This window comes from Drosophila eugracilis, unplaced genomic scaffold, assembly GCF_018153835.1.
Source record: "Drosophila eugracilis isolate 14026-0451.02 unplaced genomic scaffold, ASM1815383v1 contig_445, whole genome shotgun sequence".
Taxonomy (NCBI): domain Eukaryota; kingdom Metazoa; phylum Arthropoda; class Insecta; order Diptera; family Drosophilidae; genus Drosophila; species Drosophila eugracilis.
The window spans coordinates 372,784-482,097 of NW_024573311.1; the positions used below are offsets into that span (position 1 = coordinate 372,784).

General features: G+C 37.7%; 29 protein-coding genes across 30 annotated transcripts; 12 read left to right on the forward strand and 17 right to left on the reverse strand.

Moving 5' to 3' along the window:
• Nucleotides 1-370: 370 nt before the first annotated feature.
• Nucleotides 371-2,838, forward strand: LOC108110703. The gene is made up of 4 exons (XM_017219846.2): nt 371-1,099; nt 1,159-1,302; nt 1,568-2,579; nt 2,633-2,838. Exons 1-4 carry the CDS (start codon nt 567-569, stop codon nt 2,759-2,761), a joined length of 1,818 nt encoding a protein of 605 aa, XP_017075335.2. The 5' UTR covers nt 371-566; the 3' UTR covers nt 2,762-2,838.
• Nucleotides 2,839-2,924: 86 nt separating this feature from the next.
• On the reverse strand, nt 2,925-3,741 carry LOC108110705 (peptidyl-tRNA hydrolase ICT1, mitochondrial). The gene is made up of 2 exons (XM_017219848.1): nt 3,483-3,741; nt 2,925-3,428 (listed from the first exon to the last, which is right to left on the reverse strand). The coding sequence occupies exons 1-2, from the start codon at nt 3,642-3,644 to the stop codon at nt 2,976-2,978; spliced, it is 615 nt and encodes a 204-aa protein (XP_017075337.1). The 5' UTR covers nt 3,645-3,741; the 3' UTR covers nt 2,925-2,975.
• A 586-nt stretch (nt 3,742-4,327) lies between these two features.
• LOC108110702 (unconventional myosin ID) lies at nt 4,328-19,632 on the forward strand. Its single transcript, XM_041819019.1, is given in 11 exon segments — nt 4,328-4,414; nt 5,007-5,187; nt 13,026-13,332; nt 14,534-14,752; nt 16,351-16,576; nt 16,643-17,026; nt 17,087-17,166; nt 17,241-17,981; nt 17,983-18,657; nt 18,752-18,909; nt 18,966-19,632. Coding segments are annotated over 10 exon segments (3,048 nt in total). The 5' UTR covers nt 4,328-4,414; nt 5,007-5,098; the 3' UTR covers nt 19,135-19,632.
• Nucleotides 19,633-19,997: 365 nt separating this feature from the next.
• LOC108111177 lies at nt 19,998-21,693 on the forward strand. Its single transcript, XM_017220557.2, has one exon. The coding sequence runs from the start codon at nt 20,137-20,139 to the stop codon at nt 21,007-21,009; it is 873 nt and encodes a 290-aa protein (XP_017076046.2). The 5' UTR covers nt 19,998-20,136; the 3' UTR covers nt 21,010-21,693.
• Nucleotides 21,035-22,743, reverse strand: LOC108111178 (alpha-ketoglutarate-dependent dioxygenase alkB homolog 6). The gene is made up of 2 exons (XM_017220558.2): nt 22,608-22,743; nt 21,035-22,545 (listed from the first exon to the last, which is right to left on the reverse strand). The coding sequence occupies exons 1-2, from the start codon at nt 22,635-22,637 to the stop codon at nt 21,880-21,882; spliced, it is 696 nt and encodes a 231-aa protein (XP_017076047.1). The 5' UTR covers nt 22,638-22,743; the 3' UTR covers nt 21,035-21,879.
• Nucleotides 22,744-23,072: 329 nt separating this feature from the next.
• On the forward strand, nt 23,073-25,912 carry LOC108110913 (conserved oligomeric Golgi complex subunit 4). Its single transcript, XM_017220180.2, is given in 8 exon segments — nt 23,073-23,259; nt 23,317-23,737; nt 23,740-24,052; nt 24,106-24,552; nt 24,615-25,218; nt 25,271-25,456; nt 25,513-25,739; nt 25,800-25,912. Coding segments are annotated over 8 exon segments (2,328 nt in total). The 5' UTR covers nt 23,073-23,172; the 3' UTR covers nt 25,843-25,912.
• LOC108110914 (gamma-tubulin complex component 4 homolog) lies at nt 25,860-28,636 on the reverse strand. Its single transcript, XM_017220181.2, has 8 exons — nt 28,222-28,636; nt 28,021-28,165; nt 27,677-27,962; nt 27,454-27,613; nt 26,889-27,395; nt 26,458-26,827; nt 26,126-26,402; nt 25,860-26,001 (listed from the first exon to the last, which is right to left on the reverse strand). The coding sequence occupies exons 1-8, from the start codon at nt 28,288-28,290 to the stop codon at nt 25,860-25,862; spliced, it is 1,956 nt and encodes a 651-aa protein (XP_017075670.2). The 5' UTR covers nt 28,291-28,636.
• Nucleotides 28,637-28,902: 266 nt separating this feature from the next.
• Nucleotides 28,903-35,602, reverse strand: LOC108110915 (RNA pseudouridylate synthase domain-containing protein 2). The gene is given in 11 exon segments (XM_017220183.2): nt 28,903-29,134; nt 29,193-29,342; nt 29,407-29,675; nt 29,732-29,922; nt 29,985-30,205; nt 30,262-30,349; nt 30,402-30,624; nt 30,691-30,817; nt 30,819-30,869; nt 35,108-35,383; nt 35,515-35,602. Coding segments are annotated over 11 exon segments (1,710 nt in total). The 5' UTR covers nt 35,554-35,602; the 3' UTR covers nt 28,903-29,059.
• Nucleotides 35,603-38,685: 3,083 nt separating this feature from the next.
• On the forward strand, nt 38,686-49,898 carry LOC108111088 (RNA pseudouridylate synthase domain-containing protein 2). The gene is given in 12 exon segments (XM_017220424.2): nt 38,686-38,735; nt 40,942-41,587; nt 41,589-41,708; nt 46,627-46,719; nt 46,830-46,917; nt 46,978-47,200; nt 47,845-47,932; nt 48,125-48,345; nt 48,405-48,595; nt 48,661-48,888; nt 48,948-49,255; nt 49,322-49,898. Coding segments are annotated over 11 exon segments (2,229 nt in total). The 5' UTR covers nt 38,686-38,735; nt 40,942-40,993; the 3' UTR covers nt 49,397-49,898.
• A 1,420-nt stretch (nt 49,899-51,318) lies between these two features.
• LOC108111080 (lysosomal alpha-mannosidase) lies at nt 51,319-56,225 on the reverse strand. The gene is given in 12 exon segments (XM_017220415.2): nt 51,319-51,945; nt 52,010-52,452; nt 52,515-52,716; nt 52,718-52,927; nt 52,990-53,213; nt 53,276-53,916; nt 54,001-54,134; nt 54,514-54,650; nt 54,712-54,917; nt 54,970-55,340; nt 55,983-56,042; nt 56,044-56,225. Coding segments are annotated over 12 exon segments (3,246 nt in total). The 5' UTR covers nt 56,095-56,225; the 3' UTR covers nt 51,319-51,378.
• Nucleotides 56,226-58,561: 2,336 nt separating this feature from the next.
• On the forward strand, nt 58,562-61,967 carry LOC108111226 (lysosomal alpha-mannosidase). Its single transcript, XM_017220628.2, is given in 8 exon segments — nt 58,562-58,685; nt 58,799-59,169; nt 59,222-59,309; nt 59,311-59,693; nt 59,763-60,373; nt 60,438-60,586; nt 60,589-60,663; nt 60,718-61,967. Coding segments are annotated over 8 exon segments (2,961 nt in total). The 5' UTR covers nt 58,562-58,601; the 3' UTR covers nt 61,918-61,967.
• A 405-nt stretch (nt 61,968-62,372) lies between these two features.
• LOC108110458 lies at nt 62,373-64,424 on the forward strand. The gene is made up of 10 exons (XM_017219526.2): nt 62,373-62,509; nt 62,566-62,671; nt 62,730-62,821; nt 62,885-63,332; nt 63,392-63,510; nt 63,576-63,730; nt 63,782-63,844; nt 63,957-64,060; nt 64,132-64,246; nt 64,307-64,424. The coding sequence occupies exons 1-10, from the start codon at nt 62,373-62,375 to the stop codon at nt 64,420-64,422; spliced, it is 1,455 nt and encodes a 484-aa protein (XP_017075015.2). The 3' UTR covers nt 64,423-64,424.
• Nucleotides 64,425-64,499: 75 nt separating this feature from the next.
• LOC108111139 (thrombospondin type-1 domain-containing protein 4) lies at nt 64,500-70,358 on the reverse strand. Its single transcript, XM_041819071.1, has 10 exons — nt 70,329-70,358; nt 69,826-69,901; nt 68,820-69,328; nt 68,432-68,613; nt 68,165-68,322; nt 66,654-66,855; nt 66,411-66,592; nt 65,333-66,340; nt 65,100-65,250; nt 64,500-65,036 (listed from the first exon to the last, which is right to left on the reverse strand). Exons 1-10 carry the CDS (start codon nt 70,352-70,354, stop codon nt 64,903-64,905), a joined length of 2,628 nt encoding a protein of 875 aa, XP_041675005.1. The 5' UTR covers nt 70,355-70,358; the 3' UTR covers nt 64,500-64,902.
• A 4,165-nt stretch (nt 70,359-74,523) lies between these two features.
• Nucleotides 74,524-75,854, reverse strand: LOC108110512 (non-structural maintenance of chromosome element 4). The gene is given in 6 exon segments (XM_017219592.2): nt 74,524-74,694; nt 74,759-75,088; nt 75,151-75,318; nt 75,375-75,515; nt 75,517-75,593; nt 75,651-75,854. Coding segments are annotated over 6 exon segments (885 nt in total). The 5' UTR covers nt 75,754-75,854; the 3' UTR covers nt 74,524-74,628.
• A 284-nt stretch (nt 75,855-76,138) lies between these two features.
• LOC108110483 (E3 ubiquitin-protein ligase CHIP) lies at nt 76,139-77,835 on the reverse strand. Its single transcript, XM_017219561.2, has 6 exons — nt 77,423-77,835; nt 77,145-77,343; nt 76,943-77,084; nt 76,744-76,849; nt 76,596-76,652; nt 76,139-76,484 (listed from the first exon to the last, which is right to left on the reverse strand). The coding sequence occupies exons 1-6, from the start codon at nt 77,543-77,545 to the stop codon at nt 76,242-76,244; spliced, it is 870 nt and encodes a 289-aa protein (XP_017075050.2). The 5' UTR covers nt 77,546-77,835; the 3' UTR covers nt 76,139-76,241.
• Nucleotides 77,836-78,038: 203 nt separating this feature from the next.
• LOC108110503 (CD2 antigen cytoplasmic tail-binding protein 2 homolog) lies at nt 78,039-79,293 on the reverse strand. Its single transcript, XM_017219582.2, has 3 exons — nt 79,137-79,293; nt 78,883-79,075; nt 78,039-78,814 (listed from the first exon to the last, which is right to left on the reverse strand). The coding sequence occupies exons 1-3, from the start codon at nt 79,238-79,240 to the stop codon at nt 78,149-78,151; spliced, it is 963 nt and encodes a 320-aa protein (XP_017075071.2). The 5' UTR covers nt 79,241-79,293; the 3' UTR covers nt 78,039-78,148.
• A 461-nt stretch (nt 79,294-79,754) lies between these two features.
• Nucleotides 79,755-82,802, forward strand: LOC108111063 (TBC1 domain family member 16). Its single transcript, XM_017220392.2, has 2 exons — nt 79,755-81,511; nt 81,611-82,802. The coding sequence occupies exons 1-2, from the start codon at nt 80,030-80,032 to the stop codon at nt 82,232-82,234; spliced, it is 2,106 nt and encodes a 701-aa protein (XP_017075881.2). The 5' UTR covers nt 79,755-80,029; the 3' UTR covers nt 82,235-82,802.
• Nucleotides 82,361-84,048, reverse strand: LOC108111064 (transcription initiation factor IIB). Its single transcript, XM_017220393.2, has 4 exons — nt 83,964-84,048; nt 83,495-83,906; nt 83,206-83,440; nt 82,361-83,146 (listed from the first exon to the last, which is right to left on the reverse strand). Exons 1-4 carry the CDS (start codon nt 83,978-83,980, stop codon nt 82,863-82,865), a joined length of 948 nt encoding a protein of 315 aa, XP_017075882.1. The 5' UTR covers nt 83,981-84,048; the 3' UTR covers nt 82,361-82,862.
• Nucleotides 84,049-84,388: 340 nt separating this feature from the next.
• On the forward strand, nt 84,389-85,442 carry LOC108110825 (cilia- and flagella-associated protein 20). Its single transcript, XM_017220061.2, has 2 exons — nt 84,389-84,911; nt 84,971-85,442. Exons 1-2 carry the CDS (start codon nt 84,636-84,638, stop codon nt 85,292-85,294), a joined length of 600 nt encoding a protein of 199 aa, XP_017075550.1. The 5' UTR covers nt 84,389-84,635; the 3' UTR covers nt 85,295-85,442.
• On the reverse strand, nt 85,284-86,592 carry LOC108110822 (methionine aminopeptidase 1D, mitochondrial). The gene is made up of 3 exons (XM_017220057.2): nt 86,436-86,592; nt 85,697-86,370; nt 85,284-85,641 (listed from the first exon to the last, which is right to left on the reverse strand). The coding sequence occupies exons 1-3, from the start codon at nt 86,516-86,518 to the stop codon at nt 85,445-85,447; spliced, it is 954 nt and encodes a 317-aa protein (XP_017075546.2). The 5' UTR covers nt 86,519-86,592; the 3' UTR covers nt 85,284-85,444.
• A 433-nt stretch (nt 86,593-87,025) lies between these two features.
• Nucleotides 87,026-88,583, reverse strand: LOC108110823 (ER lumen protein-retaining receptor). Its single transcript, XM_017220058.2, has 2 exons — nt 88,446-88,583; nt 87,026-88,376 (listed from the first exon to the last, which is right to left on the reverse strand). Exon 2 carries the CDS (start codon nt 88,292-88,294, stop codon nt 87,656-87,658), a length of 639 nt encoding a protein of 212 aa, XP_017075547.1. The 5' UTR covers nt 88,295-88,376; nt 88,446-88,583; the 3' UTR covers nt 87,026-87,655.
• A 483-nt stretch (nt 88,584-89,066) lies between these two features.
• On the forward strand, nt 89,067-90,184 carry LOC108110824 (small nuclear ribonucleoprotein-associated protein B). The gene is made up of 2 exons (XM_017220059.2): nt 89,067-89,177; nt 89,558-90,184. Exons 1-2 carry the CDS (start codon nt 89,175-89,177, stop codon nt 90,152-90,154), a joined length of 600 nt encoding a protein of 199 aa, XP_017075548.1. The 5' UTR covers nt 89,067-89,174; the 3' UTR covers nt 90,155-90,184.
• Nucleotides 90,185-90,204: 20 nt separating this feature from the next.
• LOC108110820 (WD repeat and FYVE domain-containing protein 2) lies at nt 90,205-92,276 on the reverse strand. Its single transcript, XM_017220055.2, is given in 7 exon segments — nt 90,205-90,708; nt 90,768-90,964; nt 91,026-91,152; nt 91,214-91,326; nt 91,554-91,901; nt 91,967-92,040; nt 92,042-92,276. Coding segments are annotated over 7 exon segments (1,227 nt in total). The 5' UTR covers nt 92,129-92,276; the 3' UTR covers nt 90,205-90,427.
• A 319-nt stretch (nt 92,277-92,595) lies between these two features.
• Nucleotides 92,596-94,312, forward strand: LOC108111167 (G2/M phase-specific E3 ubiquitin-protein ligase). The gene is made up of 2 exons (XM_017220545.2): nt 92,596-92,814; nt 92,887-94,312. Exons 1-2 carry the CDS (start codon nt 92,713-92,715, stop codon nt 94,288-94,290), a joined length of 1,506 nt encoding a protein of 501 aa, XP_017076034.2. The 5' UTR covers nt 92,596-92,712; the 3' UTR covers nt 94,291-94,312.
• A 1,470-nt stretch (nt 94,313-95,782) lies between these two features.
• On the reverse strand, nt 95,783-97,355 carry LOC108111168 (replication factor C subunit 5). 2 transcript variants are annotated; one of them, XM_017220547.2, is made up of 7 exons: nt 97,222-97,355; nt 97,102-97,166; nt 96,590-97,040; nt 96,320-96,534; nt 96,188-96,265; nt 95,978-96,133; nt 95,783-95,849 (listed from the first exon to the last, which is right to left on the reverse strand). In XM_017220547.2, exons 1-6 carry the CDS (start codon nt 97,257-97,259, stop codon nt 95,982-95,984), a joined length of 999 nt encoding a protein of 332 aa, XP_017076036.1. In that variant the 5' UTR covers nt 97,260-97,355; the 3' UTR covers nt 95,783-95,849; nt 95,978-95,981. The 2 variants fall into 2 exon arrangements, with proteins under 2 accessions (XP_017076036.1, XP_017076035.1); XM_017220546.2 differs by having other exon boundaries at nt 95,783-96,133.
• Nucleotides 97,356-98,545: 1,190 nt separating this feature from the next.
• Nucleotides 98,546-103,207, reverse strand: LOC108110783 (kinesin-like protein KIF21A). The gene is given in 14 exon segments (XM_017220002.2): nt 98,546-98,689; nt 98,755-98,836; nt 98,900-99,882; nt 99,942-100,144; nt 100,203-100,394; nt 100,568-100,699; nt 100,775-101,117; nt 101,183-101,753; nt 101,824-102,065; nt 102,067-102,249; nt 102,303-102,383; nt 102,385-102,442; nt 102,524-102,592; nt 103,063-103,207. Coding segments are annotated over 13 exon segments (3,147 nt in total). The 5' UTR covers nt 102,580-102,592; nt 103,063-103,207; the 3' UTR covers nt 98,546-98,668.
• Nucleotides 103,208-103,817: 610 nt separating this feature from the next.
• On the forward strand, nt 103,818-106,757 carry LOC108110784 (prolyl endopeptidase). The gene is made up of 9 exons (XM_017220004.2): nt 103,818-103,979; nt 104,076-104,671; nt 104,728-104,870; nt 104,925-105,084; nt 105,148-105,267; nt 105,329-105,409; nt 105,473-105,864; nt 105,923-106,195; nt 106,257-106,757. The coding sequence occupies exons 1-9, from the start codon at nt 103,874-103,876 to the stop codon at nt 106,654-106,656; spliced, it is 2,271 nt and encodes a 756-aa protein (XP_017075493.2). The 5' UTR covers nt 103,818-103,873; the 3' UTR covers nt 106,657-106,757.
• Nucleotides 106,758-106,863: 106 nt separating this feature from the next.
• Nucleotides 106,864-108,973, reverse strand: LOC108110786 (ubiquitin-40S ribosomal protein S27a). Its single transcript, XM_017220006.2, has 3 exons — nt 108,900-108,973; nt 107,252-107,592; nt 106,864-107,089 (listed from the first exon to the last, which is right to left on the reverse strand). The coding sequence occupies exons 2-3, from the start codon at nt 107,570-107,572 to the stop codon at nt 106,940-106,942; spliced, it is 471 nt and encodes a 156-aa protein (XP_017075495.1). The 5' UTR covers nt 107,573-107,592; nt 108,900-108,973; the 3' UTR covers nt 106,864-106,939.
• LOC108110785 (ribosome biogenesis protein NSA2 homolog) lies at nt 107,686-108,522 on the reverse strand. Its single transcript, XM_017220005.2, has one exon. The coding sequence runs from the start codon at nt 108,520-108,522 to the stop codon at nt 107,743-107,745; it is 780 nt and encodes a 259-aa protein (XP_017075494.1). The 3' UTR covers nt 107,686-107,742.
• Nucleotides 108,974-109,314: the final 341 nt, after the last annotated feature.

The window sequence follows — 109,314 nt, forward strand, 5'->3', positions numbered from 1 at the left end:
CTCAGGTTCGTTGTTTTCTAGCCAAATTAACAATTCATTTTGATTTTGATTTAGAAAATTAATGACCAAATAAAATTGATTACAAATTTGACAGTTTTGTAGATTATGTTGATATTTCTGATAATAATGTTAGCCGTAGAAATAAAATCAAGATAAAATATTACTTTTTATTGATTAAATATGTACCATAAAAACTACATGTTTGGTCAAATTATATTAAATTCGAAAAAACCCCTTTTTTTACATTTAAGTCCGAATTTTAATGGCGGGAATCACTGAAAGCTCGTCTCTCCCATGATCCTAAATATGACCAAGTGGGAGATTATTCTGGGTGATTGGCAGATCGGCGAGAAGCAGCACCCAGCCAAGAACCGTTATCAGTGGCGGCAATAACAAGCGAGGCTCTAATTCACTTCCAGTATAAAGAAGATCAGTGCAGTTGCATTACCGGGTCCGTCCATTTGTCCACGTGTGTGTGTGCGTGTGCTGGTGATTATGCACTAGATCGATTTCATACAAAGTGTGAGGTAAACACTAAATCTATCAACACATTTCCGACCGCAACGATGACGGGAACAGCTGCCGTCCAACTAACAATAACGATTCCCACCAAGGCAGAGGAGGAGCGCCTAAAAAAGGTCTATGTCCAAGTGGTCAATGGAGAGGTAGCTACACCCACCGGAACTACTAGCAGATCATTAACCATCGACAGTCTTTCCACCATTCGGATCGGGGAATCCCCTGAGAGAAAAAGTCACAATACTCAGAATGCATTGCCGAAAATCCAAATTCAGTCGTCCCACGATAATCTTCTCGACATCCCACTGGATACGGATCAAGAGCAGGTTCTGCGCCAGATCCTACAAAAATTTCACATTCCAAACGCCGTTTGGATGCCCAGTCTGAATGGGAATGCCTATCACATAAGCTTCTCCATGGACTTTGACGAGCGATATGAGAATCTATACGAGGCTCTGCAAGAATGGGGCATCGGAGATCGCGAGGGATCTGCGGTGTCCGTTGTCGGCTGCTTGGCTCACAGATCCTATGTACAACGGGAGAATTCTGAGGAGCAGGATGACCAGCCCTCAAGCACTGAGTAAACTTAGTAAATGGAATTTTAATCTGTTAAATACTAGAAAATTTTTAATTTTTTAGAAACATGAATGCTCAGAAACAAGGTATTTGGAACCGGTTCATGAACTCTGTGAGGTCCCGATTGAATGTGGCCCAGATCATAAGAGATGTTCGCCAGGATGCAGCCATTACCTTCGACTTTTGTATACTACTCGTATCAGCAGCGTAAGAGTTAGCTAAAAAAACCTTTTAAATGTTAAATGTTAGAGTATGTTTCCGAAAAATCAACTACAAATTCATTAGGTCATTAATATTAAGGATAAAAAGTTCTACTAGATTTCTAGAAAGCACATTTGGACAAAAATTGTTGAAAACGGATTAAAACATTCATTGGACTTCTACTTAGAGACTTTCAGAACTACACTAACACTTCCAGAAATCTGATACTCTAACTTGGTCACCTGTATAAGCTATACCATTTCCATTTTAGAGTTCTGGCGAGCTTTGGCCTGGTGGAAAATAGCACAATATTTCTGGCTTCCAGCATGTTGATTTCTCCACTGATGGGCCCAATAATTGCGGCCATCTTCGGAACTGTTATCCAGGACAGATCGCTACGCAGACTGGGAATGCTTAACGAACTAATCGGCATTTTGACCGCCACTCTCGTGGGCTTCCTCTTTGGACTGGTCATATGTACGACGGATAAAAAATACGGAATCGGAGAAGGACTTACAGAAGAAATGCTTTCACGATGTGATCTACACTCGCTAGTGGTTGGTGTTTTCACGGCAATCCCATCTGGAGCTGCGGCTGCTATAGGAATCCTGGGTGGCAACATCGGATCCCTGGTGGGCGTGGCCATATCCGCATCTTTGCTGCCCCCTGCGGTTAACTCAGGGCTCCTCTGGGCCGTTGCCTGCATCTACAAGTTCTTCGAGCATGACGACTCACTCTACGTGGATGTTATCAAGTCTCGACGCTACTCGGACAATCAGGCCAAGGAACTGGCCGTGCTGGGGGCCATCAGCATGTGCCTAACATTGTCAAACGTGCTTTGTGTCTACCTCATGGGCATTCTAGTGCTAAAGATCAAGGAAATCGCCCCTGTGATCGGCCGCAAGAACAGACAGTTCTGGAAGCACGACATAAAGTTAGCGCGTCATGGAAAAGTCGAGACAGAGTCTGAGATTCTGAATGAGCTAATGGCCAACTTGGCCAACGAGGATCAGCAAGCGCTGGACTCTCTTAATCGTCAGTTCCTGCGGCACTTGGACGAGTCGCACTACCAGCACACTTGGTCGCCGCTCAGCAACCGACACAGTTTCTCAATGCATCCTCCGGGTGCAGGTATCTCAACCATTCACCGTCTGGAGCAGCTGTATGCATCGAGAATAGGCGGCGGTCAACCTCCAGTAGAAAGAAGACAGCGCCACAGTGTTGTCAGCAGGCCATCACAAAGGAGCCACGAAGTCTCCATTCAGTTGAGTCCACCACAAGTGGTATGTAGCTAACTATTATTTTAGTTTTTGTCTACTGACTTCTTGCATTGCAGCGCCCTCGATTTGCCAGCATGCCCTCACAAGTGGGAAAAGTTGAGCCAACAACGGAGTCAGCTATCCAAGTGGCCAAATCTAAGAGATTCACAGTCACTCCAGCTCGCGTCGACGAGCAACTACCATAGAATACTGTTAAGTCCATTCGGGTTTTCACTTTCACAAATTTCGTATAAATCTTAATATTATTAGTGTCAATTATAAGCAAATCATTTGTTATTATACTCTAGCAAAGGGTATAACTATAGAAATCTATGATAGTGAAAACCCGGAATGGAGTTCATAAGATAGTTACGTGTATATGTGTAATGTTAATCTGTGTGCAACAATTTCCAACAATAACTAAAAGTCTATTCCACCGGGTCCTTGACGATCCGCTTTGACCTGGGCGCGACCTCGTTTCAGTTGGAGACGTTCGCGTGCGGCTCGCTCTTGCCGTCGGCGTAGCTTCTCAAGCGTCTCCTCGCTAGGCGGCGCAGCTTCCACAGCCTCTTGGGAACGAATAATGGTGCGCAGCTTTTCCAATGCATCGGCCAGGTTCATTTGTTGGGAGCGCGTGAGATCGCTCTTGATGTAGAAGTAACCGTCTTTAGTGATACGATTAGCCAGAACCTTGAGCAGCTTTTGGCGCGTCTCTTCGGGTATCCAGTCTGCCTGTGCCACCTTAAACCGAACATCAACCTTGGTGTTTACTGTATTCACGTGTTGGCCGCCGGGTCCAGAGCTCCGGCTGTAGGTAATCTCAAGTCTGTCCATGGGAATAAAGCCGCTGAACTTGTTGCCAGTGCCACTGGACTGGGTGATAGATAGATAATCAAATGTGATCTTATTTCCACTGCATTCACTTACCGGCGGAGGAGGCGTGTAGAGCTGCAAGCGCGCATTTGGATAAATCTTATCCAGGGATAAATCACTTTTGTAGGAGAGCTGTCGGCCCAGGAGGGTGTTGGTATTGCCGGAAGAACTGTTCTGCCGCAGTACTCTAATAAAGGCACTCGTGATTTTATTCATTATATTCCTGATTCTTATCCAAATCAAATGTTACGAGAACAACGGTTGTGTTCACCACAAAAACAGATGTTTGAGGTGAACTTGAATTAGTGTGACCAAACGCCACAAATAAAATATGTATTTATTGGCTAGAAGTTTACAGTGGGAAGTCAAAATTATAAAATGAAGAGCTTTTGTTATTTAGATTTTTTTTTATTCGTTTGTTCTTTATTTTTAAAATATAAGTTATAAATTATTTCAGCTGGATACAATTTACAGAGATCACAGACAAAGCCATGTATGCATAAAGATCCAAATCATCCAGGGTCATTGGGAAATACGCCGACCTCATTATCCTTGGCAGGGCCGATGCCAATTTTTGAGTTGAATTGCCGACTCCTTTTGCAAAGTCAAAATTAAAAATATAAATATATATATGAAAACAGAAATAAAGTACATAACCATAACCCTAAACTAACTTCTTATCTTGAAAACATCATAAGCTTTTTATAAAGCAAAAGTGTTCTCTAAATTACTGTTAAGTATTAACAGTGAAGGCAGTGTGAACGTATTAACATTACTCCTTATTTAATTTAAACGGGTTGGCGTCCGTGCTAAGATTCCATCAAGGTTTCAATCCATTAATTAAATGCGCAATTTAGGCAATTTTTCAAATTCTACACCAAACACATTTTAAAAGTTTGCCTCACAGTCACACTCTCTTTGAATCCGGTCGAACGCGGTTGTCCGACGGCCGTTTATTATTATTAATCCGCCGAAACTGAATCCAGGTGGGCAAGCTTATTTCTCGGCTGCATTTCCCAACTAGTTTGCACCGATCACAGATCTTAGAAATATTGCAACGCGGTAAATTATAAACTTGGAGAAACCAAAAATAAATATTTATATCGAGCGAAGTCGCGAAACTTGCGGTTTTTAGTGTGGTGGAGAGTGGTTCCTGATCGAGTTCTCGTTATTTTTGTTGTTTCCGATCTTGTTCCCGTTCTTGCTCCATTCCAATTGGGAGCATTCGATCGGTCCAGAAATATTCTTTATTGATCTTCGGTCTCCGGGTTTTGTTTCGTTTTCCGAATTCGTCGTCGTGTCTGTTGTCACAGCGAAAATTATTCATCGCAATCAGCAGAAGCGGCCGAAATTGGCTCATAAAACATAAAAATCGCTTGGCAGCAACAACACGAATTATATATATATATATATGTATATTTAAAATTCGAAGCGAGACGCGAAAGGCGAGGCAAACAAAAAATATAAAAACAAAACAAAAAACAAAGTGAACGCTGTTTCTTTTTCGGTGCGCGTTGTCTTAGTGCGATATTCCCTTCGTTCTTACCTGAGTTTCAAGTCTCACCTTTGCCCTTGCAGCCGGCAATTAGCAACCCCCTCTCGATCCCCGGAGATATCGCTCCCTCAGCTCGTGAGCAAAATAAAATAAGGACGAAAGGACAAACGACACCATGGCATTGCAACGGGAAGCTGGAGTGCAGGACTTCGTCCTCTTGGATCATGTGTCCATGGAGAAGTTCATGGATAACCTGAGAAAGAGGTAAGAAATGTTTGTGTTTAGTATTCTAGGACAATTCATTAAAAATGTCAGTAAGTATTTTTTCTTAACAAATTATTTTCAATAGGGTAAGATGGTTTTTAAACCATTTAAAATTTCCGTAAATGTAAAAAAAAAATTCACTTTAATAAAGAAAAATTTGATTTACAATGTCAGCTAGTATTAAATTATAGTAACCCTTCTTTAATAATAGAATTCCCATAAAAAGAGTAATAGCCCTAAATTAAATCTTAAAAAATATTACCAACTGACGACTGACCACCGTGTTTATTGATTCCTTTGGTGGCCTTGTCCTCTGTTTACTTCTCCATCGAACTCCTCCTCCCCTTTTGGTAACCACTTTTCCACAAGTTGTTGGTCTAGTTCAAGGCTTCTGTTTTGATCGATTGGCAGGCAGAAAAACTGGTTGCCGTCGTTCTTGGCTTTTCCGACTTGATTAAACTGAATTTGTTTATCGGCTTTTCAATTAAAGCCGAGCTCTACATTTCCGACTTTATCTCCCCCATTTAACTCATTCCCCACGGAGTTTTTGGGTTCCACTCCAAAGAGCACTCAATGGACCCATTTGCATGCTCATTTAGAGTGTTAAACACTTCTTTTAGTGCCATGACTTTCGGTTTTTAATGAATTCATTAGCGGTATTTTAATTTAATTTGAGAAGGGAATGAGAAATGTTGAGATATTTTAGGGAATGGGGGAGGCATTGTGAAGAAAATAGGTTGAGAAGGATATTTCTTCTATAATCTAAAATTTTATGTGTAATGAGTATTTGTAGATCAACTAGCTACCAATATCTAAGTAATATTGAAAGTGAAAATTCTTGTCTCACTTTAAATCAACTTCTACTTACCCACCCATTTGGAGTGTCAATATTTGCGTGGCCGTTGTTGTGGTTCCAGGTGGTTACGTACGGGGGCTGCATGACCATTATGTAAAGTTCCTTCACCCCCCGACAGCCACGCATTGCAACCTACACGGATCACGTATATATTATATATCATTCCATTTCACTCCCAGTGTCAACAACTTGTTGCAACTGCTTCCTTTGGAGTATCTCGACATCTATTTATTTCCTCGGGTCGCTGGTTCGCATGGCTCGGTAACTTTCATGTAAAATTATGATCGTTATCGGGAAAAGTTCTCGCCACCGCATTGTCAGTTCAACATATTTATTCAACTGATTAACAGAGGTTTACAAAACTGTGGAAAATGTGTTGTTTCGCTTGAACTTTTATATTATTGTGTTTCGATGGACTAAAAAAACAATGATATTGAAATGACTGTTTGCGTTTCTCTTTGCCGAAATATTTGGCAATGCCTATAAATAAATGGTGCTACGAGTCCAGCACTGATTCATCTAATAAGTAAACATATTTAATTGCTGGACACACTCAGACGACGATATATCACAATTACGATTGGCTGGCTTTGATAAGACCATAAGTAAAGTGTTTGCCTTGAATGAGCTGTCAGTTTGAAATCGCCATCGAAAAAGGAAATTAAATGGTGAACCAGCTGTTGGAAAATCAAATAAATGTATCTACTACTCATACAAAGATGGTGATACACTCTGCTTGATTGATGGATTGCATAAGCAATGAAGATCTTTATTAAATTTACTGTCAAAGATGTGTGTTAACCCACTTTGGTGGCTCACAAAAACAGCTTATCAAAGCATCGCAGGCAAATAAAGCTGTGTAAATTGGATTAATTACATAATCACAGTAATAGTCGTAATATCAAACACGATTTTCATATAATCATAACATAACTCAAATCATTTTGCTGCGCATTAATAAATATTTATCAGGAAAGCCGGAAAACTCAGAGCCAGCCAAGTCGAGAAAACCCCCGCCGAACAAATTGAGGGTCAAAAACGCGCCAAAAAACCAAAGAAAAGTGAACACGTAATTGGAAAATGCGATAAAAACGTGAAAGAAATAAAAGAAAACTCACTTTCTTTTGGCAACCGTGCGGGTAAATCAATCACAAATGGGAAATGACTGCATTTTGCACTCGACTTGAACTTGTTTTGGCATCATGACATCATAAATTATTTGGCACCCTTAAAATAAATATATTAAATTAAATATATGCAATACCCTCGCTCTGACTCACTCTCCGTGTATCTTGCGCAGATACTCAAGTCAACAATAAGAAAAGTGAAAAAAAAAAAAAAAAACACAATTCCGTGGCGTAGCCAAAATACGAACCGGTTGATGGCGTCAGTTTGGGCGAGACTCACCCACAAAATAGATGAGGAAAAAAAATTGTTGTGCTTGGAAGAAAAACTTGTTTTCACTTGGCCGAAACAATCCGAAAATGTTTCCTCGATCCCCAAAAACAAACGAGATCTTTGTTTGCCGCAAACCAAGTTCGCAGTGTTTGGCTAAGGAGATGCTTTTTACGACTCTCATTAAGTCGAGTGTCCTCACGGGAGGGCCAAGAGCCTCATAAAATCTCTGATGGATTGCTCTTTGACCCTTTTGGCTGCAGTGCATTCATTACATGCAACTCACTTTCAAGTGCCCCATTTCGTGTCTATTTAGCTGATAAGTTTTGTTTTCATTTTTGGACTTTTGTTTACGCATTTATTTGGCCTATATTTCGGGCAGATCAAATGTTTACAGCCACTCGCTTGTTTAGTATCTTCCATGAACTGCCGTTGAACTTTTCTATCTGAGGAAACATTTATTGGGGCTATGAATTTTGAATATTATTTTGGGGTTTTTATTAAGTGATTTGTTTGACAATCACGAGAATTCTTTTCTGTGACAAGGTTAAGGATCGGTTGACGGCAAAAGTGTGTTTTTAATAACCTTATATATATTTTTTTTTATTGAATTTACAGTCTTTTTACAAAGCAAGACTAACAACCTTCGGTTTTTCTTACTTTTAATTGATAATAAAAAAAAATCGTTAGGGTTGTAAATTCTGCCTACACCCACTCAAGCAAAGTTCTTGAGAGCTGAGAGTGGGTCTTCCCATCAACCACTTCATAAAACGAGTGAAAATAATATCAGCAGTTCCAGCCAACAAACTGATGATTCATAGACATGACGATATCCACTTTCAATGCTAACAACAAACTGCATTTCATTTTCATTTAAATGCTTCTCACTTTGCTTATCCTACTACCGATTTTATTTTTTATTGACTTTTTGGTTTCGCCAAGGCTTAGATTTTAGTATTCCACAGGCGGCAACCCAATGCACTTGACAAAATATTTTCAGCTTAAGTGCAATGTTAAGTGGGTTTTTATGGGCAAACTTAAATCCTGAAGGTTTAATACCAAGAAAATAAAACCACAAATAGATGGGTTCCTAGAGTGCTATAGTTTAATCAGAGACCTAAAGTTGAGGAATTCTTCAAAAGTAACACTCGATCGGTGCTATCGCCTAGCCAAAGTTTATACTGATTGTTTATCAACAATGAATCGAAAACCCCCACATTTTTCAAAGTTTTCCAGTTACTGAAACCTACATTACATACTTCTTTTATAGATATTTATGTACTGGCGTCTTGAGCAGCGCCACGGACCCGATAAGATTGTCGCAAAATAACCATTTCTATATATGTAGTATATATAGTATAGTTCGATAACCATGGCTGATACTTACTGCCAAGGTGATAGGCGAACTTTTGGTTATGCAATTGTTACGGGTCGAGACCTTCCATTTGGATTAGGTTTCCGTTTTACGAACATAAATATTTCTTCTCGCCAATTGTTTATCGACTATTTATTTATACATTCCCAGCTGATAACCGTGTGATATTCCCCTTCCTTTGTTAAATAAAAAAAAATTATATTAAAGAACCCGTGAAACGTAAACAATTCCCAGCTTTTTCATGGGGGAAGAAAGCTATTAAAAGTTCCCGAAGAACGCTCCTTGGATGTCCGATTGCAATCAGAGATTGTCTGTTTATTTGTAGAGAAGCTGTTGCATTGTCTTGGATCTCCCAGTTCAAAGGGAGTCTTTCATCTGTTTCTGTGGTGAAAAAAAAAAACTCCATCCGCTACTCATCCTCCCTTCTTCACCTTGCAGTAGGGCATTCAGCCGATAAGAGTGCTATCAAACCAGAAAATTCACCAAGATAAGCACTTCTGATACCCGGAACGGAAATCAAATCATTTACCTAACATAACCGCTACAATTTAATGGCCAGTTTTCTGCCGGTGTTTTCCTTCCAACCAATGCCATAAACTCGGTTAATGTGCAAATTCTTGGAAGAAAAGCATAAACCCATTGGACCTGTAAAGTGGGAAAAGGGGGCAAGAGTCGTATAGAACGACCTGAGATTCCGTCTAGACGACGCCGGAGTAGTAATTCCTGCTCTGTTTGTTTATCCAGAGCCAGGCAATGTTTGTCATTCGCATTGCAATAACTTCAACTTGGAGGAGCAACGCAGTCCGAGGATAGTTCAGTGGCATCTGCATTTCGTTTACACAAATCTTTAGCGCTCTGCCTTCTTAGACTTCTCAGAGTTCTCAGAGTTCTGCTCCTGTTAATTGATTGGCCTGGTGTAAATTGAAGTTAATTCCAAGGCATGGCCCAGATGTAATTGTGCATTGCGCAAATTGAGGGGAAAATAACAGCCAAAGTTGTGGATAGAATGGAAAGTATCGTTGAAAAGTCTGTCGGGAAAATTCTACAGATGGTCAGTAGACAGCAGCGAAACGGGGCAAGGCAAATGATTTTAATAATGAGATGGAACAGCTTCTTTCTGGCCCGGTCTGATGTGGTTCCCATGAATGCGATTATTGGCAGCCGTTCAAGAAATTTGCTAGGGGATTTGACCTATCAGCACACACGATTCGTATCTCATTCTGCAGAAAGTCTTTTTCCATTATTTTTTAATGTTTTCATTAAGTTTGTATGCTAGTATATAAGAATAAAATCGTTAAAACTAAGAGCATTTTCTATAATAATTGTTTGTTTTCTAAGCTATTTTAACAAAGATTTATAAGGATTTTCACTGTATACTCGTTTTTCCCTTGTAATTCTATGCTTTCCAAACGCTCCTCACCCAATCAAGTTCCAGCCAATAAATCGCCTAAATTCAATTAGATAACAGAGTAAACAAACCCCAATTAAGGCAAATAAAAACATTGACCCACTAAAAGCCAAGTTTGTTGACCAATTTTATGACGTCAGCTTAGACCAAACAGGCGTCTGTATTGGCCATGAAAAATGCACTGTTAGCTTATTGATTTTCCGTCTGGCATGGAGTACGATTTTCCGTAATAAATAAATGATTCATCGGGGTGACCCGAGAAGGCGTTTGCAAAATTATTAATGGCTCTATGCAAATTGCACTTAGAATAGACGTTTACTGCTGAGTCAACTTTTTAGCACTCTAAGCTAACAATTTATTGACTGGTACATGTTTAAATTAAGTAATAATAATAGATGCCAATGCCATGGGCTCAGTTTCAGGAAGATGAGTCAGTAAATAATACTCGCTGTAAAACAAAAAATATTCAAACACTTTTTGCATCGAAAACAAACTGTTGCTCAGTATTGGAATTTAGCGTTGACTTTGGATATATATGTTTTGTTTTTTTTTTGTTTTGCTTTTTATCTTGATTACGTCATTTCAACTCTCTGAATAATGAAAGACATTCTACAGGCAACGACAATCGTTATAATGAAAACAACTCAAGTTGAGTTTATGAAGTGCGCCAAAGAATGAACATGAAAATGTGCGAAGCCAGCAACAAGAATTTAATTTATGTATGCTTTTTTGGCCTTTTGGGGTTGTCCATAAAGAGCCAGAAATCATGTGTTAGCACTTGAGTAAATAAATGGCATGAAAAATATTTGGTAAATTTTGAAGGGCAAGTATCTACTGCTGTGATAAATATGACAAATGGGGTGGTGCAGTGAGTGAGTTCTGGGCTGATAAGCAATTTTGGGGTTTTTTTCTGGATTTCCATTTGCTGTGAGTCAGAATTTGGCCAGATAAGACCAAAAATGTTTTATTAATCCTTGCAAAAAATGAGTTTTCAACTAAGAATATAATATAAATTTACGACTTTTTTTTAAACTACTGATGTTATTTCTTTAAAATTTCTTTTAAATATTCTTAACATCATTGTTAGTATATCAAAGCTGGAATTTCTTAACCTTACAGTTAACAGTTTTCTTCTCAATCCATTATAATCCACACCTAACACCAATCCGACCAATGACCCCAATTTTTCAAACTTAAATCAGAACTCACATTGAGCTGTTTCACAATTCCTGGCCATTAACTCCGGATCTTGACAATTACATACCTGGTCAACAATTTCTATAGCCCCATTGGGCCCTCGCCTCCGCAAAAGGCGAGTAGAAAAGAGTCATGCGGGCCAAAAACAAAAATATTTGACGATATGTCAATCAAGAGCCCCGTGGGCGATCGCCACCCCCCACACACTCATGGTGTCAATATGGTTCTGTTTGGGGAAATCATAGAAATCACTGCGGTGGAAACTTTTTCGGATTGGGTTTCTTTTCGCTAAGAGGCTTGCCATTTGCTGCTTGCCCTTTTGTCGCTTAGTGCAACTCATAATGATGCCCCAAAAAAGTTAAAAAAATAGTCTAAACGCTGGCACTTTCTTGGACATCAGAGTTCAGCGGTTCGGCGTTTAGTCATTTGTCCCCTGTCACACTTCTGACCCAGATGTCTGGGCGGCAAAAGTAACAGAAATGGCAGCCAACAACAAGTTGAAACTGGCTGCGAACGAAACAGAAAGCCGAAAGGCAGACCCCATCTATAAATAAGCACTGAAAAGTTAAGTAAAAACATGTGTTTGGAGAGTGGGGGGGAAATGGGCACCAACCAACCAGCAGCCAAAACATAAATACAAACAAATGTGCGTATTAAGTGTATTGTTTTAATCATTTTCGTTCCCTCATTTCGGCCTAACGAAAACTGTTAGCTGTTTGGTTTCGGCTTAGTTTGAGTTAGTCTTTCGTTTTAGTCATTTCTCCGTTTCTTTTGTCTGGAAATTTACTAATTAAGTGCTTTATTTTCGGTTTCTGATATTTTCGTTTTTGGGAAAACACAAAACAACACTTTGTCCGGGCTTTTGTAATACTCACTTGTTGCACACACAATCTGGGGCTGGACTTTGCCTCATCTGGGTTAATTTGCAGGCGGTAATGGTGTAACTCTTACTTACGGCCCAGTCTAGTCTGGGTAATTTTCTTTGGAAATGTAACAAGTAATTTGCATTTAACTTGCTTCATGCTTTATTTAATTTAGTTTACTGGGAACGTAATGTAAATAAAGTCGAAACTGGACTCTGTTTTTGTTTTCTATTACAATTTATAAAATATTCTACAAATAGAACGGCATAGTTACCCAAATACTCGTCCCCATTTAGCATTTTCCATTTTCTATCTATCGAAAGTGACCCACTTACCGAAACTGAATGCATTTTATTAACACAACACAACTTTTATACCCAATCTTTTGGCGCCTTACAAATTGAGTACAAAATAAATGCATCCACATGTACGCTCTATTGCAGTCAATCAAAAAATTTGATCCACATCGGTCAATTTATATTGATCGCCGGCGTCATGCTGTGCAGGTATCTCATATAAAATGCGTATCTCCGCGGATGTTTGAAAAGCAATTTTCAAACTGAAAGCTACAGGCGCCAAACGACGGGTGGTGGCTCCCCACCTGTCACTCCCACTCATTTCCGCGCCCAGCATTTATTTTAGTTAATTCCAACCCGTCGAAATCTATTTCGTAATATGAGGGAAATGAATTTTCAAACACTGCATCAGCAACTAATGATCGACCATCTATTACTCTTCCTATAGATTCCAAAATGGATCCATCTACACATACATCGGCGAGGTGTGCGTCTCGATGAATCCCTACAAACAGATGAATATCTATGGCCCGGAAACGATCCGCAAGTACAAGGGTCGGGAACTCTTCGAAAATGCCCCGCATGTCTTTGCAATCGCCGATGCTGCCTACAGGGTACTCAAACAGCGCCAACAGGACACCTGTATTCTCATATCCGGAGAATCCGGAGCCGGAAAGACGGAAGCATCCAAGATCATCATGAAGTACATTGCGGCGGTGACGAATACTCAGGGTCAGAACGAAATCGAAAGGTAAGTAAAAGATTTTAGTATTAGGGAGGATAGTAAAATGAAAGATACTTAGGATTACATTTCTTAAACTAAACTATTTTGCAAAGCTGGTAATATAATGAGCATTTACCTTGGGAAATCCAAGACCTATACAAAGGTAATTTCTTTAATAACAGAATATTAAGTTGATAGCCCTTAATACCAGGTAATACGAATATGTTTAACAAATTCAACCATTCCCCCGCAGTTTGCACTGATTACATAGTAAATTAGTTAGCTACCAAACAGAGCTTGGTGCATAGGTTGATTATGGAAAGCCTTCGGCCTTATCACAATACTGTGAACCAGACAATGGGAAACGAACCTCAATCTATAACATGTCGGTCTCCCAGCGCAAAAGCCGCTCATATTTGCCATTGTTTTGCATGCAAATGCGAAATGGAGAATTCTCATTGAGAGCGGAGACTGGGTACAGGGCGTTTGCTAATTAAGCATTCCCCAGATGGTTTATAATTCCTGACATGGTCATCGCGTGACCCATGACCCCCGAATGACATCAGTTTCGCTGGACTGCAGCTTAAGTTGCCAAATTAATTGCCCCACTAATTGCCCACCCCAGCGAACCACTTTGTCCAAAGACAACTTTTATCACTTGGGTGTAGTTTAAGGTGCTCCATAAAAAAAAAAAAGGAAACGCTGAAACCTTCGCCCAGACCCAAGACCAAGCCCCGAAACACAATGGCCAAACTAAATTGCCAATTTTTAGTGCCCCAAATGAAATTTAAAACGACATTTATTATAGTTCGGGAGGGATTAGTAGGGCTAGTGCCATTTTCCAAATTACTTTGGGGAGGGCGCGAAGAGGAATTTATGAAGCATTAAGAGAGAGTATTTATTAAGTTTGATTGTCTGTTTTTAATTATGTCGATTTGATTTTAATGAGGCTTTTGGTTTCATCTTGTGCATATAAAAAATAATTTATTATTATAGTTATTAAAACTTACGGTCTATTCAACATGCCCTAAAAGTCTTTTTAAAAATATTTTAAAAGCAGACTATGAAATTTTTTAGCTTTTTATTACTTTTTCATGCATTTTATCAGTCATTTAAATAGATAAATTAGTAAATTGAGGCAGGAAATAGTTAAATGAGCAATTACTTAAAAAGATAATCCTTAAAACTAAAAGTTAACATATACTAATAAATTTATTAACTATATTCCAGAGTTAAGAACGTTTCTAATTCAGAGCAATGCCATCCTGGAAACCTTCGGCAACGCCAAGACGAATCGCAACGACAACTCCAGTCGTTTTGGAAAATACATGGACATCGAGTTCGACTATAAGGCTGATCCGGTGGGTGGTATCATCACCAATTATCTTCTGGAGAAGTCGCGAGTGGTGCAGCAGCAGCCTGGTGAGCGGAATTTCCACAGTTTCTACCAGGTGAGTGGGTGGATAGCTTAAACCGAACTATTCGTGTGTGGCATTAACTACACGTTTATTTACCAAGTGAGTCAGCGTGACGCGTGCCAGGTGACGAAAGGTGTTCCGTGGGGGTGGCAACCAGATGGGGTATGTGGCAGCCAGTGGGGCGTCAATTACTTGCGGGTGTCAGGTTGTTTGCCATGATGATGCTTTTTTCGGCTGGTTAGACAGTCATAATTGTTGGCTTTTTGGTGGGTGTGGTTATGCAGCCTTTTAATCAAACAATTGTAGTTTTTTAAGTTGGGCGTTCAGGCTGTTTAGAGGCAGTTTCATAATTTGGGGAAAATGTGTAATATACTTAGTAATGCTACTGGTAAACTACTTTCCCTTAGGCACTGACACTTCATAAGACTAGAAACTAGTTTGGATTTCTTATTTTGGAAGAGATATGACACATTTTATAGTAATTTAGTTATGATAACATTCGCAGTATTCCTTAAGTCATTAAAGTCCAAAACAGTCGATTCGTTTGTCATTTATCGTAAAGCCAAAAGCTGTTAATTGAAATAATTAAATTTCTTGACAGATGGCAAACTATTTTATATTGCCCACTGCCTAGATGATATCATTTTAAAAAATGATAACCAAGGCGTATCGGAGACTCATCCAATAAGTCAGAAAAAATATCGCGTCACAATCGCTTACTCATTATTCAAGGCGTTACCCACTAACAATATATACCCACCCACTGATCTGATCAATATAAGCTGTTGAGGTGATAATTGATCGCTATTTCCGATCCGATACCCCTAAGGTATTTGATCACTCTTAGCACATTTATCATCTGGAAACACTTAATCAGGTGGAGTATTTGATCTGGCTTTTGTTAGAGTTCGACAATTTGTTATTCTTTTTTTTTGTAAAATGTGGCAGTTGTTTATTTTTGAATTGAGTCAAAATAAATATTGGGCCGTATAATGAAATGCTTGTTTTTGGAGCGACGATACGAAAGCTTTTAGAACCCCGTCTGCATTGGTCATAAATTCCCAACTTGGCCAATATATAATTTATGACTTTCAAGTGTACTTTCTTACTATATGGTTTAAGTTCTTTTCGAATAAACAGAACTCAACCAGACTCACACCTCTAAATACGCTGATAAGCATGTAGATTTTATATTGATTATTTGGTTTATGTCTTTCCCAACTTCAAAGATCTATAAAAAGTTGTGAAGTCCCAAATTACTCAACTGATAACTTGTGTTATCAATGCAGTTATCATAAATGATAAAATCGACAAAAAGAATATATGTTTATTTTGAGATAATGGGGGAAAAAAGAACAAAAAGCAATTCATGATAAATTACATGTTTAGAAGGGGAAGGAAATGTATTTAAAACTTAGAACAGAATTTGTAATTCTAAAACTTAAATGACAACTGCCAAATGCATAATCGGAAACGGAAGTTCAATTATAGTTAACACGTCTGCTAATTGTCTGCTGTGCTAAATACTTTGGTCATGGATATGAATATGTGGCACATACCCAAGTTGGATTAAATTAGAATAGTACGAATGGCTTAATTAATACCCCCACCAAACAATTCATCCGTTTTAGCTACTTCGTGGGGCCAATGACAACGAACTGCGACAATATGAGCTGCAAAAGGAAACAGGCAAATACCATTACTTGAACCAGGGCAGCATGGACATCCTGACAGAGAAATCTGACTACAAGGGCACCTGCAATGCCTTCAAGACCCTGGGATTCTCCACGGATGAGGTTCAGACCATTTGGCGGACAATTGCGGCCGTTTTGCATTTGGGAAATGTCGAGTTCCAAAGTGAGTTTTGAAATTAAAATTTGTAACCAAAGAATCTTGATACAATTTTTGCTTTTGAATTTGCAGCCATTGAGGATGAACTGGTAATCAGCAATAAGCAGCATCTGAAATCTACCGCCAAGCTTCTCCAGGTCACGGAGTCCGAACTTTCCACGGCACTGACCAAGAGGGTTATTGCCGCTGGTGGAAATGTAATGCAGAAGGATCACAACGCCACCCAGGCGGAGTACGGAAAGGATGCTCTGGCTAAGGCCGTTTACGATCGACTCTTCACCTGGATCATTTCCCGCATTAACCGAGCTATCCTTTTCCGGGGCAGCAAGACGCAAGCGAGGTTCAACTCGGTCATTGGTGTCTTGGACATTTACGGCTTTGAGATCTTTGACTGCAATAGCTTCGAGCAGTTCTGCATCAACTACTGCAACGAGAAACTACAGCAGTTATTCATAGGTAAGCAAATTAAATCTGGGATAAGGGGTACAGCTTACTTAACCATGTAATCTCTTACAGAATTGGTCCTGAAGCAGGAGCAGGAGGAGTACCAGCGTGAGGGCATAGAATGGACCAATATTGAATACTTCAATAATAAGGTGAATTTCAATTAATAAATGAGTTCAATCGGCCTATAAGAATTCACATTAACATGCAATCTTTTTTATACCAGATCATTTGTGATCTCGTGGAGCAACCGCACAAGGGCATCATTGCCATCATGGACGAAGCCTGTCTCAGCGTGGGCAAGGTAACCGATGACACACTTCTTGGAGCCATGGACAAGAACCTGAGCAAGCATCCCCATTACACGAGTCGCCAGCTCAAACCCACCGACAAGGAGCTGAAGCATCGCGAGGATTTCCGCATTACCCATTACGCCGGCGATGTGATTTACAATATTAACGGTTTCATCGAGAAGAACAAGGACACACTGTATCAAGACTTTAAGCGTCTGCTGCACAACTCCAAGGATGCCAACCTGAGCGAGATGTGGCCTGAGGGTGCCCAGGACATCAAGAAGACTACCAAGAGGCCGTTGACGGCCGGAACCCTGTTCCAGAGGTCCATGGCAGATCTTGTTGTTACTCTACTGAAAAAGGAGCCCTTCTATGTACGCTGCATCAAGCCGAATGACATCAAGAGCTCTACTGTTTTTGATGAGGAGCGCGTCGAGCATCAAGTACGATACCTTGGTCTCTTGGAGAACTTGCGGGTCCGTCGTGCTGGCTTCGTGCATCGCCAGCGTTACGATAAGTTCCTGCTGCGCTACAAGATGATCTCGCAGTACACCTGGCCGAACTTCCGAGCTGGAAGCGATCGAGATGGCGTTAGAGTTCTGATCGAGGAGAAGAACTTTGCCCAGGACGTAAAGTACGGTCATACAAAGATCTTCATCCGCTCACCGCACACTTCTGTTCGCCCTCGAACAGCAGAGGAACGAGATGATTCCACATATTGTCACACTACTCCAAAAGCAGGTGCGTGGGTGGATTGCGAGGAAGAACTTTAAGAAGATAAAGGCTGCCATTACGATTATGAGGGCCTATAAGACCTATAAGCTGCGCAGCTATGTCCAGGAGTTGGCCAACCGCTTCCGTAATGCCAAACAGCTGCGGGACTATGGAAAGAGCATTCAATGGCCACAGCCGCCACTCGCTGGACGAAAGGCTGAGACCAAACTGCACAGGATCTTTGACTTCTGGCGGGCCTACATGATTCTGCGGAAGTATCCTCGCAGCGAATGGCCCCAGTTGCGCCTCCAGATCATTGCCGCCACCGCATTGGCCGGACGTCGACCATATTGGGGACAAACGCGCCGCTGGGTGGGCGATTACCTGGCAAATTCCCAGGAAAACACCGGATACGAAGCATATAATGGTAGCATCAAGAATATAAAGAACAACCTAACAGGAGTCGCCGGCGCTGAATCCTTCCGCCAGGTGCTCTTCTCCTCCTTTGCCAAGAAGTTCAACCATCGCAACAAACAATCTGATCGCGCATTCATCGTCACGGATTCAACCATCTACAAACTGGAAGGCATAAGAAAGAAGTTTAAGGACATGAAGCGTCACATTGGACTTAGGGATGTAAGTAAATAAAGATTTAAGTAATTCAACGATTATTTTTAATGAATACGTACTTTGAAACCAACTCATTTAATCAATATTTTGTCCTTTACAGTTGACTTCCATTAGCGTCTCGCCTGGTCGGGATCAACTTATCGTCTTCCATTCGCCCAAGCATAATGATCTGGTGTTTTCCCTTCAGGGCGAGCAAACACAACTCAAGGAAGATCGCGTTGGCGAGCTCGTGGGCATTGTCTGCAAGAAGTACCATGAGTAAGTGAAAACACATAATGTCTATGACACAGATCTTGAAAATGTACTACTTTCAGCCTGACTGGAACCGAGTTGCGTGTGAATGTGAGCACCAATATCGCCTGTTATCTTGGTGACAAGTCGCGAGCCATTACAGTGGAGGCGGCTTCAAATGTTGAGACTCCCAATTTCCATCACAAAGAAGCCACTATCATCTTCGAGGTGCCCGCGGCGTATTGCGTTTAGGGGAGAGATCCACTCTCCATCTGTATTGTACATTTTGGAACCTAGGCTTAAGACAAGGCCTATGTGCCTCCTTTTCTACTTGTGACCCATTTGTCCAACTGGACAAGTCAACTCTGTGTATACCGTGCCTTCCGCTAACACCCGCTTTGTAGTTTTTAAACGTCGTCTAGTTAGTCCTATTTGTTCTGTGTGTGTTTGATCTACTAAATGATTGTAATTTTGTACATTTTTCTATTACGTATGCGTTAAGGCGATATTTATTTACCATCCATGTGAGAGGACCGCCGGTTGAGCTGGCAGACAACATAACGAAAAGTATTAAATGTACTTTGTGCATTTCTTCAAATATGATTCACAGCACACAACAAACCTTTTGTAATGATCAGCAAAAAGAAAAGTTTGTACTTAAAACGAAATTCACGAACATTTGTGTGCCATTTGCAAATAATATTATTTAAATAATATATTAAATAAAAGCTGTATACTTTGTATTTAAAAGCCGATTGTTTATTAAAGCATAGGATTAGGTAATATCTATAAGATACTTTTTTTACTCTACTCTGATCTAGATTAAGTTGGAATCCTTAATCCCATAGAATGGATAAAAATTAGAAAGATTCTGCAAAAATCCTTTGCTGCTTTGATTCTAACCTTGGTCTGATTTAAACCAATGAAGAATTTCGTTCATTTCGTCATAAGTTCCCCCAAAAAGTGCGTTCGGCATTTGTGTATCTGCAGATTGTGCATCTGTAAATCTTTTAAATGGTGCTTCAAATCCAAACGTATCCATACGCATTCGTGTGCGAATCAAAATGTATTGGCAGAGACCGAAATAAAGTGCACATGGCTCGCCGCCGATTGATAAAAGATAAAAATAAAGAGATCGGTCTCTCTTTACGCGGAATGTTCGCTCGCATTCGCTTGTAAAATCTCGAAGGGAACGCGTGCACTTCGAAGCACCGAAACATCCAAGGTGATTACATAAAACTAGAAAACCAAACCATGCAGAAGGCCATCAAGAAGGAGCTCAGCTTCTCGCTGGACACGCTGGAGCGCTATCGGGCCAAGTACGGACGCAGTGTATCGTCGGATACAAACGGATCTACTATTGCTCACACAGATAGCGAGCCGGTTGCTCCTACGCCTGCTCCTCCTTCGATTTTCGCAAAAACCACCTCGCCACCAAAGATGACCAAATTACAGGAGCTGCAGCAGAAGAAGGAGGCTTATCTCAGGGCCCGAGAGCATGAACGGGAAATGGAACAACTTCAGCGTACAGAGAGAAGATCTACAAACGGCTTGGATACGCCCAAGCCCAAGACGACAAGTCCCAAAAGCACCTCACCGACACCCAATTCTAGTTCGTCATCCAGCACTGCTGTAGCCACCAAGACCTCCAGTCAGGCTGGATACTCCAATTGGTCTAATCAGCATGCCACCCTCTGCTCCCAGTCCTGGGTGGTCATTTCTGAACTGATGTACTTCTGCGACAAGTACGAGTTTACCACCCTGAGCACTAGGGATCTAAGGACGCACCAAGAAATCGTGGCGGAGGTGAGAGCTTTGCTATCTGGCAAGGCGCCTTTCGATCAGAGAACTCGTTTTCCGGCCAACATTCACGATCCGGAGAACTTGTGGGTGTGCATCGGTCGCTGTGCCAGCGTGGAGTATCATCTGCAGCGCATCATAAGCATCTTTCGAAAACCACTTAACCAGTTGACGCCGGACAAACAGCGAACTGTGCGCCAGAACTTTCACCTTGCAGTCAGTGAACTACGGCTGGACATCTCGGCGAGGATCAGCGAGGTGCGACTGTACGACCGCCTGGTCTTTGAACGCGAATTCCGGCTGGAGTGGCAGGAGACGGAAGCCTAACGGATGAAAAGGATTACAGGATCAGTGGGTGGACCATAACGTTTATTGGCAACTCTTCGCTCTTTTTGCGGTGCGCGGTGGAAAAAACGGTTACAAAAATACACTTCGACACGGGAGGCTGGAGCATGGAGCATACGAAAAGAGTACTCAGTGTGCTGCATGCTCCATTCAACATACATATAAAAGGTATTCCGATAACTGATAACCATTATGATTTCCTTAAGTCTGTGAAATTTTTAGTCATTCCCTTACAGTTCAGACTGGCAAACTATTTATGTGCGATGTCTTTTAAAGGAACACTTATAAAATTTAAAAGGAACACCATAGTAAATTTGTCAGTCAGAAATAATCTTACTATAGTAACTTCTTTTAGCTTTGGGATCAGATCTAATATGTTTCCATGACACCTTAAAACCTTTAAGTCAATCATAATCAAAATCAGTTGACAAAATACCTATATAAATAACCACATACTTCACAAATCTTAACCATTGATTGCTCCCAACAATTGCTCGCGTAACTAAATCTAAGGGCCGCCGGCGGACAGCTGGAATCTAAGGATAAAGCTCCAGTCTGTCCACCGATTAGGCCAACTTATTGCTCCGTAATACGTAATACAAACATTTATATATATGTACACAATGTTAACGGTATAAATAAAGCACTTTTGTGTGGGCCAACGTTGATTGCTTGCGAGCTAGTGTGCTAGTGCGAGTGCTTAAACATCTAGCGGAAGATTCAGGTTGCAGATTATCATAGTCCGTGGATCCCATGGATCCCTTCAGTGGGTTCGTTTAACGTGCGGTTAGTCAACATCAGTGTAATCTGTAATCAATGGTAAAGCAACATCTAAGTGCGGAATGCGGGGACCTAGCAGAACTTGAGCTTCATTTTGCTGGTCTTGGGCACGTTGCGGATTGTCAAGGAAATGCGTGGAGAACGGCGTATTAAGTGATCCCCAATCTTATAGGTGTTCTCGCATAGATCATAGTTGCAAATGCGATCGCAGAGCACATCCTCGCTGGTCTCTGCAATGGCGTGCAGATAGTCACTATATAGTGTATCCTTCAGGATGAGCAAGCTACGCGGCTCCAGAAGCAGTTTGAAGAGAACCTCACGAGGGGTCGCCAGCTGGTCTTCCTCGGCATTTGGTTCAAAAGTGCTGTCCTCTCTTTTGGCAAACTCAAGCACGGTGTGAGCACCACAAGAAATAGTCGATATGATCGGATAGAACAGAGGACCATCCGTGTGCGGTAATATTCCCTGGCCCGGTAAATATTCGTTGACTAGGACATGATTGGCGTTCTGCGATTCGAAAACTCCTAGATTGTTCACCTTGTCCACATAGCTCTGCAGCCATTCGGGAATCTCCTCGGCAATCATACCGTTAGGATGCGGCACTCCGCCGTAATTGACCAGTCGGCGGTTAAGCAGCTGCGTCCATCGGGGCTTAGGAGTCCGTTCTATGTGGCTCAGGATTCGCTGCTCTTCCTCAGAAGTTATAAAGTTAGGAATGTACATGGCAGTCGGTGGGCACTGGAAAGGATATGAAAGGATATCGTGGGTTTTACTTGATCTTGATCCGGTTTTCAACCTACCTTTCGCACTTCAAAGCCCGTGAAATCCATGACTACGCCAAAACTTAGGTATCGGAATCCTACGCTAATCTAATCCTACTGCTATTGCAAATCAATACTTTTGTTGGGCTTTGAATTTCACATCAGCTGCTTATCAGAGTGCCCGTACTCAGTTGCATTTGGGATCTGGTCTCTTGTACTATCCTACGGGCAATAATGTCTTTACTAAGGAATTAATGAAGCTGTTTAATTGAAAATGCAGTCATGACTGTAGTTAACACGTAAAAAAATCTTGTAATACAGCTCTTTAAAAACAATTAATAAATAACTTTTTCAGTATAGAAAAATATTCAAATGTTTTTTTTTTCATTTTAAAATTCCTATTCCCTTAACAATAGCGCCAACTAAACAGCATTGCCAGCAGTTTGAAAATATCGATATACTACATTCCGATACTCTAGTATCGTAGGTATCCCATCGCTATTTAAAGCAAAACAAATTTTTCCACGTATCAGATCATTCCTCCAATTGGGAAAATAGGAATAATAGTATAGAAGATCCGGAAATCCGGACCAACGATTTCAGGATGAGTGTTCTTGAGCAGTTGGGCGAACTGGACATTAGCACAAATGGACAGGTGGATAAAGCATTGCAGCGGATTGCCGAAGAAGAGGTATTTGCTTGTTATAATAACATTCCGGTTGGGTTTAATGGTTTTATTCTATTTTAGGCTAAAGTCAACGAAAAACTGGAATCTCTGCTGGCTAAGCAATGCCAGATAGAATCCAAAATGAGTGGCATTGGAAGATCGCTGGCGCTGCTTCACACCGTGGACAGTGATTCTAACAAGCTTAACGACCAGATTGTAAACACTGCCCAGTTGGCCGAGTCGGTTAGTGCTAAGGTGCGCCGATTGGATTTGGCAAGGTGTCGGGCGTCCGAGTGCCAACAGCGGGTGCACGATCTTATCGATCTGCACTTGTGCAGTCAGGGTGTGGTCAAAGCCATCGGCGAAGAGGACTACGAAAAAAGCGCAACCCATATCGCCCGCTTCCTGGCGATGGATCAGCAGCTTTTGCAGCGCACTGCCGATGACGTTCAGGGCTCCATAACATCAGTGAGCGATGCGGTCAAGACTTTGGAGGATGCCACTGAAAAACTCGTGTCCTTATTGCTAAGCGATTCGACGAAGCCGTTAAAGCTGATGATTTGGCATCTGTGGAAAGATTTTTCAAAATCTTCCCCCTTGTCGGTTGTCATCGCATTGGTATCGAAAAGTTTTCTGTCTACATTTGCCAGAAGCTGGCTAACAAGGCGCAAAAAGAACTGCGAAACGCCCAGGACATAGCCAAGGCTGAATCACGCCTGCAATTGGCCTACGCAGATCGGTTGACTGCCATTCTAGAGAACTTTGCACGGGTAGTGGAAGTCAATCAGCCTATAATTGAAGCATTTTATGGACAAGCGTAGGTTACGCATAAAGCAAAGAAACTTGTTTATTTATATGAATACTCTACAGATCGTCATCCCTAATTGACATGGTGGCTATTTTGCAGCACGAATGCGATGCTGAGGTAAAGAATCTGCTGCTGGAGTTCAACAAGAACAGGCAGATCCAGTACCGTAGCAAGCAGGTGAATGAAGCCACTCAGCGGTCGGCAAGCGGCGGAAATGTCGGAAGCAACAGTATTCAGGCTCTGGGTCATTATCGGAAGCCGTCTGGTGGATCAGTGGACAAACTAAACCCGAAGGAAATCGATGCCATTATAGCTGAAATAACCGTCATGCATGCCAGAGTCGAGCTGTATTTCCGATTTATGCGACGACGCTTGCAGGTTCATATAGAAACGTGTGTGCCAGAAAAAGAGCAGATTGAAATAATGGAACGCTACGAAAGGATAATGAAGAACTCCGACTTGCGCCGCCAAATGCAAGAAATTCTGAGTACATATTTGCTCCTGGAAAGGTAGGTTTTGAATATTGTTAAATTCTCAAAATAGTTTTCATTGTATTTGAATTGGTATTCAGGTATTTCATGGAGGAAAGCGTTCTTAAAGCCATTGGTCTAGATACCTATGAATCTGGTCAACAGTGTTCATCCATGGTGGACGATGTTTTCTTTATCCTTCGCAAATCAATTCGGAGGGCTTTAACAACGCAGTCGATAAACGGAACATGCGCTGTGATCAACAACGTGGCTGCCTGTCTAGATGGTGATTTTGTATCTGCACTTAAAGCTCCCTTGAAAAGCGGTTATCCATCTGGCTATATCGACTTGGCCCAAGCTTATAATGCTATTCAAACGACCCTGCAACAGGGAAAACTACATTCCAGCGATGCCGATCGGGGCCGAGCCAATTTCCTGGTTCAGTTAAACAATGCCGACATATCAACAGAGTATATTGAGACACTGTGGCAGACCATGGAACAGGAAATTGCTGGCACATTTCCACAAACGACATCAGTTGAGCGTCAATTGCTTGACAGCTGCCTTACAGAACTCAAAGCTGTACGGGATGCTTTAAAAGCCACTGTTGATTTCGGAATGCAGCAGCTAAGATCTAGTGTTATAAAGCCACGCCTCAATCCTTGGATTAATCAGTTCTTGAATTACAGTCACAATTTAAATGAGGTAGGATCTGTAATTTAAATCACTGCAAAAACTTATTGCATTTTTTTTACAGGAGGAACTTGCTGCTTACGAGGCTGGAGAAACGTTTGTGCAATTTTTCATAGTACAGTTGGATGGCCTTCTAAACTCCTTTAAGAACTCATTGAGTCCACGGAACTACGATGCTCTTGTCAGTATTTTGGCGACCGAAGTAACTATTCAATTAGAGCGAGCTATTAAAAAAATCAGTTTTAACAGAGTAAGTTTTTCAAAAATTAATTTTTTTACATAAATTAACTCCTTTCTTTTCAAAAGCTCGGCGGTCTGGTGCTTGATCAGGAGGTCCGTGCTTTGGGCAGTTATTTAACAGGGGCTACATCCTGGTCGGTGAGAGATAAGATGACACGGATCTCTCAAATTGCCACGCTTTTGAATCTGGATAAGATATCTGAGCTCTCTGAATACTGGAATCCCGAGAATAACAAAGAGATGTCATCTTGGCACTTAACGCCTAACGAAGTTCGCACATTTTTAACATTAAGGTAGCAGTTGACTATTTTTAAACTTTAACATTTTCTCAATTTTATTTTTTATATTTTCAGGAGCGACTTTCGGATAGAAGATATCAAACGTTTACAACTTTAAATAACGACACTTATCGTTTATTTGGATCCTGCCGTATGGTTGGTACTAAACCAATGATTAAAGTCTAATCGCAAAAGAAGTTGAGAAAGCGGACCCAAGCAAGATGCTGATTTGACATCAACAAATAGTTGTATAAGGCTCGCAATTTGAACACCAAAACTGTAAAAAACAAAGTTTTATTATTATTAATTACAATACTTGAAAAAATAAATTAATGATTGACACATGCCTTATTAAATAAAAATATGTGTTATTGTGAAGACTTAAACATTTGAAAACTTACCTTTCGTTAAGACTGTCGATTTCTCCCATAAAGTCATCAGGTGGATCTTTTGTCTGATTCATGTGTGCGAACTTATCGCAAATACCAAAGAGTTTAAGAAGGGTTCCGTAAATGGGATTTTGGGATTGACATCCTGAGATATTCATTTGACTTTCCTTTGATTCGGAAAGCAAGAAACATTGTGAAAGAACATTAGCCAAAAAAACCGTATGAGCCCTTTGTATTTCCTCAAAATCAGCCTTGCTTTTTATCACATTCATCAGAATACTGAATTGGCCTGTAAAAAATGGATTCGTTAAAAACCAGCGTTTTACAAAACTACGAACACTCACTTTCAAGTACGTCTACTTGAATATAGTACTGCATGTTGTTTAGAAAGAACATAAGATGATTGCGAAGAGTAATGATTTTATTATCCAAAGGATTAGGCAAATTTTTTGCTTTCCAAGTCTGCTTGGCCCAAACCCTTTGTATTTCGTATTGAAAAGTTCGAATAATCAACAAAAATCGAAATATCTTGTTATATCGTTCGATAGCTTTTGGGGAGAACAACAGGTTCAAAGGCCACTCATAAGTGTACTTTAGTGTGATACCTTGCAGGATATGAAAGTCGGAGCTTTCTTCTGGCTCACCCGTGCTTCTTACGTAAGTGAGTGAAAATTTCTCCAAGTCATCTGAAGTTCCTGTGACAGCAGCTGCAAGCTAAATTAATGAAAAACAACATAATTTTATATATTAAACTTGATTAAGCTATTTATAATACCTCAAATGATCTAGTAAAGTTTTTAAAACGCTCCTCACGATAAGTTTCCATGGTTCCATTTAGTTGGCAGCAGAACTCTAAGTAGAACTCTCCACGGCCCAACAAATAGAAGTCTTTGATGAGTCCCATTTGTTTTTCAAGATCCACTTCATTAATAGCAATCTCCGAGAGCCGCATGCTAACATATTTCTTTATATCGTTTATAACATTTTCGATGCGGAAGTCATTGATTGTGTCATCATTGCTAAGATCTTCAACCATTTGGAAAAACTCAGCTTCTTTGCCGTTCCACAGGTCATAAAGATCATCAGGAGACATTTCAGCCAGTTTCACTGCTAATTGGTCGGACTTGTTCTTTGCGATAACGTTTTGCCGAATTTTAAAGACTAGCACTGTTTGTCCAACAAACAGGACCTTTTCAGCCACAATGATGGACATAAATCCTGGCAGCTGTTCTAAATTTATCTCGTACTGCCATATATAATCCTCGGGTGTCTTATCGGCGATCTAAAAATGGGAACTTGATGACTAAAATTAGGATATGTTCGGAATTTGTTAACTTTACCAGTAAGGAGCTGCTAACTGATTTTCCGCATGAGCTGTTATCAGTTGAATCGCCTTGTATGCATTTTATGAAGAATTCCGAATGGATATCGTTCACCGCTCCAAACAAAAGCCAGTGGGCCAGACTCGAGAAAAATGCTCTCTTAACAGGCTTTATAATTCTGTAAGATGGAATTATAGATTATTATAAAAGCAATACTGTATACATATGTACTATAACTTACATCCCCATCACTCTTTCCAATTGAAGGTCTCCTTGGACGGACTGTTGATAAAGGTAATAGAGCATGGCGCATCCTTGCAGTTTTCGCACCTGAATCTCCATGATGAGGTTCCTCATTAAAACAAGTACAGGAAGCTGGATTTGGAGGGCATTGTAAACACATGTGAGCGAAGTGCGCTTCTTCTCATAGCAATAAGACTCTAGGCCACTGATCTCGGTATAATACTCCTCAAGAGCAATTTCAATGCCTTTGACAAAGTTAAGCATGTAGTAGCTATGCGAATGATCTATGAAAGAAGTTTTAATAACTTACTAATATATAATTCCCAATTATCATAGTAATACCTGGAAGTCCGGCATCAGCATTTATTTGCGGTCTGAAGGAATTTGTAAACTGAACCACTTCATGGTAAACTTTAATAATTTTTAAAATATCCATAAATATTTCTCTTTCGCAAGGATGTACAAATCGCTCAATAACTGTAGTATCCTAGAAAATAGGCGTATAACATTTTGGAATTATTCCTTATGAACACTTTCACTTACCATAAAGGCCTTTATCCCTAAATCGTTTGGACTGTGGCTTAAGCAAGCCATTATCAAATCATGTATCATTATTTCGAGTAAATTGTTTAGGCTTTGTATTTAGTTTGCGCCAGATGTCCATTAGAGATGGCACAGCCCTTATTCTGATAGGAATCGATTAATCGATATGTATTAGTTGGACTCTGGAATACGTTATCCATTTAAAAATGTCCATTATATTCAACCTTGACTTAATATTAACAAATTTTTTAATGTGCTTCAGAGGCAATATCATTTATTCTTCTTAAATATATAACTTTAAAACCTTGGCAATGAAATTAAGTAAAGGTATGAACTTAACAATATTTGAAACTTTCTTTCGATTAGCAGAACATTAAGAATTTTTGGAAGAAATCATATCGGAAGCAAAATTCCTCAACCCATTTTTGTCTCGACTTCCTTTGTACTTCTCAACACTTTTTCCATTGTTAAACCATATTAAAGAAGGAACTCTAAAAAATTTTTAATAAAATTAATAAAAAAAAAAATTTTTTTTGTTTTATTAGACTTTCGATCATGAAATTTTAAAAACCCATCATTCAATAGAAAGTAAGGATTTATATCTAATATTGTATTATTTTGCAACTGCAGATTTTGAACAGATAATAAGGGCAAACATAGTAAAAAACACAAATTTTCAAACATTTTAAGAATACAAATTTAATTTTGTCAAATAAGTCAATGCTATTCTTCTTCATTAATTTCGTGACCGTGGGTTTTAAATTTTCCAAAGTAAATTATTATTTTAAAAATGATAAACTTTGTATTTAAGCTTTACATTTAAAAAGAATTTATTGATTTACAACTGATCGTAGTCAATATCCGATTTACAAGCCCATTCTGGCAGTTCTGTTTGGTACTCCCAACCGACGCCCTGTAATGAGTTATTGAATAAATTAGATTTCTGAAATATAAAAGTACTTAAAACTGACCTTGTATTTCCAAGCATGTAGGAACATTATAAGATCTTTTGGCCCAGGGTCTCTGTAGTTGACTTTGCATTCAGGACAATGCGGATCCGAAGTTGTCTTTTTTGAGTCAAAGGACCTATCTGGTTCTTCATAGCAAGTTTGGGTGGCAGCCTGTAAAATCGGGTATAAAATATTTTCATTATCAAATCATATATTAATGTTATTACGAACTAACATCATTGTTGGACTCATTTGTTGTTAAAGACCCAGTCATGGCTTCAGGATCGTTAACTACTTCTACTTTTGAAGTAATTTTTAGATCAACATTGCTTTCCCTTGTCGCAATTTGTTCTCCTTCCAGACCTAACCAATTTTCGGCATTATGAATGCTAATAAGATTTTTGATCAACTGATCCTCGGTTATTCCTCCGATGTCTCCTCCTCGACCTTTTAAGGGACCAAAGACTTCGTGGTTGTATAAAGGATCATTTGATATAGGATAACCTGTAAACAAACTTACAATAAGTAAGGCTCCTATGGATAATTATATTCTGACCTACCCAAAAATTGTAAATGTACTCTTATTTGATGCATTCGTCCTGTGAGTGGTTTGCATAGAACAATGCTATCATCACCCACTTCTCCAATTCTTTGAAACGTCGTTTTACAGTCCTTACCCTTAGGTGAAACCTTACACACACCAATTTTGTAGCTTACAACATCTATTTTCTCATGGCATTCAACTATTCCACTGAAAGAATAAACAAAATTATATAAATATAATCAGATGAAAGATAAATGAATAAGACTTACTCTGGAAATCGTCCCTCTACACGGCATACATATTCCTTGTGTACTTGTCTAGTTCGGATTTGAAGCTCCAACTCTCGGGCTCTTTCTGAAGTACGCCCAAACAAAAGAAGACCAGATGTTAGTCGATCCAACCTGTGTATGGTCCTCAGGTTCTTCATGTTATGCTCCTTGGCCAAAATGAAAACCACAGTATTATGCCTATATCGCCCACACGGGTGGACCTTAAAAATAATTTAAATTAAGATCAGATTTTCTTTTAAAAATAATGAATACCTACTGGTATAGATGCCGGTTTGTTTACAACCACAATATCCTTGTCCATGTACACTATCTTGATGGGCTGTGAAGTAACAGGGACTTCGTGTCTATAATACAAATGTGTGCATATTTAAATGAAAGTTTCCTAAAAATACATACCTATGTACAACATTGGCGAGTAGATCATTGTGTTTGATTTTGTAGTCCTTAGGAACTTTTTCGTTATTAACAGTCAGTTTTCCGGCTTCCAGGCTGCGCTCGTATTCTTCGGGCGGAGCGGCTCGAAATTCACGGACAAATACATCCAGAATTTTCTCGTCAACCCAACGCCCTTTGGCAAATGTCGTGAATGTGAAAAAATAGGGGTAAACCTTTCGAAGTCCTAGATAATATTCAAATATTTAAAATTAAGTAAACAAACTTTAAATAAAGTTAAAAATCGACATACCATTTTCAAAATAATACGATGTTTCTTCAAATCTATCCTCACTGAACCCGGGTCGTTTGGTTTTTAACCCATTGGCATCTAATTTAATTTTTTTCACATTGCTTTCGTCATCTGAGTTGTTGGCCTTTTCGTTTTTCCGGTAATTGTGGTTCTTCCGTCTTTTCTTCTGATAACAAAATCTGTAAAAAAGAAATGCATTTTTCAAAAAGTTAATAAAACTTTTACTAAATATAATCTCTTAATTCTTAATGTTATAATTATTTATAATCATATTTTTGATCCAAATCTTCTCAAAGTGTAAGGTTTTCCGAAAAATAATTATAATACTTTAAATATGATATTATCTTGTTAAAACTGGTTGCCCTTTTTTCTCCACTGGTTTTCCCATTTATTTTGCTGAAAACGTATGTCAGGACTATGTCAAGATGCATAAAATATGAAAGCATTAAGTGCTTAAGCCATCACATATAGACGAAACTCTTATCAGCTTTTAACACATAGGAGCCTTGTTTCTGGTGTTTGTGTGCAAACAATTTCTTCTTTTCTTTCTGCTGCCTTAGCATAATTTTCACCCAGTCTGTGTATTCTTCCTTATTGCAAGGAAAAACAAAAACAAAAAACTGCAAAATTGACTTCGAACCTGCAGTATTCTGTTAGATACTGGTCTGCCAGCAAATCGCTTCCAGTCAGTTTGCAAACATAGACAGAAGACAAGAATAAAACAAGTGAGAAGAATTTGTGGATACTGAGATTAGATCACAAATGTAGTAAAGTAAAATGTATAAATTAATTTTATTTATTTTTATTCAACAATTTTTTCAGTAATTTATTTTGTTTAATTCGCTCATCTAGACCTTTTTCCATTAAATGGCACATGTTAGCCGCCAAAGACATAATTGATTCTGAGGCGGACTTAGTAATTTCATTGAGTTCGCGCAGTTCATTTGCGATGTCCTTAAGTGTTGCCTTATCTTTTGAAGTCTCCAAACTCTCCCTAAAGCTGGTGTCAGCTTTCCTTCGCTGAATTTTATTCTTTTTAGGTGGACTTTCTAGGACTAAGGGATCGTCCGAAAGCTCATCTGTTGATTTTAATTTCTTGGTTCTAGGAAAATGTTCTACAGCTGTTTTCGCCTTTCTGTTTTTTATCGTACATTCCACTTTGCTTTTCTTTTGTGTGTTGCTCAAGATTGAATATTCTCCCGGAAATGTACCCTTTTTGAACCGCCTCCTTTTGATCCTCTCCGAAGTCCTAGGGATGATGCCATTAGTCTGGGTAAAGTTAGGGCTATCTGTGGTCTCTATTTTAATCATATTTTGAGATCCTTCCGTAGTAATAAGATTTCCGTCTTCATCTTCCCAGATATCAACCCTTGCGAACGGAGAGGTCGTAAGATTCTTATCATCAGCTGATTTATTCGACTGAATGATAATAGCGAGTGCTTGCTCTGTAGACGTCATTGGTTCATGTCTGTGTTGCCGGTTTTTATCGGTCCACTTCTTATTGATTGAACATTTCCAGTCTTTCCAGTTCTGTAACCAAATTTAACCAAAATTTTGGTTTTTATTCCCTACTTGATATTCCACTCACCTTACGCCACTCCTCAGCCGATTTACATGGTGGCCCATGGGCGTTGAGTTCCCGTGAAAGATCGGCCCAAGCCGAGTTTACTTTTAAATTGTTGCCACGTGTAGAATTTCTTACAATATACCTGTGATTCTGTATAAATTTTAGGAAAATGGCATCTTGTTCGACTGTTCTGTGCTTTCCCCTTTAATTAAAGTCTCAAATATATTAAAAACTTAAAAGAAATATCCTATACTTACATTTCGACTGCCGCGTCTGTCTAAGCAAATCTTATTTACATTCACATCTTGGTAGTCAAATACTGGTAGAATACTCTACCTTGCCATATTATTTTTATTTCACTAGATGGCAACCTTGTTATTTGATTGATTGGCGCTTTGAAGAATTCAAAAATCTCCAATGTTTAACACTTTAGGTTTTTATATAAATTTTAAAATTAAAAATGAATTAAGTTTTTTTAAGGATAAAATAAATAACAAATACATTTTGTATTGATCTCAGTGGTACTTATAAACTATCTGGTTCTTCCTGAAAGATTTAAAAACAATATCTGTGCCTGATCCGCAAAGCCACTTAACCAAAACCAACTGTTTGTCTTCTTAATTCCACAGTTTGATGTTACAAGACAGTCGGTGGAATGGAAAAAAAGGAGTGCACTAGACCAAGTCTTAGAGGGATTTCCTTTTTAATGCACCTAGTATCCTTTTGCCACGACAGTTTTTTGTAATGTGTGTTTACATGGTATTGTAAGAATTATAAAAAACGACTGGCCCAAAAGGCGCATCGCGGAAACAATGAGGACCGCACTTAGATACCCGCCTGAAAGCAGGAGGCACTGACACTAATAATTGCGGAAACATCACGACCAGCTTAGCTGCAGACCAACTTGACAAAAGTAGCTCGTTAGGAAACCACTGCGATGGCGGGACACTAGAGAACCCGCAGAGGCCTTCCCCCTCACCAAAAAAGGCCGTTTCGTCCGGGAGAGAACTAATTATGACAAATCCGTGGTAAAATATACGAAGGTAAGTGAAACGTGTCCGTCTGCCCGTCCAGTTGGTCCCACACATAACTTAACTCCTTGCGTGCGCAAACAACTGTATCTCAACCCCCCCACCTTCATTGCCATAGCCCTAAATGTATTGTGTACCTTATGTAAATCTGAATAACATGGATCCATAAACCCGCCTGGTGTTTAGTTTATTGATTGTTTAATTAGCGAAAGGAATAAAAATAGTGTAGCAGGTCTAGCAGGACCATAAAGTAAAGCTAAATAATCGCCGGCATATTTAAGGCCATTTGCCACTGTCACGTACGTTGAGGTAGAAACCAGCAAACAAAGAGCCCGAAACTTGTATGCTCGGTTTTTGTGGGCCATTAAGGGTTTTGTCTAAAATCTGGTTTTTGTTGCACATCTTAGCAGAGCCCTAAATTTTTAAGAATGTACTGACGCCTAAGGGTGGCTTTAAATTTCTATGCAGGCAGAACGTTGACTCTGCAGCCACTGCAGTCTCGTTTATTGGGGCATTTGTGACTCAAAGTCTCGTAAAAAGAAGTTTAAATCTCCAGGTACACGACTACATTTCGTTCCACCACATGTTTATATCCATTTTTATGACTTTCGAAACTTTAAGATAATAGAATAAAACTGAAATGAGCTTATTTTCGCACGCGAATGTGTTGCCATCCCGCGATAATGTTTCAATTACGGCTACAAGTTTGTTTTATTTTTATTTGCTTTGTTATTGGTAATTATTAATTAGTTTAAAATTAACTGAAATTCTTTAAGCAAACCCACCACTTTTAACATCAAACAAACAAACCTTTTTGTTGTGGGCGAGCATGTTTTTCAAGCTTTTTATAAAAAAGTAACAGGTTTTTTTCAAAGTTAATTCTAACACCTACACGAGTATTTCATAAAATAACAAACATTAGGGCTTGCACTTTACAGGTACAGGTTACTATAATATTACAAAACTCTTTAGGTAAATTAATCAAGGTTTCATCTTAAGCTTAAAGCCAATATGAGTCCATTCCATGCGGTCTCAAATTGACCCTTAATTCATCTTTAATTAATTGTTTAAATTAATGCAGCAAATTGCATTTGCTAGAGTCCCTGATTAGCTTTTTAATTAAGTTTTAAGTGTGCGATTGGAGCTGCTGCATTGAAATTTCCCCTGACACCAATAATACTGCATAAGTAAGGACAGGAATCCACACATTTGCGAACAGACCCGACCAAATTGTTTTGGGTATTCGATTCCCCCAAGATAAATATGCCCTTTTACTAGCTGCGAATCGGTCAAAGTTAGAAAGCTACATAGATAGCTGGTCGCCACCGCGATTTCCTTGCTGACAGAGCGCGATAAAATGGGTAAATAAATGGGAATTAATAATGGAGTGGGAGCCACAGTAAGCAAATATGTATACACTATTTAAATGATGCAAGTGTCGGTTGAAACGCAAGTATGAATTTAAATATGGTAGTTGTGTACACTGAAAAAAAAACTTATTATGTCTAAAAAACTGTTAAAATATTGAAACAATTTGAACAGGAAAAAATTTTTAGTCCAGCTTAATTAACAAATGTAAAATATGACATAACTTTCAGATAGTACGTATTTAAAAAAAATGTAACTCCATACAAACATAAATTCATAAAATATAAATCATATACATATAAGATATCCTGATCCATAAGATCAGAAAAGTTTCCTACAAATCGAAATATTCTCAACAGATGATCAAATCAATTTTTTCGATTTTTTAAATAAATTATTTTTAGCTTATAGTAATAAAATATTTCTAAATTTTCTTAAAACCATATCTTACCGGTGGAACGGACTTGTGATTATGATCTGTAACATTATCATCTGGAAACCAAACACTTTCGGCCGCCTGCTGTTGATCGTTGATATTTGTCCCTAAGATCGAATTTGTGGACAACATGTTACGGTGCAGAAATATATTTTCCACGTCCACCGTCGTAGAATCTCCATGCTGTGTCTGAGCATTTCGCATAGATTTGATATTTTGCATTTTCGTGAACCACGAGAATTGTTTACATTCGTTGACTCGCTGCTGATTTTGTACAATGTCTACAAACCGCTAAAAGTGTAACAACAACAAGTAAATCAACACGTGCGCTCACTATAGCACTCAACACAAAAACACATATGAGTCCAAGTTTCAGTTTAATGAATTTACTTATCCATCAACTTATTTAATTCACAACTTGCCAAACGAAGAACGCTTTTTAATTGTCGTAAAATCAGCATGAAAAATATATTTTTATGCCGAACACAACCAAAACCAAAACATTGCCTATCGATAAGCATGTGAACTAGCGATGAACAGAGTTTTAAATCATATTAAGGGTATTCGGAATTAAATTAAGAATGATGGCCATCGAATCCTTAGATATTTAAAAACTTTAAAATAGATGAATAAATGTAGAATATTTTTATCAGTTTCATTTCTTTAATGTTCAAATTGCAGACTAAATTATACGACTCAAAGGGTAAGTTTTATTTTAAATAATAAAGAGAATGTTCCTAAGGACAGTTAAGCATTTCTTAGATGCTACAAGCTGGTAAGGAATATGGATGTCAGAAAAATAAAGAGTGTTAAATAAATTAAAAGTCTTGAAATTGCTTATTTAACTTAATACATCCTGAGACTCACACAAACTAAAACTATTAAGTGCATCCGATCTGCTGTTGTACAAATAGCATTATTCCCTGCCAGGTGGTGCAAAAATTAGGTAATGTGAAAAACTATTCTTAACCTTTGATCTAATATAATTAATTACTCATTAAGTATTTATATATAGCAAATTAAAAAACCCCATAAGTTAAAGTAATAAATAATTTGATTTATAACTGCTTAGCGATATCGCAAATAATATATGACCTAAGTTACTTTTTATCCGGCCTTAAGGTTTAATTACATTAACGTGTTCATATATTTGGTAACTGCATACATGTATGCGAACATGCATGTGGGAGTGTAATACGAGGCCCAGCACACCTTTCTATATATGTATATTCCTCATATATATACTATGTACATATGTAGGTAAAAGATCTGTGTTGTTTATAAACACGCGGTTGATGGGCATGTTTAGAGGCAAAGCTTTTGTACGAAAAAAACGCGATGTCGTCATTTTTAGTTTTGTCCAGGCGAAAAGTCAATTTAGAACAGTAGCTCACTGTACAGGTGTGTGTGTGTGTGTGCGGGTGCACACCTATATGTCCGAGCACACACATACCAATGCAAATGATAGGGGGGAGAGAGAAATTTAATGGGTGAGCTAGCGCACACCTACAAAATATCGTGCTGATTTAATCACTTTCTTCGTTTTTACAAACGAACGTCAACTTCAGCTCCCATACACACGCACCCACCATCCCCTGTTTATTCAGGATGAGCCCTATAGCCTTATAGCCATATAGCCTTATAGCCAGTGGCCATTAAATGTTGCCTCAAATGACGGGCAAGCCTTTTCTTTGTTGTTCGCTTTCGTGACCAACCGCGTTTCAAGGAGACCTCTATACTCTCCATAACGCCTGGATCTGAATGGCCCGTGCGAAAGTGGGTGAGTTTCGGGACCAAAAAAAAAGTCACGCAGTCAAACACGCAATTTCAGAAGCCTCAGCCCAAATTCTTATCAACATAATGCTTTCAGTTTTAGCACTAAAAACGAATAACTCGGGTTTCGGCTAATTGGAAAAATTAGAAAATTAATGTCACTATCATGGACTAGTTTTACAGGTTTCTTGGTAGTACAAGTATCGAAGTCGTCGAAAGGCTTTGTCATGGTCAATCCATTTAAAGTATAATTAGTAAAACTTTCTTTCTTAGGCGTAATGCAAGTGAAGTACATTTAAACACATAAGGTCTGGTTTTACTCTGATGCTAGTGAAATAATTGCCTGCTTTTTGGCGCCGATAAAATACATAACTCCTAAGACTGTGATATTCTTTTATATTAGAACTCAAAAAGTGTTAAAGCTTCTCAATGGTTTTGCGGATAGAACGTGGATTTCCAAAATTATTATTTTATTTAATGTGTTATTGAGATTGTTGTAGCGTTTCATTAAGAAATAAAAAATAAGAAATACGTTTAAATATATTGTTTCACAAGAAAAAATCTTTAAGAAGCTGTGGTAAGTTATACAAATTACGGTTCTTCCAAATAGCTTATTGTGTTACGTTTTACCTTTAAAAATTCTTAATAAATACTCAGTATTAAATTGTTTTATTCTTTTTAAATGTGTCAAACCATAAACGCAAGTTCATTGTCTTCCAAACCTACATGTTGGTATGTACATTTTTGTAAGAAATGTTTTTGTTTTGTTTTGCAAGGCTTGAAGCTTGATTTAAAATATGAAAATGCTTCAAGCATTCCATAATAAAGTCGATTTTTTTGTGAGTGATTGTGTGTGTGAAAGTGGACATTTACCATTTGTTTGGATAAAGTGTGTCAAATGGTCCCTGTGGTTTTGCCTGCGCATCAGTAAATTGATATAGCAACTCAAGCGCGACTTAAGCAATCCCGTGAAAATCAACTGACCATTAATCGAATTAGTTTTGTTGAAAGGAATGGTAAATATACTAAGTTTAAAAAATATTAAAATTTATTTTTTCAATGCAAGTTAGAATAGAATTTTCTTGTTATCCACTCAGTAAATCCTAAAACTTCCTTTTATCATACCAATATGCTTCTTCAAACATGTAAGTAAGTTGCAATCCAGCAAACCTATGTTGCATGTTGCAGTTTCAATTGCAATGCAACCCAAATTTAACGAAAAAGGGCAGTTCGAACTTCGAACATAATATCCTTATAAAGGTACGAGTATAACCAACTCAGCATTTGTCGTCATAGTTCGAAGCGATCATGTTGTAACCGAATGGTGAATTTCGATTTACTACACCAAACGTTTTCAAGTTAAAACGAAAAAGGAAATAAAACAAGTTGGTAAGACTGGTTTTAAGTAAGTATTATTTAGTTAAATTAATAGGTTTTAATTGGAGCACAACAAAATAAATCGACGTCAGATTTCAAAACAGTAATTACTTCACTCAACTTGATGATATGAAACATTGTGTTTGGTGACATGAATATTAGAGTTTTTATTTTTAACAATAGTGATTAAGTTTGAGTAAATTGGCAAACGGAAGACTTAGACTTCAGTTATGATGATAACATACCTTATTTCTGAAAATAAAATTAGATTTTTGGACTCGCAACTAAACCAGCAAGACAATTTCCAATGTTTGAAGTCAAATTCAACACTTTTTGAAAAAGCCAACGCCAAATTGTACCCACTGTGCAGCGAACAAACTCACCACAGCTGCGAACGGCAACTCAAGTTTGTTTTCGTTTGTGCCAAGTTTTCATTCGGTGTTTTGGATTTGGCCAGTGTAGATGCTGCCGCGTGAATGCCATCGTCGGAAAGGTATTAAAACGTGCACCGCAAACATTTGAAAATCCATTCGCGTGTGATTCCCCCTGGTGTAAAGGCCTTTAATTTGTGCTTTTACATCAAAGAACATTCAAATTGCCTTCATTAGGTTGGCGAACTTTTTGGAGAATATTGGCAATAATGTCAAATACAAATCGATGTGCAAGTGATCAATATTATCTCGAAACAAAATTAATGTGAAATGCCTACCCAAAGTAAACTAAAAATACAAATTTAAAAACTTATTTTTTTATATTCGATATAATCTGAGTAAAAGATCAAAAGTGCCGACAGTTTTTATAGGCTAAGATGAGCAGATGACCTAACATTCACATAATTGAGATGATAATTTCACATAACCGCCCCATTTCAATATTATGACATTCTATAGACCGATTTTTCATCAAAAGACCATTTTATTGGCACTTTAGCGGCTGGAATTATAGAATTTTAAATGAAATGTATTAGGCAGCCAACTTATTGAATCATTGATTGGAATATAGACAGCGTATTATGCGCGGGAATACCAGAACTAATAATATTCTCCATCGAGGCACAAAATAGGTTCATTAAAAATATTATGTTTTGGGGTATGAAATTCCTTGAGCCGTTTCATGATTTTTACTAACAGTTCAAAAATGAATTTACTTTGGCCTCCCCCCAGCGACACCTTATGCTAGCGCACAGTTTGGCAGATATATATTTTCCTCGTTTTTTCTTTTAAATATAGATGGTAGCTCTCACTAAAAATTTGTTGTTCTTGCTCTTAAGCCCATGATCTATTGTCATCCTGCTGATTTTGAGATCTGGGGACTTACATATGAACGTTCCGACGCGTCTATATATGTATATGTTGATTTTATTTTAAAAATTCTTTCTACCCATTGTCTACATAATATAGTTATGCAAGAATTTGTTGTTGTAGTTGTTGTGATTTTGAAAAATGTACTAAAATCACTCGCAAGATACACAATTGTGGTTGATAAAATGGAACTAAGACAAAAGAAGAGTGATGACAAAACTGAGTGTGTCTTCATATATATCTCTGTGTTTATGTACATTCTTGCGTATTAAGGAACTGAAAAAATGTTTCGAACAATTTTCTGGTATATCGTCAGAAAAGACCCGAGCATCAGACCTAGTAATATACAAAACTTATTTTAGCACAAGCTCCTAGCGTAAATAAAAATGTTTACACGTGCGCATTTGTGCCATTTGTCTCAGTTGGTGGTAAGGCAAAATTTTGGCTCATCTTCTATATACCTGATTTTTGATGCTGTCTAAATAGCATTATATCGCCCGCCGATATCCTAATGCGCTGTCTCGTATACGTATTATTCCATTACACATTCATCTAACCCGATATATAAGCACGCATACGCATTTCTTTTTTGGCCAAAAAGCCAAAAACAACACTGACGAACGCATGTAGACGTCTGAATTTAGGTTTATACGTATTTTAGAGGATACATTAGACTTTGTCTCGTGCAATTAGAGTCGAAAGAAACAGATGGCTCCAGCATGTATTCTAAATGTATCTTCAAAGTTCCAATAATCGTTTGACTTTCGTTTTTGGACTGGAAAATATGAACTCTTATGGTTGTGTTCTTTGTAGTTGAGCCATTAACCCATTATTGGCTATAAAAATATGATATTTAAAAATATATTTTCTTAAGCACCTGATTGCCTTATAGACAAAGTTAAAGCAGTGAGAAACTAATCCACATATTGTTCCGACTTTTTTGTGTGCGATGGAGAATTTTTTAACGGCAATCTGCTAATGGGAACCACAAATTAACGCATGGACCGGAGCTAATATCCAACTTTTATACACACAGTTTCACATAAAGGTATACTACATATAGAAGGTGTTCATAAACACTAAAAAAAAAATAAATATTCAAATTTGTTTAGATTTTTAATTCACATTATACAACCTTAAAATCGGTTTGAATTTTCAAATAAAACAGTCGAAACAGCGCCTATAGCCAAGACAATATGTAAACACGAACACACATCGATTTGTAATTGACTTTAAAAGCTTCAGTGCGATAGTATGTATGGACTCGAAAATTTACTGCGCAATGAAAGTAAACAAACGATCGTATAACTCGGGAATGGGAATGGATCTGTGCCTCCGCGCTATTTTGTTACCCAATCGTTATTAATGTAATTTCCCAAAAACCAATTCAATCTGCAGTTTCGTCTTATAAAGTGAAATACTAAAAGAAAAGAAGAGCTAAAAAAAAACAATGCAGAATTCCCCGGCCCCGTGTGCCTGGTATTTACCATGGTCTTTGGCCGCCCAGCAGCATCAACAGAAGATGCTGCAGATGCAGTCGCCGTTTCTGGACAAGATGGGTGCCACTTCGGTGGGTGGGATTTTTGCTGCCCAACCACAAATGCAGCAGCAACTCTCACCAAATACGGCCGCAGCTCCTCCGGCAAATTACCAACAGCCCGCTTTGCATCCAAGTGCCGCACCCGGAGCTCACTTCCACATGGGATCGCCGTATAATCATCTGGCACCGCAGCTTTTGAATGCCGGACAACTTAATCAGAATGCCCTGGCACCTCAATCCCACTTGATGCACTCTGCCATGTTTTCCTCTTTGCCTCTTGGAGCTTATTATGCACCTGCCGCCGGCGGTGGTCACACGGCCTTCGGTGGAGTACCCCTGACATCAGCTGCCCAACAATCCCTAATGGCTGCCACTGGAGGGGCACCTGGTGGCCATTTGGCCACTCAACAGACACCAAACCAAGTGCCGGTTCAAGTGCCCGTACAGATGGCTCCGCGGGCAACTCCTAACGCCTGCTCCATGGTCCAGCCACTGAACTGCCTGCCCTCACCAGGAACTAAATCACCTGTCGTCCATCAATCTCAACCTGCTGCGAAACCCAGCGTCTACGCTCTCAGCCGCCATCCAGGTCTTGCCAAGTGCCGAGGTGCCGATTAATAAAAAGGTGAGCTACAGTTTGCTTAGTACTTGTAATGATAGGCACTATTCGTACTTGAACGGAGGTTGGCACTTAAATTACGTCTATTGATACACAGAAAAAAAGAGGGGAAGGTATTTTGCATAAGTTTATAGAGAATCACTTACTGATGCATGCCAGCAGTGATTTATCTTCTCTTAGGACAATAATATTATTGGTTTACCACATAAATTAATAGTTTGTTTATACAAAACGGATATGTTTATCAAATAAATTTATTGTATGTTTATACAAGCCATTGATATACCATTAATACTTAAAGTAAATTCAATTTCCTTTCTCTAATTTGCTTTGAAAATGTAATCCAAGCACCACTAATTGCTGATGTTACTCCATAACAAGGTGTTGCTCAATTTATACAGACGTCGATGTCAAAATTAATATCAAATTATTTCATATTTGAAAGTATCTTGTCGAGTGTTTGCCCAACATTGGTCTGCATTATTTAACAATAAAGTCTTTTTCTGTTTTAATTTCGAAGACTAGTTACATTTTCGACGTAAACATGAAGCTTTGGCTTTCAGATTTTCCGCATCGCTTAAGCTGCTTTATTATATGCTACTTAGCCGCTGTTTGCAGTTCCACTGTGGCTATCTTTTGAAATCCGATGATTTCATAAGCCAAATGGTGAGCGGGCAGCCGAATGAGTTGGTCAAGGTCTCAGTTATAGCCTTACTCCAAACATGCTACTAGCTACTAGCTCCGAGATGTTTTCCATTGTTTAATGCACATAGGTAATATACACACAGCGCAATGTCTATAACTTTACACTTGCTAGCTTATGACCATGAAAATCAAGTAAGTTGCATCTGAAGGCACATTAACAATTCACGTTTATATTTATAGACAGTTGGGCAGTCACGGTGTGACAAGGGGTTAAAGATCCTCCTAGAGAGTTGGAAATGTTAGCATCATCAATCTAATCAATTATTTATTAAAGTTGTCAATCAAATTGAAATAAAATCTAACTTCAGAGATTTATAAAAGCTTTTATGACAAGAACATTACTTTGATTAGAATATTGATGCAATATTGATTCTTAATCCTCAATTAAAAAACTAGAATCTCTGATTAAAAACAATAATTTTTAAAATATAAATAATTGCACCTTTAAAAACCCCCCTTAAAATCTTTTTGGTTAGCCCCTGAAGCGGATGCACGTTGCACCTGCAGTATAGAATTTCTGCGTTTGATCTTGGTTCTGTCAAGAGCTTTTCATAGCCAACAGCGAACTGGAAAATCGTATCGTTTATGGCTAAGTAGGCAAGAAGCACCGTTATTGGACAAGTTGAGTAAGAATGCCGCTGGACCATTCCTGCAACTTGCTACTCTAAAATCTAACTCTTGTCCAGTTAAATGCATTCGTCAACCGCTTGCCGTATTTGGTAAGAGCCTACTTACTGCAATCTAGTTTTCTAGTTTTCTTAATCAAAAACTGGCTTGGATTTCTTACAGTTAAAGGCGATATAAATCACTAAAGATATTTTAATTGCTAGCTTACTGCAGGGGTTACAGTTGCAGTTCTTAGAAGTTCGTAGGAATTGCAGACTAGTTGGTTAGGAAAATGCAGAAGTTTAATTAGTAAGAGTTCAGTTTTGAGTTAACAACTTTACTTGGAATATTTATTTAATATTGTATAATAGTATAGTATATTATTGTAGGAAAATTCCCATCCTTAAATCAATTTAAAGAAACATAAAAAATATTTATTGTAAATCCACTCTCCTTGTCTGAGTTTCTTTATAGATAAATTGCTTTCAAATTTTTCTTCTACCTATCTCAAGTTGATTATATAAATCAATGACGTGGTTTTCAGTTATAAAACATTCTTTTTTGTTTACAAAATTAGTTCAAACAAGAAATCATATCTCTCTTTCTCTCTCTATATATATATATCAAATGCGTAATCTTACTAATTAGCGTTGTTGGAAAAAATTGATTATAAATAAGGATTCTTGATTTCCCGGGCAGGTATAAATAACAATAGAGGGAAAACTAACATACTATAATGAGTGGTCTTGAAAATTGATAATTAATAAAGCCGTGGGTGGTGACCACTAGAGTCACGTGTAGTTTTCGTAGATTTTCCAGACGCGGGGCTGACATTCGCCGGCCTGCTCTCGCACCTTGCGCAACACCACATTCGCTGTGCAGGCGATAAAAGCGTGCCGACCGCGATTTGTACTTCGCCCCACGCCTCCACATCTTCTCCATGGACAGCCTTGGGGTGGGCGGACTCATAAATATATTCCGGGTGTTAGAATGAGACACCAATATTCTATGTTAGCACCACGCAGCCGGCATCGCCCGGCATTTGCTTCAAAATTTTTATCAAAATGAAAAAACTATTTTGCATAGGAAAATAAAAATATTTCGACAGGAAAATACCTCGGAGTCACCTTGGAATATGCAATGCCATTGTGATAAACCGGAAACTGTGGTTTTATGAAATATATTTTTAAATCTCTTTAGAACTAAGATAAAGCCATGTTCACGATTGTTTTCGGAAAAACCAATATACTCCGTGCTTCTAGCTATCGAGTATAATTGGATATGCATTATGCACATATAGATATATGCTCATGAATATATGCAGATGTCTACCTATATCTATATACATATATATATATATATATAGAATCTTAAATACATTAACAATGATCGTGTCTCTGTGAGAGTGGCATGTGGGATGAGGACCGCCGTACGCCAAGATCGCTGGCAACAGGTCTCCGCTGTTGAATGATTCAATTAATTGATCATCTTCGTTTATACTCATCTCCCATGGATGAGTAGACGTAAAAAGCGTGTAGGTGGGGGTCTTCGTCTTCATTCATTTGTGTTCAATGGAAATCATCACCGGTAATTGGGCAATACAAACGCATTATTTTTTGCCCGATCTCACATCTGACGGAACTAATTTTGGCTCTCCAGAATTTCCGAAAATTTATTCTTATATCATTAGAAAAAAAAAACAAAAGGGGGGAGTAACTCAAGCGTTGCGTTGAAAAATAAAAAGACCACAAAATAGGCATTAGTTTTTATTAGATGATGTGTTTTAAAATTTTAATGTCAATCAGAACTGATTTATTTTTAGTGGAGGACATGCACTAATGTAGTCTCTAACAAATATTTACTGCTGACGTGTTTGTGTACCACTTTAGTTTGGTTGTTGTTGTATAAACCGAAACTCGTTGCCAGCTCGTTGTTTACTGCAAAAAATAAACAAAAATAAACAATTATCTGCTAGTCTCATCTTAAGTTGATCTTCTCCATCCGCTGAATCAAAACTGGCAATTACATGGCACGAGATTAACATAAAGTGTGAGTTAAGCGGATCCAAATCGTATTTTGTAGACTTTATCTTAAACGGAATTTAAGATAATCTGAAGTGAGAAATACAAGAAATTAGTTTGAATTCTTTTCTAACAATAAACTTAAGAACAGTAGGATATTCAGATTACTTCCGTTAATAAGTTGGAAATATGATTTTGGTCTTCCCATTTCCGTACTAAACAGCAACCGATTTTTCAATGAATTTGAAATCTAAGCTGCCTTAAATCAAATTTTTGACAGGATGATTTTGAAATAAAAAACTTTCAAAAATTTGTTAGTATATTATATATCAGAAACATAGCCCAGAACATACTTGCAGTTAGCTTTCACGATGGTTTGAGGTGTTTTTTGGGTTAGTACAGCAGCGCTAGTATATATTCCGCTGTTCATAACGATCTAAATTTAAAACGTATTCATATATTTCGAGTGTATCTTCTGTGCATTGTTCTAGGTTGAGACTGTTTTTTTATTTTTTTTTTTTTTTTTTTCAAATATGTACACGGTCATGCATATGTGTATCCACGCGTTTTAGACCCATTGTAAGTTTGGGGGATTTCGCTGAGAATCGAAGCTGTGCCGAACGCCAACCCATGGTATCTCCCGTGGTCCGTGGCTCTCCCGCGCGACTTTTTGGGCATGCAACATGTTTCCATCACCCGTTGGGCGCATTGCCAACGAAAGCAACGAACAGAGCAGCGCCATAATGGAGTAATACGACTAGCAGATACCGGGTACTTGACATAGTTATCCTCAACTTTTTGTCGGGGGCTTTTAATTCGAATGGAATTTTTAAGTAGAGGAGAAACAGCTATTAGCCATTAAAGTATAATTTTTGGAATTTTAAAGATTTGCATATTTCTTCATTAGATCTATAAGACTTAGAAGTACCTACCACATTTTAGATAAGAAGACAACACTCTCCCTTCATTCTTTTTAATAGGTTTATCATATTTTTACTATATTCTGTACTTAACTTACAGATATCTTCTTTATATTTCTTAGTAAGTACTGCCAATTACATAATAGATCAAGTTTTTCTTTCAAATTTCTGTTACATCCACTCAAAATATAATCCAATATACTCTTTTACCTTCGAGTACCCCGCATAAAAGACAAACGTCAGCCAATAGTAGCTCTGTGAAGGCACCAGACATATAAGCGTCGAAGCCAAGTACATATCCCCAACTGTTTATAAATATATGTGTTCTTAGAACAATATTTAGGTACATATCTGTATGAACTTACGTAATATAAGGCATAGTGTAACATAAGTCTTGCTGACTTGCTAGCTAATGGCATCTCCATTTGACCCAAATGGAATGGGTCTACCAAAGATTAATGGAGGAAGAACCAAACAAAAAAATAATACTTGAAAAACAAAGGGGAGAGGAAGGTGAAAATAGATTTGGGCTAAAATTGCAGTTGATCGGATTAAGCAGCTAAGGCCATGTTATGGGATTTTCTTTCACTTTTTTATAAGAACTTTATCAAGATTTTCCTTTCATGATATACTCGTACATTTCAATTTATTGGTAATTTTTATTTTTAACAGACTACTTCTCCAAGGGACTCCGACAATCTTAAGATTAAGATACCAGAAAAGCGGAAAACAGATGATAATGATCAAATAAAAGAACTCAAAAAGGTAAGTGAAAGAAATTATCAATTATCAATTTATACTTTGTTTGTTTATTCAGATTATTAGCTAATACAATCGTTAATTGCTATTATTAAAAATAATATCTTTTCCCCAAGGCTAAACTAGAGACAAAAGCTTTGAAGGCTAAGAGGCCGGGATTCACAGATGAAAGATATCAGGAAACTTCCTACTATATGGAAAATGGTAAGACATTAAGCTAACCAGCAAAAGGGATATGTTGTTTAAAAATATTTTTATAAATAGGTCTTCGCAAGGTTTACCCATACTACTTTACATTCACAACCTTCACAAAAGGACGCTGGGTGGGTGAAAAGATCTTGGATATATTCTCTAGAGAGTTCCGGGCACATCCTGCCGAGGAGTACGAAAGATGCATCCAAACTGGGACTTTGACCGTGAACTTTGAGAAAGTACCCATTGACTATCGGCTAAAACATAATGATCTACTTGCTAATATTGTTCACAGGTAATTAAAAACTAAATATTTCATTAATAATACTTCAAAGCACAGCACACACAATGCTAATTATCAGATTCGAAACATTGCAATTGTGTTCCGTGTAATTTCTTCATATTTTGCTTATTATAAATGTGTTTTCCACCCAATAAAGCAAACTAATGCTCGCTGCATGCCAGTGCATTGAAAGAAATGACTTGCGGCAAGAGGGTTTTACCTTGTATTGTCCCAGCATCATAAATAACAAATGACAATCACATATCCATTTTTGATCGATTTTTTAAATATCAAACTTATAAACCAATGTGACAATATTGCAAAATAAAAAGTAAATATAAGTTTACATATCATTCTTAAACCAACTAAAGTAAGTCCCATGAATGACTTTCTCTATCATATACTTTTAAAAAACATAAATAAAATTACTCATTAACTTTTTACAATATCATAAACTTTATGATTACCTATTCTATTCCACGATCTTAAACATAAGGTACAACCCATTAAATTTGGCTTCAATGAGCCATGAAAATATCGCATTAAAGTAGGTTATCCGTTTAGCAGATCATAATAAACTTCCCGATCTCTAATGAAACAACCGACGGAGATGATATATTATCAAACTAACCCGAGTTTCATGGCTATCTTTACAGACACGAAGTTCCTGTGACTTGTCAACCAATTAAAATTGTGCATATGGATGAGGACATTGTAGTTGTAAATAAGCCAGCATCGATACCTGTAAGTGGCTTAAACGACTGCCATTTTACACATTTAATACAGAGACTACTTAACTACTTCTACTTTAGTCTGTATTTTAATGTTATCACTGTGTGAAAAGCCTACTTCCTGAACATCTGTATACGTCGATTTTAATGCTTACTAACTAACTATAGATTTTACTAAGAATATTTTGTGCTGGCATTTTTGCAGGTCCATCCTTGCGGACGTTACAGACACAACACCGTAGTCTTCATTCTGGCCAAGGAGTTTAACCTTAAGAACCTACGCACTATACACCGACTTGATCGGTTGACATCCGGACTTTTGTTATTCGGACGTAGTCCCAAAAAGGCCCGCCAAATGGAGCAGCAGATTCGCAACAGGCAGGTGGAAAAAGAGTATATATGCAGGGTGGAAGGTGTTTTTCCAGAGTAAGTTAAAGGTATTCCTAACTGACGTGGTCTTACTATAAATTTTTATAACTCTCTAGTGGTATTGTGGAGTGCAAGGAGCCCATTGAAGTAGTTAGCTACAAGATTGGCGTGTGCAAGGTATCTCCAAAGGGCAAAGATTGCACGACGACTTTCCAAAAGCTTTCCCAAAATGGCACAACCAGTGTGGTACTCTGCAAGCCACTTACTGGCCGAATGCATCAGATAAGAGTTCACTTGCAATACTTGGGTAAGTGGGTCTTAATATATATTTTCCTTGAACATAATACTAACTCAAGAGTCCATCCCCTAAAGGTTTTCCCATACTCAATGATCCTCTTTACAATCATGAAGTCTTCGGTCCTCTGAAAGGACGTTCTGGGGATATTGGTGGCAAGTCAGATGATGAGCTTATACGAGATCTCATAAATATACACAATGCTGAGAACTGGCTGGGCATAGATTGTGATTCTGATATATCAATGTTTAAGACCGCCAAGGACGAGGTAGATCGTGAAAGTCTCAGCAGTGAGCACACTTCCGGTAAGTAAACCTATAGCATCCTGTTTGAGTTTGTTAACTTATCTAATAACATCTTGTAGTTGTTCATCACAGTGATGATGATGTTGGAGTTAATTCAAGGGAAACAACACCACCCTGCACGGAAGCTCAGCAGCCCGACAGCAGTGCGAAAAACACAAATGTAATCAAGGAGTATCCAGTTACTGCCCCGAAGTCTTCCACGGAAATTTCACCAGCTCTGCTGGACTCAATGGAGGGTCCATTGGGTGGCAGTGGATGCAATGGCACAAAGTTTTCAGTCGATGAACATTGCTATGAGTGCAAAGTGCACTATCGCGATCCGAAATCCAAGGACCTTATAATGTATCTGCATGCATGGAAGTACAAGGTTTGTCATAACTTACTAATTATATAGTTAAGATAATAATAACTTTAATATTACTCTTTTTTTTAGGGCCCTGGATGGGAATATGAAACGGAGTTACCGAATTGGGCCCGCAACGATTGGGACCACTTAGACTCTGTATGAGTGCACAATACTACTTATATTAGAAACCAAACAGACCAAAATCAACAAAATTATATATATATATATATATATATCTATATCATAAATAAAAGATGTGCCTTTAAGATTGGATAGCATGCGTACGCTTCTGTTAAATGCGTTAATACAATAATATTTATGTACACAAAAGGCGTAGAGAATGCGTTTAGATTGATTGTAAAATTAATATACGCATTATAGTATCCTATATAGTTCACAATCAAAAACAAATAGGCTAATTACAAGAGCTGAAAAGACGTGCAAATAAATTCGAAGCTTTTATTACAAAATAATAGGTATATTTATCTGTATACAAGACATGCACTTACGATATGTGAAAGGCAATATATTATATTATAATCGGAATAGACAACTTTATAGAAATTAGTTTATATATGAATGTAAAGCAAGATCATATACTGAAAAGTGAAAATAAATACAATTTTACAAATGTTTCTTAGAAAATAAATGAATTTTCAATTTATTTAAAGTGGAAATTTAGTTACTTCTTATGCATTTTTAAACAATAAAGTCCCTGAAAACATCACAAATGAGAAAACTGTTTAAATGTTAAGTTGAAATAAGAACAAATGAAACTAAACGATTTACCCCTTTGGCTCTGCAAGTTTCCAACTTTTTTCATTAAAAGCCGCTTTCGCATTCTACTACTGCTTTCTCCTTCAAAACTAATAGTTGAATTTTTTATTAAAGAGGGTAAACATACAAGCATCTGCGCCCTTATATATGGACTAAATGGACTTTTGTTACCCCTCAAAGAAGGGGTATAAGGGAAAATAGTTCACTTTTGAATATGAGCAACATTCGTAAGAAAAATCATTAGAAAATATCCCTTTCAAAGCAGAGGTGGTCAACGCCTATGCTTTGAGTGCTTATTTGTTTTTGTAAATCCTCGCCGTGCTTTTCCACTAACAATTTTCGGTGTTTCTCTTTTCGCCCCATTCCGTCTCCAACTCCAATATAATTTGTTCTTGTTTCTTCCTCGATCATCCTCGAAAACCTGCACTGTAATTCATTCCTTATAACTTCTGTTTGCACTTTACAGTTTATTTCTCAATGGAGCATCGACATGAATCTTGAAATGAGTGATGAGTTGGTTAGCAAAAAGAGGGTGTTTTTCTTTTTCTCAGTGTACAGTTGCAAACCACCACAAAAGCGACACCAAATATATGCACGTTTTCGTGTATTTGTGTTAGTAAATGCTCTGCCGTAAGACGAATTTGAGCACCACAGCTTTAAAGGTTAGCTTTTAGTCGAGGTAAGTTATAAAATATTTTCAGAATGGAATGCAGTCCCATTTGCCACACTTCTATAATTAACTAAGTAAGTAAGTAAGTACATACATGCCCCTTCCTTAAATGTAGCCCGCAATTTAATTAGCGGGAGGCTTAATTAAATATGAATGCCTGAAAAATATTAAAACATCTGCATTGCAATTCCAGGGAGGACCTAAATCTGCCTATGTCTGTCCCCTACCAAAAATAGTTGGTCCCCCATAGTCATTGCGGAATAATGAAAAAAGTTAAAGTACATATATGTACTGCATTCCGAGGGTTGCTTGGGGGCTGTTTTAAGGTATGGGAAGTATACATTTTGGTATGGCTGATCATCTCACATCTTTTCTGACCGCAATTTCCACACACAGACTTAAGACAACTCAAACAAATAAATCAAGTGCGAATAGGCCGTCTCATACCCAAGAAACAAAAGATTGCCATCACTTGAAAATGACATTGTTGGGCATTCTAAAATGAAGGCAAGAAGGCTGTGCTTTTCTCTATAAGAAAATATTTAAAAGGAAGCTTAAAGTTACTTTTAGAGGAAATTTCAGGAAATTCTTGTGGAAAAAGGCAAAAATAAAGGTAAAAAGTTCTCATCTAAGAATATTACATTACAAGTTTACCTTTATTAAGAACATTACTTTTTGCTTTACATAAATAAGACCCTTAAGCCGCAGTCAAATAAACAATAAATGTTCGGATCTCCATGGGGCTCAGTTCGATGATGTAATCTTGATTGCTACTATCTGACTTGAAGGTGTTGAAGGCACCCTCCGTAACCTTAGATGATCGTCCATCCTCCTTATAATCCTGTTCGGAGATTATTTCGCGCTTAATACGGTTACTCTCGGCACCCAGTTGACCAGCTGGCAGAGCTTCCTTGGCATATTTAACTTCCAGGAATGGTTTCTCGGCACTTAGAAGATGCACTGACTCAGCTGGCTTCGAAAATGTGGCATATGTGTTGAATGCGGCATCTTCGGGATCTGGGACGAATTGCAGTCGTCGACTTTCGTCCAACCAGGCATTGCCATCCAAAGTTGTTTCACGGATGCCCTCAACGGCGAAAGCACTTAGGACATTCCTAACATTGAACTGCACTGGTTTGGAGTATGATGCATCCTCTCCGTTCTCCATGATGTGCTCGAAACGCACCAGAAGTTGGTTCTCGTGCCAGGGTTCCAGGGTCAGAAGATGCACAGGCTTTGGCAAAACCAATGAAATGCCAGTGAACTGTAATCAAAGGTATTTTGAGATTAATTTATAAAATAAATAATAAATATTTTAAGCCCATTACAATATTCGTGAAGGATGCCTGCCATTCCTCGGCACTGTAAGCCTCCATGTTGCTGAAGAATTTCCAAGTGGGCAGCAGTTTCTCCAGTTGGGTTAATCTCTCAATGGCCTTCAGGGAGTAACCTTCGCGATCCTTGGATTGTCCAAAGAAGAGATGGTGTTTTCCACGAGCAATCAGTCCATCTCCAAATTCAGTTTCATTCAGAGCTTCGCCCACTCCAAAGGCATCATCCTTCAAGAGACGACGGTGAACCATAAGTTCCAAGGATCCATCCTTCAAGGAGCTACCACCCTGGGCTCTGTCCGTAAGGATTGCCAAACGGGCTGTTTCATCCTCCAGATCTATTTTGGTGGTAATGGGGTAGTAATTTCCAGCCACTTCTTCGTTGATCTTCACACTCCATGTATCACGATGGTTGAGTTTCCTCTTGATCATCTCACGACCTATTAAAATAGTTTAAACGATAAAAATAGATATTTTCAAATATAAAATCGATAAAAATTACCATTAGAATCAGTGCGGAAAATGCCCTCAGACTCAATGTCAGAATTGAAGCGAGTAATCACTTCCTTGCCAATGCCATCATCAATGGGAATGGGTCCAACTAACCACTCAAACTCCGCAAAGGAATCCTTGTTATAGACACGCACCACCTGGCTAATCCAATCGTTGAACTTCTGATGGACTTCCTGAACCAAATCGCCCTTTGTAGACTTCGATTTCAACTTGGTCGGTGGCAAAGTGAATCTTGTTCTCGTTGGGTCGGAAGATATAGGCACCAGAAGATCGATTCAGGAACTCAGCATTATTTCCAACAGCTCCCTCGTAGAACAAGAACTCCTGGCTAACCAATCTGGTAAGACCATCAGCTGTGACTTCAGAAAGGAAACCATTGGTGTCGAAGCCAAGTTTAATGTGCTAAAAATATTAAAAAATCATATAATTTTGGAATATTTAGATTTTAGAGATAGATAACTTACACTATTTCCAATTACTGTAACACTAGTAGTGCTCTTCGGCGAAGCCTTTATAGTCTTTGTGGTACCCTCAGTGCTTTCTAGTTTTTCCACATAGTAAGTACGATATCCCAGAGGCGGAATATTGGTGGCCAAGAAAACTATTTCGTATTTGGCAGTCGAATTTCTGTGCTTAATATCAATAAGAACTTGAGGAATTGGAACAGCTTGTGTTTCCAAAGTAACACCTGAAGTTATATATTATTTTATTTTATTAGAAATATCATCATAGATTTTTCTTACAACTTACCCTTATTATCAATAATTTTGTAATTGGGATCCACTACAGGAATCCTCACATACTCATTGACAGTGTGGGCTAGAGGATTGTACAGAGTCAGGGCAAATCTCTCATTTTCTTCGGAGACTGGACAGGAAGTGATGTTCAGAAGAGGACAAGTTTTGAAATCAAATACATATTTGGCCGATTTATCTTTGACATTTTCCTTCGATGTCACAGTCAATTGATTCAACACATTTCGAGTGGTTGCACCGCAAGCCCTGAAGGCAACGCTCATTCTCTTGGCATAATCCAAGGCCACCTTCTCCTTCTCTGTTCCAGTAATGGCATCATGGTGCTGCATTATTCCAAGGGTTTCACGCATAAAAGTCAAATGAGGATCAAATTCCTCAGGCTTATTGGGTGCCAGAGCACTCAGTTGCTTGCAAACTTGCAAGAAGTGATTACCATCCCGTTCGAATCGCTTCAAAGTAGGTCGGGATGTGAAGTATCCGGTCCAGTAAGCATGGGGATCGGAGGCATAGGGGAAGAAGTCATCGCTCTTGGTCGGCCAAGTAATACCAGCATCGTGCAGAGATTTCAGATAACACGATGGTGTAGAGTACAAAAGGTTTATATTCGAACCATTCGCCTGACGCTCATTTGCGTATCTGTGAGTTGGCAAAGACAAAAACTATATAATTACCTTTCCTACATCCAATCGCTAAACTCTGTCAAGGAAAGCCCCTACTTACTTAATCAGTTTGTCCAGGTTCTTATACCACATATCGGCGTTTTGGTAATGGAAATCCTCACCCATTGTAAGGATCACGTTGGGAGTGCGGAACTTTTCGGCCATTTTGGTAACATATTCCAAGAAAGTATCCACCTGTTTGTCACACATACGGTATTAACTGGTATTTTCGATGGGAAAGACGGCACATTTTTGGACAGAACAATTTTGAATTTAGGGGCTTTCTTTAACAGTTAGCTTATGAAAAGGACAATACAATATGCAATTACCGTATCAATTTGTCGAGGTTCTTATAATAGACTTGAGCAGCCTGGTAGGTGAAATCCCCACCCATTGTGATTATGATATTGTTGGTGCGGTAGTATTGGGATTGGGTCTTGGCGAAATCCAAAAACGTATCGATCTGATGTGGTGAGGGACACAAACAAAAGACAAAAACAAAACGCTCAACCAATGCCAAAAAGCATAAAAGAAAACACTAAAAAAAAACACTACATATGGTATCAGTTCTTACGCGCTCTTTAACATTATTGTCTGGGCTGTGTTTGCCATCAATTATGGGGGCATCGCTGCATAAAATATCGAAACAGAAACCATCTGGAGCCTGGTAGTTATTATAGAGAGCGCCACTAAACAGATCCGCTTCCTCTCCTATAAATTTCAAATTAGTTTCAGATTTCTTACCATAAAGATTAGATAAGATTTTAATTACCAAGATTTGCTGATCCATGCCATATCATTTCAGCGTTTTTGGTCATAAGACGTTCGTCCTTATCTTGGTAGTCCAAACGACCGAAAAACATTCCATCGAAACCCATTTGGGCGAACATAGAAGCCATTTCCCTAGAGTGACCGAAGGGATCAATTTGCCATCCAACTCGCGGGCGTCCACACTCTCCAAAGGTATCGTTCAGAAGTCTGTAATTATATTAGTTGGGCTCTACTACTACCAGATTTTTCTTTAACACACCTTAATCCCCAAGAAAACTGATCGATCACACTCTGGTAATGTGTTGTGGCCTCATCATTCATGCTCCAAGCTCCACCAATAAATTCGAGTCTTCCCTGCTCCACCAACATCTTAACAGCTTCTTGGACTTTGGGTTTCTGCTCCTTCCACCATTTGAAGAAAAATGCAGATTCCACATAGATAAATCTTTTCTCAGGATCTCTTAGTAGAGCCTCCACAACCGAATCGATTATATACTGTACTCCAGCCTTTTGGATCCTAGTTTCGCTGCCATAATAATATTGGTCAACGGTTTTCAGCCAGCCAACATCATCATGAGTGTGTGCCACAAGATGCACATTCAGCATGTTGGGTTTTGTTGCATGGCAGCTCTGGAAATTAAATTAAAAATCTTTATGATGCTAAAAGCTTAACAATTAAAACACTAAAAGCATACGAAAAAATTAGCATTAAAAAGGCGATTAAAAATATGTTTTCAAAATACTAAGAATTTCTCTTGATACAAAAAAATGATATTTTAAATCAATTTTGACATATTTTTGTCATTTATAACAAAAATCATACTTTAATTTTAGCTATGCAATATTTTGATAAATCTTTATAGGTATATATACAAACATTTAACAAAAAATAACGCATTTAACCCTTAATAAGTTCCAACATTTTCTTATTTCTGACTGGAAAATGTATAAAAGGCCGTATCAACACTCCACTAACAAAGTCTTTTACCTTTTCCTCTTTTTCTGATGCTTATCAGTGCAAAAAAGAAAAGCAAAACAAATAATCAAACCCCTCTTTATATAATATAATCCATTTTTAAAAAACAAAACAAAACGAACAACAAATACTCAGCAGAGAATTTAAGCCGACGGTTGCCGGCAAAAGCAGTAATCAAGTTGATTCTCTCATTTTAAACTCAGCCTACAGGAATTTTTTTTATTTGCTAGACCGAACATGTTGCATGCCTACTACTTTTGTTTTCCCTTTTCTTAGGGATGGGAGTATCGACTTACCTGATAGCCACACTGAGATGCCTTTTGTTGAATACTCCGCGATTCGGCCACTTGAATGAGGACAGCCAAGGGCGCAAAAGAGTGCCAGACACAGAGTAGTCTTTGCAGACATTGCAGTTTCTTATATTTGATTTAGTTTTTCAAGAATTTGCATTCAATTACTGGATTTTCACAGCTTACACTTTGACAGTATTTTAACGTATATACACACACACTCTTATTGTGCTTAAGAACCGACTCGGGGAGAGGGTATGTCGTCCCAACCGATCGCATCGGCTTCTCGAAGCGGACTGCTCAAACGGGGTCTGCAAACTCAGCTCGAGACCTACTTGAGAATGATTCTTTATTGCCCTATACATACATACGAACATTGAGAAAGTGAGCAAGTATTCGTACATATGTTTGTACTTGGGAGTGTATGTAGATATGTATGTATATTTTTGCCGGGTAGTGTGCATGGAGTATACTGATAGGGCCATTCGTACATGCGCCTTCTAAAGTATTCCTTAATAGATTACTAAAGTGACTTTGGCTTTAGCTCCATTTAATCGGTTTAACACTTTAAATTGGTGAAGTACTTAATTGGTTTCTGAAAACCGATCACACACAATTGCATTGATAATCCATGTTACTATCAGAAACTCGAAAAGGGTCTAAGTGGTGCACTTCAGCAACAGGAGGTAATAATCTTAAGTTCGACTATACGAGTTCGTATCTTACTATTGTTACTTAGTATTAACCTTAACCTTTTTTTAATGAGCTGAATGTGGGGAAATTTTTTAACCACCAAATAAAAAATGAAAAGTTTGAAAACACTATAATACTGATAACCCTGATTAGTTTATATGCCTAGGAATAGCTCTATCTATTAACTTAGCAAACAGAAAAAATATAAGGCTTTACAGATCCGGTCAACGGATTTTGATTCTATAGTTTAAGGTCATACTATCTTGCAGTATACGAGGTGTGTTCAAAAAGTAAGGTGACTCTTCAAATTTCGCGAATTTCAAATTTTTCGATTATCGAAACCTTTTAGAAGTTATACGAGGTGTGTTCAAAAGCATTTTTCAAATTTTTCGATTATTTCAGTTTTGGGAACAAAAAAGTCACATGGGAAATCGGTGAATATGGTGTGAGCATTATTGTGTGTTGTTTTTCAAAAATCAAATCCTTTGATCCATATTTTTCGATAGAAAAATCGCCAGTAAATAACTTTAATTAGCCTTCAACAAAAAAGAGGATGTTCATTAAACTTGGTACAGATGTTGAAATTAATATAACAAAAAAAAATCGATAATCGAAAATTTGAATTAAATTTGAGTTTTTTGAACAACTTATTCATTGACTAGCTATAAGTTGACTAGCTACAAGTCCCTTAATCAAAGACTTCGTCTAAAAGTATTTAGATAGTATAACGCTTTTGTAAGTTGAGATTAAGTTTCTTGATTAATACTTAACCAATTGAGAAATTTCATTCACTATAAGTACTATATTGTGAGTTAGCAACTCAAACTACCTGATTACTTGTAAGAAATTAAATATAATTTTCTTTTAAATATTTTCATAATATATAATAGAAAAATTGGTAATGGAGTTTTGTTCTTTAAAGTTAAAATTATTGGGAATTAAGTAAAGGTCTTTTATTTCCCAAAATTACAAATATATCTACAAGTATATTTACAAAATTCTACAAAATGTTTACATACTAATGACCGGAAGTCTTACATTAAGCCTTTGCTAATTAAAAAGCCATTTGTCTATAACAGATGCATCCCGGAAAGGCTTGAGATGGACTGACCTTCAAATTTTTGGTTAGTAGAATAGCAATGCAATAAAATATTTTGGCACATTACAGAAATGAGTTCCTAAATGAATGTGTGAAAGTGAGAACTTGTTTACTAGCGCATTCTTTATAAACAATCTCCAGGCGAAATATACATACATATATGTTTAGTGTCACAATTTTAACTTATTCATGATTATTATCAAAAAAAAAAACCATTACTTTCCCTTAATAACTATAACGATTAAACGCTTCTCTATTGAATCAAGCACATGTTGTCTTCAAGAGCTGTCAATAAAAATAGGAAAATGTTTCTTGTTTACAAGACCAGCTCTTTATATACCACTTATTTGAGTACAAAACCATAAAGCAATTCAATTTCTTTTCGTAATCTGAATAATTAATTACTTGAAATGATTGCAACGGAGATAAGAATGTTAATGCAAAACACAGATGTCGTTGACTAGAACTCAAACATAAACAAATACGAAAATGTATGCTTATTTTGAAAACTGATAAGCGCCCCCAAACCCAAGTTCATTTCAATACATTTATGTATTTAAAATATTTATTTTTTTTTTGCAAAAAAGTTTTCTTGATAAACAAACCAATGCAATAACCCCCTATCTGGGGTGTAAATTGCTATCGCTGGTGCTCCTAAATGGATTTTAATTTCATAATCATAATCCCACTCAAGTTAATTCGATCGCAGTACAAGGTTTATCGCTTCAAGTGGCACATTGCTGGGGTCTAAGGAGTTGCCTCATTTCTCGTTTCATTTTATTCGACTCAACAGCCACGATAAGACCCCTCCGTAGAGCTTGGCGTTCACCAAAATGGAATATTTCAGTACTATACTGGTTTTTATCACTGTATTTTTACTGAATACAGCGGTATCCGAATCAACATGTGGGTTTAAGGTAAGACTTTCTCAAGTAGTTAGTTTGTAAAAAAAATTTTGGGACAAGACATATCATTTTATTGGTTTTTAAAGAAAGTTCTTTAAAATTTAGTAAATATACTTTCTTTATAGGCATGTCCCAGCACCAAACAAAACATGATCAATGTTCATTTGGTCCCCCATTCGCACGACGATGTGGGTTGGCTAAAAACAGTTGATCAGTATTACTATGGAAGTCAAAACAAGATCCAGCACGCTGGAGTCCAATACATATTGGATACAGTGGTCGAGGAGCTGCTGAAAGATTCGAATCGTCGTTTTATCCAGGTGGAAACTTTCTTCTTTTCGAAATGGTATGACGAGCAAACCGAAACCGTTCAGCGACTTGTGAAAAAGTTGGTAGCAGAAGGCCGTTTGGAGTTCACTGGAGGTGCTTGGAGCATGAATGATGAAGCCACTGTTCACTACCAAAGTGTAATTGATCAGTTTAATTTGGGCTTAAAGTAAGTACCTATGATTCAAAAAAAACCTTAAACTTATTGCCTTATTTTGTAGATACCTAAAGGACATCTTTGGCGATTGTGGACGTCCCACTGTTGGCTGGCAAATTGATCCATTTGGCCACTCTCGGGAAATGGCCTCTAGTATTCGCACAAATGGGATATAACGGTGAATTTTTCGCTCGCATGGATTATGTTGACAAAAAGAAACGTTTGGAGGACAAAGAAATGGAAATGGTTTGGCAATCAAGCGAATATTTAAAGAGTTCAAACATATTTACTGGAATGCTGTACAATCACTATTCTGCACCGCCAGGATTTTGTTTTGATATCAATTGCGAGGATGCCCCGATTATCGATGGCGAGAGCTATGACAATAATGTTGATAAAAGAGTCAGTGACTTCATCGACTATGTTAAGACAATGTCAAAATCTTATCGATCCACTCACATAATGGTGCCCATGGGAGATGATTTTCAGTACGAGGACGCCGCAGTGAATTTCAAAAATATGGACAAGCTTATAAAGTAAGTGGACACATAAAAAACCTTAACTATTTCCATTCTCTTATCTGTGATAATTCGAATTTTTATTAGGTACGTCAACGATCGCCAATCGTTTGGATCGCAAGTCAACGTTTTCTACTCGACGCCCTCCTGTTATCTCTACGAACTGCATCAGTTGCAGCAAACTTGGCCGAACAAGACCGAGGATTTCTTTCCGTATTCCAGTGACTCTCACTCCTACTGGACGGGCTATTTCACTTCGCGGCCCACTCAAAAACGCTTTCACCGGGATGGAAATCACTTTTTCCAGACAGTAAAGCAACTGAGTGTTCTGGCCAATTTAACCAGCTCTCAGCATTCGGAGGATCTGGAAAATCTAAGTCAGGCCATGGGAATAATGCAGCATCATGATGCTGTCACAGGCACTGAAAAACAGGCAGTTGCCCGGGATTACGATCGTATGTTGTACAAGGCGATTACTGGCGCGGAGAATAATGCGCGCGATGCCCTTCGATCTCTTACCAATCTGACCTCTGGAGAGTTCCAAACATGCCTGGAATTGAATATAAGTGTTTGTGCCATCACCCAGAGTACAGCCAACAATGTGATTGTTACCCTGATGAATCCCTTGGCTCATACATCAACGCAATATGTGCGTGTCCCAGCGATGAACGAAAACTATATAGTCACCGATGAGAAAGGTATAGTAATCTTTATATATAGAACATTGTAGAATAATATATTTATTATTTAATATTTTTTTAGGTCGCGAGGTACCTTCTGAAGTTATCCCAGTTCCTTGGGAAGTTTTGGCTCTGGAACATCGATCGAATGGAACTCAACACGAATTGGTTTTCAAAGCCAGTGTTGAGAAAATAGCCAACTTCTTGATTCGCGTACTGCCTTCCCCAAAAAAATTGCGGAAGAAAATGTGTATTTCCCCGTAGAGAAGGCCCAAGATGAGACCGAAGAATTAACAATGGAAAATTCGGTAAGTATAATTATAAAGTCCTTTAATTTATATTAATTATAAACATATTATTAGCTGGTTAAAATCACATTTGATACAACTACTGGTGGCTTGAAAACCATTCAAATGAACGGATTAACCGAAAATGTACAGCAAAGCTTTGGAATATACAAGGGATATCGGGGAAATAACGGTGAATCTAACAACCGTTCATCCGGAGCCTACATTTTCCGTCCGGACGGAGAGATCCAAGTGCTGGATGACAAAATTCAACTTTCGTTCTATAATGGCACCAGAGTCAAGGAAGTCCATCAACATGTCAACGAATGGATATCCCAGGTTGTCCGGATTTACGATGAGGAAAATCGTGTGGAATTTGAATGGATGGTTGGGCCGATTCCGGCGGATGATGAAGTTGGTAAAGAGATAATCACTCGTTTTACCAGCAATATAGCCTCAAAGGGTAAATATTATACGGACTCAAATGGTCGCGAGATGCTGGAACGTGAGAGGAATCAAAGGGAACACTTTAATCCCGATATGTCGGAGTCCATTAGTGGAAACTATTATCCAGTGACCGGTCAAATTTCCCTCCAAGACGATGAAAAGCGAATCACCTTGCTAAATGATAGAGCACAGGGAGGAACCAGCTTAAAAGATGGGGAATTGGAGCTGATGCTGCACCGTCGCCTTCTGAATGACGATGCATTTGGAGTTGGTGAAGCCCTCAATGAGACTCAGTACGGTATTGGTTTGATTGCAAGAGGAAAGATTTCTCTAATTCTCACCGAGGCATTTGAGAAACCAAATCACGCAGAGCGACTGCTCCAGCATAAGTTGGACCAACACTTTTGGAAATTTTTTAGCAAATCTAATGCCGTGGCCTCTGTAAACAAACATTTGATTCCAGATTTTACCGACCTCCCTCAATCGATTGAACTTCTCTCCTTTGAACCATATACGAAGGATCAAATCTTGATACGAGTGGAAAACATGAAAACCGAAGGAAATGTGGTTAGCTTTAATATTTATCCGCTCTTTGAGTCCTTGAGTGGAGATCAGATTTGGGAAACGACTTTGGATGGAAATATGCAGTTAAGCACTGTGAAGAGATACAAGTTTAATCAAGATAGCACCGGCAGTATTCCTTCATCCATTGAATACTATTACGCTCCCCATAACCCTTTGGCAGCTAATTCTACGATGGACGCGTCCGAATTTGTCGTTACTCTGGTCCCAATGCAAATTCGTACATTCATAATCCAGCAGAAATAACATTTTTATAATGAACTATTGATGCTTAATAAAACCCGTTACAAAGCTTATGAAGTATTAAATATTTTTCATTTGGATATTCACTTTTTCACCTATTTTGTTCTTAATCGATAATCAATTCAGTTATTTTTACATTATATTGGTCCGCTTATTTCTAAACCATAAACTAAATGGACAAGCTTTGCAATTGATTCTGACTGTCAAAATAATAGCTACAACACTCTTTATATTTAACTAGTATGTCAAGTGCAAAATCTAATAATCCTAAATAAGTAATGAAGTTAGTCACAGCTTAGACACGCTACTTTAATGTTCTTGAATAATGAAAATTAGTATAAATACTTTTGATTTCGAAATCCATTAATCAGTCTTCGAAGCAACGTCACATTACATACTTTACTTAGTAAATGTAAAATAAAATTAGTAAAAAGATGCCTTTAGAAATTAAAAATGAAATGGTTGACAAAAAACTACCCATTAAGTATCGAAAATGGCTAGGAAGTACTATACATTTTTTCGTTTTATATTTCGATAATTGTTGTATACATGGTTTCCGCTACTTAACGACAACAATGCTAATTCTTTTTGAAAAGTAAGTTAGAAAATGTTAAACCATAATTATTTATAAACTTATGTTTACTTCCCCAGAATCCTGTGGCTAGCCCTGCTGATTGCCTCAATATATTTCTGTGTTATTGTCTGCTTATCATCTTTTGATCGTTACTATACGAAAAGCACACATATTGGAGTGGAAGTACTTTTAAATTCTTTAATCTAAAGTCAGACTATTATTTCTAACATTTATTTTATAGCGAAACTATTTCTTTTGGAATACCACATTGCCTAGTGTTACAGTATGCACAGTGGATCGTCTAAATGATACCCTTTTTGGTGAATATTGTCGGTATATATTGTTAACAATATTCTTTTAGCTTTTATTGCTTATAAATTAACAAATTAATTTAAGGAACAATGGCATCAAGGGGCCACAGAAAGTTCTTTTATGGGATTTCTTAGAAAATTTGGCGAATGCTACGTACACTAATTTCCAAAACATTCCCGAAAGCGATGAAATTGATCAAGTACTTAAGGACATTGGCCTAAAGCCGGAAAAGTACATGGAATTGATTTTCAATTTAACCTATGACAGAACCTACGAGCCTAACTACAACGAACGCATTCGAAGTCAGGACGGTACAAATCATATTCATGTCCGTCAGGTTCTCACTGAGTGGGGTTTATGTTATATGACGAATTCGAGGCTATCCGAGAAATACAGTGCCCAGTATGCCATCTTTGGAAAGTATCCCGAACTTAACGTATTTCAACGTGAAGAAATTCAATATCAGCATGGTACCTATTTTTCAAAGGACGCGCAATATACCATATTGGGATTTAAAGGCCCGGCCATAATTGTAAGTTAAGATAGTTCAAACCTGTAATATAAGTATAAGCAATATATTACCCCTTTAAGAGCTTTTTACATTCTGCATTCGACATCATGAAGGTGGACGCCAATTCCGAATACGCATATGATGGAGTCTCATACGATCTAAGTTTAGAAGAGATTATTGCTGAGGACAATCTAGAAAAGCAAGTTTGGCATATCTTTAAGAAAGCTAATAAAAAATTTTAAAAATTTAAAAACTTTTTTGCAGAGATACCACTGTTACAATGAGAAAATGCCGGTTCCAGCACGAATCGAATCTAACCCATTTTCCTTTCTACACTAGAACTATTTGTCAGCAAGAGTGCCGTCTTAATCTGGCCTATGAAATATGCAAATGTATTCCTCATTTCTACCCAAATCGCAGTAAGTTAAAAAATAAAATAATGTCATCAAAATCTCAATTCTTTATTTTAGTTAAAAATCCCAAGCCGGTGTGCGATTATAAAATTTTAAGATCCTGTTTTACTAAACATACAAGTAAGTACATCGCAAAATATATAAAAAATCGGAAAGAGCTATATAAATTCGGTGTATAAAGAAAGTAAAGTATTTTTTTAAGATTAAAGGTGAAAATAAATTCATTTACCAGATTATTTGCTTAAAATGTACGAACAAAAGGGGAAACACAAGAGGTCGCTTTGCTATTGTGACCAGAACTGCATAGATTCTGTGGTAACATTGAGGGCCCTAAACGTAAGTACCAAATTGCTTTTATTTAATATTAAAATATATATATATATATATGAAATAAACAATTTATTCAGTCAATGGCCGGAGCAAAAAACTTACTAGGAGGACTTGGAACCGCTGTTTCAGTCAAAAAATGGCCGCAGAATCGACTAAAGCGACAGGTTATATTCTCTATGACCGATCTGTTGGGTAACTTTTAAATTATATACATATAAATTATAATTTAATAAAAAATTTTACCTATTCCAGTTTCAATTGGCGGAACAGCTGGACTTTTCCTTGGTTTCAGTGTCTTGGGCTTTGTTGAAGTTTTGTATTTCTTTACAATACGATTAGTTTGGCAAATTTTGGGATATACCCTATAAAGCAAAGCACTCTAAAACTTATAATTATCTAAAGCACTCTAAAATGTTTACCTTATAAAATTGTAAAACAACCAAACTTATTTTGATTTATTTATTCTTAAACGAGAAAAAATGCACACTTTCTTTTAATCTCTGGTTTATTAATATTAAAGTTTTTGCATATTAAACAATATCGCTTTTCGATCCTTAATGTTAATTTTAAGATAATGCAGAATTTTACTAATTATGTGGTTTTAGTCTTCATCTAGTTTATTTTAGTATGTGTTATTTAATTGCGTTAATACAGTTTTCTTGACCGATATTTTACCATTTGCATTTCCCTGCAAGCTTTATTTTGAGCTTAGAGTCAGAAAATACTATATGTTTAAGCTAACGAAATGTCATTCGGTGTAAAACTTAATAGTATTTTATTTAGCTATCATGCACGGCGGTTAATGATTCGATATATAAATTAAGTAAGATTCTTAAAAACTATAAACTTTAAATGCCACCCGTACAAGAAGTACAGCAGTTCTCGCGATAATAATCGTAGCTACACAGCTTCGCTTGGAAAGCCCATTGACAGTTGGCGAACTTATCGGTGCAAGTCGATACAGGTTCAGTATTTTGCACTTCTGTTAAAAAGAAAATTATCAGCTATTTTTTATAGATATCGAATATCGATAATAAATGCCCACCTTCACACTTTTGCGCATTGCAATTACGGTAAATGGGCTCCCTGGTTGTGTACCGACATTGTGAAGCTTCCCGAAGAGCGTTCAACTTTATATCGTATTCCAAACACTTTACACTGCGTCGCTGGGTACCACCGCCACATGGTTTTGTACACTGTAAAAAAGTTTATATATTTTATTAGTAATAAAAAATTATTTCAATAGAAAGATTTCCATAACACCCCCTGTTTAGTTACCTCTGACCAATCCGAGTAATGCCAACGGGCGGCGCAATATTCCACCTCCTCGTGCGAACATTTCTCGACGGATGCCGGCTTCAGTTCTGGCGTGCATTCCTTGGGCTCACTGATTAGCTGGTTTTGGATGCACAACACCTCTCGGGTCCGTGTCAAATCAAAGCAATCGCCATTACACGAGGACCAAGGACCGGTGAACCAATCTCCCACTTCGCAACTGGACCTTTCGCAAGGACGACGACTATCGGGAGTTGTGCTGGGATCACAACGCTGCTCACCGGCCTTGGAACGATCACAAAATATAGTACGATGTTCAACACCTGAACCACAAGTGACAGAACAATACTGATTCCATTCCGACATCAACCAGATAGCATTCGCTTCGGTGCCATCGATTTTGCTTCTCTTGACTTGAGTCGTATTCGTGGACTCTGAATTGCCTTGGATTCGATATCGAGATAGGTTGCGACGCCTGGTTTTAGGGCATTCACATTGTTTCTGAGTTGCTGGTTGATCCTCCATGCAGGCGACCTTATCAACGTGGATGACCAGACCGGAAGCCAACTCCTGGACACAACTTACCTCCCTCTTTCGGAAACCTATGCCACTAGTACAGCGACATTCACCCCAATCATCAAATCTCCAATAAGCCGGACACGGTTGCGTGTTGCAGTGCAATAGGTTCTCATTGAGTACCGGTTTCGCGGAGTGCATGCAACGGCGTTGCGAGTAATACCGCAATGGATTCTTTCGAATGCAACGTATAATGGGTGCCTGAGTGCCACCTCCGCAGGATTTCGTGCAGCTACTGAAACCAATTACTTTCCAATTAAAGATACGCTTTCGTCCCGCCCTTGAGCTCGAACTGGATGAACTGGTGTCCTCGATGCCGGATTTCAACAGGCCATCGCTACTCTCCAATGACATTTCATTTTCCTCGGACTCGGATATTATCGGCAGCATGTACTCGTACTTTACACCAGTATTGTTAGGTGTCTTTGTGAAAACCTGGGAAAGGTTTAAAAATATCTAGTGTAATATTATATTATAAAAATGTTTTTTCTCTTGTAGGTAATACCATAAGTTGCAATGAGTCCCTGATGGGTCCAATGCTAGTGATCCACTCGGTCACCCCCTTACTATCCAGAGCTCCATCGATTCGGTGATAGTCGAAGACGGCACCAACAGCTTCATAAGATCCACTTTCAGATACACTGTTGTCGCCATTGAAAATGGATACATCTTTAGAAGTACGAAGAACTGGGTTCAAAAAAAGAAAAAATTTCAAATATCTTATGAAATATTAGAAAAAGTAAGTTACCCAGCAAGTTTATGCTATTCTTGAGTTCCGTTATTGAAATATTGGATGCACCCGCTGGTAAGTTGGCAACGTGTATATAAGCAAGTTCAGGGAGGGGATCTCTGGTGAAGATCCCCGTGACAGGACGGCAAAGTAATCCTCCACAACTCACTGATCCACTGTGAGCATATAATCCATCGATTTCACCACTGGCATGAACAGCCTAATAATTAATACATATATCATTTTATATAAGAACTTTGAAATCCGATCCAAAGGATGTAAAAAATGTTCCCACAAAAGTAGCTCTACTCACCAGCAATAGCAATGCTATCAATGTTCTCATTTCTTGTTTATTTTAAATAACCTCTTAATCTTTACTGATTAATACTTTTCTATTGAAATCCTAAGAAATAATTAAATTAAAATATTCTTTAACGATCCACTCTCCAAAAACTATGTTCAGCTTCTGAAGAAGAATATTTAAAATACTTCTTATTTATAGTAAGTTCAGGGTAAGACGAGTGGAATTCGTGGGCTTTGCAAAAACATTATTTATTGGCCACTTCTTACGAGTACAAGATAAACAAAAATTAAATGAGTACAAAATACATTCAGTCAGTCTTATTAAGGGGCATATGTTCTATAAGCAATTGCTTTTCCAATGGACTTTCCGTACGCACAACTGCGGCAATGTGTTTACTAAAATAATTCATTGAAATTAAGCTCATTGGACCCATTCCAGTTTTTGCTTTCACGAAATTATTTCTACTTTGATTTGCTGACCTATTCCGCTTCTCAAGAATCACTTTGAAACTAAATAAAATAAAAGGTTTTGAATGAGGAAAAAACTATTTAATGGGACAAAAACTAAAAAAAATGTTCAGCAAGGTTAAATGGGGTATCAAGTTTAAAAGCAAATTTAAGTTTATTTTAAAAATAAATAAAGTAGATTCAACGATCAAAATAAAACAATTTAAAAATGCAATAAATCAGATACATTCTCATGATGTTTTTTAAGAACTTTTGTAAGTGCACTTAGAACTTTTAGTCTACATAACTTTAAAAAATGAAACAATCAACCACTCTTTTATAAATAAATGACTTGTAAAACATCAGATAATGTCAAGCACAAACCAAAAAAAATCGTTAACCTATCATTTCAAATTCTTTACGGATCACTAAAAACTTTGTGTGCTTTATGATTCAATGTACAACCAATACTAAGTTTTCAATGCGATTCTTGTACTTATAAAAGCTTTAGTATCGAGGAAAGAGCGCACAATTAGTGCTTTTAATGTGCGATCGCTTGCCTTGGTGGGCTGGTGGTGGAACCGAATAATTTATCTGTTAATCAATAAACTAGAGTAAAACTTATCAATTGGAAAAATTAGGTAAAATATTGCAAAACTTCAAACTAAAAAAACCAATTAAATATAAATTGTAATTGCCTAACGATTTTAAATTCTAGGAATCTCTAAATTCTTTCTTACTTTCTTATTAATTTTACAATTTGTTTTAATTTTCCTTACCTTGCAGGCACCATCCACACAAACAGCGCGGTTCCAAAGTTGAGATCGATAATATTCAGCAGGATGTTGACATGGCGTACCATCGATTACAGATTCGTTAAGAGTAGCAAAAGATTTCATTCCAAATGGCATGCAGTTTAGCTCACACTCAGCATCATCTATAAGAAATATATATAACCAAGCTCCAATAAAACACAAAAACTTTTATTGACTAATACTTTTAATGCCTTTTTCATTATAGATTTATTAATCGCGATAAATGCATACCCTTCACATAAGGTTCCCACCTATATCGATGACCATGAAACTCAATATCGTTGTAAGTTGTACATTGAGAAGCCCGAAAATCCGGGGATTGCTGGTCGCATGGCACATCATTGCACAGCTGATAACGTTTGAAATAGCCAACGCATGCATTACTCGTAAGCTGATTATTCGTCAATAGGTTGCTGAAAACCAAAAAAGAATGACATACTTAATAAAAATAATCCAAAAACCATGTAAGTTTTCAGCTCCAAACTATATTCAGTACAAATCAGTAATTAATCGGAAAGCTAAGAAAGAGCATGACATCTAACAATAATATACTATAATAACACTACATTTAATAAATGAGTTTAAGCACAACAATAAAGAAAACATATATGTAACTTACCGATTAATGCACTTTCGAACTTGATACTTAACGCCTCCACCGCAACTTCGCGAGCATTCACTCCAGTTACTCCACTTATCCCACCGAGGATATGGATAAACTTTCTTTTTTGTTTTTTTGGTAGTAACTTCTTTTGGCGGATGCGGCGATGAGAAAACCTCCTCAGGACTTAGGATTTGTTTTGTTGTCGGTACAATACCATTTTCTACGGGATCTCTGGTAGTTATACTTGCCAATGTTGTTGTTTCCAAAAAAGTTTTGGATGTCGATGTACTTTGATTGGTTGCATTCATTAATATAATAGTTGACTTTAATACTTTTTCTTCGCTCCTGTTGGGCATTTTATTAGTGGTCTCATTTTCCAAGTATGCATCCTTGTTATTTGGTTTCTGCTTAACGGATAAATCTTTTCTCGTATGCCATAAATTTGCAAGCTCATAATATGAGTTATTCGATAGATTTTTTTTCGTTTTTTGTTTTCGATGCTCTCTCAGCCAATCTTGATGTTTCTAATTAGAAAGAAAATAATTCTGTTCTAATTCTAAGTCATAGTTAAAGTGCTTATGAATGTAAAAACAATAGTTCAATTAATAGAAATAACTATTAAATAAACATAATTAAGACTTTTAAATAAATATAACTATAATCTGGACAGACTTAATGAATACTTTCCATTACGTAAAGAAGGCACATAAATAATTTTGTTAATTATAAAGGCATTAAAATAGAAATAATGACATAAAAGCAAGATGATTGTGCTATAAAAAATGATGTATTAGTGTAGTTTACAAACATCTACATATGTAGCTTATCAAAACCAATGAAGCGGGACGAATTTTTTAAAATCATGAAACATAGTTCAGACTTATGGAACTCTAAGCCTTTTACATTAAATTCTTCCCGACCACAATCTTTAATAATTCCCCTTTTATATGAGGGTATGCTAAGCCGAGGATTACTTTTAATTTAATTAATAAATAAATAGTTAAAACTTTTAAAGACCTACCTTTATTCGCTCTCTCGTTGTTAAGTCCGATTTTACAAAACTGGAGTCTGGTATAGTTGCAAGAAGTGTGAAAATACTGAAAATTACATAAATTTAAAATTTTGAAATGGTTCTCTAGGTACAGGAAATGGATTTCTCTATCATATCAATATCACATATCCATTTCACTTCCGATAGTTGGCTGATAAATCAAAGCAATTTCAAAGTCGAGCAAAAATAATTGGCAGCCTGTAACAGCTTATGGAGATTTTTTGTTGCTTTCAAAAAAGTTCTTTGAAGTATCAAGATCTGTTTTGATAGCTACACATTTTACAAAGTTTTTCCTGAAAACGAGCCACTGTTCCGGCGGCGAGGGTACAAAAAAAATCTTGATTAAATGCAGCTGAGGAAGATGTCTTCCCGCCCTCTTTTCTTTTCTATCAAATTTCTATCTATCGACAAAACCATTTAGTTTGAGTTTGAAATAGTTTGAATATTAAGTTTTGATATAGGAATTTTCTTACCTAAATATTAAAAAAAGCTTTGCCATTTCGAAGCCTGAAATTTGAAAATAAAGATTTAATAATACATATATAATTAGTACCCTTTAAATTAAACATAAAACTTACTAACTTACTGGCTATTTACAATCAAATTTATTTATTTACTTTATACATATTCTATGTAGATAAATTCGCTATCGGTTTAAGTGATCTTCAATGTCTGCCTGTACGCATTTTTAGGCTTTGTATTAGCAACTCGTACAGAGGAACTCAAGTTCCATTATTTTCATTGATTACGAATAAACCGAGCGTGACTATTCGACTGGAATGGATGTACTTTCGGCAGCATACACTACAACATCCGTGAACAAAAATGGGAAGGGCGTATTTCATTAGAAGCCTCCACACCCACTAAACATTTTGGAGCTCTGTATGAGCACATATATATTGCGTATACGACAAATACGCACATAAAATATGTTATATAATCATATAAATCAGTTCGTTTCAAGCTGGGCCTTAAGAATAACGTTTAATCTACTTTGTACCATTTAAAAACCACTTGAAAGTGTCTTGAAACTGTGCAGAACCATTTAAATAAAGAAATATCAAGAAAATATGCTAGCTTTGGTAGATTATATAATAGAAAATGAATCTTAGATTGAAAAAAGACAAATTCCTTATATTTTCCAGTTTTGAATAACAAACTAGATAACAATTTCTTAGGTCATCTTCCCTATAAAGTTATCAAGTTAATGAGCTTGAAAATACTTTTCTGCCATTTTGAAAGTAGACATTATACCCTAGAACTGTACGAGTAGCGGGTATACAGATTCTTAATGTCACAATGTACTTTTCATACATATCTGTGTCAATAGGCCCATATTGGGGATATCGTCGTGCATTGAAACTGCATTTACCCATGTACAACAAACCACACAGGCACAAAGACAGTGTTGCAATGGCTTAGCACTTCAACCATGCCACTGAACTCCAAAACACTCAATTCAAAGAGTGCGCGGATATTATGAAGAACTTGCATTAAAGTGAAGTGTTTAGAAAATCTTCAATCGCCCGCCCATAGAAACCAAATTACGTCTGTCCAAAATATTTTGATACATATGTCATATATTCTCTCGCATTCTTGGATTTCGTCATTCACACTACCACCCCCCATACATAATGTGAAACTTCCGCAATTAGCAAAACGGGAAATTATTTTGAAACACATGTGTATGCGCACAGATGGATATTTGTTTGTCCAAATAACTTGCTGAAAAAGATAACCAAAAAAAATATGAATGGTGTGTAAAATATTGGTGTCTATGTCAATTGGATACATTTTCGATTTGATTTCACTTTCAGATTTGGTCAACTGCTTTTCTGGCTGACTGTATTATTATCCGATCGATCCTAAAACTTAATGACTGCAATTACGTTGCCACATTTAAGGCATGCAAAATAATGTAGTGTTATGGGAATTGAAACTACCAACGACAGTGGGCTTTCTTTCATTATGCATTCAGTACTTGAGTGATTACTGTCATCGAGAAGATAACGGTTCAATATGAGTGAGGTAAATTGGTTTGTCCCAAAATGCATTTCACGAAAACCCGAATCGATTACACACATTTCCCAAAAAGCAATTAAGCCCATATTCAATATATCTTCGAGTCTTTGAAGAGGCCAAATGTTAACAAACCGAACAATTATGGAGGTTCACTGAAAAGGCCTAAAGAAAAACAAAGGATATGGATCGTCAGTAAAGACGATCATTCATCAGAATATCTTTTAAGATCAGGTTCAGCTATAATCACTATTGTGTTTAATATTGTATTTGTAGTATGCTAATAAATTAAAAAAAAGGTTTTCTTTACCTAAATATTAAATGAAGGATCTGAGCTTAAATTTACTTCTCGGAATCGCGGCACAAACACACAGCTTTAGAAACACAAAATTATTTAAATTTTTAGGTTTTCATAGTTTTTTGGATAAACTATTTGCAAACAATATTACACCCCGTATCATTGCACTATTAATTCTAGATTAATTGAAGCCGTCGTCTTCATCGCGTGGTACTCAAATCCGAACTGAAATCCGAACTGAATTTTCGGGAAAGCGGCTTTGGGAACAGAAGTGTTGGAGGCAGAGCGCGCCGCGAGCATCAGCGCAGCTCTGGCGATCGAGTGCTAACAACAGCACCCGGAGCTCCCCGATTTCGCCGGAGTGGGAGGAGTGGGAAGAGTGAGGCCCCACCACTCACATGAGCATAGCGTCGATTGCCAGCGCCACCCAAAAGTCTGGAGCCAAACGTGCGTATATACAGATATGTATGTGCATATCCACAGCTCAGGGCAACATATTAGCACAAAAGATGCCACCTATAGAAACTTTTCCCTATTATGTACAAAACTATGCCATCAAATTCAAATTAAAAAAAAAACTCAATTATCATTTAAATTTTCCAAGCGTGTATAAGTTAGTAGTTCGATATAATTTTTCTTGCAGACATTAAAAATATTTCCAACCAACCAAACTTCATTACAAACATTTTTTAAAAATAAGTGGTTTTTATATATATGTTATACCATTATTATATTATTATGTAATTTGTATACCAATTTCTACTCTCTTATATTGAGAAAAGTTTATTGCATCATAAGATTATGGATATATCTAATTAAGAAATATTTGTTACACTATCTGCGATGCTATTACGCTGACCCCCCTGTAATATGACCACGGGTGAGTTACAATAATGTGGGTGATGTCTCTGCATGTGTATGCATTTAACTTTATGTAGCTTTCAGCGGAATATCAATGCGAGAACAAATGTACATTCGAACCTTACGCAAACGCTTAATGCGAAAGTAATCCAAAGAAATTTATGGAGCCGAAATTGGTTATAATTCAGCAGAGCTCAGATCGGAATTAAGCCTTCCACATCGGATCAGAAATGGAAGGGTCCTAAACATCGCAAAACCAAAAAAATTGAAATCGGACAAGTTGAATAAAAACCTTCTACCGATTATAGATTTCCAAACACTTTTTTTCACACAAAATCATCTTCTATAAAATTCGGCAGTGAGCTCCCAATCCTTAAAATGATTTAAATGAGTTTACAAAAACATTGACGATTTATTTTATTTAATCGTTATTTTTTCTTTTACATTCTAATTTATTAAATTGTAATTATTTATTTGATCCTTAAAAAATTGAAATAAGTTTTTCCAACGCCAAGCCGCATCTTGGCAACTTATTTAAACTTCGCCTGTGCATCATTAATTTTGTATTTTCTAGATTGGGGGTCTATTAATTAGGTCGTTTGTTTCCATGCTGATATGGAGTAATAAATCTTCATTTTGGTTTTATATATAATTATACATTAACTCAGTTTTATGGCCTCAGGTCAACTCATTTCGCCGACATTAGGTGGAAAGTTCCAAATCTCGGAAAATGGTATTTCAAGTATTCCGATAATGCATATCCAGTTTCTATAGAATAGCTTTATAAAGCCTTTATTTTACGCCAAGGCTTTAAAACTCCGTCGACCACACAAATGCAATTAACCCTAAGCTTCGGCTGTGCAATAAATCTTAATTAATCTTAATTTCTTCTTTGTGGAATTAAGTTAACGGAATTCAATTAATAGCACTATGCAGCCGAAAGTGCACTTATTTGAGGCTTTGGAGTGATTTTGTAATTAATAGAGCGTTTCATTTATTTTCCAACTGCGGATAGTAATTTGATTATGTAATGTCGATTGTAAACAGGTACAATGGTGAATTGAAATCATAAAGATACAGATTAAGAGATTGACAACTCTTTTGCTTTTATAATCTATCGAAATTGTTGTCAAAAAAATTAGTACAATAATAGGCAGAAAAATTATTTTAAGAGATCAAAATCAACTTTTATAAATATACTTAATAGTTGTATATGACATCCTACCATTTTGCCTCCACGAATGGTTCTACTGTTTCATAATTTGTAGGCGGGCATAAAAATTATCATAATGACGGGGGAGGTTTCTAAGTAAAATATTGAATTTTTGAACTTTTTGAACTGTGAAGTAACTGCTTGAACAATAAAAATCATTTAATGATTTTGTGTTGGTATTACGTTAGTTATGTGAAGTTTATGGGTGTGGAGACTAGGGCGTAACTCTTAGGGTTATCTATAAAATCAGGTCGCGCAAAACATTTAACTTTATTTTATGTGCAAATTAACATGACATTTTCCCAAAGGTTTATATTCGATGTTTATACTTTTTACTTTATTAATACATGAACTTTTAATACAAAAATAAAGCTACATATATTTAACTATCATCAACTGGAAGTCTTTTCAGCATCGGCTCATGTAGGTTGTAGTGCTTTGCCATTTTCTGTAAAGTAAAACTGTTAACAAGAAACAAACATAAACATTTTTCGAAAACCATCCTTACATACCTCACAGAAGGACACATCGATAGAGCAAATCGCTTGTGCAGACTCACGCTCCTCTGCATCATTTAAATTTACAACATGAACCAAAGGTAAACCATCTTCGCCATTTTCAATGGAAATAAAGTTCTCCTTTACAAGAAACGAAACTTGCAGGGCATTTTGAACGGTGTCCATGAAGTTATTCGGATTACAAATTAGTTTGAAATACGGGATCGGCTGATTATCGCCGTCTCGATATATTTGTTTGATTTGCCTAAGCATATAGCTAACGGAGGCTGCTCCTTCGTCCTTTCGTTCCAATTTATCACTCCTCTTAGGACGCTTTTCCTCCACCTTAAAAAAAAGAATACATTACAAACATCTGACCCTTTAAAAGGTTTAAAGTATAGACATACTTGAGATTTCTGTTTTCGTGGAGCGCGCTGTTTGGCGTTGACCTCTTTTGGAGTAACATCTATGAAGGGAAGCATACTATCGCTTGTGAAGAGCGGTCTTCCGAATGGAATAGCAAGAGCGCATAGAGCGTCCCAATCTTCTTCGTGTTCTTTAAAAACCAATTCGTTCTGTTAAAGGTTGAAAAATTGAAGTAGAGTATCAAAAATCTAAACACCGCTCTTACAATTGCCGTGATCACCATTCTGTCTGTAAAATTGGTGTTATGTTGAATAGCTTTTCCAACAACTTCGTGATTGCGTCTCAATAATTCCGTGTCCAGAACAAGTTCTGTCGAGTTTGTACGACGGTCTTCATGGCCCTTTGTTGATATCATTTGCTGTTCGAATGATTTCCTCGATTGCCGCGATGTTTTGGTCAAAAGTTTTATTTTCAATCTGTTGCTCTGTAGTTATTTTAAGAATTAATATTTATAGTAATGCGTTGAAATAAAGTTACTTACCAATCTCAATATTCTTCTCAATCAGATTTTGCAAACTCAAGATTCGCACATCTTGAGCAGAGCCCTCAGCTAAAATTTCACTTTGGGAATCAGAATAACTCATGGTTTAAAAAATATAATTAATACACAAATCAAAGTAAATGGCAATAAAGAACAGAAATAAACATATTTCTTTGAAAATGATTTTTGTAAACAACTACTTATCGATATAAAATATTTGTCAATATAGTAACGAATATTATATTTGAAACGGTTGACGATTTATCGGAATAAGGAATAAATAAAACCCTTACACTATCGATAACGATAGCAACGCTGTATATCCAAAATTTTCGCCCTCAAGTTTTAATCAGCTGATATTTGTTGTGATTTTGGTGGCGAGACCTATTTAAATGATTTGGCTATCCATTAATTGCGATAAAGAACAAAAGATTTTTTTAAAATTTTGTTTATATATTTTATATAAAATAATAATATCACAATTTAAATCAGTTGCAGATCCACATTTATTATCACTATTCTGGTTTGTAGACAATGGGAACTGGGCTCTAACATCTAATCAATTACAATGATAATGTCATAATATATAACTCAATAATCTAAAGACCATTCGTTTTCGGCAATAAAAGTATCAACCACTTCCTTCATCGAAAAATTTGGTATTAGTTGATCCTGAGTGAGCTTCACGCGTGTAACAGGATCAAAATGCCCAACCCGCTGTAAATGTTCTTCTATATCTTTACGTTCATAGGTAATTCCAGATGGTGTTATCACAGGGTCCGTTAATATCTCAAAACTTATTTTGCCACATAGAAAATCAGGAACGTCGCGTTTCTATAAATTAAAAAAAAAATTGTTAAAATGTAAGATATTTTTTTTTTGTTAGATTACTATTGCTAAACATATATTTTTATATATTTATTGTTGATTTATTTTCCTACTTACCCTTCGGCGTTCATCAACTTTAGAGAATATATTATTAAGTTCTTTTAGATGGTCGTCCTAAAATAATTTAAGTAAAAATTTAAGAAATTGCGTATAAATAATTTATTTTGTAGGCACTGTGTTTTGTGAATTTGAAAGTGGAACTTACACACTCTTGTTCTATTTCCTGTTGCTTGTCTTTTACCTGCTCCTCATTTGCATTTTCATTAAGTTTTAAATTAGCCAAACGACTTTCCATATCTCCTTTTATTAACCTGAAACGGATATTATATTAGTTCTTCGAATATGGAATCTTTATAATAATTAGTATTCTTTATCAATATTTTCTCATTACTATTACTAAAAACCGATTCAAATAGCTTTGTAGTTCAATTTCCTGTTGTATTCTCTTCTCTTCCAAGACATTCCACCGTTTTTTGCGAGCTAGTCTCAACTGCAGTGTAATATCATCTCCGAAATTTTGTTTTTGTTCCTTGGACAGATCGTACGCTGAAAATTTAATATAGTTAGAGCATATGCCATTCGGGTTCCCCTTCTCATTAATCTAACCTCGTTGAAGGTGCTTTATGGCCTCGTCAAAGCAGTCAATTTCCATTAGTCCCTGGCCCAAGAAGAAGTGTCCTTTCAGCAAGTTCCCATCAATGTCCAAGGCGCGCCGACAATCCTGACAGCACAGTTCCCATCGCTTTAATTTCAGGTTACAGAGGGCTCGATTTGTAAAGTATGTGGCGTTTGTGGGATTTTTTATCTGTATTTGGAGTTACATATTTTTACCATAAACATGACGGTGTAAACAACATACACATTACAAATTGGGTGATACTTACGATGGCCTTTGAGTAGCAGTTTATTGCGTCGTCATATTTTCGGGCTGCAAACAGGCAATTGCCCTGCTCCTTTAACTGCAGATCTGATAAATTGGTCGTGGAATAAATGTGTTTGGTAGTCATCCTGACAAATGTTTCGGCTGGTCCAGAATTTTATTTTTTTCGCAACACCCACCAACAACTCACTGAAGCACTAACAAATTTACTTCCTTTTAAAGGAGCAGGAATTCGGTCCACGAAATCAACAGTAACTAAAGTTTTAATCGGGAAATAGTGATGACTACTTAACGCTCATAACACCAGATAGTGCATGGATTATCCGCATGTATTTAATTAAACATAAAACAATTTTCAGCAACTTTAATCGATGTGTTTTTTAGGGTTGTCAAAGCTCCCGGAACCATGAAAAAGCTACACAATCGATTATATTATCGGTACTGTCAAGACTGCTCTTGGCGAACTATCGTAGTAATTTTTAAATCTACTAAATAAACTAGTCAATCTTGACTAGTAGAACTATAGAAAAAAACAATAAATATAGAAAAATACTTAAATTTGTTATTATTTATACATATTAGACCCATATTAATTAGTAATCAAAATATAAAATAATTGATTAATTGTATTGTATTTTATTTTAAGTTTTAACCAAAAGAAATGAATAAAATAAGAATACAAAAGAAAAACACAATTCAAAAGTTGTTTACCATAATCATTAACTAAGGCTTACAAGTATAAATCAAAATCTATACGGTTGCTGGTATAGAAATTTGTGTTTTCGCCACACTTTCGGACATAGACTCCATTTTTAAAATAATTTTCTTGGGACCACTTCAACATTTTCTCAGTAGTAAATGGCCCTTGGATTTCAGTCTCATTTTGCGACCATTTGAATTCCCAGGTCACTTCCGAGGTAGTCATCGTTGGTTTTGAAGCAGCATTCAAGGTTTTGGATCGCTCTAACTCTTTCGTTTCGAAGTCATCCGCATACATGTCCATATCATCGGCAATTTTGGGTTTGCTCGTACCGGGCAAATCAGCCAGCTTGGACTCAATGTTTTCGTAGGTCTCTTGATATATATCCATATTGCCGGTCTTTGAGAGGATCTCATTCGCCAATTCAGTTAAATGGGAGATTTCTTGGGTCTTGGTGTCAACAACGCCAGCCTTCTTTTGCTTTATTCTTTGTAGAGTTGTCAGAACGGGACGCTGACTTCCCAGTCGTTGCAATGTCATCTTAACAGTCTCTCCTTCTTTCATGAACTCAAGCATTTTCATCAGGTTCATGGACAAGTTAAAGGCCTTCCTAGTGGGTTCTATTTTTTCATCATCTGAGGAGTTAGAGTTTTCGTTATCTTTGGCAGGGTCAAAGGCATTTTTCTGCTTTCCAATCTATTTTTATATAGAAATTCTTTATTAAGTTGTATATGAATGAATGAAAAAAATAATGCGATCCTTACCTTAACCCAGTCTATATTGTCTAACCAATTGTCTTTTGCTTCCGACTCTTTGTTCCAATGATAGTGACCATCTTTGTCGAAGTGTCCTTCCTCCAATTCTTCCTTCATATTAAACGGTGTAACTTTTACATCGTCCTCTACTTTTGCCACGCCTTCCTCGCCTCCTTCAATGTCGCTATCATTGAGATATTCTCTGCAAACGAAAAGTTTTTAAATCAAAACAATGGAGTGAAATTTTAGGTTTCTAACGTTACCTCTCATAGTCGTCAGAATCCTCTTCATCTGAATCAAGTGTATGCTTTTTAAATGGCTCTTCTTTTGCCCTTTCTGATGCCGGGTGTTTTCTCTTGCTTGCCATTCTTTAACAACACAAAATAACTCAATAGCAATGTAAATATTTTCACACGCTTATCGATTATATTTACGTTAGGGATGGACACAAATTTGTTTCGATGCATTGACACCTAAAATGTTTTCAGTTCCAATTCCAAATTTGTTGTACATAGTTTGGATATATTATTATTTACCAATTATATGTTATGTATTATATATTATATATTATAACTTATATATTACATATTATATATTATATATTATATACTATATATTACATTATTTATTATTATTTATAACCGTATTGAATGAACAATTAAACAAAACCTTATTAAAATATATAATTTAATATAATTTAATCAAAACTAAACCTACATATTTGCTTTAAAATGCTTTAGTAAACTAATAGTTTAGTATTCCCGAAAGAATAGGTCAATTATTATAATTTTACAACATTTTAAGTAGTAAGTATCGAAACTTTTAAAAACCCATAGTCTGATGAGCGCGCCTGCGCTAAGTTTTCACTGAAATTCTTTTCCTCCAATGTCATCCTGCTTGTGAGAGGTCCCAAAAACCAAAAGTAATAGTTTTCATTTATTTAATCCACTGTGTTAAAATAATCACATCAATGATACACAAGTGATATCGGGAAAGTAATGGTAACCACCGACCATTACCAATCAAAAATCAGCCAAAACCAAACCAAAAGAAACCAAAAGTCCCCTACCCACCCAGCTTAAAAACATTTTGAATTATCCGTAAAAAAAACTTAAATCGTGTTATAGTTATCCCCTCAGCAGTATTACATTTAAACATGCCCATAGGAAGCATTATCAAAAAGGCATCTAGCTTTATACTAGGTGACGAAAGATTGGACAAAAAAATCGATATTTCTTACGAAGACAACGAAATCCTCTTCTGCAAGAATAACGTTTGCATTCATCCGCCCACAATCGCGCGGGATGAATCGGATATATTGCACAATCCGGGATATCTAACGTGTACTACGAAAACCTTTGTGGATCAGTACAATAGTGCCAAAAGGCCCACGCTACTTCTCACTTGGATACCGAACACTTCACTATGTAAATACACCAATCTAAGCCCCGAGGACTGCCGGGGTCAGTGCAATCCGAGGACTAAAACTTCAGACACCCGAAACGGCTACTGTCACGTGACTATACCTCAGACTATCCATGAACGAGACATCAGGGATGAAGATGACAACGCCGCTGAAATGCAGGAGCTAAAGAACGAGCTGCAACCATTGTTAGGTGGTCAAACAGCTTCTATAGATGACTTAACGGCTTTGCTTAAGAATAACCCCATCACGTCGGTAAACATAACGATTTCGAATCCACAAATCGAAAACAGCAATATTTCGCAATCATTCAATTGCATCACCATTCGGCCGGATGGGAATAACTGTGCCGACTGCGCCAGTGGACCTGGCGTTTCTGATGGCCCAGCCTCCGATAACCCCAAATGGACGACTCCAGAACTCTTGGCTTTTAAGCACAACTTGGAGTTTCCGGATAGTGGTAATTCGACGCCGGCCGATCGTCAGAAATCTGTCATGAAGTGCCGCCATTTTTCCGTTGATTTAAGCCAAATGCGCTCGTTGCGCCTTTTTTTCAACGACGACAACTGCACTTCCGGTCAGTTGGTTATTGCATCACGGGAGTCTCAGTACAAGATACTTCACTTTCACTACGGCGGCTTGGATCATTTGGCCCAAGTGTTGCATCAGTGGCACTGTTTTCTGCACAACATCACATCGGAAACGGGCCAGGATAAATTCGACTTGCCTTATAGGCATTTTATGGTCTGTCGGCCAGAGGTTAAGAAATCTGAAATGCATCCGGATGAGGGAGATGTCAAGAAGATAACAACCAATTTCTTCTACGGCACATTGCTCAATGAGAAGGGGCAGATCGAAGATGATTTGCTCCTTCGAAAATGCATATTCTTTGGGGGCCTTGAAAAGAGCTTGAAGAAAACTGTGTGGCCGTTTCTCCTAAAGTGCTATTCATTCTCATCAACTTTCGAGGACCGCGCAGTCCTCATGGATATCAAACGGCAGGAGTACGAGGAAATAACGCGAAAGCGACTATACTCTATGTCCCCAGAACAGCAAATACACTTCTGGAAGACGGTACAGGTGGTTGAGAAGGATGTCGTTCGTACGGATCGCACGAATCCCTTCTTTTGTGGTGACGACAACCCTAACACCGAGGTCATGAAAAACATTCTGCTCAATTTCGCTGTGTACAACTCTGGAATGTCCTATTCTCAGGTGGGTCCTATAAATATTTCTGTTAAAAAGTGCTTAAAATATTCCGAAGGAAGATTGGATACAGACCTCAATTCTTATAAAATTGTTGATACATTTTAGGGCATGAGTGACCTCTTAGCACCTGTCCTTTGTGAAGTGCAAAACGAGTCGGAGACCTTCTGGTGCTTCGTAGGACTAATGCAGCGGGCCTTCTTCGTGTGCACTCCCACCGACAGAGATGTGGATCACCATCTGAACTACCTGCGCGAACTGATCCGGGTAATGCTGCCACGTTTCTACGAGCATTTGGAGCAGCATAACGACTCCATGGAGCTGCTCTTCTGCCATCGATGGCTGTTGCTCTGCTTCAAGCGCGAGTTCACCGAAGCGGTAGTGATTCGGATGTGGGAGGCTTGTTGGTCAAACTACTTGACAGACTACTTTCATCTGTTCCTTTGCCTGGCCATCATCGCTGTTTATGCGGATGATGTAGTGGCCCAAAATCTGCGCCCGGACGAGATGCTGCTGCACTTCAGTTCGCTGGCTATGTATATGGATGGGCAATTGATCCTGCGAAAGGCACGCGGACTGCTCCACCAGTACCGCCAGCTGCCGAAGATCCCATGCACCCTAAGTGGTTTGTGCAAACGGTGCGGCCCCGGTATGTGGGACTCTGAGCATCGCCCTGCGCTGGAATGCGTGGGCCATAGCGATGATGAAAAGTGTTCGCTTTCTATTGACTAGTTATTTAAATTTACACTGTTTAAACTCAGCAATTACTATTGTTGGCGACTGATAATTCGTCATTTACTATTAGCACACGTATTTTGCTTTGTTTTGAGTAAATCGCTGCCGCGCTAGGCCTCTTACTACGTTAAAACGCTCGCTTTATTTGCAATTGAAAATGTTGAAAGGTACACATATTTTCCTTTTGTCTTATTTGCGAATACTATAGCCATTCATACTATTACTAATTGTTTCAAACTTAAAGCATAAACAGAGAACCTTTGTAAAATACTTAATTTCGCAAATACCTGGCAAAAAACGTAGTATGCAATTATTTTTTCAGGTTAGCTTATTTATAATCGTCTATACCCAAGATACATATGTATAAGCCAGCTTTAAAATGTAAAAATAAAACAAGCAAGCGAGTTATTATGATACATTGGAATAAAGTTCAAAAACTGTATGGGTTTAACTCAGCTAATTTAAACAATGATTTAATTATGTTTTGATTGGTCCAACAGTTCTATTTGAATATTAGTTATGCTAACTTTATTTAATAAAATCGTAAACTTTGTGATTAAATTAAGATGATTTTTCCTTCTCTTAACGTTAGCGTTAGTATTGAGCATCGCATATACGAGAACATTTACATTTGCGGTAACTGATCAATAGGAGTGGTAAACTTAAAGTCTTCGGGGAAGAGCTTAGCTGCGTGCGGATACATAAGTTTGTAGGACTGCCGGATAGTAACATCGGCCACACCGGCTATATCACCGATTTCCTTCTGACTTCTCTTATGCTCAGAAGCTTGTGAGGCCATATAAATCGCAGCTGCGGCAACTGAAATTGGAGAACGACCCGGAACTATATCCATTTCGACAGCTTTCTTTGCAATGTGCGTGGCAGCGCGTTGAACCATATTCGGCAGGTCTGATAATTAAAAATATTTCTTTAGGTTCTGTAAGAATAACCTCTTTAGATATACTTACCCAAGTTGGCGCAAAAGCGGCACATGAAGTCCGCAGTGGTTATTAAATCTACACTTGTTTCAAGTGCCTTCAGTGTTAACTTGAAGCATCTGCCAATCTCCTTTTTGCTGATCTTGCTGACTGCACATATTTCTTTGAATGTGCGAGGAACTCCCTCCTGACGACAAGCAATGTACAGACAAGCAGACGCCTTGGCATCATTGGATCGGCCCTTGAGGTTCTTTCCGTCATGGACCTGAAATCAAACTTATTAAGATCTTGGTCATCATTAACAAACCTCGTAAATCACCTGTTTAAACAAGTTGTTGGCCCGATCGACAATAGTTTTTGGCAAATTAATGCGATCTGCCATAGATGAAATTTCCTTAAATGCTGATATAAGAGAGCGGTCCGAGCTGCTCATGGTACGTCTGTTTTGGTATTTGGGGGCTCCAAAAGCATCGAAGGATGCGGACCCCGTTCCAGGACCAATTATGGTGGATAAGTCGCCTCCACTGAGGAGCGGATTCTCCGGTCCACCAACACGACTGGGATCCACGCCGCTTTTCTCGTTGCTAAATGTTCGCCACTCGGAGCCCACATCAATTACGCGGTCGCCAACCACTAGACCACACTCCGAGCAAATCATGTCACCAGCTCTGTAGTCCTCGATCAACGGAGACTCAGGGTGTGCATAGCAGCACACCTTATTATTGTCCAGTCTGCAAGCAGGAAGCCATTACAAATTCTTAGAAATTTATCGGAGACTTTGTTTTTACCTCGACGTCGATGCCATTTGTACTCTGTAAGCTGTATATTTTTTTTAATACATCAACTAGTGATGTGACTTGACACATCGATATCTCAGAAGCTACTACATTTTCCATGGTTCCTCATCGCCACTAGAAAATCGGAACAACGGAAAAAGTCTGGAAAAGGCTGTAATAATATACAATACTATAAATATTTTAACTGCATTTAAACGTTTCTCGTTATAAAAAAATCCTTGTTGAAGCATTTTGAAGCCAAAATCAACAACTCTGCAATAGTTCATAGTTCATGGTTTTTTTAAATACTTTTTATCTTATGAGAATATGATAAATTTAAGAAATAAAACTGCCAAATCATTTCTTTTCCACCGTCTCATAAGTAAGAGAAATCTATGGAATAGACCAAAAATATATCAACGTGAACTGGCTCTTTTCATAATTTCAAACTTCGCATAAACGAACAAGTATTTTTCAAACGATGAATTGTTATGGCAACAACAGAATGCCATGCTAAACAAACTTATTGACATGAAAAAAATAGTATAGTTCCGTATTGATGTTAGTCGTTTGTACGAGTTTCGGCTGTGCAAAAATTATTGGCCAACTTTTACTGGCCCTATATAAATTTGCAAAAAACTATTCTATCTGTGGGCAAACCGGCCACTGCACTGCAATCGCGACATGTTCAAAAATACTTTCCAATCAGGATTCCTATCGATTCTGTACAGTATTGGCTCGAAGCCTCTGCAGTTGTGGGATAAAAAAGTGCGTAATGGGCACATAAAACGAATTACCGACAACGATATACAGAGCCTCGTTCTTGAAATAGTTGGAACCAACGTCAGCACCACGTTTATAACATGTCCGGCCGACCCGAAGAAGACTCTGGGCATCAAACTACCCTTCTTGGTGATGATCATCAAGAACATGAAGAAATATTTCACCTTTGAAGTTCAGGTAATCGTTGAATTCAACTTTTACAAGCCAGTAATTTAATGATTTCCTCCCTTAAATAGGTTCTGGATGATAAAAACGTGCGGCGAAGGTTCAGGGCCAGTAACTATCAGTCGACAACTCGTGTCAAGCCGTTTATTTGCACCATGCCCATGCGATTGGATGAGGGGTGGAACCAGATTCAATTCAACTTGTCCGACTTCACCCGTCGTGCATACGGCACTAACTATGTGGAAACACTCCGTGTACAGATCCATGCAAACTGTCGCATCAGACGCGTGTACTTCTCCGATCGCCTCTACTCGGAGGACGAGCTACCGCCGGAGTTCAAGCTCTTCCTCCCCATTCAGAAGCCAGTGCAAAAGTCCAATGCTATTTGTAGTTAAGCCTTTAATGCTTCTGTAAGCGAAAAACGAGCACCTATCACACGGATTCGACGGTTACAACGGCACCAAATGCACAAGACTGCCACCCAAAACTCATTCAGTACTTTATGGGAATCACGAATAAAAATTCATCATGTACATAAAATGATTCTATTGGTCTCTTGTAAGTATCTCGGTTCCTGTCTCGGTAATCAGAATGGTGTGCTCAAACTGGGCGCTACGTGCGCCATCCAAACTTATCGCCGTCCAGCCATCCTCCAAGACCCCTATGTCTGATCCGCCCAAAGACAGAATGGGTTCAATAGTAAAGGTCATGCCAGGCTGCATTTTTCCAGGAAGTTCATTGTCTGTGATTTAAGTATTAATAAAGGCGTATTATAATTTGCGATCAAGGAAACCTACAGTAGTGTAATATCTCAGGGGGACCATGAAAATAGCTTCCTATTCCGTGTCCTATAAAAGCAGCAATCGATTCAAGGCCTCTTTCGTCGCAATATCTTTGTATAAACTTTCCTATCTCATTAAATTCTACGCCAGGGCCACACAGAGAAATGCAGTGATCTAGACAGGTTCTAGTGGCCTCCACAAGGAAGCTTCCCCGCTCGTCCACCTCGCCCACCAGAAATGTCTCTGAGCAGTCGCCATGGTAGCCATTTAAAAAGACTGTTACGTCAATATTAATAATATCGCCGTTGGCCAACTGCCGGTCATCTGGTATTCCGTGGCAGGCGATGTTGTTAATAGAGGTGCAGATGGACTTTGGGAAACCGGCATATCTCAGAGGTGAGGGATAGGCTTTTGATTCAATAATTCTACCGTGTGCAAAGGCGTCAATCTCATCGGTGGTTGTGCCAACTGTTGCTAATTTACCACATTCACGTAATATTCGTGCTGCTAGTTTTCCGCTCATACGCATTGCATCTATCTGATTTGACGTTTTGATTTCTGGGGATCCCAAAGTATTGCCCGGTGACATTTTTTTAAAGTGGTACGCTGGCTTTTCAATGTCTTTGGGAACACTTCGTTCCGGAGAAACCAGGCCAGTGGAAACTATCTGTTCATATTTTCCAGTATCTCTGTAAGTACACCCATTTTTTATAAAGTCCCTATGTATAATTAAAGAAAAATAGTAACTCAATACCCCTTAGTTTTTCCAAACTGGAACAAATTTCTGACAGTGGTTTTTTGGACCATTAAGCGATTTAAGAATGCAATTCTTCCCATTTTGTTTTGGTTACATGAATAACTTCCAGTGTGACCGGATTCGAAATGTTATTAAGTTTAACAAATACTTGTTAATGGTATTCCCCAAAATATAATTGATGCAATAAAGCGAATTAATTTTCTTTTCTATTTAAATTGAAAGTTCTTAAAAAGATATAATTAGATGTTAATTTGTGTTTTAAATTTGTAATATAAAAGTAGTAGAACTCTCCAAAAAGCTCAAGAAACAAATATTAAGAGTTTGATTAGTTATGTAATATATAACTAATAAAAATTTCCTCATAACTTCTTCCCTCTTTCTTAATCGTCCTTTGAAACTTCTCATCTGATAAATAAAGGATTTTTTTTTTTTTTTTTTTTTGTATAATATAATATCTGCAAAAGTTTTTAAAATATTGTTTATGCCACATTATTTTGTATTGTTTTTGTAAATTATCATTTAAATTAATTTTTTAGTTTTATTGGTAAATCTAGGAAGCGTGCAAGGCGAAAAGGGTGTGGCAGACATAATTTAATACATATATTTGGAATCCAATAAAATTGTGCACAACATCTCGCAGATGAAGTTTCTACGATCCTGCGACCTGTTAATCAAAAATATCTATTATATGTTGACATCGCTCATTATTAACTGTACGAATAGCCACAAAATAAGACTTAAACTTACTCGAATTTTTAGGATACAGTCGGTTTAAAAGCTATTTAAAGGGTATCTTTTAAGTCTAAATTATACAAAGAAATCTATGACTTCTTTTGTGATATTGTTGTAGATCGATTAACCCCTCGCTTAAGAGAAAAAAATTTAATGATCGGTAATTATAACGTTATCTCGTACTGTTTAAATATTTTTGGATTTCAAAATTTGTGAGAGCCGAGTGTGTGCAACTCGGAAAACGGAGATTAATACATTTGTTACATTTCCAATGTACGGTGTCGATATTGCAAGATAATTTGACTTCCGATTTTCGGTTTATTTCTCATAAAATAATTACAACTTAAGCGCTCCTCTCGATTCTGTATCTTCTGTATAGTATGAACTAAATACGCGTTGTCAAACGGCCCGTGGATTCTTTGCTTGTTTTCTTCGACCTCGATTGATGATGTGTACCAATAAACAAATGCCCCACATTTATGCACTTATGCCGGCAGCTGTAGTTTCTTGCCCTTAAGAACTTTGGTAATGTATAAGTAGAAGAAGTCGCAGTACAAAACGGTCTGGACAACTCCGGCGAAGATCGCGATAAGGTCGTAATGCGACTCGACCATATACCGGTAAACCCAGTTGAGCAAGTAAAGTGCACGGTATGATCCCAGGGCGAAGAGGTAGTGGCTCGTGATGGACTCGGCTTCACCGGTTCTGCTGACCAGGAAGAGCTGTGGTAGGATGGCCACCGATTCCAGGTAGATGGAAAAGGTCCAAAGCACTTCCATGACGGTAAACTCATGATTGATCACCAGCGAGAGCAAGGCGCATGGTATCAAGAGAAATTCGATGCGGAAGGAGTCGTGGTTGTGGTCGTAAGTAGCCTTAAACTTAACGTACATCAAATATACTGTGGCACCGGACGTGGCCAAGAAGAGCACCTTCATCACCGAGTTGTACAGGCTCACGTAGGTGGTAAAAAGATCCAGGTAACGCGTCAGGTAGACCACTGCGAACAGAATCTGAGACTTGCCCGAAATTCCGGCGCACGAGCGGGTCTTCCATATCTTAAGCAGCAATATTATAATGGCAAACACATGCGAAAGATCCCCAGCAAATCGGAAAATATTCATCCTGATCTTATTCGTCGACTCGGCTGTTGTTTGGTGTAGTTTCTATTGCTTTTGCCTTTTTGCTGCGTGTTAGAACGCACCCCTAAAATATATTGAAAAGTAAGCTATAGAAATGGGAGTTGTCCGGCGTTTAAACAGCTGCATACGTTACCAAAATTATTTTTCGCTTAATTTGCCAACGAGTAAAAAACTGAGGGCTTTACCGCTTCCTCAAAAAACTTCTCAGAATGTCAGCATAAATGAGAGAACCGAAGAGAGTTCAAATGACGTGGCCGCATGTGAACAGTGAGTCGTGGTTCCGACTTTATACATTTATCCAGGGATGGCAAATGTTCTGTGCTGGAGAAGTATTCGATAACAAGTAAGAAGTTTCAGTAAATCGTATAGAATATGAAATAAGTTGATGTTGGCAGCCTTTTTTTAAACTTTTATGAAGTACTGTCAGCTTTTAAAGTACATTTAATGTAAACAAAACTATTTTGGTGGCATAATGCAATAGCATCTATTACCTTCAACAGTTTTATTCTGCTCCTCTATCTGGAAAACAATGTTAAACTGACCGAATTTTGTAATAAATATCTATCTGTTTGTATGTGTTTTATTATAAATCTATTACATAACTGTTCATTTCTGCAGATTTTTAAACTCCTGCACACATTTAACACAAAAATTTCAATAGGCATTGTTTGGAGTAATTGTTTTTGCTTGCATATGTATATAATACATATGTATTCGATAGTAACGATTGTAATATACTACAATATACCAAATACATTAAACAGTATTCGATTTGTACTTTATAGTAGTCGAAAAACGCCGTGTTGAGGATCCGGCATCTATATTTTATTTACCAGCAGTTAAATTATAGAAAACCAATAAAATGGTAAGTACAAAGAGAGTTTTTCAATTTCAAAGTATTTAATTTCGTTTAGTTCAGTTTATTTCGTACAGTCTATTTTATATTACTTTCGCGGTTAGGGTTCCATATTTACATTGATACACATACATGCATATGTACATACAAATGTGCACGCGAAAAATAATCTAAATAAATAAATTGTTTTGTAAATTAGTTATACGCCACATTTTCAAATATATCAAATTATATTTAGTTTTTTAGTTGAAGATCAGAGATTTATTTCATTATTGCAAATTAATAATGATTTTTAAAATAGGACTGAGACTTGTAAAAAATGGCGCGACTTGTAATCATAAATGCGGCTTGCTATTATTTCATAAATTATTTCACCTCTTGCTTTTTAGACTATCGGCAAGAACAACAAAATGATTCAGCACCTGAATTATCGGGTGCGAATCGTTCTGCAGGACTCTCGGACTTTCATCGGAACTTTTAAAGCCTTTGACAAACACATGAACTTGATCTTAGGAGATTGCGAGGAGTTCCGGAAAATACGTTCGAAGAATTCCAAAGTGCCGGAACGAGAGGAAAAAAGGGTTCTAGGGTTCGTATTACTGCGTGGCGAGAATATAGTTTCCTTGACGGTGGAAGGTCCTCCGCCACCGGAGGAGGGCCTGCCCCGAGTTCCCATTCCTGGAGCAGCTCCTGGCCCTGGACTTGGTCGAGTTGCCGGACGGGGTGTGCCCATCAATATGTCTGCCGTGCCAGCAGGTCTCCAAGGACCCGTGAGAGGCGTGGGTGGACCAGCTCAACAGCACATGGCTCCTATGGGGCGGGGAGTGCCCCGGGCCCCGATGATGGGAGCTCCACCACCGGGAATGATTCCCGGCGGTATGCCTTCGATGCCAGGAAATATGGGTCGCGGCGCTCCTCCACCAATGCGTGGCCCGCCGCCAAGCATGATCCGAGGAGCACCACCACCAAGCAGGGGTGGTTATTAGGTATACCGTCAACACAATAAAACTTACTTAGAAAACAATAGAGCACCACATTATTTTATCGATGGATTCTTGTATTTATGTGTTTAATGTAAGCATACGTACATTACAATAATTATTGCTTTACATCAAAATATATGAGAACACGGGCTGGATTTTTTGTCGCCAGCCACATAGTTCCATTATTGGATTTTTCAGTTAAGACCGAAACTCCTTGTGAATGATTATACCTTTGGTACGTCGACTTGGGTTTAATGCGTGTGCGTACAGGATGTTTTATGCCCAGATGCTGGAAAGATCCCAGATCTTGATGAGTCTGTCCTGACCAACTGTCAACAGGCGCTTCCTATCCTCGTCAAGGTCCATGTAGACAATCGAGTGCTTGACGTCATTAAATGAAGCCAGTGAGGGTCGTTCAGCGGTCTGAAGTTGTTTGTAGCACGGATCACAGGTACGAACATCAAACTCGAAGCCCATTATAGGTATATTAATACGATTGGTTGAACAGTTGTCGCAGACGGCTTTGCCGCAGTGGCGACAATGATGCTGTCGGATTCCTGTAAAGGAAGTGTATGTTAAGACATGCAGACACTTCCTAATTTAAAATGTGCATAACCTAGCTGCTTTTGATCCATCATGGAACGGAAGTTCCAAAAGAAGGGCCTGGAGCAAAGCTGGCAGTTGTTGGACTCAACCCAGCCAGGAACTTCTTTCCGCATTGCATTCATTTCCCAGAAAACCACTACCGAGTCTTCGCCGCAGCTTATCAGTTGTTGGGTTTGATTTGCATAGGCCAGGGCAGAAACTTTGTTGCTGCATGAACAGAAGTTCAGATAAGTCATAACATTTTTATATATTATTTGTAGTCAGCTACCTATGTCCCTGCAGCTCGTAAATAGTCCCACGTTTGCCACCGACATCCCAAACTATGACGGACTGATCGCAGGCGCCGCTAAATAAGAGTTGGGGGCCTTCGACCCATTTCAAGCAACGGATTTCCGCTAAAATATGTAAAATTGTTTATACATTAAACTTATAAAATCTATTTTGTGTTATGCTTACCTGAATGTCCTTTGAAAGTCGTAATCAGTTGAACTCCTTGCACATCACATCGTAACATTGTTATTTGTCCAGCGTGATCGCCAATAAAGGCGTACTTGGCTAATGCATCAAATCTATAAAAAGATCATATTTGAGAAATTATATTTTCATCGTCATAATTAATTTTAAGACACAGAACGAGGACATAAACTAGTTGTTTTTATATACTTTAGGCCCTCAAGTTGAGAATATTAAATAATCATATTACGAAAGTGAGAATGTCTTAAGAAACTGCAGCTTAATCAAATTAAATGACATCTTTATTTCATTGTCATTTCTCTCAATAATTTATCATACTTACTGGAGTGCCGTACATGGAGTCTCAAAATTGTATCCGCCCACTCGTTTGCCACTATCCGTGCAATGATAGGCAAATTGTTTATCTTTGCCGGCAGAAAGAACCCACTTGTGGGTTTTCGAAAAGACTACGGCCACAACTCTGGCTTGATGGGACAAGTAATCCCGCAAGAAGGACAGGCGATTGCAGTCTTCGGATAGAGCGTACTGAGTTACTGTTCCGTTCTCTTGGCCGACGTACAAATGTCGGGATTCCGGGACATATTCGATGGCCGTGCAGCCGGAAGGCATATATTGACAAATACTTGGCCAATATTGTCCGGAGTCGCGTTTCAGCCAGACCCGAACGGTCCTATTTAATAAAAACATAAGCATGTAAAGCGTATAAAAGGATATATATGAGGGATAAGTACGCACTTATCATCTGAAACGCTAATTACGCCGTTTTCCCCAGGAATAAGAATTGCTGCGTTCACATCGTCGCTGCTGCCCTTCCAGCTTACTCAGCAATTCTGGCTTTTTGGAGGTGTTAAAGCGATCATTGTTGGTTCGCTGCGCTGGTTTTATCTCGGCAGCCATGTTATTTAAGGTGAAAACAGCCCGATACGCCCAATTTAACGTTCTCCAAGCAATTGTTTGCAAAAACAAAAAAAAATGGTTGAGCTTGGTGATATGAATGAGGATACGGTACGTGATTCACAATCAATTAGCGAAACAGGGATATTTTGTTTAATATAAACTCTGTTCTTTTAAAGTTCGTCTAGGTAGCCCCGACAATATTAGGTACCGTACGAAACGATAAAAATGGAACAAAAACAAAGTGCAATTAAAAAATATCTATTTTGTTGTTGTTGTTTTATATATACTTTATTATTTAGCAGCAAAGTTCATTTTACAATATATATTTTTAAAAAATTGTATATAACAAAAAAATGAAATCCAAATTTAAATATTGGCTTTATTTTAAAATTATTTTCGTATTCCATCTGTCTACTTTTGAGTTGCATTTGTCCTTAGCGATTATGTTTTTATACGATTTTGTCTTAATTTAATGGACTATCTAGTAAACGATTTTAAAATCAAAACATGTTCAGGTTGAGAATAAGTTAATAAAAGTATTCGGTCACTCTTATATTTCTATCCTAAAAGCGGCCTGTTTTCAAATGGAGCTACATTGTGAGATATGTCGGTTTAAAGACAACGATGAGGTGCTCTACGGCGAAATGATGGTCGTCAGACAACTTCGGGTACACTATTATTGCCTGGTAAGTGCGTTCAGTCGTCGGTAGATAGATAGCCAAATAATGGACATTTATTGATATGGTCCACTACGACAGCTTCTCTCGACCAATTTACCGCAGCGCGGCAGCGATTCTAGTGGAATTCTGGGCTTTCTATTGCGTGATATCCGTGCTGAGGCAGCCGCCGCAAGGAAGAGGAAGTGCTACTACTGCATGAAGATGGGTGCTAGTATCCAGTGCCATAGATGTTCGGCCATATTTCATTTAAAGTGTGGTATTGAAAATCAATGCACCTTTGAGTTCATTCACAAGTTTTGGAGCTACTGCGATTCCTGCACCCCGATGGATGACTACAAACTCCAACTGGTGTCCAATCCGCCTAAAAACCGCATTTGTGACATCTGCTTACGATCAATCTGCCAATTTAAGTTGTACAATATTGCCTACGGAGATTGCTGTCGTCGAGGATTCGCCCATAAGTCCTGTATGCGTCGCTACGCCCTATCTTCTGGATATTACCTGCTTTGCATTTGGTGTCGATCTAAGGATTTCCGGAATTTAATACGTCTGCAGTCGATATTCGTGCCGGATCGCGATGCAATGTGGGAAAAGCAGCGAAACGCATACAGGGAGCTCTACGAGCGTATCGTGCGATGTGATCATGATCAATGCCTGTGTCCCAACGGTAGGACTTATAATAAAAACAGTTGGCTGATTCTATCCTGTAAATTATGCGCCTCGACTGGTGTACATTTCAAGTGCTTGATTGGCAACATGCGCTTGCAAAAGGGAACCGAGTCCACCGAATTCAAGTGCACCGACTGCCTAGACGTTGAGCTAAGGGTTGCAAAGAGTCCAACCCGTAATATGGATGAGTCTATCAATGGCTCTGAGGGCCATTTGAATGCCTCTTTTTATATTCAAAAGGTCGGCCCGGACGTACCCTCCCTGCCCGAAACCCAGGCACCTGTTTTCTCTGATGACGACGATGATTACGAAACCAGTTCCGCGTGCAGCATCATAACAGTGATTCCCAGCACAAATTCCTCGAGCAAGACCCCACCACAAAATATCGATAAGCTGCCAACAGAGCCATTAATCGAGATCCCTGTCTCTCCGCTGCGGGAGCCATTGAATGAAATTTCTAACTCGCCAAACCTTAACTCAGTCGAAGAGTTTTCTGATTTTCCACAGTCAAAGTCTATCTTGACAGAAGATCCGAGTTCTTTACTAGTGCTTAAAGAGTATTTTCGCTGTTTTGATGAACCATATTTTTATCTGGTTATCTACGATTTTGAACACGGGAAATGCATGGGCAAGTGTACCGGTTCAACAGTCTTGCGGTTTAACGAGGACGACCCCCGCATCCAGGACAAATCGCCCGAGTCTTTGCAGCGCTTGAATCTAAAACCAGATGATGTATGGTGCCGTGACAAGGACCGCGATGTCTTCGAGAAGATCGAAAGTTTCCACCAATGGCTTAAATTAATTAATAATTAATAATTGTTTGTTTTTAAAAAACCATGAATTTTTGTGCATGGCAAAATAAAGACCTTATCGTTAAATTATTAATATAAAAATATTTGCTATATAGCAACCATATGAACCTGTTAATGATGTTAAGTAATTTATTAAGCTTTTTATTAATTTATTTTAAAACAAGGGTAAACGCTATAGTCGAGTGCCGCGACTATAAGATACCCATTACTGTTTTACACAATTTTAAAATATTCATTTTGCTAGTTGAAATTACCCTAACGCCACCTATTGTCGGAGAAAGCATGTCAAGTAACTGATAGTGACGTCACTGCCCATGTGAGGCCTTATAACCTAAATTTCTTTATAAGTAGAGAAACAATGTTTCGATTTGAAAAATCTTTGGTAAATCGATAGATATTAACAGAAATAAGTTACACAAGGTCAAACGAAGGCATTCATAATATTATTATAGACGCCACATTGTTCCGCGGCTTGTAGGCGTTAGAGTGGGCGTGGCTAAAAGGGAAAAAACAGTTCGTATTTGGTATAAAAATCTACATGTTTAATCCGAACTTTCTATCACTTATAGTTACCGAAATATAAGGTTTTCTTAAAAACGGGAAAACCGTATTTTGAGCTTGGTGGGTGTGGCCAGATAATAGTACTACTAAAAGATGCGCTGGCACCCAAAGTTTTTGCATACTGAATTTCAACTTTCTAGCTCTAATAGTTCCCGAGATTTCAGCGATTTTAGTTTTTCGCGATTTGTGGTTAGAGTGGGCGTGGCAGGATGCTGTAATAAACTTGCGCTGTCCCGGGATCTCAAGAATCTTCATCGTTAATCTCAACTTTGTATCTGCTATAGTTCCTGAGATCTCAGCGTTCTTACGGTCGGACGGACGGGCAGACGGACATGGCTCAATCGACTTCGCTATTCATTCTGATCAAGAATATATATACTTGATAGGGTCGGAAACGCTTCCTTCTATCTGTTACATACTTTTCAACGAATCTAGTATACCCTTTTACTCTACTATCTATCTATCACTTATAGTTACCGAAATATAAGGTTTTCTTAAAAACGGGAAAACCGTATTTTGAGCTTGGTGGGTGTGGCCAGATAATAGTACTACTAAAAGATGCGCTGGCACCCAAAGTTTTTGCATACTGAATTTCAACTTTCTAGCTCTAATAGTTCCCGATATTTCAGCGATTTTAGTTTTTCGCGATTTGTGGGCGTTAGAGTGGGCGTGGCAGGATGCTGCAATAAACTTGCGCTGTCCCGGGATCTCAAGAATCGTCATGGTTAATCTCATGAATATATATACTTGATAGGGTCGGAAACGCTTCCTTCTATCTATTACATACTTTTCAACGAATTTAGTATACCCTCTTACTCTACGAGTAACGGGTATAAAAATGTAAGCTGATTTGTGATTAAGAGCTTTTGCATCTAATGCCTCCTGCTTGCATGAGATAGCAATGAAGTTTTAGTTTAGTTCATAATTATTTAAAATCGTAAATCATATTTATTTAAAATCGTTTGTGAGGTTTGAAAACTGAAACAACCGAAAAGAAGTCTACGCCATCATTTCATCGCAGTCCACAGGGAAAAAATATAAAAGTATCAACAGACGGAAACAAAGATGGTTGTTTTTTATATGTTAATATTTATAATAATATTTTTACTCTATTGTTCGAAAATAACCTTTTTACTTCTCCATTGACACCATGTCACGGCAAATAAAGAAGGCAGCCACTAGGGCTGCCGTTTGAGCAACTTCTGTGCATCCTTTGGCCAATCGTTCTTCGATGAGTGCCAGCTTGACAATAAGCTGGTTCATAACGGACATTGGTAATTCAACTGTTTGGAATATATAATTAACTTGAGATTAAAATGATATGGTCAAAAACTTACGTCTCATGACAAATAAATGCAGCTCTGTTATAATGTCTTCCAACGCAAGGCCCCTTGCATACTTGGCACTTTCGACAGCTGCGTAAAAATAAGAAATTTATATGAGATCTACTTGTCGGAATACAATCTTACTTTTAAACGAGTCCTCTAAGCTATTGCCAGATAGCAAGGCCTTTAAAATTTTTTCGATATCTTGTCTCAACGGATACCCAACGCACATGTAGACATTATCCTCGTTAACCTTGTCAAAGGCCATAACGGTACTTTGTAGAACGTTCAAAACTTTTCTCATATCGCCTTTGGCAAGTGTTAGAAGGGCCCGCTTTCCATCTTCGGTTATTTGAACACTAAAAAAATATAAAAAAAAAGTAAAAAATAATTATTGGCGATTTAATACCTTACGCTTCGGCATCAATGATTTTTTCAAGTCGGGGCATCATCTGATCCTGAGACAGTGGGGCGAATCGAAAGCGAGTACATCGTGACTGCAGTGCCGGAATAATTTTACTCAGATAATTGCAGATCACACAAAACCGCACGTTGTCCGTGTATTTCTCAATGATGCGGCGAAGAGCATTCTGTGCATCGTTGGTCATGGCATCGGCCTCATCCAGAATAATCAGTTTGAATGTGTCGCAGAATATGGTTCGCGTGGAGGCAAAGTTAAGGATTTGACCTCGCACAATTCCAATTCCTCTGTCATCCGAAGCATTCAGCTCCAAGACCATGGATTTAAATTGCTGCGGGGAATAAAGTTGACGGGCACAAGCCAAAATTGTGCTTGTTTTTCCTGTACCAGGTGGACCGTAAAACAGTAAATGAGGCAGTTGCTTGCGACTTATGAACCGGGTTACTGTAAGTACCATTTGAAAGACAATTAAGATGGTATCATATGACGGAAAACCCAAACCTACTTGTTGATATAATTTCCTCGTGAGATATCAAATCATCTAGACCATTTGGACGATATTTCTCCACCCTAAAGATATCAATTTATTTTACTCGAAAAACTTGAAAATCTACTAACAAATTACCATGGCATGCGTACTGCCGGTCCAGTAGTGTCCGTCATTACGAAAAGGTGTGTTATTGCTAAAAACAAACAATTGAACCTGGAAACACAAGCCAAATGTCGATGCAGAAATGCCGGTAAAAACCGATTGTTCGATTAATGCCAAGATAGCAGACAACTTGCTAGGAAAGTTGTTAGGGATATTCGCAATATCAATCGTTTTATTTTGTCCCAATTAAGTATCCAATTTAGTATGTTTTCTAATAAAAATATTTTATTAAAATATAAACATTAAATTTTTTGTAAATTTTTTTTTAATTTTTTGTAAGGTAAGTGCCTTATTCCGCCAGTCTCGAGTGTTTATACCCGTTACTCGTAGAGTAAAAGTTGAGATTAAGCATGACGATTCTTGAGGTGCAAGTTTATTTCAGCATTCCGCCACGCCCACTCTAACGCCCATTAATCGCTAAAATCTCGGGAACTATTAGAGCTAGAAAGTTGAAATTCAGTATGTATAAACTTTGGATGCCAGAGCATCTTTTAGTGGTACTATCTGGCCACACCCACCCATACGTCCACCAAGCTCAAAAGACCGTTTTCGCGTTTTTAAGAAAACCTTATATCTTGGTAACTATAAGTGATAGAAAATTCGGATTAAACATGTAGATTTTTATGATGCCCCAAATACGAATTGTTTTTTTCCATCTAGCCACGCCCACCCTAACGCGTACAAAACCCGAAAAACCAAAAAGAGCTAGAAAGTTAGGCCTAAGAATACGTATTTTAGGATTGCCACTGCAACTTCCTACGAGTTTTTATCCGGCCACGCCCACTCTAACGCCTACGAACCGCGGAACAGTGTGGCGTCTATAATAATATTATGAATGCCTTCGTTTGACGTTGTATAACTTATTTCTGTTCATATCTATCGATTTACCATAGATTTTTCAAATCGGAACATTATTTCGCTACTTATGAAGAAATTTAGGTTATAAGGCCTCACATGGGCAGTGACGCCACTATCAGTTACTTGACATGCTTTCTCCGACAATAGGTATTTTAAAATTGTGTAAAACAGTACAGCGTTTTTTACATTTTAGGAAGTTGAATTTTTATTGATTAGTCTAATAAAATAATTTATAAATATATGATTATGATTATATTTTATTATTACATTATTATTATTATATTTTCTATAATTTTTTTTATGTTTGGGAAGACATCAATTCCACAAGCTCCTTACTTCATTTTCTAGAAAACTCGACTCATTTTTACCAAATTTTTTTTTAATTTGGGAGTCTAATTTTACAACTAGAAGTTAACAAATATCGTTAAAATACACACGTAGACAAAATAAATATATTGTTACCTTCTAAAAAGACCCTGTCTTTTAAATATTTGTTCGCCGGAGGTTATAAATCTATATTATAATTCCAATCGTGGCTTTTTTATATGACCTCATCTTTAAATCACGTCATTTTATTTATAGTCTGTTGGATGAAATCATATTTTTGCATCAAAAGACAACTTTTAATTAAAAATAAGATGCTTTTACCTGTTCTGGAATTTCAGTATCCCCAAAAAGAAGATCTTGTCGTTTGGCAGTCCGTCTCCGCACTTTGGGGCTCTTATCAAAACTAATAAGGAACAATATTTATTTATTTTATTTATTTTTTATATGGTACTCTGTTTTAACTTACGGGTCTGCATTTCCAAATGGTGAAGGACTCCTACTCTTAGCCATCCGCATTTCCACATGAGTAGATTCTGAAAACGTATCGTCTTGTGGGATGTCATAGGTGGCATTGCTTAGCAACGACTTTTGAGAACCGCGACATACACTCCTTATAAGGTTACTGCTTTTGAGATTCAATGAATCAAATATGTCGGCTATATGTACATTGCTGTTTTGCGATAGGAAATGTTGTAATATTTGCTGTTGGATGCTACTTTCTTGCTTAGCTTCTTTTAATAGCGACTCGTTCTCTTGTAAATGGGATTCGGCGATGGCCAAATTGCAAGACATCACAATGGAACTGTCGGTAAACTTCTGTAGAATGAATTTGGCTTCCGCCACAGTTGCAACTTCGTCCAAAACACTCTGAATCTTATTAACATCACTCTGTACAGTGTCTTTTGTGTCTTCAAATTCCATTATAGCCTGCTGCACATGCTCTATATTTTCCTGAATATAACTTATGTTTGTTTTTAGATTGTCCACTTCATTGAAGTCTTCCGTCCGCTTTTCGGCACCTGAATTATTTTGCGCTATAATCAGTTCACGGGAGAGATCTTCACGCTCCAATATTAACCGTTCCAACTCCTTTTCCAATTGCGTGATAAGTTGCCTGTTTCTGGCTGCGTGTAATATTGTGCGGTACAAATTTTCCCAACGATGTCGTGCAGATCGGGATGTGAAACCATCTAATGTGGTAATTTTTGAAGTTAAATGAGGAGGTGCTCGTTGTCCGGACTTTCCTCTTTGACTTTTGCGAAGGGCAATAACTTCCTCTGTTTTTCTTTTCAAAATTTGTTCTTTCGCATTTATTTTGGCTTCCAAAGATATTACAGCATTTTTCTGACGGCGCTGTTCTTTCAGTAGCTGAGCAATTTCCTTGGATTTTCGACTGTCTTCTTCTTTGTGGAGGTTTGATTGCTGTGTGATTTTATTCATTAATTTAACCTACAAAAAAAAAACAAATTCTATAGAATTCTTTTACAGAACTAAAATTATTGTCTTACTTTTGTGTTTTTTAAACCTATCAGCTCATCTCGCATTTTACTTATTCTTATTTCATTAGACTTGGTTTTTTGCTGTTGTCGAATATGTTCTCTTTGGGCGTTTTGCAGTTTCTTTACCTGGATTTTCATGCTGCTTATCTTTGCTTCAAATTCTAACTTAACTTCTGCTAAGCTATCGTTTGACTTTGTTGATAATGATGATGCTAAAAAAAACAAATTTCTAAGCATTAAAAAATTATACCTTTCGTTTTTCTTGCTTACCCATATTAGCCAAAACATCGTCTCGTTCTTTTTGAGTGTTCCCGATTTTGTTTTTCAAAATATTAAGTTGGTCCTCGTAGTACCTTTGCATAAGAACGCATCTTTCATTGGTTAACTCCAGTTGCTTAATAAGTTTGGTTCTCATTTCTATATCGTTTTCGATGGTTTCCAAATTGTCCACTTCTCCCTCTCCTGTAAATACATTTACATGCATTTGTACGAGGTGTGTTCAAAAAGTAAGGTGACTCTTCAAATTTCAAAAAAATCGATAATCGAAAATTTGAAATTCGCGAAATTTGAAGGTCACCTTACTTTTTGAACCCCTTTTACTAATAAATACTCAACCATTTTTAATGTTTTCTTACCTTCGGAATCGCTACTGCCAGCTTCAGGTTCTTCAACGCTGACGTTTTGATTTTGAGTTCCTGGCAAAGATCGCGACATCAGAAGCTCCCTTTCCCTTTCTAAATCTTTTTTAGCTTTTTCTACCAGGTCAACTTTTTTTGTATATACAAATTTCGAATGTAATTATGTTAGGGAATAATATATTTAAAAAAATATAAAATATTTACCGTCATAAACAGGTTTAGTGTTTCTAGATAAAAATGCGACTTTGGCTTCCATTTGTTTTCGATATTCTTCGGACTCTATAAGTTTGGTCTGAAGTTGTTCGATTTCCATCATATATTGGCCAATTACTTTCGTTATTTCGTCATCAGAGCATTCCTTACTATTCAATTTATTAGAATCAAATTTTGTGTTCAGATACACGTTTCTCTCCGTCAAAGTAGTAATCGTGCTTTGTAACGTTTTGAGGCGTTGCTGTAGTCTTTTATTATCCGACATAAGCAATTTATTCTCATTAAATGTATCGGAGATGGCGGTATTTCCTTCGCAATCTACAACAAGCTTACCCTAAAAAGAAAATAATGCTTTGAATGACCAAATTTTTTAAATATTTAACAAAATGTCGATAATACCTGTTTGTATTCTAATAACTCCAGTTGCAATGCTGCAATTTCTCTACGCAGTTGGGAAATTGTCCGAGAACTCTGATCTTGGTTAATCTTAACTTTGTTTTTAATGTTCCGTGCTCGGTTTGCATACTTCAGGGTATTCAATGTTTCCATAAAATCTCGATCGCTTGGCGACACGCAGGCAATCATTAAGGTCTGGCTATTGCCACCCAACGAATCCTGGAGAAGACGGGTAAGCTTAGAGACTCGGTAAGGGACGTGCATAGCTCTCCTAGATTTATCACCGAGCGCTGAAATACAATTACCCAATGCAAGTAACCCGCTATTAATGGATATACCTTCGCGAGCCCGTTCGCCGGTGGCCTGGGTTCTTTTGAGCCTTTCGGAACCAGCTAAGTCAACAAAATGGAATTTGGATGTCAGGGTTTCCAAGTCGTTATCCGAAACATTGTCATTTGGTGCAAGTAAACGCTGTCTGCGAACGAAAATTGTAAACAAAGCATGTGATCGAGACGACTGATCGTTCATTTTTGTTGAAGCAGTCGTGCGAGCTAGTGCTCCTTGTTGAAGGTACCTAAAAAAATCAATTATATTAAATGAATCGTCTTTGATGACAGTTTTCTAATTTCTACGGTTCAACTTACTTTAAGGCATCTAAAGGTTGTATAATTGGCTTTATTGATGCGCCAGAAATAGTTATTTGCCCGCTGCTGTCTTCATGTATCTTAAAGTTGGTATTTTTGTTGAAAGGGTCTAGTAGATCAACGATTTCTTCGTTATATAATTCGATATATTGAACAGCTAGACTAAACTGTGGACTTCCACCAGATGCTGGGAGTTCCGAAGAGCTTGAAGCTTCCAACTGTTCGATACCACTAAAAATATGATTGGACAGCCCGTGGAATAATTCCAAGTAAAACAGACTCGGATGATTCGGAGTCATGTTCGAAACCAGTGCCCATTGTATACGTCTTCCCAGATCCTGTTTGTCCGTAAGCTAACACAGTGGCATTATAGCCATGCAGCGTATTATCCACCAATCTTTCAACGCATTCCGAGTAAATATCACACTAAAAATTGTGGTAAATTAAATTTAAATACAAATTAAGATCGGAAACTTTACCTGATTGGAATTAGTATCAAAGACATAGTCAAAAGTAAATGCTTTGTCCGATCCAAGAAAAATCTGAGGCTCTCCAACAGTTAACTGTCGTACAAATACGACACATATCTATGAGCTCTCTAGAGTTTTGAGGTCGAATTCTAATAAAAACAAATTTTAATTTTAAAATTTTTAAAAATTTGAAGAAAAAAATTGGTACCAAATTTTAATATTTTTCATACCTGACAGCAACCCGAACTGCACTGTCCTTATTTACAAGATCCACTTCGGAAATCATTATTCCGTTAAATCTAAAAATTATAATAATTTAAAACCGTATTTTGATTAATTCACATATGTATGTCGGATATCTTCTAGAAGGCTGGGTCTAAGAAACAAAACTTGTCATAAGCCCGAAAAAATATTTTTTGCAAGGTCACTTCTACCAGAAATGTCAATTCAGCTAAAAGGAAACAAATGTAATAGTAAACCCTTTAAAATAAACGCTAATTTATATGTACATATTCCAATATCATAATGGCGCCTACATGCATAATAAGCCATAAATATGACATTTTAATTTATAATAACATAATAACAAGTCAGTTTACTTAATACATTCAAATGGACAATATTTGTTTATGTGATCATACATGTATGTACATACATTTTTACCTACAAGTTGCTTACCAAAAAAACATACATATGGAAATTAAATATGGAAAAAATCAGTGTTACCCATATAATTGATGGACCAAAAGATAAAAACTTAGCTGCGTACCGAACAAATAAAGCACTTCCTTGTTTTAAAAAAATTAAATTAAATAATAAGAGCTTCTACTTCAGACTCAATTCATGGATCACGGACAGATCTGCTCGGTTGTGTTTATATTTCAACTCAACTCGATTAACAAAACATATGGTCTAACAGAGGTAATCTGTTCACGGACCGATTAATTTTGAGCCACAGTTGTCTATTTACACCTGACATTTTCGATATTTTCGAAAGGGGATTCTACCAAAATCATGCTAATTACATTTAATAGTATTATCGATGGATGTTTTTAATTTTAAAGTTCTCAGAACATAACTAAATTTGTCGAGTCACTTGTAGTTAAATAATATGATTATAAAATACGAACTTAAAAGTAAATTGATAAATTTAAATAGCTAAGTTGCCAAATAACGTTTGGTACAAAATTCTGGGCTTAAAATTCCAAACTCCATATTTTACGATATAAAAAATAAATAGATTCAAAGGGAAGAGGGTGTTGCGTTTCTATTTTTAGACCATAAATAGATTCAAGCTATGTAATTCTATAAACGCATATCTTAGTTTGAATATCATTGAAACTACAAGGGAAAGCGATGTTTCCATCAATTCAGAATATTAAAAATCTTTAGACTTTTAAAGAAAAAATGTAATAGGTTTTACTTTGACAGAAATATTACCATTATTATTAATATTATCATACATGTATTTACAAAAATATTAAGCAAAACCGATAATATGAGAAATTATTGGAGTACCCCTAATAATTATCGAGACAGACGAAAATTAGATTTACATTTTTGCATTGATAATTTTGCAAATGCATACCGTTTTTCGAGGTCCATTGCTAATTCGCCAATTTTGCCGAATAATTGTACCCAAAGCTCTATCAAGGAATTACATTCATCGAGACTTGCCTTTGAATTGTAAGTACTATTTTAAATATGTATGCTATGCATTCCGATTACGTGTGCTTAATAAAGAAATAATTATTGTATATAAACGTGTATAAATTTTGATAGATACTAGAGCCATGTCAAGCACTTTGTCCAAAAAGCTCACCTATCCAGTTGCGCGACAAGATGCAACTGTGGAGGAGGATTTCCATGGAACCCCAATAAAGGATGTGTATCGTTGGCTAGAAGATCCAGACTCTACGGAAACTGAGGAATTTGTCAACGCCCAGAATAACATAAGCCGGCCATTCCTTGAAAATGGTGACGAGTGGAAGAAACTTAACTCCAAGCTTACGAAGCTTTGGAACTATCCCAAATACGGATGCCCGATGCGATATGGCAACTATTATTATTATTTTATGAACACCGGCTTGCAAAATCAAAGTGTTATGTATCAGCAAAAAACGCTAGGCGATGAACGTGAAAGTAAAGTTTTTCTCGATCCGAACACTTTATCGGAGGACGGTACGATTGCCCTAACTCAGAAGGCCTTTTCGGAAGATGGCAAATATATGGCCTATGGACTGAGTGAAAGTGGTTCCGATTGGATCAAGATTCTCATTAGAGATGCAGAGACTGGTAAAGATTTAAGCGAAGTCCTCGAAAAGGTTAAGTTCTCTGAAATATCATGGACAAAAGACAATAAGGGATTCTTTTACGGTGTAGGTTTTGAAAAGTTTCTTTAGCAGTCCAATTTTAAATTTAAATGTATATTCAGAGATACCCCGATCAAGATGGAAAAACTGATGGTTCTGAGACTAAACAAAACGAGAATCAGAAATTGTACTATCATCGGGTGGGAGAAAGTCAAGATAAGGATACTCTTGTGGTCGAGTTTCCCGAAGAACCTTCATGGCGCATGTAAGATATTCTAAAATTTGAATTAAAATGGTTATACTAATTATTCATTTTTAGACAATCTACAGTCTCAGATTGTGGAAAATACTTGATTTTGGCTATTGTTAAGGATTGCCGAGACAATATAGTGTTCTATGCTGATCTTACGCCAGGCCAGGAAATAAACTCAAAACTGGCTGTCAAGAAAATAGTCGAAAAATTTGAGGCAGACTATGATGTAAGCTGGTGTTTCTGTTAAGTAACATACTTTAAGTAACATATATATGACTTATTATTCCAGTATATCACGAACGAAGGTTCAAAAGTATTCTTCCGTACAAACAAAAATGCACCAAATTATCAAGTTATTGCCATAGACTTCAATAATCCAGAAGAGGACAAATGGGAAACGCTTATACCTGTATGATTAATTTGCTTTTAGTCGCAGATAAGATAAGTCACAACATTTTTACATTATATAGGAACACAATTTGGATGTTTTGGACTGGGTTAAATGTGTTGATGCTGATAAATTGCTTGTTTGCTACATAAGGGACGTGAAGGTAAGTAAATTAAATCGTGTCTCTCTTTCTTTAGTCTTTACTCTGTTGCATCGACCTATTTAGAGCGTCTTGCAAGTCAATTCCTTAAATGATGGAAAACTACTGAGGGAATTTGACTTGGATATCGGTACCATTGTGGGAACCTCCGGAGAGAAGAAATTTTCCGAAATTTTCTACAACTTCTCATCGTTTTTGAACCCCGGCTCCATATATCAATATGATTTTAAGACACCTGACCATTCGCCTACTGTATTTCGCGAAATTAAATTGAATTTGGAAGGTTTTCGTCGGGAAGACTACGCCGTTGAACAGATTTTCTATAAGAGCAAAGATGGTACAAAGGTACCGATGTTTATAATTAGGAAAAAACGTGATAGCATTGAGCCACGCCCGTGTCTTCTCTACGGGTACGGAGGTTTTAACATCAGTATGCTGCCATCCTTTGGACTTTCAGGGTATGTACTTTCCTGTACAGTTCGAAATGCTTTTGATTTAATCCTACAATCTCTAAAGACTTATGTTCATTGACACTTTTGATGGTGTGCTCGCATACCCGAATCTGCGAGGTGGTGGTGAATATGGTGAGAAATGGCACAATGGTGGTCGTTTGTTGAACAAGCAGAACGTTTTTGACGACTTCCAAGCAGCGGCAGAGTATTTGATCGACAATAAGTACACAACTAAGGATCGATTGGCAATTCAAGGGGGTTCCAATGGTGGACTTCTGGTCGGCTCTTGTATTAACCAACGTCCGGATTTGTTTGGAGCTGCTGTGGCACAAGTTGGGTTAGTATATTTACGTTATCTAACAGAAAATCGTATATTATTAAAAAAATATTTTCCACAGAGTAATGGATATGTTGCGCTTCCATAAATTCACTATTGGCCATGCTTGGTGCTCCGACTACGGTAATCCATCGGAGAAGGAGCACTTTGATAATCTGTACAAGTACTCTCCGCTGCACAATGTGCACACTCCGAAGGGTGCCGAAACAGAATACCCATCTACATTGATACTGACGGCCGATCATGATGATCGTGTCAGTCCTTTACATTCGCTGAAATTCATTGCGGCCCTTCAAGAAGCTGTGCGCGATTCCAATTTCCAAAACAACCCGGTTCTGTTGCGGGTTTATCAAAAGGCAGGTCATGGAGCCGGCAAGCCAACGTCAAAGAGAATCGAGGAAGCCACCGACATTCTTACATTTTTGTTAAAGAGCCTAAATGTTGACACAGTCAATGTTTAAGTTGTAAAGCATTTAAAAAACTGCATTTCTCAAAGTCCGAGAATAAATTGCTTTAACAATGTATTCAATATTTTCACAATAAACTATACATCTGAATGATATATTGATTTGAAAATTTTAAAAACCCGACGAAAGTCTCTTGCCAATGCCTATTTATTCTTCAACGGCAAAAAGATTGATTTTAATCCATTAAATGAAAAAGCCGAATGCATTTTGTAATTGAATTTTTATTCAATAACTACCTTTATTTGATTTCTGGAAACGTACATGTTATGTAGCAGAATTACTTTTCCTCTGGTTTGCTGAAGACAAATGTCAAGTTGCACTTGCCGCAGTAATGACGATCTTCGTGGGCAGCCATGAAGACGCCAGCGCCGCAGTTCTCACCAGGGCACTCACGACGGAGACGGTGGATCTTGCCGTTCTCGTCAACCTGTAGAGAAACACATGAATATATTAATTGTTAAGGTCATACATGACACTGGTGAAGTCACTCTGATATCCAAATCTTAAGCCAAAGAGCACAAGACCAAGACTCAAGAATTCCAAGAACAGATCAGAATGTTTTCGGATGTTGGTAGATTGTTGTGTGTACCTTGTAGTATTTCAGGACAGCTAGCTTGACCTTCTTCCTCTTGTGCTTGATTTTCTTGGGGGTGGAGTAGTTCTTCTTCTTGCGCTTCTTGGCACCACCACGCAGACGCAGCACCAAGTGCAAAGTGGACTCTTTCTGAATATTATAGTCAGAGAGGGTGCGGCCATCTTCCAGCTGCTTGCCAGCGAAGATCAGACGCTGCTGATCTGGAGGAATTCCTTCTTTGTCCTGAATCTTGGCTTTGACATTTTCGATAGTATCCGAAGGTTCGACCTCAAGAGTGATGGTCTTGCCCGTGAGGGTCTTAACGAAGATCTGCATCTTGTGTTCCAGTCACCAAACTGCAAGAAATAAGAATACGTAGGTATAGAAAAATGTAAAAGACAAAGGTAAAGCTTATATTATAATAAATCTAAGAAAATCAAACAAAGTAATTTGTATATGTTTGTTTATTAAAGCAAACTCTTAAAGTACGTAGAAAAAATTGTTGGTTAGACAAGCAGCACTGCATTAATAACACCATCGTTCTCTGGATTGTTCGTGACCTGTGCGTATTTTCCCCACACAACTTTTCCTGTTTGTGTTACTAATCCAAGTTCTGAAATGTTGACTTCGATCACTGTACCCTTTGTGATTACACCCAAAGATGTAAACATAGGCGAGCTGGGGTTTTTCTTGACGCCGATGATTGGCAGATTGAAGGTGGCTTTCAATTCTGGATGCGTTACATGGGCCTTTTTCATACGCAGGCCCATTGGTCGAATAAAACGTTCGAACTTTGGTGGTTTGCGAGTGAAGTTCTCGCCGACGAAGGTAACTTTAGTTACCATGCGCTTCCATGCCTTTCGTTTCGTCTTGCCGGTCTTTAGGACTTTGAATACCTCTGCATCAGATTGTGCGCGCACTTTGGGAATGGGTACGTCCCACTTTCCTGCCTTCTCCTTTCGCTTCTGCTTAATCATATTGGACAGAACCTTGGCGCTGGACTGTATGCCTCTGTCGAGTAGATAATGTGGCAGGGCTCCATCTTCAACCTTCTCCTCCTGCTTCTTGACCTTCTTCTCCTCGTGGGCTTGGATCTTTTTCTTGATCTGAATCTTTTCATTGCGTCGCTCCTTGTTAAAGAGTTTTGCCTTAATACCGCGTAACTTGCGAGCCTTGCGTGCTCGGTCCTTGGGAAGACGGGCTTCCTTCTTGCGTTTCCGCTCCTCATAATCCAACCGCCTGCCATACAGTTTGCGGTGGCGTTCCATATACTCATTCTGCGGCATGATTACTTGTTAATTCTGGAGACCAGTGCTGAAATATATTCAATTGTTTAATAACATGTGGAAGAAGAGAGTGTGCGAAATATGTTTCCTGGGGAAGCTCTTTTGGCCATCCAGAAAACTAATCACGCCATAATTCACTTACCTTAATTTATAAATATAATTTTCACAATATTTTTTTTTTTCACTTGTATTTACAGCAATATGAAATTGCTCGTTAAGGTTACATGTGCACTGCAATTATTTTAATTTTTTCCAATAAAAGAGTCATGTAATGCACTCATAACAGCTTACAAGTGTAAAAGACCACTTTAACTTCGTTTTAACGAGTTTTATTTCACTTAAACGATACTTAACATTTAGCAACAGGAAAAACTTACCTTGCTTCGGCAACAGAATCAAAGGAAAGAAAGAACACACATACAGCGTGACAGGAAGTGGAAAAAATGAGAACAGAGTTGCATTAGGAGTTTTCCATTTATTCCTTATAAGATTTTTTGACATGTCTGGAACGCGTGGAATGGGTCACCATTGGGAAACATTATTGAATTACAATAGATTTATTATAAAACTTTTAAAAAATAATTTAAAAAGTAATTTTTCATAAGTACGCTTTTTAAAACACCCACAATTTTGCTACATCAAAGTATGCATAAACTTTTTCCATACACAAAAGTATTAGAGAAATTATAAATCCACCTATGATATACAAAATTTAGTAAAAACTACACTACAAGTTGAAAAATCCATGAAAATGCTTACAAATCAAGGTAATAAATGCTGGTAGCACTCCTG

Coding starts and splice junctions, on each gene's coding strand:
- LOC108110703 (XM_017219846.2), top strand. CDS start 567: ATGACGGGAACAGCTGCCGTCCAACTAACAATAACGATTCCCACCAAG. Junction 1,100..1,158: donor GACCAGCCCTCAAGCACTGA/GTAAACTTAGTA, acceptor TTAATTTTTTAG/AAACATGAATGCTCAGAAAC. Junction 2,580..2,632: donor AGTTGAGTCCACCACAAGTG/GTATGTAGCTAA, acceptor CTTGCATTGCAG/CGCCCTCGATTTGCCAGCAT.
- LOC108110705 (XM_017219848.1), bottom strand. CDS start 3,644: ATGAATAAAATCACGAGTGCCTTTATTAGAGTACTGCGGCAGAACAGT. Junction 3,429..3,482: donor TCTACACGCCTCCTCCGCCG/GTAAGTGAATGC, acceptor TCTATCACCCAG/TCCAGTGGCACTGGCAACAA.
- LOC108111177 (XM_017220557.2), top strand. CDS start 20,137: ATGCAGAAGGCCATCAAGAAGGAGCTCAGCTTCTCGCTGGACACGCTG.
- LOC108111178 (XM_017220558.2), bottom strand. CDS start 22,637: ATGGATTTCACGGGCTTTGAAGTGCGAAAG. Junction 22,546..22,607: donor CGGGCTTTGAAGTGCGAAAG/GTAGGTTGAAAA, acceptor TATCCTTTCCAG/TGCCCACCGACTGCCATGTA.
- LOC108110914 (XM_017220181.2), bottom strand. CDS start 28,290: ATGATACATGATTTGATAATGGCTTGCTTAAGCCACAGTCCAAACGAT. Junction 27,963..28,020: donor TGCTGATGCCGGACTTCCAG/GTATTACTATGA, acceptor CTTCTTTCATAG/ATCATTCGCATAGCTACTAC. Junction 27,396..27,453: donor CAGTTAGCAGCTCCTTACTG/GTAAAGTTAACA, acceptor TCCCATTTTTAG/ATCGCCGATAAGACACCCGA.
- LOC108110458 (XM_017219526.2), top strand. CDS start 62,373: ATGGTTGACAAAAAACTACCCATTAAGTATCGAAAATGGCTAGGAAGT. Junction 62,510..62,565: donor ATGCTAATTCTTTTTGAAAA/GTAAGTTAGAAA, acceptor TTACTTCCCCAG/AATCCTGTGGCTAGCCCTGC. Junction 62,672..62,729: donor GCACACATATTGGAGTGGAA/GTACTTTTAAAT, acceptor TTTATTTTATAG/CGAAACTATTTCTTTTGGAA.
- LOC108111139 (XM_041819071.1), bottom strand. CDS start 70,354: ATGGCAAAGCTTTTTTTAATATTTAG. Junction 66,341..66,410: donor GGGACTCATTGCAACTTATG/GTATTACCTACA, acceptor AACCTTTCCCAG/GTTTTCACAAAGACACCTAA. Junction 65,251..65,332: donor ATTACTCGGATTGGTCAGAG/GTAACTAAACAG, acceptor ACTTTTTTACAG/TGTACAAAACCATGTGGCGG.
- LOC108110483 (XM_017219561.2), bottom strand. CDS start 77,545: ATGACTACCAAACACATTTATTCCACGACCAATTTATCAGATCTGCAG. Junction 77,085..77,144: donor CATAAAGCACCTTCAACGAG/GTTAGATTAATG, acceptor TTAAATTTTCAG/CGTACGATCTGTCCAAGGAA. Junction 76,653..76,743: donor AGGAAATAGAACAAGAGTGT/GTAAGTTCCACT, acceptor AAATTATTTTAG/GACGACCATCTAAAAGAACT.
- LOC108110503 (XM_017219582.2), bottom strand. CDS start 79,240: ATGGCAAGCAAGAGAAAACACCCGGCATCAGAAAGGGCAAAAGAAGAG. Junction 79,076..79,136: donor GATTCTGACGACTATGAGAG/GTAACGTTAGAA, acceptor TTTCGTTTGCAG/AGAATATCTCAATGATAGCG. Junction 78,815..78,882: donor ACAATATAGACTGGGTTAAG/GTAAGGATCGCA, acceptor ATATAAAAATAG/ATTGGAAAGCAGAAAAATGC.
- LOC108111063 (XM_017220392.2), top strand. CDS start 80,030: ATGCCCATAGGAAGCATTATCAAAAAGGCATCTAGCTTTATACTAGGT. Junction 81,512..81,610: donor CTGGAATGTCCTATTCTCAG/GTGGGTCCTATA, acceptor GATACATTTTAG/GGCATGAGTGACCTCTTAGC.
- LOC108111064 (XM_017220393.2), bottom strand. Junction 83,441..83,494: donor CCAACAACTTGTTTAAACAG/GTGATTTACGAG, acceptor GTTTGATTTCAG/GTCCATGACGGAAAGAACCT. Junction 83,147..83,205: donor CCGCTTTTGCGCCAACTTGG/GTAAGTATATCT, acceptor TTTAATTATCAG/ACCTGCCGAATATGGTTCAA.
- LOC108110825 (XM_017220061.2), top strand. CDS start 84,636: ATGTTCAAAAATACTTTCCAATCAGGATTCCTATCGATTCTGTACAGT. Junction 84,912..84,970: donor ATTTCACCTTTGAAGTTCAG/GTAATCGTTGAA, acceptor TCCCTTAAATAG/GTTCTGGATGATAAAAACGT.
- LOC108110822 (XM_017220057.2), bottom strand. CDS start 86,518: ATGGGAAGAATTGCATTCTTAAATCGCTTAATGGTCCAAAAAACCACT. Junction 86,371..86,435: donor CAGTTTGGAAAAACTAAGGG/GTATTGAGTTAC, acceptor GTGTACTTACAG/AGATACTGGAAAATATGAAC. Junction 85,642..85,696: donor CCCTGAGATATTACACTACT/GTAGGTTTCCTT, acceptor CTTAAATCACAG/ACAATGAACTTCCTGGAAAA.
- LOC108110823 (XM_017220058.2), bottom strand. CDS start 88,294: ATGAATATTTTCCGATTTGCTGGGGATCTTTCGCATGTGTTTGCCATT.
- LOC108111167 (XM_017220545.2), top strand. CDS start 92,713: ATGGAGCTACATTGTGAGATATGTCGGTTTAAAGACAACGATGAGGTG. Junction 92,815..92,886: donor GGGTACACTATTATTGCCTG/GTAAGTGCGTTC, acceptor CCACTACGACAG/CTTCTCTCGACCAATTTACC.
- LOC108111168 (XM_017220547.2), bottom strand. CDS start 97,259: ATGACGGACACTACTGGACCGGCAGTACGCATGCCATG. Junction 97,167..97,221: donor CCGGCAGTACGCATGCCATG/GTAATTTGTTAG, acceptor TGATATCTTTAG/GGTGGAGAAATATCGTCCAA. Junction 97,041..97,101: donor CGAGGAAATTATATCAACAA/GTAGGTTTGGGT, acceptor TGGTACTTACAG/TAACCCGGTTCATAAGTCGC.
- LOC108110784 (XM_017220004.2), top strand. CDS start 103,874: ATGCATACCGTTTTTCGAGGTCCATTGCTAATTCGCCAATTTTGCCGA. Junction 104,871..104,924: donor GAAGAACCTTCATGGCGCAT/GTAAGATATTCT, acceptor ATTCATTTTTAG/ACAATCTACAGTCTCAGATT. Junction 106,196..106,256: donor GCTGCTGTGGCACAAGTTGG/GTTAGTATATTT, acceptor TATTTTCCACAG/AGTAATGGATATGTTGCGCT.
- LOC108110786 (XM_017220006.2), bottom strand. CDS start 107,572: ATGCAGATCTTCGTTAAGACCCTCACGGGCAAGACCATCACTCTTGAG. Junction 107,090..107,251: donor CTGTCCTGAAATACTACAAG/GTACACACAACA, acceptor GTTTCTCTACAG/GTTGACGAGAACGGCAAGAT.
- LOC108110785 (XM_017220005.2), bottom strand. CDS start 108,522: ATGCCGCAGAATGAGTATATGGAACGCCACCGCAAACTGTATGGCAGG.